Source organism: Hetaerina americana, unplaced genomic scaffold, assembly GCF_022747635.1.
Source record: "Hetaerina americana unplaced genomic scaffold, ioHetAmer1.1.p SCAF_10, whole genome shotgun sequence".
NCBI classification, from domain to species: Eukaryota; Metazoa; Arthropoda; class Insecta; order Odonata; family Calopterygidae; genus Hetaerina; species Hetaerina americana.
The window spans coordinates 76,332,331-76,445,057 of NW_027286070.1; the positions used below are offsets into that span (position 1 = coordinate 76,332,331).

Below are 112,727 nucleotides of genomic sequence, written 5' to 3' on the forward strand. Positions count from 1 at the left end.
GTTACTTATCTGAGGATGCTAAGGACATTTCAGGCCCCGACTCACTATGTTCAGATTACGCAGGTAAAATCAGGGAGTTCGATAGTAGAACGGATAGATTTAAAATGTCGTTTTTTCCTCTAGCAATCGGGCAACAAAATATACACGAGGGCTTGTCAATAAATAACTCACAAAACTGGTTAGAGGCAATAATAATCAAAGTAACTTCCCGAAAATTATGTCACTTTCTCATTCCACTTGTACATTCAGAGACAACCATCCCATCTCTATGGCATCCCGGCAGCAGATATGTCTTTTGTTTGCAGTCGCAGCCAACCCAATATCTAAACGCTCTACGGCCTAAAACGGCATCGTCACTTTCAAAACGTCTTCATATTTTACTCTTTGTATTATATGAGGGCGTTTTTAATTCTTCATCTTTGCGTATATCCGTCCTTTTCTTCTTGGCAGTTTTGAAAGCGAGTACAATGCCCGGTATTATTTGGCTATGGTTAATTCGCGTAATAGCCTATTGATCTCTTAGATGTTTGAGTACCCTGCAAGCTACCCCACCGCTGGGGCGTGTTGGCAGGGGGAGAATGCACACCGGACTAATTTGGACGTGAATATGTATTTTTACCTCTACCGCGGTCGGACCAAGTTATTCCGATCCCCTATCGTTCGTGGATAAAATGACATCCTAAATCTGTCTGTTCCACACTTAATCTACTTTTATTAACATTATCTCTCCTACCGTAGTACGATAGGAGTAATGATAAATTTTCAACATGCTACAACATACCCGAAGGTCCGTTTGCTGGGCGTGGTTCCAGCTCGCCTTTTGCTAAGCTAAATGGATTTCGAAATTCACATAGCAACGGGGAAGGGTGTCAGTTCCTTTCCTCGTTCCGTCTTTGGTTTCTCAAAAAAGAACTGGTATCCAAAAAATAAGACATCTTGGTTAAATATGAACATCTAAAGGCGTACCGGGAAATCAAACCCGTACCGTCCGGTCAGTAGTCCAGCGCTCCATTCACTGGACCACCACGTCCCTTTGCTTCGCGTAATTTGTTGATATTCAAAGACTAATGATGGAAGATACCGACTGGAAGCCATACGCACACGCACGCACATTAGAGAACACTGCCCCTTTGCGTCTTGTGAGTTTGCGAATTTTAATCATTGCGGATTGTTTTTATATTTTTTAACGATGCGAAATGTTATTTTTAATGATTTCAGCTCAAAAAAATACAAACCTGCATTAAAAAATGTGGGTCGCGATAGTCCAGGGGTAGGACGTTGGACTACTCACCGGCGGGTCCGGGTTCGATTCCCGGGCGAGCTTCTCTGGGCACTTGCAGCTCCACCCAAGCCAAGTGATATTTCGGGTACCAGGTGTTCCTGGAAAACCATAATCGGCAAAAAAATTATAATTTTAATTTTTTCTCGGGACATCTGACTGTCACTGATATGACAGTTATTGAAAAACTGCTGGTTAATCCTACGAAGCAAGTTTTTGCGTTCGATAAATTACCAGTAGCTAGAAAACATTGATGCAATGAGGTATTTTGTGCATGGATCCGAAATAGTGAGTAGAATATTTCACTACCGATGAATAATGGTTTAGACTCCATGGAGGAAGCCAAGTGGCTCCATGCCTTATCAAATGTATTGAATGCTCTTTTGACGCCACTGCCAAGAAATCAGCCAAGTGTGCTTTCTCTTATTTCCCAGATTCGTATCCCCTTGTCTATTTCTTTGTTCCATGTAGGTAACAGCAGTAATTTTTATATAAATGAATAACATTTTTACCAGACGGGAGACCGAAAAAGATAACGCACGATAAAGCATGGTTGATGTATTTTACGTAGCCAGGCAATGGAAAAATTGACTCAATACCCCTTTTCTCAATTCAAATGAAATATGGCATTTTTATCAATTATTCCATCAGTGACGATAATGTGGACAAAAATCAGAACCTCTAAAAATGATTTTTCAATTCTGAACTAAACGGAAATTCTCTGAGCGTGGAAGACATGTTTATTTTAGCGATAGCGCCGAGTTTTTGGATTATCTTTGAAAGCATGTCCACGTGATAGAGGGTTTCTTGAAAACCTTTTTGTTCCCACATAGGCACCCATTTCTCAAATCTGTCGCCTACTCATGTTTCAAGTAATTTTTAAACATCTCCAGGCTGTCTCATTATCAAATCGAACCCTTCTTTTAAGTCCATTTATAATAAACGCATGTCACACTCCATTTAAAGTTTCTATAGGAATTCTGATCATAATGTCTTCACAGCAAAAGTTAACGATAACTGAGACTGCAATATTTAGTAGCACTACTTTTCTTCTCCCTTTCCCCCGAAATTCTGGGCTGATAGGACAACCTGCTCAACCTTATTCCTATTAATTATTGTACTGCACTGAGCATTTCCACTTCTTGAGAATATTTTTCGTTTACCCGTTTCCCACTCTGCCTGTAATTCGTTCACAGATAAGTGAAATTCACTATATATATGTGTGTATATATATATATATATATATATATATATATATATATATATATATATATATATATATAAACACAGATGTAGGTTTTTAGAGTATAGAGACTTAAAGAAAGGACACTCACAATATGTTGTTTTGACGTTTCGACGGCTCGGCCGTCGTCTTCAGATTGGCGTTCTCGGGGAAGAGCTGAGAGGACATGTGCGGGGTAGAGGTGGGGGAAGGAGAGGTAAAGGACCAATAGGAAATGAAGAAGGGAATGGGAGGGGATATGTAGGCAGCATTCAGTGGGCTTGGTTCAGCCCGGGCGGTATAAGTGACTGGGCCACCCAAATATGCGCCGTCTCGCGGGTTCTCACCTCTATTATGCTAGCAGATTTGGGAAGGATTTCAATCACCGAAACGGTGAAGCAGTCATCAAAAGATTGATTGTGGGAAGCAGTGTGAGTAGGGATGGGATAATTAAGAAAGGTCGGAGGTTTGTTGGAATATCGGTGTTTATTCATGCGGAGGGAAAGTGCGTTTGCCCACGTAGAAGGCAGGGCAGAGGTTACAGGAGAGGCGATATATAATACTTTTTGAGGTACCGGTGGCGAGCGGTTGGGAGTTGGTACTGAGTGAGGGGGAGGGTCTTAGTAGATGACAACATTTGCAGCGTGGGCGGTTGCATGGTGCGGATAGGAGCGGGGGAGACACGGGGGTGCTCGCAGTTGGTTTTGTTGACTTGAAGATGTCTCGCAAGTTCGACGGGCGTTTAAACCAAACAGAGGGCCAATGTGCGAATAAAAGTGGTGTGGACTGAGTGTTATTGATGTTGAGTGTTGTTGATGAATATTAAAGGAATTAGCTGAAGACATTGCCGCGTTTTTACATATTGTTTTTCTAAAATCGATAGAAGAAGGCTCGGTGCCTCGCGACTGGAAGCTAGCCCATATAACTCCCATCTATAAAGGCGGCGATAGGGATAAACCAACCAATTACCGACCCATTTCCTTAACATCGACCTCTTGTAAAATATTGGAACACATTATTGTCACTAACATCATGAGATTTCTTGATAGTAGGAAAATACTAATCCACAACCAGCACGGATTTAGGAAAAGCAGATCTTGCGAAACACAACTTGGTCTCTTCATTCACGATATTCTTAGATCGGGAGAAAGCAACACACAAGTCGATGCAGTATTCATGGATTTCAAAAAAGTCTTCGACTAAGTCCCGCATGAGAAGTCATACCAACAGACATTTTTTCATGAAGTAATTAAGTAAATCCCCTAAACCATTGCAGTAACCTCACTAAATTGGACAAATCATGCACAGTAATCCCCCATGTAATCACTAAAAATTGTAAGACTGAATTAATCACCTCTCAGCATCAGAATTCATTCTGATGCTGCGAGGAAAATATCTGTTTTAGACAAAGATACTGAAAGAGTCAAAGATAATATTAAACAGTCAAAGAACAAACATCACTGAGCGTGTTATTCGTGGTTTTTCCCTCCACACGAGAGAAGGATGGCGAGCCCGACAAAACCTAGCAGTGCATTTGGGAAATGGCATTGATGACATCTTCCCCTCCGAAACGAATCTCTCGCAACTATATTTTTATAAGTGGAGATAGCCTCTATGATTATCCCGCGATGGCCTGTTTTGCCTCCCTTCCGCGAACTAGTGCTCGCGAGAACAGGTTGATAAGTCTTAATATTGGGTTGAAGTCTGCAAATGTTGATCAGTGGTCTTAAAGATGTGGATATGGCAAAGAATGGAAAACATAAATTAGAATAAAATGTTTATAATGCTGTGGGAAAAGACCCATAGAGCAAACAAAGAACTTGAATCAATTTATTTGGGAATCAAAATGGACGGAAACATAACAGGTTGTTTGTAAACAATCCAACAATGGTCGCATAGAAAGATTAAATTTGATGCAAATCGCACATTCATTTTCATCCGAACGTACGTCTTGTAAATGCACAAAATCATGTAAATGTATAAGATAAGATTGTTAACTCGATGATTTAACAATTCCTTGAAGACGGATTTATGAAGGCGAAATGACACTCGTAAAAGACAATAAATCGCAGGCAGAGTGCTCGGATTGCGAGAAATACGGATCATCCGCAGTGGATACGAACTCTGGGGACCCGATCCTTGTTCCCGACATCCCTCTCCGGAGTTCGAAGTACGACGAATGCCTCAGGAGACTGATGGTGGAGTTAGAGAAGCATAAGGACGTGGCGAACATCGAAGATGAGGAGTACTACGATCCCTTTGAGGAGGAAGTCGAGGCACTCGGGGAGAGGGTGAAAGGTGAGAGGCCTTCAACCGACCTCAAAGTTCCTCCCAGACCTTCAGAAACCCCGAGTGCCGAGTCGGTGATTGAAAAACGTGCCACAGCCAGAAGTAACGTGTCGGATGAACATAATTAAAAGGTGATTCTATGGTAGACGGTAAAACTGTAGTAAAATTGTAGATAAACAGATAATTTATGAATCCGCGGGAATTTTCTATGATGCATATATCGCCGCGGTCATTACCTATTCCTAATACATAGTCCCATGCCTCACTATCATCGCTCCCTTTGCTTACCCTCGCATTCCTGTTCGCCGTCTCTATTACATTTTTCCCTCCGAGTACACCACCAATTGTTTCTGCTAACCGACCGTACACTATGTGGAGTTCTTCCTCCCTGTCACCGTTTCGTATATAGACGTGAGCAATCAACATTTCAGCAAGTTCGGTCGTTCAGTTATAAATTCTACTAATGATATTCAATTTTTCGCCTAATCTATGTTTCCTAAGATTCTGCCTACTTTTTCCTAGATGTAATTGCAACCGCTTGGCTGCACATTACTTTACAATCATCGCTCCGGTAAGCCCCGCTATCGCTCCATCTCAATTCACACAGCCCTTAAATATCTCTATTTCCTCTCTCCATCTCCTGTCATATATTTTATATTTTACTTGCCCTCAACACCATCCTATTAGTCCAAGTCTCCATTTTTACTGGATCGGTCCTCTTCTGCGTCTTCTGTGTCGCTTCTGTCGGCTTGGGTTTTGCAAGGATTTCGTGAGGTGACGACCATGAATAGCTGCATGGGCGTAATTTTGATCACGCGGGTGTCTAATTACCACATGGGATTTTGCTTAATGGACAACTGTCGATTTTATTTTAAAACACGAAATATAACTTATAAACTAATGCACAAATAATAGTTTTCCAGTGTGAGTTGCCAAAAGGTTCGACAACATTTACAAGGAGTTTCACGTTAAAATAATTGTTAAATCAAAAAATAAAAGTCATATTAAAACAGATATTGATTTTATTCATGTTTGAAATTAATCATGATAAGTTTAATGTTTTTCTTGAATCCAAATTTTATGCTTTTAATAATGATAATATTATATTCTTAACAGGTATCAACTTCATTTCATATTTTCAACTAGTTTACTTACAAACGACCAAGAAGCCTATGCAGGCTTCATTCTTTTTTTGTTTTTTGAATTTTATTGAAGGGAAAGAATACCAAAATGGCAAATCCGGCAATAGTACCAACTAGTAAACTCGTAGAATATGGGCATCCGTTCACTAATACGAAAATCATATATAATAATCCGGAAATAAGCAATCCCTGAAAGGGAAAAAAAATACAATCAGATCTCGTGCTAAGTACGTGTAGTGCATGAAGGAAAAATCATTTCATAATTTCAATTTTATATTAACGAGCGTAAAAAGATGTATGTTTATACTATTTATGCATGCACATACATCTACTCGAATATTTTATTTGCGTAGAGCTGCTAAATGCAGCGACATGAATAAAATGAGATCTCATAAGGCACCTAAGATCACTTATGATTATGAGGTATCCAGGACCAATGACAAGAGGGAATATTGGAAACCTTAAGCGAATTCAAGAAGAAAAGATTAACGGAAAATTCGAAAGCGGATCCGAAAGCATATTGGTCATACGTATGAGATGTTGAGGGAAGTAAGCCTAAAATAATTTATTCAAAGCGATAGCTCTTGCGTTTCTTTCGCTGGCGTTTTACTTCACTTATTAGTCCACTTATGGTCGTATTATAGCAATCGCGTAGAAGATAATTAGCACTAGCACAATAATCATTTTGTCGATATCCCGCATATTTTATTATTTAGTAGACCAATATTTCTCTTCCATGATTTGAATAAACGTATTATCCTTAAATATTATTCATGTGAATACCTTATTTCTTCTGATTAACTCTGCCCCAGTGCATGATCAAACAAATATTTGCTTAGAGGTGTCATGAATGGGAATTTGAACACATGGCTCCTGATATCTCCCGCCGATTGCACTTGGGGTCGTCTGTGGGATATGCGTGGACATAGGTTCATAAACGATGATAGCACCTCTCTTCCTCTAATTCTTTGGAAACATAAAATGTTCTACTCTTACCTACACTTCCTTTATTTTTCAATCGATTTCACATTTATCAGGTCAAAGCAGTTCCTTGATGTATGTGAATCTGATTCGTCTTTACAATTCTCCAAAATTATTTCACATTTTTTTATCAAGTAATCTACCGGTTAAGGTAGGTTTTGGATGGACCCAACCACCAAATAAATATTTTGTGACTCCTAACAAAACACAATCCAGCAGCCTAGTCTACATCAGGGCCCTCTTCATCTCTGATTACTTCCCTCCTCCCTTCATCCCGTCCAACATCCCTATCCTTTTCCTGCCCTTTCCTTGTTCGCCTATCATTCTCCCCTCCGTCACAGTCTTCAGCATCCATCCCACAGCCGATCAATATGCCCTTCATCCATTTTTCCTTCCTCCTTAGGATTTCTCCCAACAAACCTCTCTCCTCGTCCACCGTACCCTTCCTCATTTGTTTTCCTTTCCGTCAAATTTCACCTTCTCCATTCTTCTCCACACACTTTTCAAAAGCCTCCAATCTGCATCTAACATCCTGGTCCGTACGTGACTACGCGTAGTTGTAGTATATAGGGGAGACGACCGACAGCTAAGGTTATTTGCGCCATTAGGGATGAACAGGAAAGGAGAGAATCCCGGCGTCGGCATTTGCCTCCTCTTAACAAAAAAACCGCCAAAAAACCGAAGCAGCTTAACGTCCCATCTGACGGACGGCACATAACTACGCTCCATATCAAAGTTTCCCCGAGGCTTTTTTTTACAACTTTACTCAACGTTCCTTTCGCCAACTCCCTCCTTGCCTAACGCAATTCTTCTCCTTACGTCCCTTCTACTTCGACCGTGTTGGTCCAAAACACTTCCGAGACACGTAAAGTGTTCTACCTGCTCTAGTTTAGGCCTTTTTCTTCCTGGAAAATCGCATCCTTTTGTTTTATTAATATTCATCCTCATCCCATATCTATTCCACTGAATTTCCAATTCACTCAGCAATGCTCGCAACCCTTTGCCTGATTGACGAACTTAAGTTTGGTCATCAGCAAACGTCACTGATTTTACGCATTCCCCGCCCAGTTTCATTCCTACCTCCAGTTCTTCCCATGCCTCCTTAATAATTTCCTCTACAATTAGGTTGAACAGCAACGGTGATAATGGGCAACCCTGCCTCACACCTCTTCCTAGCACTGCCCATCCGGACTCCCCGTTCTCCACCAGCACCTGAGAAGTCTGAGACATGTACAGGTTGCGGATTAGCCTCCTTTCCCTCCAATCTATTCCTATTTTCTGCAATATACTCATTAGTTTTTCCCTATTCACTCTATTAGATGCCTTTTTGAAATCCACGAAACAGGCAAATACATCCTGGTTGCATTCTATATTCCTCTCAATTAATAATCTTATTGCTGCAATGGCATCACGCGTACCTCTCCCCTTCCTAAACCAAATTGATCATCCCCTAAGTAAGCATTTGCCTTACTCCCTATCCTTTTGTTGAAAATCCTGAGAAAACCTTAGCTCCGTGGGAATCAAACTCATTGTTCTGTAGTCCTTACATGATATAGCATTTATCTTTTCCGGTATAGGAACAAACAAAGATCCCAAAAAGTCCTCGGCCCAAATTCCTTTCTCATAGGTACTAAGAATCAGTCCGTATAGACTACATTTTCCTTAACCTTTCATTAGTTCCGCAGGAATTCCTTCCACCTCTCTTGGATCCTTTCTGTGTCAACTATTATCTTACTCGACTTATCTCTAACTGTGAACACAGATTTTCCCTTCTTACTTCCCGATAGTGATTTAACCTTGCTGTATAGCGAACCAATTTCACCTTTCCTCTACCAGCTTTCCATAGCCTCGAACTACGTCTTCCATCATGCTTCTTTTTCTATCCGTCTCAATTTATTATTTCACTCTTTTTACTTCCTTTTGGCTAACTCTGCGTCTATATTCTTCCATTTTCTTCCCGCATCTATCTTTGCAATCATCTCATCCGTGATCCGTGGTTTCCATGTCTCTTTCCCATTAACGGTTCCTATAGTTTCTTTTGCGGCTTTAGACAACCCTTTCTTGAAGCTTTCCCATTTTTCTTCAATGGCACACAGCTCATTACTACCCTCCATGATTTTCTCTACTGACTGCTGATACTCCTTCCTTTTCAAACCATTCAATGTTTCTACATTCCATTTTCTAAACCGTCGCCCCTGCCTTATCTTTTTGAAACGAACGCTACATTTCATGACAACTAAATTGTGGTCAGTCTGCATCCGCTCCCGGGAAGCTGTGCGAATTTATCTCACTGTTCCTAGACCCGTGTCTAACCAAGATATAATCTAGCTGATACCTTTCTGAGTAACCTAGCATTTTCCATGCATATCTGCGTCTTTTGTGGCGTCTAAACCAAGTGTTGAGGATGACTAAACCCTGTCCCTTGCAGAAGTCAACTGCTTTCTCCCCGCGGTCCATCCTTGTAACTAAACCGTAGTCTCCCACCTCATCACCATCTCTTCCTTCGCCTACAATGACATTCCAATCCCACATCACTATCAAATGTTTCCCCCGCAGGAACACATACGTCTTCTAAATGATCGTATACCATATCGACTTCTTCCTCCTTATGATTGTTCAATGGAATGTATACTTGAACAATGAACAAGTTCATCAGTTATAATTTTATCTCTACTAATAATATATTATCCTTTGCTGGCTTAATGTTTACCATATTTCTCTATAACCATCACTCCAGTATTCCTCGCTATCCATCAATGAAACTATTCATAAACCTAAAATATCTATATGTCCCCTTCCCACACCTCGCCTTATATTCTCTCATTTTCCTGTCCTCAACAATGTCTTAACTTTCCAGGATCCTATTCTAACTAATTTGGTCTTCTTCTCCTGCGTCTTCTGTCCTGCTGCTGCTGGTTTTCCCTTGCAAGGATTTTGTGGGATGACGACCGCGGAAGCCTTGCCTCCCCCGCTGCCGGGCACGACACACGGCCGATGGGGCCGAGCCCCGTGGTTGCCAGGACTCAAAATCTCTGTATAGTCCATCATGTTAATCTTGGGAATGATAATTGAGGTGGTTTCCCGTTGCCTTCCTCAATAGTGTTTTTAACTTGACACCATCACTTACTGGCCGCCCCACTGGGGTCAGACGCCATTGCAGCCGCCTCACTGAGGAACAGACGCTGCGTGGACTACCTTTCGTCTGGCTCCTAACCTTCGACCTATCTGGCATGGGTGACCCTACCAGGAGCAATAATTATTACTTCCGCCAGCACAGCTCTAGGGGTCTTTGGAACGCACAAGCCCTTCCACCACGTCAAGGTTGTGGTCCATGGGAAGAATTATTTCCCATAGACTTCCACTTATTCTCGACTCCCACTCTCCTTCATCCAACCTCACTCTTTATTATTCACAAGGATTTGAATGGAAAAATGAAGAAGTCAAAGCACGTCTATTTTAAAAAAATGGCACCGTAGTGCTTTGCGTTGAATGGTAACTCATAGTCTAATTATAAATACTGATGCAATATGTCTGGGTATTAGGTATTTTACCTTTATAATTGCCACTTTAAACAATTTTATGATTTTCAATTATTTTCTCCAAGCATGCAAATTGTTCTAAAAAAATTTGCATTTCACTTGTACAATAATCATTTTAGCTAGTGGGTAGGTGAACATGTTAGGATTAAAACATATAGACGACAGTAACAGTTTTGAGACCATTTCAAGTGGTTACATATATCCAATTCATTGCATAATAAAGCTTCAATTATTATATGTTATTTCATTGATGGAAAGTTTAAGTTTTCATTCGGCAGCGTCTCTCATGGACAGTTTGAGAATCGTTCTTTTGGCTTCATTCCAAAAGCGTTTTAAACGAAAATTAAACAGAAAAGACATACCTTTTGCAGTGGTAAAAGAAGTTTCCCCAAAAGAACTCGACTCACGATGGGTACAATGAGGAAGTTAAGGTAGTAGAAATAAATTAACACATGAACGAATGTAATCCAAAAAATAATGAGCATGTTATGGCCTCCTGAAATAAAATATCGATACCGTTAGCGTTATAGACATATGTATATATTAATATAAAAATACCATAAACACAGTAATCAACCCGAAGGTCGGTTTAGTAGGTGATGGTAGAGATCACCCATTCCTAAGCCCTATGCGGCGTGTGAAAATTCACACATTAGGGTAGGGGGGCCAGTTCCTTTCCCTGTGCCGGTTATGGTTTCCCAGGAAGATCTGGTACCCGAAAAATCACTTCAGCTTGGGTGGAGCTGCAGGTGCCAAGAGTGCCTTGCCCGGGAATCGGACCCGGGACCCTCCGGTTGCAGTCCAACGCTCTACCCACTGGACTACCGCGACCCACATATGTTAATATATATATATATATATATATATATATATATATATATATATATATATATATATATATATATATTTAAATATCATAAGACATTATATATACACTCATTCATACATTTATAAGTAATAAACACAGGTCAAGGTGAGACCAAAAATAACTGAACTCATTTTATTCCTCGCACAATGTTTACATCGATTCGTTATGCAGCACCAACATTACGTGTCTTAACCTGTTCGTCGCCGCGTGCAACGGCAGCAATGAAGGAGCTAGAGGAACAGCGTGTTAGTGCGTGAAATTTTGTTTCAAAGTAGACAAAAGTGCTACGGAGTCATTTGGAATTTCTTAAACTTACACGAAGTCGATATCAAATGTCTTCTGAAATGTTATCCTTGTATTTGTTCCATAGGTCACGTGGATTAAATGGGAAACATGTCGGAAGGATGATAGGAAATAATTTCCGTATCTGAATTGGAGATGCAAAATATAGTTGCTTCAGCTATTTTCGTGTCCCAATGATTATCGTTTTCAAGCAAATTGAGCTCTTGCAATGTAACACGAAATGTTAGGTCCACTACACCATTAATAGTTAGTAGTGGTTCGAACGATGTTGTCCCTCTAACATTCACCAGTACAAACCACCGCAAATAGCAGCATTCATCATTTATCATGAACTCTATAAATACGGCCAAGAGCATCAGTAGAACGCACATCCGAGTGACCAGGAACCCCGTTACCTTGCTTTCGACGTTGAAATTTCTTCGATTGAGCGATACGATTCTATCCTTTTACAATATTTTTTTGGTTATTCTGGTATGCGACGAATCCAAAATACCATACTATATATCATTAACATCGGTATAGCCGTTCTTGAGTTATGGTCTAACTTCACCAAGATATAATCTAGCTGATACCTCTCGGAGTCACCTGGCATTTTCCATGTATACCAGCGTCTTTTGTGGTGTGGAAACCAAGTGTTGGTGTGAGTAAACCATGTCTCCTGCAGAACTCAGCTGCTTTCTCCCCGCGGACATTCCTCGTGCCTAAACCGTAGTCTCCCACCTCATCACCATCTCTTCCTTCGCCTACCGTCGCATTCCAATCCCCCATCACTATCAAATGTTTCCCTGCAGGAACACACGCGATTATGTCCTCTAACTAATCGTATTACCTATCGACTTCTTCTTCCTTATGGTTGCTCGGTGGCATGCATACCTGAATAATAACCAAGTTCGTCGGTTCTGCTTTTCTCTCTATTCGTAATACTTTATCCGTTGCTTGATCTGTGTTCACAACACTTCTTCTTACCTGCAATTCAATATTAAGGACCCCCCTCCTTGGCCCTCGACCCCTCCACTGTATATTACTCTATAGCTATTAATCCATTTATCTCGGTTAACCTTTCCTCTGACTAGCCATGCATATTTCATCTTTCTCTCTCGCGCTTTATGTTCTCTAACTTTCCTGTCCTCAAAATTGTTCTAACATTCCCAGTTGCCATTCTAACTAATTTTTTCTGCCCTGCTGATGTCATTTCTGCTTTGGGAAGAAAGAAAGGATGAAATATAAGCACATATATTCATATTAATTAATTTAATATTTATTTTCCATCAACCATCTCCTCTTGACATGCATTGATAAGCACCGTTTGTAATATTGCCTTTCCTCTTTTACATTTCGTTCCTCTCTCTTAGGTGCCTCATTACTGCAATGGCGTGACAATCCCCTTCCTGAAACATAACTGCTCTTCTCCCAAATAATCATTAGTCCTCTACATCCATTTATGAGTGATCCTGAAAGCCACTTTTGCCGCGTACTCAATCAAACTCATTTTTCTATGCTGCTCACCTTTCCTATTTTTGGGATAGAAACTAGCATTGATCAAAAACCTATGGGCCAAATTCCACTGTCATGCACAATGAAATATACTCCATGAAAACACGGACTCTGAATGATCTACAGTGATCGCCATCTTATTCTCAATCGTGGCCTGTGAAATCCAATTGTTCTTTATCAGTACGTACTTACCTGGGTATATTTTCAGCACAAACCATGAGAAAATGATTGCCAAGGAATGATGACACACATGAAAATATATTATTTTTCGTCTTATAATTTTCAGGTGTACCTGGTCAATTAAATAAAATCAATCAAATCAGTGTTCAATTATGCCACTTCTTAGCCGTTTAAAAGTTACGTTGATTAATTCTTACGCTTTAGTGACAAATATATATATATATATATATATATATATATATATATATATATATATATATATATATATATATATATATATACATATATCTAGTTGTGTTTATAGAATAAACACTTCGGTAACTTTTTAACCATTATTTTCAATTATTAAAGGACCCCGATTGCTTATCTATAGAATTTTTGTTTACACACTTACTGTATCTAATATGGCGATAATGTTTGAGAGATGATAAATCCAGCACACCTCGTACATCTGAAAAGGAAATATTCTATCGTTAGAATGTCATCAACTTAATAAACCATGGCCACCAAATTTCCATATTGCCAATTGCACCATTTTTCCTGTTATAGAGCGTACGATTCAAAGTATTATAATAATTCATTTTTTTCAAGGAAAATTTACAATTTGTAGTAATTCTTTATAAATAAATGTAATATAAACATATATTATTTGTTATCAATAGAAAACTTACACGCTTGGGTTCTGGTGACTGCAACACCTCTTCCCTTTTGCATTGAAACAATGACGCGTTAATACATCCATGAATGATTATCTAAAATATTGGAAAAAAAACAATTGTTTCACAGATTTTTACCGAATTTAAACGTAACTCAAACATGAATAGCTAATTCTAATTCATTATTATAATTTCAGGAACCAGTAAAGCAGGCTTTGAAAAACTAGCTTTTCTATGGAATTCAGCAGTGAATCAAAACGGTGGACGTGATGCTCAATTCAAACTTAAAACATAAGACTCTTGCAGTAATTAGTAAGTAATATTCCAAGAAACTGCAGGGGATGCCTCGACAGTAGCTTTTAACGGAGTTATCTGCTTATTACAATGCACCGATTTGAATTTCTTTTGGCAGTGAAAACCTAATCACAGATAGCACTTTAACAGTTTGCAGCTCAAATTTTAACAGTTGGCAGTGAGCAAACCCCAGTCTGCATGCACTATCAGGGCAGGATGCGTGGACTGAGTGTAGGGACGTTTGGACACCAAGATGGTGGATCTAGCTGCCATATCCACCGCCACGCTAGGCCGAAACGTAGGTTATTTAGTTGGACAGGCCTCCTAGTTTAGAAACATAATCGGTGTTGAATATTTTTCAGAGGTATCTCGATCCCTACTTGAGGTGCTTTGTGGAGGGCACTTTGAGTGAGTACGCCGTCCGTCGGATGGGACGTTAAACTGCGGACCCCTTGGCGCCTTTCGTAAAGAGCAGGCTAATGCCGACGCCGGGTTTCTCTCCACCCTTCATCCTTTCCTGTCCATCCCCTATGGCGCAAATGACCTTAGCTGTCGGTCGCCTCCCCTTAAAACTACTACTACTAGAAACATAATAATTCTGTTTTTAATGTTCATTTTTTAATCGTCAGGATGAGCGACCCAAAGATTTCGTTTCAAAGTTAAGCCTTTTCAAGATTGCACGGATACCTAGTACCTCAGTTTAGTTTCCCTATTCAAGGATAAATAACCTTACATCTTGTATATCACTATAGCATACATTGGGGGCAATAAACGATATTCCACGAAGTTTTCCAACAGCACAATATCTTATCACTTCACGCTCCTTCATCTTCGGGCTCCATGGAATCCCCCCCCCACCAGTAATGATATTGAGTTCTTTTTATTGTCATCTGCCGTTAAATTTCGGCTTTGATTGAATGCTAACGTTGCATTTGGAAACCTCGCCTAACAAATGACAACCTGGCACTCTCTAGGACAGATGCATTTCTTCGATTCCGTATGATATTTCTGCTTCCATTCAGTCCACCCAACACGCCTATTCCTAGCCTTCCATTCATCTCGCCCGTCCAATGACATCGAATGCTGATTCCAAGACAGATTCGCACCTTTTTTCCCACAACTCCCGCCATCTTTCTAGAAACATTCTTTGAGCTATTCTAAACAGCATCATGGTCTTCCTTCTTAATATTTCAATACCTCGCATTTAACCACAAAGATGACTCATAAAACATACTTTTGGACAAAATAATGAAGAATTACGCAGGGGTCCCAGAATGCGGCAGCGTTCGTGGTTTTCAAACTAAGGGGAACAGCACGCGAACAATCCACATCACTTAGCATTCCCGCTGATATATATTTTTGCGGAGATGATGGCAAAAAAATGACGCTTGCAATAATGACGGAAGATAAAGGCATTTCGTTAAGATTTACCATAATTATAATTAACCTAGTTTTCGTGGATTAACGCCTCCGATGATTGCACGTATAAAAATTATCCATATCCTTTTGAAAGATGTGCCATGTATTCTCGTATATCTCTCCCCAATAAAACTTAGACATTGTGAAATCAGTCATTTTTCGGTTAACTCCCAGCTTTTTTTAAATCATCTTTATTAATTTATTTCGTGCTAATGACGCCAAGTTACTCATCCTTTTGTAAATAATCCCTAGAACTTAATATGAAATTTGAACTGCCAAAATTAAACTCTGATATCTGCAAAAAAGTAATAGTATACGCTTTCTGAAACCAGCTATTTTAAAATGGTCGTCTAAAATAAACCTAATTACTACAAGAGCATTATATATTTCTCGCTCATGACTTGTCCAGCTTACGTCTTAATTAGTACTTACTTTTTTCACAAAAGACTGTATGCGAGAAACCATATGCAAGGTGTAATCCAAAAAAGACAGGACTGATTTCATTACTTGTTTATTTCGACGGATACGGCTTAATCGAACTTGTCGTCCTCAATGTAATGCCTTGGCTGGCGGCTCACCTCTGCCAAGGATGCTTCCAGTTCTCGAACCCTGCCTGGTAGGCCGCCTTAAGACTACTCTTCAGGCCCGCCGTACAATTAGTTCTCATGATTGCCATATAGTCGAGTCGGCGCCCTTTCAAGGTTGATTTTAGCATTGGAAACAAAAGAAGTCAAAGCCAATAAGCCAAGTTTGAAACAAAATTTCACGCACACACGCTGTTCCTCTAGCTCCTTCATTGCTGCCGTTGCACGCGGCGACGAACAGGTTAAGACACGTACCGCTGCCGCTACGAAACGAATCGACGTAAACAAACGCAACACCCCTCGCTTTAGTTTTAGGATGTGTCGCTAGATGGCGTACTATATGTCGTTTCGATCCGTTGAACGGTTTGCGCGAGGATTAAAATGAGTCCGGTCTTTTTTTAACCACACCTTGTATAATATGCAAACCGTACAAGCCATGTAATATGAAGCCCACACTGTATAAAAGCATCTTAATAGCATACGAATACCGTGCAAACACTAATTTTGAAATTTCTATTACGATACCTCAGTGACCATCCAAATACTGGCGGCAATTTGAGTCAAATTCACTAAGATGAAGAATGCGTTGTAACTCCTTTCTATTTTTTGCTTCAGCTGACTTAGATGATTGAATGCATATTCTGTTATTCTCGGAGATGAAGTAAATGTTATGAAGTACGATGCAACAAATCCAATGATTAGCCAAGTTCCTTCGGGCAGGTGTTTCCAACTATATTCCTCAGGATCTATCCGGGAAGAAAAGGGTAAAGTTTCTTGTATTATTATGCAATATCAATATTTGAAAATATTTAATACGTGTCATGGATTTCTCTGAAGATTACGATTATTATTGGCATTGAAAACCATAAAATAAGTAAAACGAAGATGGGAAAAAATCATCAATCCCCTACCTACGTTCATTTAGTTTAGTTTTTTACTACGAGTTACTGATTTTTCAGAGGCTGTAGCTTCAATACGCTGCTCCTCATTGGTTACTTTTCGTTACGTAGCTTGAAGTAATAATATTCATGTCGTTTTCGTTATGTTTTAAAATGCTTTTCTGGTTATGTTTTTCAGTCCCCGACGGGATTGATATTCTGTTTTATGAGGCGATCTATCGGGGTGGTTGAACTGTTATGGTTGTGTTCTTCAGGGAACTAGTGACGAATGGGGATCTCAGCCATGGACACAGCACAGTGTGACGTCCCAACCGAAAGCAGTCACATCAACTATTTCGGACGCACAAAAGGGAAAAAGAATACAACAGAAATATCCTCCATCGCAACCATTCGATCAAGAGTGGTAATCACTTAGATCCATACTTAAGCACCTAGCTCCGTTTCTTATGCCCTCTTAACTCTTGTGTGAAATGAGCCTTTGTTCCACCATTAATCTCGGTAGTGGCTATGTAAGACACAAAAATCAACGAAACGAAGCAATTACCCTGAAACATCACATCTCATACGCAGTATTAAGAATAAACTGAATAAAATCGCGTCAAATGTATTATATTCTTGATAACTCACCCTTTCCGGGTCCGTAATGCATTTTTGCAAATGGTTCCATGAAGCGAAACGTTATGCGGATAGAATGGGAGTCGGCGAGTATTCCATTGCCGCAACTTCCCCCTATCGGCTACTGAGTGTGCAATCGGAACCGGCTTGGTAATCAGTCGTCCGATTGCATTATAATGGGGGGTTCATTTCGTCAGTTCTTCTGCCGTATCTGTAATGACGTTATTATTCTTATTTTAAATGGGAAAGTTCTATAAACATTGGTTTTTTCAAACTGCCGCATTATCAGTTGATAGAAAGCTGTCTTGGTAAAAAGACATCTGGATATAATATTATTGGGGACCTCATTTCGCTGGATATTTTGTTCAAGTCATTATATATATATATGCGTATATATATATATATATATATATATATATATATATATATATATATATCATTAACCTTCTCATTTCATCATTAACTCTCCCTTCGTTAGTTGCTGTCAGCCTTTAGTTTTGATGGTTTGATTTAGAAGAACTAAATCTCTTGTTGATTAATGGCACTTAGAATACTCATTTCCTAAATCGAATGCATGGGTAACGCTTTTCCAATCATCTGAGTCGGCATGTCACTCATGAAATACAACTTCCTTCGCTCAACTGATTGCCATATCTCATACGTCCTGACAAATCACTCATGTTATGCATGCAAATCCTTTATTTAGTCCATTCGGCGGTTTGGACAGGTTGATATCCGGTACGTGCGAACACTGAAGTCGCCTTTGCCTTTAGTCCATTTTTTTTATTATATATATATATATATATATATATATATATATATATATATATATATATATATATATATATATATATATATATATATTTATGTATAACCACAGCCACGCTACAACAATATATATATATATATATATATATATATATATATATGATATAGATTGTTATAATTCGACGACCAAGATACCAAGTGGTGCAAGAAACCAATCTATTGAAAATTTATTCATCGAAACATTGTCAAACATCCATAACTATACCCACGGTCTTTTTAAGACACTCCCTCCTCCTTATGGAAGCTTCTTCCGAAAGCTAATGGACACTTACGGTGATACTTAGTTTAGTCTAGCTCTCCATGGAACATATTGCTATGACATCCCGATTCGCTAATCGACGGATGAAACCCATTGGCTGACGGACCAACCGCAAACTATAATGATTTCATAGATTCCCCGACTTTCAGCCCCATCTCGGTTCCTGCAATTGTCCCTTCAACCATCTCCTCTTCACATGCATTGATAAGCACCGTTTGTAATATTGCCTTTCCTCTTTTACATTTCGTTCCTCTCTCTTAGGTGCCTCATTACCGCAATGGCGTGACAATCCCCTTCCTGAAACTTAACTGCTCACCTCCCTAATAATCATTAGTCCTCTCCATCCATTTATGAGTGATCCTGAAAACCACTTTTGCCGCGTACTCAATCAAACTCATTTTTCTATGCTGCTCACCTTTCCTATTTTTGGGATAGAAACTAGCATTGATCAAAAACCTATGGGCCAAATTCCACTGTCATGCACAATGAAATATACTCCATGAAAACACGGACTCTGAATGATCTACAGTGATCGCTATCTTATTCTCAATCGTGGCCTGTGAAATCCAATTGTTCTTTATCAGTACGTACTTACCTGGGTACATTTTCAGCACACACCATGAGAAAATTATTCCCAAGGAATGATGACACACTTGATAATATATTACTTTCCGTCTTATAATTTTTAGGTGTACCTGGTCAAATAAATAAAATCAATCAAATCAGTGTTCAATTATGCCACTTCTTAGCCGCATAAAAGTTGCGTTGATTAATTCTTACGCTTGAGTGACAAATATATATATATATATATATATATATATATATATATATATATATATATATATATATATATATATATATATATTCATTTATATATATATATGTATGTGTATATATATATATATATATATATATATATATATATATATATATATATATATATTTATATATATGTATGTATATGTATATATATTTTTTTTTTCATATTACTCTACCGGTTAAGGTAGGTTTTTGGATGGACACCACTACCAAACAAACATTTTGTTACACCTAACAAAACACAAAACCCATCATCCTACTCTATATCAGGTCCGTCTTCACCTCTGAGTACTTTCTTCCTCCCTTCATCCCGTCCACCATCCCTATCCTGTTCCTTCCCTTTCCTTTTTTGCCCAACACTCTCCCCTCTATCACAGTCTTCAACATCCCACTGCCGTTCAACACCCCTTTCATCCACTTTTCCTGCCTCCATAGGATTGCTCCCAACATACCCCTCTCTTCGCCCACCATGCCAAGTACTTCCTCATTTGTTTTCTTCTCTGTCCATTTCACCTTCTTCATTCTTCTCCACACCCACATTTCAAAAGCCTCCAATCTACGTCTATCCTCCTGCTTCAATGACCACGTTTCCGCACCGTACATATCTACGCTCCATATCAAAGTTTTTACGAGTCTTTTCTTAATATCCTTAATCATCGTCACTCTCATCAACTCCCTCCTCCTTGTGAAAGCCTCTTTCCTAGCGCAAGCCTAGCGCTAGCCTAGCGCAATTCTTCTCCTTATACCCCTACTACTTTGACCGTGTTGGTCCAAAACACTACTTTTGATTTTCATCCCATACCTGTCGCACTGAATTTCCAATTCACTCAGCAATGTTTTGCAACTCTTTGGCTGCCTGACAAACTAAAGATTGGTCATCAGCAAACCTAACTGATTTTATGAATTCCCCGCCCACCTTCATTCTTAACTCCAGTTATTCCCATGCCTCTTTAATCATTTCCTCTGCATATAGGTTGAACAGCAACGGTGATAATGGGCAAACCCTGCCTTACACCACTTCCTAACACTGCCCATCCGGACTCCCCGTTTCCCATCCGCACCTGAGCAGTCTGAACATGTACAGATTGCGGATTAGCCTCCTTTCCCAACCCCTCGTTGGCTCTCGTCCCCGCCACTGTATATTATTCTATAATTATCACTCCAGTAATCCCCGCTATCCTTCCATCTCACCTCGCATAGACCTAAAATATCTATTTTTCCCCTTTCCATCTCTCGCTTAACATTCTCCAATTTCCCTGTCCTCATCATTGTCCTAACATTCTACGTTCCTATTATAACTAATTAGGTCTTCTTCTCCTGCGTCTTCTGTCCTGCTGCTGCTGGTTTTCGCCAAGCCTTGCAAGGGTTTTGTGGGATGACGACCGCGGAAGCCTTGCCTCCCCCGCTGCTGGGCACGACACACGGCCGATTGGGCTGAGCCCCGTTGTTGCCAGGACTCAAAATCTCTATATTGTCCATCATTTTTATCTTGGGAATGATAATTGAGGTGGTTTCCCGTTGCCTTCCTCAAAAGTGTTTTTAACGTGACACCATCACTTACTGGCCGCCCCACTGGGGTCAGACGCCATTGCAGCCGCCTCGCTGAAGAACAGACGCTGCGTGGACTACCTTTCGTCTGTCTCCAAACCTTCGACCTATCTGGCATGTGTGACCCTACCAGGAGCAATTATTATTACTCCCGCCAGCACAGCTCTAGGGGTCATCGGAACGCACAAGCCCTTCCACCACGTCATGGTTGTAGTCCGGGGAGGGTGTATACATGTATATATATATATATATATATATATATATATATATATATATATATATACATGTATATATATATATATACATGTATATATATATATATATATATCGTTTTTTTAAAGTAATCTACCGGTTAAGGTAGGTTTTTGGATGGACACAACTACCAAACAAATATTTTATTACTCCTAACAAAACACAAAATCCATCATCCTACTTTATATCAGGTCCCTCTTCATCTCTGAGTACTTTCTTCCTCCCTTCACCCCGTCCAACATCCCTATCCTGTTCCTTCCCTTTCCTCGTTTGCCCAACATTCTCCCCTCTATCACAGTCCTCAACATCCCACTGCCGGTCAACACCCCCTTTATCCACTTTTCCTGCCTCCATAGGATTGCTCTCAACAAAACCCTCTCTTCGCCCACCATACCAAGTACTTCCTCATTTGTTTTCTTCTCTGTCCATTTCACCTTCTCCATTCTTCTCCACACCCACATTTCAAAAGCCTCCAATCTACGTCTATCCTCCTTCTTCAATGACCACGTTTCCGCGCCGTACATAGCTACGTTCCATATTAAAGTTTTTACGAGTCTTTTCTTAATATCCTTACTCAACATCCCTTAAATCAACTCCCTCCTCCTTGTGAAAGCCTCTTTGCCTAGCGCAATTCTTCTCCTTACGTCCCTACCACTTTGACCGTGTTGGTCCAAAACACTACCGAGATACGTAAACTGTTCTACCTGCTCTAGTGTTTGCCCTCCTATTTTAATGTTAACCTTGGCCTTTTTCTTTCTATAAAATCGCATAACCTTTGTTTTATTAATATTGATTTTCATCCCATACCCGTCGCACTGAATTTCCAATTCACTCAGCAATGCTTGCAGCCCTTGGTTGACTGACAAACTAAAGCTTGGTCATCAGCAAACCTAATGATTTTACGAATTCCCTGCCCACTTTCATTCCTACCTCGAGTTCTTCCCATGCCTCCAAAATATCTCTATTGTCCATCATATTTTTCTTGGGAATGATAATTGAGGTGGTTTCCCGTTGCCTTCCCCAATAGTGTTTTTAACGTGACACCATCACTTACTGGCCGCCCCACTGGGGTCAGACGACATTGCAGCCGCCTCACTGAGGAACAGACGCTGCGTGGACTAGCATTCGTCTGGCTCCTAACCTTCGACCTATCTGGCATGGGTGATCCTACCAGGAGCAATTTATATTACTCCCGCCAGCACAGCTCTAGGGGTCATCGGAACGCACAAGCCCTTCCACCACGTCAAGGTTGTATATATATATATATATATATATATATATATATATATATATATATATATATATATATATATATATATATATATTAATATAATGGGATGACACAATATAACACAAATAGAATAAAATAGCAACATTTAAAAGGACACTCACTCGGTAAATGGTTCGAGCTTTCGGCTTATTCTATTCTATCTGTGTTATATTGTGTCAGCCCATTATTGTGCCGCTCCTGTGATTTTTTCCGTACAATCGGTGTATATATATATATATATATATATATATTTTTTTTTTTTTTTGTGTTTATAGAATAAACAAATCGGTAAATTTTCACTTATTATTTTCAGCAATTTAACGACCCCGATTTCGAATGCTTGTTTCTTTAAGGTACCTTGAAATGAGTGGTTAAATTGAAAGTCACACGAGTTGTCAGAATCAAATTATCTCGGTGCAAGTAGTGTTTTATGCATAGGAAATATTATTAATACTCGATTTATTTTTACGCATATTGGCATAATTTATTATTATTTTCAATGAATAATTTACAATTTATGGTGATTCTTTCTATATTAATGTACTAAAAACATGTCATTTATTATCAACCAAAAACTTACACGCTTAGTTACCGGTGACTGCAAGGACATTTCCATTTTGCATTGAGTCAATGACGCTTTAAGAATACCGTTCCTGAATATCTAAAACACGAAAAAATATTTATTTTAACAGGTATTTAATACATTAAAATATCATTCAAAGATTAATTGCTAATTAGGATCCAATTAAGTAATTATTATAATTTGATAAACCAGAAATGAATGCTTAAGTTACGTATATTTGCAAAACTAGTTTTTCTATACAATGCAGCAATAAATCAAAACGGTATTTCGTTCAAACCTTGAGAAATTGCTTCAATTAGTTCAAATGCTAAAAAATCAAATCTGAAGTGCATTGCAATAAATGTACTTCAATTCGGATATAATTGAATGACACATGAAAGGGGTTGTTGCAACTTAATTTAAAGCGCATATTATCCGTTATAACACCTCTCTTGGGCTCTTTTTTCATTTTCAGATTCAAGATATCCTTCCATTTTTCACGTTGTGTCAATATTATGTCCTTCACTACTTCAAATATCATTGTAAATTTCGCAAAAAATAAATACGAATACACTCCAATGGACCGCAATCTGGACGTGGTGGAAGGGCTTGTGTGTTCCGATGACCCATACAGCTGTGCTGGCGGATGCATTAATTGCTCCCAGTAGGGCCACCCAGATATGTAGAGTTAGGAGCCAGACGAAAGGTATTCCACGCAGCGTATGTTCCCCAGTCGGGCGGCTGTTGAGTGATGGTGTTAAGTTAAAAACGCTAATGGGTAAGGCAACGGGAAACCACCTCAATTATCACTCCCAAGATAAAAATGATGGACAGCATAGAGAATATGAGTCCTGGCAAATATGGGGGATCGGCCCGATCGGCCGTGTGTCGTGCCCGGCAGTGGAAGAAGCAAGGCTTCCGCAGCCGTCATCCCACTAAACGCTTGCAAAAGATGAAACCCATCATCAGAAGGGCCGAAGACGCAGAAGAGGAAGACCAAATTAGTTAGAATGGGAATGTTAGGACAATGATGAGGACAGGGAAACTGGAGAATATTAAGCGAGAGATGGAAAGGGGAAATAAAGATATTTTAGGTCTATGCGAGGTGAGATGGAAGGATAGCGGGGATTACTTCAGTGATCAGTGTAGAATAATATACAGCGGCGGGGACGAGAGCCAACGAGGGGTTGCCATAGTATTAACTAAAGAGGTAAGAAGAAGCGGAGTCAACATAGAGTCGGTAACGGATGGATTATTACTAGTCGAGATAAAAGCAGAACCGACGAACTTGGTTATCATTCAGGTATACATGCCACCGAGCAACCATAAGGAAGAAGACGTCAATAGGATATACGATCAGTTAGAGGACATAATTGCTTGTGTTCATGCAGGGAAACATTTGATAGTGATGGGGGATTGGAATGCGACGGTAGGCGAAGGAAGAAATGGTGATGAGGTGGGGGACTACGGTTTAGGCACGAGGAATGACCGCGGGGAGAAAGCAGTTGAGTTTTGCAGGAGACAGGGGTTAGTCATCACCAACACTTGGTTTAGACCCCACAAAAGACGCTGGTATGCATGGAAAATGCCAGGTGACTCAGAGAGGTATCAGCTAGATTATATCCTGTTTAGGTTTAGGAACAGTGTGATCAATTCGCACAGCTTCCCGGGAGCGGAAGAATTTTGGAAAAAAATACAAACGTCGCGATACTTTTTGAACAGACCTGGTATGAATCGCATCTGGTAATCATAATCGCGTGATGCTTCCTGGAAAGAATTGGATGCATAGGACTTGTTTGTCATTTCGCGCCATCGGGGAATGTCTATTTATTATTGAGGTATTAATGCATCTAAGGCAGGCGTGGAGTGATATAAAAAATAAATTGAGAAGTTTCTATCATCCATATAACTTGCTCCATACATCTCTGATTTTGACCGAGTATATTAAGATATGTACAGCAATTGCATTAAACTCGATTAATTTCGATAACACGCTGTTCCTTAATTGATTTGAGAAACTACTTCTGATTCCATGTCGTAGTTATAAATTATTGTTATAGGCCAAGTTCATATAGGATTATGATGCCTTCAGGATTCAACAACCTAGAGGCGAAGGCGACTTTAGTGTTTGCATACACCGGATAGAAACCAGTCCCACCGGCCGAAGAGACCTAAGGTAGGATTTAGAAGTGTACCAATTCTTTGTATATATGACTATCGAAAATCTAACTTTTGTGGCGAAGCTAATGGAAAAAAATCATCAGCCGCGAAGAAAGATATATATATATATATATATATATATATATATATATATATATATATATATATATATATATATATATATATATATATATATATAGATATATAGATATATAGATATATATATATAGATATATATATATATAACATGAGTGATTTGTTAGGTCGTAAAAGACATGACAATCAGTCGAGAGAATGAAGTTGTATTTCAATGGTGACATTAAGAAGAAAGGAAAAGTGATACCCATGCAATCGAATCAGGAAAAGAGTGCTCCACCTGCTATTAATCAACAAGTTTTTGATTTCTTCTACATAATGCCACCGGAACTAAAGGCTGAACGTGGCTACTTCCAATACACTTATCAATGCAATTTACTTAAACAACTGAAGACAACGTTGAGGAAAAGAATATTACACTGAGTCACTGTCTTAGCTTAAAAATATCCACTACGCTGCGGATAATTATCGTAAGTGTTGGCCAAGCGTCATTGTAAGGTTTCCAGATTAAACTAGATTCATGGTTAGGTTTTTTCCTGAAACCGATTCTGCATGTGATTGAATGAAAACCGTTGATACAATAAGAATTCGTTTCAAATTACAGTAGAAAATGTAGGAAGGATCTAAGAAAAGTTTGAATAAAATTTTGACTAAAAATATATATTTTGTTTTCTTTTTGAAAATAGAACTCTCTAGTCTTGGATTAAACGAAAATCAAAAATACCTCATTGCACCAATGTTTTCTGACTTGTACTAATTTATCGAGCGCAATAAACTTGCTTCATAGGTATAACTTGCAATTTTTCAATAACGGTCAGGTCAGTGACATTGAGATGTCCCAAGAAAAAATTAAAAACCTGTTCCTGAGGTGTAATTGGAAAGCTCAAGTATTTTTTAGTTGCTTAAGTTTGAGTTGTATAAATACGAGCTATAAAGGTAGGGTGCATTCTCTGGGGAAAATGCGCATGTTATGGGCGTACTATATGATCGCATATACGTGTATATCGTTGGCTAAAACGTTTTACGGAAATCGTTTGTTATGAATTAGGACAATTTGTCCCTTAAAGGAGGAGTTACTAACCTATCCATCATTCATGTGGGTGACCAGAAAGGGGCATTTGAACTGCAAAATACGTATTCATACGATTGGCTACTGAATTTAAATTAAAGTCGTGGATCCTTTAATTTTGTGAAAAATAAGCGTATTTACTTGAAAAGAATCCTCGTTCAAGAAAGAGAGGCATTAAAATTGTTTGAGAGTTCAATTGTCAGCTTACGACCCCAATTTTAGTTTTACACCTGCGTTATTTTTCATTTCTTAGGTGCTGTTGGATGGGCAAGTGCATTTTAAGAGCATATACCCGCTAACGTCTCTTTTCTTCAGACGAGAAAATTGGCTTGGCAATCAGACGTCTGGTTGCCAAGCCAGCTTTGTACTAACTGATGAGGCAACGGTCTGAAATAAACCAGCGCTTATAGCACCTTCCCGTTTAAAATGAAACCACTATGGTTATTACAGATAGGGCGGAAGAACTGACGAAATGAATCCCCCCATTACAATGCAGTCGGACAACTGACTCCCGATCTGGTTCCGATTGCACACTAAGTAGCCGATAGGGCGAAGTTGCCGTAATGGAATACTCGCCGATTCCCATTCTCGCCGCATAACATTTCGCTGTATGAATGACCATGGAAGGCTTTGAAAAAATTTATTACGGGTCCGAAAAAGGTGAGTTATCAAGAATATTATATATGTGACACGATTTTAGTCAGTTTATTCTTAATATTGCGTATGAGATGTGATGCTTATGGATAATTGCTTCGTTTCGTTACATTTTGTGTCCTACCTACCACCGAGATCTATGGTGGATTAAAGACTCATTTCGTGCAAGAGTTAAGGGGGCCCAAGAAACGGAGCCAAGTGCTAAAGTATGTATCCAAGTGATTGCCAGGGTTGATTAAGTGCACCGTGATCGAATTGTGACGAAGGAGGATAACTTCCGTTGTATTCCTTTTCCCTTTTGTGCTTCCGAAATAGTTGATGTGACTGCTTTCACTTGGGACGTCACACTGTGCTGTGTCCTTGGCTGACCACAGTCCAATGACGAAGATCCCCATTCTCCACTAGTTCCCTGATGACCACAGCCACAACGAAAAGTAACCAATGAGGAGCAGCGCATTGAAGCTACATTCTCTGAAAAATCATTAACTCGTAGTAAATAACTAATCTAAATGAGCGTAGGTGGTGGGTTAATGATTTTTCCCATCTTTGTTTTCCTTATTTTACTCTTTTGAATTCCCATAATAATCGTAATATGCAGGGATATTCATGATATATCTATTACTATTGGGTAATAAACCGGTTAGGATAGGTTTTTCGATGAACACATCTACCAAATAAATATTTTGGGACTCTTAACAAAACACAATCCAGCATCCTACGCTACATTAGGTCCCTCTTCATCTCTGAGCACTTCCTTAATCCCTTCGTCCCGTCGAACATTCCTATCCTGTTCCTGCCCTTTCCTTCTTTGCCTAACTTTCTCCCCTCTATTACAGTCTCCAACAACCCACTGCCGATCACTACCCCCTTCATCCATTTTTCCTGCCTCCATAGGATTTCTCCAACAAGCCCCTCTCTTCGCCCACCATCCCAAGTACTTCCTCATTTGTTTTCTTCTCGGTCCATTTCACCTTCTCCATTCTTCTCCAAACCGTCATTTCAAAATCCTCCAATCTACGTCCATTCACCTGCTTCAGCGACCGCGTTTCCGCGCTGCACGTGACTACGCTGCATATGAAAGTGTTTACGAGTCTTTTCTTAATATCCTTACTCAACGGCCCTGTCATCAACACACTCCTCCTTGTGAAAGCCTCTATGCCAGGAGCAATTCTTCTCTTTACGTTCTACCTTACACCTCTTCCTAACATTGCCCATCCGGACTCCCCGTTCCCCACTCGCACCTGAGCCGTCTGAAACATGTACATGTTGCGGATTAGCCTCCTGTCCCTCCAATCTATTCCTATTTTCTTCAATGCACTCATTATTTTTTCCTAATTTACTCCATCAAACGTCACGAAATCTACGAAACCGACAAATACTTCCTGATTGTATATAAGAACAACTTCAGCTCTGTGGGATATCAAACTTATTGTCCTGTAGTCCTCACATGATGTAGCCTTTACCGTTTTCAGAATAGGAACTAAAACTGATCTCACGAAGTCTTCCGGCCAGATTCCTTCCTCATAGACACTACGAATAAGTCTATAGAGCCTCTTCCTCTCACATTTTCCTCAACCCTTTAACAGTTCCGCAGGAATTTTATCCAGCCCCACGGCCTTATTTGGTTTCATCTCCCTTAATGCCCTCTCTATCTTATCGTTTATCATGCCTGGACCTAAGCTATATTCCTCTATGTCATGCTCCTTTTCTATGTCTAACTTTGTTGGTCTTAGTTCTTAAACATACATTTCTTTTATACATTCCTTTCACCTCTCTTGGATCTTTTCTATTATATCAACTATTAACTTACCCGACTTATCTCTAACTGTGAGCACAGATTTTCCCTTCTTACTTCCCGATAGTTATTTAACCTTCCTGCATTGCGCACCAATTTCACCCTTCCCCTACAAACTTTCCATAACCTCACACTGCGTATTCCACCATGCTTCCTTTGCTTTATTTGCTGCCCGCCTCACTTCATTGTTTCATTCTCTTTACTTTATTTTGCCTAACTCTGTATTTGCATTCTTCCAATTTCTTCTCTCATCCCCCTTTGTAATCATCCCATCCGTGATCCATGGTTCCCCTGTCCTTTTCTCTTCAACGGTTCCTATAGTGTCTTTTGCGGCTTTCGATATCCCCTTCTCGATACATTCCCATTTTTATTCAATAGTACTCAGCTCTTTAACACCCTCCATGTTGTTCTCTACAGCCTGCTCATACTCCTTCCTTGCCAATCCATTTAATGTTTCTATATTCCATTTTCTAACCCGCCGCCCCTGCCTTATCTCTTAGAAACGGACGATGCATACCCTGTGGCAAGAACTAATGATGCATCACGGTCTTGCGATCGAAGAAAACTGTAAGCAAAACTTTCACATTCGACCCAACTTGGCGCGCTTTTTCCGGTCTTGTCTCGTGATGCAGCTTCCATTGGGATGATTAAACTCTAGTTTCCACGTCATAACCATAGGACCATGTTTTGTCACCAACTATGATCCTCTGGAGCAAATATGAGTCGTCGCGGACAGCGTTCACACCTCATTAGCGATGTTAACGAGTTGCCGTTTTTGGTCGAAATTAGGCATTTTTGGTTCGATTTCCGCGGCAATCCGTGGAATTGGTAAAAATGGAATGCCACGAGCCAGTCGGTATGTTTAGGTCCTCAGCAACTCCTCTAACGGTGATTCGACGATTGGCCAATACTATTTTCTTCACTTCATCAATGTTTTCGTCTGTTGCTGACGTGCTCAGGTGTCCGGAAGCTCTTCGTCCTTCACATCTTCTCGGCCCTCTGAGAACATTTTCTACCACCGATAAACGTTGCTTCAGTCCAAAGTAGCTTCTCCATATACCACAGTCAACATTCGGAATGCTTCCGCGCACTTTCTTTCGTTTTTCACAAAACATTTGATACAGATTCTTTGATCCATTTATTGGAGCAGGCAAAACACGACGACAAGCCGAAAAGCGTCCAAGAAAAACAGCTGTCAACAATTAACTGAACATTCAAAATGGCCGAAATTTTCGGTTTATGTGAGAGGCATTAGTACCAACATAACATCAAAAAAATATCGAAAAATCAAATATACATAACTAGCGGAAATTTAAAATTTGCGATGCGTTTTGAACAGGCCTCTTTTGCAATACCGAGATTAGCCACATTTAGAATGTCGGAAAGTATAAGGGAATAGGGGTGGAAGTACAACAGCACACAATTTTAGCAGCTGTCGAATTGATTTTTCTGTAAAACTTCTCCTAATTTCAAATTTAGCACAGGCATGTCTCCAAATTACTTTTGTAGCTTTTGACACGGGGCAATATTTGCCAGGATATGTTGCGATGCGGTTTAAATTGTGATGTTTTGCGCCCCATAAGCCATTTTTTCACTCTAAAAATAATTTATTTTCACGATATATCCTATTTGACGTCAGGCCTTTACAAGTTCCTGGAATATCAATACCAGTCATAATGGCAGCAAGAGTCCGAAAGGACAAAACACATTTCAGGAGTCGTAGTATATACCGCACCAATATAATTGTAGTAGTATTGAGGGGAGGCTACCGACACCTGAGGTCATTTGCGCCATAGGGGATGGACGGGAAAGAATTAAGGGTGGAGAGAAACCCGGCGTCGGCATTAGCCTACTCTTTATGAAAGGCGCCAAGAGGTCCGCAGCTCAACGTCCCATCCGACGGACGGCGTACTCACTCAAAGTGCCCGCCACAAAGCACCTCGAGTAGGGATCGCGATACCTCAGAAAAATATTCAACACCCCCGGGACTTGAACCGTAGCCCTCTGGGTGGGAAGCCAGTCCGGTAGCCACCTCACCATCTGGATCCCCACCAATATAAATGTTTCGGCGATTGAGGTCAGACTGGAACCCATTGTCAAACCAACCAATTATTATTTTGTATAATAATGCCCTAAAGAGGTTACCAAATAACGCTTCCTGTGGAACTACCATCTTTATTTTCAGGGCCAGTCCTGCTTGACACTTGTATGAATCGTGTCTCCAATGAGCAAAAAGAGGATGGAGTATGACCCCACTTCGCCGTTAACTAGTTCATAGACCTTCGAATGCAGCCGTTCTTGAAGGCCACTCGAAGGATCTGGAATATTTCCGTTTTATTCCTTCCAAGCCTCACGAAACACTTGATGGCGTATCGCTGTTAAAGCGAACGCTCCATCGTGCTGTGGCACAAAGTCGAAAATCACACTTCACGCAGAGGCACGTCTTTCCGCTCAAACTTCTCGGAGCAAAATGGCGGATACTGATTTGCACGTTTATTCCGGAATTACATCAATATTATCCCCCTTTTCATTTGCCATTTATAAACACCCTTCCTCTCCCTTATCCCACTTGCTGCCTCCCGCCCCTGCCGAACACCCATTTTGGTGGATCGCGGGGTATTTGTGTAGACGCAGTACTTAATTGTGACCTGAATATGCATATATTTCCCCAAAAGCTGATCATAGCAAACACCCTCTTTATAAATATCCGTGTAACAAAATTGTAGGTTGACAGATAATTTATGAATCCGCGGGAATTATGTATGATGCATATATCTACGTTTATTGTGTAATCTTTTCCAAAACTTCATAATGATTAAAACTTTCGCCCCGCGGTCATTACCTATTCCTAATACATAGTCCCATTCCTCACTATCATCGCTCCCTTTGCTTACCCTCGCATTCCTATTCGCCGTCTCTATTACATTTTTCCCTCCGAGTACACCACCAATTGTTTCTGCTAACCGACCGTACACTATGTGGAGTTCTTCCTCCCTGTCACCGTTTCGTATATAGACGTGAGCAATCAACATTTCAGCAAGTTCGGTCGTTCAGTTATTAATTCTACTAATGATATTCAATTTTTCGCCTACTCTATGTTTCCTAAGATTCTGCCTACTTTTTTCCTAGATGTAATTGCAACCGCTTGGCTGCACATTACTTTACAATCATCGCTCCGGTAAGCCCCGCTATCGCTCCATCTCAATTCACACAGCCCTTAAATATCTCGATTTCCTCTCTCCATCTCCTGTCATATATTTTATAATTTACTTACTTGCCCTCAACACCATCCTATTAGTCCAAGTCTCCATTTTTACTGGATCGGTCCTTTCCTGCATCTCCTGTGCTGCTCCTATCGATTTAGGTTTTGCAAGGATTTCGTTATATGACGACCGTGAAAGGACTTAGCTCTCCCGCTACCGGGTACGACGCTAGGCCGATTGGGCCGAGTCCCGTAAGTGCCATTGCTCTCTGTCATTGAAATTCCCATCATGGCAGGCCAAGGTTTATAATAATTGGGGTGGTTTCCCTTCTGAATTGTGTTCTTAATGTGACACCATCACTAAGGTGTCCACCCCACTGGGGTGAACCACCTTGGCAGCCTCCTCACTGAGAAGCTGACCCGACTTCCCTTCGTCTGGCTGACACCATTTACCCAACTGGCATGGGTGACCCATGCCAGTTGGGTAAATATATCTCTCTGCAGTTGCATTTGGGGCAATATATTTTAACAAGCATTTACAATTTATTTGCCAATTACAATTTATTTACAACATTACCAATTTTCAAGAAAGGGGATAAAACGATAGCCAAGAATCATAGACCGGTAAGTATTACAACAGTTGTCTGCAAATCAATGGTTAAAAGCATCTCTGACTACATTCGGGAATGGTGGACAAGAGATAGATGGTTATTCAAACACCAACATGGGTTTAGAACGGGATACTCTCGTGAAACGCAGTTTTTGGATTAAGCCAATATATCGGTGTCTCAATAGATGAAAAAAAAATATTGATACGGTAATCGTTGATTTTTCGACAGCTTTGGAATTAGTGCCTCAGGACAATAATTTTTAAAGTTGGAGTCGTTAACATTGGATTTGAGAGTAAAGCAACGGATGAAAAATTTTCTTACGGGCAGAATTTAAAAACTGAAAATAGGGGACGCATTTTCAAAACATGCGAACGTTATAGCAGGAGTTCCCCAAGGCAGTGTTCTAGGCCTAATTTACGTAAACGATCTACCGAATCATTTACATTCCCAAGTAAGTCTCTTTGCTGATGATTGCATAATATACAGACGGGTAGAGCATGTCAATGACCGCGTAATACTTCAAAATGGCATCGATCGCCTTGGTTACTGGGTCACAAATAATAATATGGGTATTAATATGAGTAAGAATGAGCATATAAGTTTTTCAAATAAAAAGAATCCACCCAATGATATTTACGCCCTATTTGGAGAAAGAATCCCATGTAGCAGTCATTGCAAATATTTAGGTCTTTACTTAACTAGGGATCTTGGGTGGAGAGTCCAAGTAGATAATGTGACACGGAAGGCATTAAAAGTATTTCATGAGGTAATGATACATTTTAAAGGAAGTAGCGTAGCCACAAAAGTACAAGTATAGGTTGGCCCTATCCTAGAATACTCGTCCATGGTATGGGATTCATATGAGGTGGGACGTATTAAAAAGATAGAAAAAGTTCAAAGAAAGGCAGCAGGATATGTACTCGAAAGGTACAAAGGAGCAGATAGTGTTACGGAAATGTTGGATGGACTGAAATGGGAGAGTGTGAAAAAATGAAGAAAAATGAGTAGGTTAGGCATGATGTAAAAACATTGTTGAAAACGACGAAGCGAGGGAAGATTTATTAAAAGAGATAAAAAACAAACTTCAAGGGAAAAAACGACCACAGTTTTAAAATAAAAATAAAAACACGAAAAACAAATAGGAAAAAACACTATTTTTTAATCAGAATTATTGTTGAATGGAACCGGCTGCCTGGAGTCCTTTCCGTCCAATTTTAGGAGTTTTAAGAATAAGTGTAAAGCAGCCACTGGGTGATAAACTTCATTGATCAGTGATTATTATACTAATGTACTCATTAAAACAATGTTCAGTACGTGCGTGTTCAGTAGTAACTATTGCCAAAAAAATAAAATATAGTAATTGATTGCTCTTAAAATTACAAACAGGATACTGTTATGGAAACAACTGGTATTTTTCATTAGTCCCGAACACATTTTTCGATGGATTTATCACATTATGTGGGAAACATAAACTAAGAATAATGTGATGAGGAAACTCCTCTCCTTGAAAAATTCCTGGGAGCTGAGAGAATGATATAAGTCAGACAGATTTAGAACCAGCGTGATTAACTTGCACAGTTTCGAAGGAGCCAATGCGAATCGAGTTCATAATTTATTACTAATTAATGGTGACGTCTAATTCAAGAGGATAGAACAGGGAAAGCGGTTGAGGAAATCGAATGTGGAAGCATTTTTGGAACAACAAGAAGAGGGAATAAGCGGGCTGCACGTAAAACCATACGTGAGGAAAGGGAACTGGGTACTAAAGACGAGGAATGCGAACTCATAAAAAAGGATATCGAATGTAGAGGAAAACTGAATAGGAACATAGCAAGAAAACCAAGGATTATGGGCGAGATTATTAGAAAGATAGAAGACAGAGTAAAAGGATGGATGGAAACACATAGTTAGGTGGAAGGAAGTATATCATATTTAGTAATAAACTGAGATGGGAAACTAATGGAGCAAAATAAGCGTGGTGGAAGACGCAATGCCGGGATATGGAATATTTACAAAGGAAGGGTGGAATTGGTGCAAAGTGCATGTAGGAAAAAGCACAGCCAAGAAGTAACGAGGGATACATCAAGAACAGGAAAACTATTAATTTAACCAGGGAAGTACTGTACATGCATATAGAGGAACTATATGGCACGGTCATTACGCCAGCAAGCTGAGGCATAGAAAGTATGACGAAGAGATGGATTACTTGTGTCCTAGCATTAGAGGCGCACTTGATGACGAGATAGAAAGGGCATTAATAGGACTGAAACATAATAAGGCTGTGGACGTAAAATACGTCCATTACCGAAAAACTACTCAAGAGTTTAAGAAATCGCAATGAGTAGTATAGATCGTGGTGAAGGAGAGATGGTTGCTGATTTTCAAAGTCGACTGAATTGTAGAATGTGGTCAGGTCCATTTTGGGGAATTAATTTATATTTAATCTTATATCACGATCATAGAAACTTTTTTATACAAAACAATGTTTTTAAATGTTTACATCAGAAGCGATGATAATCGTTCAAATAAAGATAGCATGTGGCATTCAATTTTTTAATGCTTCGTTTTAAGAAATCGTATTGGAGGGTTCAAGGTTGCTTCCATACCAGTATATATGTATATGTATGCATGTATATATACATATACATACATATCCACATATAGAGCAAGTTTGTCTAATGCCAATGAGTGTATAATGCCACAAAAGAAACCAGGATCATGATTCTCCAATGTTTCACAAATGTTTGTTGCACACATTTTGCAAATTTCACATTACTCCCCAGCTGACTTCTTGGATGGCTGTTCAACGGAGGTCGACTCGATGTACTTCCGTTGGTAAAATCTTTCTCCGTAGTTTCTGTGTTAGAAAGTCTTCCGTTAACTAAGCTCTGCCTTGTAGTTTCTGTTTCACAAGAGGCCACTTGATGCTGAACATCAGATATCTCTGCAAAAGCAAATATATTTTATTTAGTGGTTTTATGTCTGATAATTGTGAAACCAATTTGAAGGTAAAAGAAATGCCAAACATGGCAAGGCTAAGTTTCATTTTTCTGTCTTTTTCTTTTGATTTGATATAATAATGTTAAATTTCGTTACCAATCTGTTCATGTTCAGAGAGTCTATGATCGAATTACTTTCCCCATTAAATTCAATTTGAAAACAAGTATTTCCACGGTGTTTGTTCCGTTTTCTTTGCTCGTCAATATGTAAGCTCTTCCTGTTCACTTAAGCTATAGCTTCAAAATGCAGGTTGGCCTTGAAAAACTTGACAAAAACATGAATTAAAATGTTGGCATGGAAAAGGTTCGTAAAAAGAGGAGCGGATGCGCATCGTAGATCTTGAGAATTAATTTTCGATCGGAGTGGAAAATTTGATGGAGGTTGGCGGACTTAAGCAGTGAGCGTTGGGATGGGCGATTCATGTACGGGTCGATAAGTAGTCAAGTAGGGCAGAGTTGCCCATTGTCGCCGGTACTTTTCAACACTACTAGTATATGCTGAGGCAATGCTAAGGAGGGCGTCAGCTGAAAATGAAAGAGTGCGGCGAGGTGACCGAGTCACCAAGGTTTGCAGATGATGAAGCATTTAGGCAGTCAAGGGATTTCAGTTATCATTGAGTACTTAGTCATGGGTTGAAAATATACCGAAATAATGAGATTCTCGAGGTGTAGAAAAGGAAACTGGGGCAAGGAAGCAAGTACGAGGAAATAAATTGGAGCAGGTTGAGGAGTTCACATACGTATATGGGTATTATCAAGAAAATAATTTTAAAAACGAAGCGGTGTACAGAGCGCTCCCCTAATCTGGTGGTCGAGGCAGAGGAATAAGTGTAATATTTAAGATGCGGGTATGAATGGAGAACATACGATGGGCAAAGAGGGATGCAGCCAAGTAAGTTTTCAATATGGTGGAGGAAGAGGGGAAGCTATTGAGAAAATCCATCAAATGTGAGTTCATTATTCTCTTCTTCATAGAATGGAAGTCCGTATTTCTGAAGCTGCCAGATTAAATGAATAGTGGAAACTAGTGGTTCAGGGGTTCACAAATAAAAGATTCCATCGTTCTGTTTTTTTAACCATATAAAGATAAACATTATCGAAAAAGGCATTTCAAAAAATAACGTACACTACTCGTATGAGGGAGAGGGATAGGTGAATGGGGTGGACGAGGGAAGAAAGTGGCATTTCAGACATCGCACGAGTTGAAGTTCAGATTGAAGAGGTGAAGGAACGAACGAATAAATGAAGGAAATAATTATTGGGCGAAGAAAACGACGTTCTCGCGATTCATAAAATTCCTCTAAAACTTGCTTTTATGGAATAAAATACCTTGAATAACATGAATGAATGTCTTGTCTATAATTCTAGCTTGGAATTAGTAAGGCATTTAGTTACAAAAAAGTATCATGTATTTCATCCTCTTCTCGGCATTGTGTATGATTACTATGTTTTACTTAAGAAAGGGAATATTTATGACCTAGAAATGTAAATTGGTTTCTGGCTGACCATTAGCCTACTATTGCTGAGTGATAAATATAAGATTGGGCTCAAAATAAAAAACATAATGGAAAGATGAACGTGTAGGTCCCATGTGAGCCGATATACGATGAAAAGAAGTAAAATTCCAGTAAAAAAACCAAATAATTGTGCTAATCCAGATCAAATACTTATCTTGTTGCAGATCCTTCATAGATTTCCCGCTAGAACCAAACCCTTTGGCCTCTATCTGTTATACAGGGTCGCACCCAAAAGTGATAGGACTGATTTTTTACAAGAATTTTATTGACGATATACTTACATCGACTTAATAATCTTCAAAGTATGCTCCTTAAGCTGCTACACACTTAGTATAACGTTGCTCCCATTCTCCGTACGCCCGCTTGAACGGCCTTTATCGAGTCAAAACGTCGTCCCTCGAGCTGTCTTTTCATGAAGGAAAGAAGAAGAAGTCCGGTGGTGCCAGATCGGGAGAATAGGGCGGGTGCGGTAACGTGGCAACGCCGTATTTGGCCAGGAGCTGTCTGACGACGAGCGTTGCCTGTTGGTCGACACTCAGAATTTTCGGCACCATCTTGGCGCACACCTTGCGCATGGCCAAATTCCGTGAAATAATGCGTTGGACGTTGGATGCAGACAGACCCAAATGGTCTGCAATTTCTTCACTGGTTAAGCGTCGGTCTGTGTTCAGCAGTGTCCTCACTCTGTCCACAGTCGTGTTGGTTCTTGCCGTCGACGGCCGTCCGGAGCGATGGTCGTCTTCAACGAGCTCCCTACCCTCTTTAAACAACTTGTGCCACTCAAATACTGTGGAACGGCTACAGGAAGTGTCCTCATAAGCCTGCTTGATCATATCGAGGGTCTCAGTATCCGTCTTCCCGAGTTTCGCACAAAGCTTCACGGCGTTCAATAGCGTTGCCCTAAATTCAGATTCACCTTGTTTTTCGACGCGGACAAAAAACTTGCTTCACTAAAAACGGTGTCCTCACTCAACGACAGCCCGCAGGCGACTGAGGTTGGTGTCGGTCTGTTGCTAAGAGCCCCCTCCACCGTACCCTGCCATGCAGACCCCCCTCCACCGCTCCGTTCGCGCCAGAGAAAATCAGTCCCACCACTTTTGGGTTCGACCCTATATATATATATATATATATATATATATATATATATATATATATATATATATATATATATATATATATATATTTATATATATTTAATGTAAAACACTTAGCACTAGTGGATACAGACAATAACACACAAAAAAGATTCAAGAAGTTCTCTCGGGTTTCCCACCGGGTCAGGTTGCAGTACACCGACGTTTCGAAGGCTGACTCTGCCATCGTCTTCAGGGTGAAGTGACTCTTCTTCACTTCTTACTTCACTTCACCCTGAAGACGATGGCAGAGTCAGACGGCAGACTCTTCTTCACTTCTTACTTCACTTCACCCTGAAGACGATGGCAGAGTCAGCCTTCGAAACGTCGGTGTACTGCAACCTGACCCGATGGGAAACCCGAGAGAACTTCTTGAATACCATACGCCGGGAAAACCTGAGATCCTTCATTACACAAAAAAGAGACTCACTATTTTTCGAATTTTTGGTGGTCGTAGCCACCTTTATCAAGGAAGAGAGGGATAGAACTGAAGGGAACACGAGGGCTGGAGCGATGGATGGAAAGGGAAGTTGGGGAGAGAATTCGGAAGGGAAGGGTTTCAGAGTACCAACATTTTCTGAGAGATCTATCTCTCAGAAAATGTTGGTACTCTAGTTGGCTGAGGGATCTATCTCTCAGAAAATGTTGGTACCCTGAAAAACTACTGAACAGAAAATCCTCAAACCGTCGACCCAATACACTCCCCTCCCCAAACCAAACCCCCAAAATGCCCTAATCTTATCACCACTTTCATCCCCGGAGCACACAAAATTAAACATCTAATCCGTGACCTCTTCCCAATTATCAATAACACTCAGTCCACACCACTTTTATTCGCACATTGGCCCTCTGTTTGGTTTAAACGCCCGTCGAACTTGCGAGACATCTTCAAGTCAACAAAACCAACTGCGAGCACCCCCGTGTCTCCCCCGCTCCTATCCGCACCATGCAACCGCCCACGCTGCAAATGTTGTCATCTACTAAGACCCTCCCCCTCACTCAGTACCAACTCCCAACCGCTCGCCACCGGTACCTCAAAAAGTATTATATATCGCCTCTCCTGTAACCTCTGCCCTGCCTTCTACGTGGGCAAACGCACTTTCCCTCCGCATGAATAAACACCGATATTCCAACAAACCTCCGACCTTTCTTAATTATCCCATCCCTACTCACACTGCTTCCCACAATCAATCTTTTGATGACTGCTTCACCGTTTCGGTGATTGAAATCCTTCCCAAATCTGCTAGCATAATAGAGGTGAGAACCCGCGAGACGGCGCATATTTGGGTGGCCCAGTCACTTATACCGCCCGGGCTGAACCAAGCCCACTGAATGCTGCCTACATATCCCCTCCCATTCCCTTCTTCATTTCCTATTGGTCCTTTACCTCTCCTTCCCCCACCTCTACCCCGCACATGTCCTCTCAGCTCTTCCCCGAGAACGCCAATCTGAAGACGACGGCCGAGCCGTCGAAACGTCAAAACAACATATTGTGAGTGTCCTTTCTTTAAGTCTCTATACTCTAAAAACCTACATCTGTGTTTATATATATATATATATATATATATATATATATATATATATATATATATATACACACATATATATAGTGAATTTCACTTATCTGTGAACGAATTACAGGCAGAGTGGGAAACGGGTAAACGAAAAATATTCTCAAGAAGTGGAAATGCTCAGTGCAGTACAATAATTAATAGGAATAAGGTTGAGCAGGTTGTCCTATCAGCCCAGAATTTCGGGGGAAAGGGAGAAGAAAAGTAGTGCTACTAAATATTGCAGTCTCAGTTATCGTTAACTTTTGCTGTGAAGACATTATGATCAGAATTCCTATAGAAACTTTAAATGGAGTGTGACATGCGTTTATTATAAATGGACTTAAAAGAAGGGTTCGATTTGATAATGAGACAGCCTGGAGATGTTTAAAAATTACTTGAAACATGAGTAGGCGACAGATTTGAGAAATGGGTGCCTATGTGGGAACAAAAAGGTTTTCAAGAAACCCTCTATCACGTGGACATGCTTTCAAAGATAATCCAAAAACTCGGCGCTATCGCTAAAATAAACATGTCTTCCACGCTCAGAGAATTTCCGTTTAGTTCAGAATTGAAAAATCATTTTTAGAGGTTCTGATTTTTGTCCACATTATCGTCACTGATGGAATAATTGATAAAAATGCCATATTTCATTTGAATTGAGAAAAGGGGTATTGAGTCAATTTTTCCATTGCCTGGCTACGTAAAATACATCAACCATGCTTTATCGTGCGTTATCTTTTTCGGTCTCCCGTCTGGTAAAAATGTTATTCATTTATATAAAAATTACTGCTGTTACCTACATGGAACAAAGAAATAGACAAGGGGATACGAATCTGGGAAATAAGAGAAAGCACACTTGGCTGATTTCTTGGCAGTGGCGTCAAAAGAGCATTCAATACATTTGATAAGGCATGGAGCCACTTGGCTTCCTCCATGGAGTCTAAACCATTATTCATCGGTAGTGAAATATTCTACTCACTATTTCGGATCCATGCACAAAATACCTCATTGCATCAATGTTTTCTAGCTACTGGTAATTTATCGAACGCAAAAACTTGCTTCGTAGGATTAACCAGCAGTTTTTCAATAACTGTCATATCAGTGACAGTCAGATGTCCCGAGAAAAAATTAAAATTATAATTTTTTTGCCGATTATGGTTTTCCAGGAACACCTGGTACCCGAAATATCACTTGGCTTGGGTGGAGCTGCAAGTGCCCAGAGAAGCTCGCCCGGGAATCGAACCCGGACCCGCCGGTGAGTAGTCCAACGTCCTACCCCTGGACTATCGCGACCCACATTTTTTAATGCAGGTTTGTATTTTTTTGAGCTGAAATCATTAAAAATAACATTTCGCATCGTTAAAAAATATAAAAACAATCCGCAATGATTAAAATTCGCAAACTCACAAGACGCAAAGGGGCAGTGTTCTCTAATGTGCGTGCGTGTGCGTATGGCTTCCAGTCGGTATCTTCCATCATTAGTCTTTGAATATCAACAAATTACGCGAAGCAAAGGGACGTGGTGGTCCAGTGAATGGAGCGCTGGACTACTGACCGGACGGTACGGGTTTGATTTCCCGGTACGCCTTTAGATGTTCATATTTAACCAAGATGTCTTATTTTTTGGATACCAGTTCTTTTTTGAGAAACCAAAGACGGAACGAGGAAAGGAACTGACACCCTTCCCCGTTGCTATGTGAATTTCGAAATCCATTTAGCTTAGCAAAAGGCGAGCTGGAACCACGCCCAGCAAACGGACCTTCGGGTATGTTGTAGCATGTTGAAAATTTATCATTACTCCTATCGTACTACGGTAGGAGAGATAATGTTAATAAAAGTAGATTAAGTGTGGAACAGACAGATTTAGGATGTCATTTTATCCACGAACGATAGGGGATCGGAATAACTTGGTCCGACCGCGGTAGAGGTAAAAATACATATTCACGTCCAAATTAGTCCGGTGTGCATTCTCCCCCTGCCAACACGCCCCAGCGGTGGGGTAGCTTGCAGGGTACTCAAACATCTAAGAGATCAATAGGCTATTACGCGAATTAACCATAGCCAAATAATACCGGGCATTGTACTCGCTTTCAAAACTGCCAAGAAGAAAAGGACGGATATACGCAAAGATGAAGAATTAAAAACGCCCTCATATAATACAAAGAGTAAAATATGAAGACGTTTTGAAAGTGACGATGCCGTTTTAGGCCGTAGAGCGTTTAGATATTGGGTTGGCTGCGACTGCAAACAAAAGACATATCTGCTGCCGGGATGCCATAGAGATGGGATGGTTGTCTCTGAATGTACAAGTGGAATGAGAAAGTGACATAATTTTCGGGAAGTTACTTTGATTATTATTGCCTCTAACCAGTTTTGTGAGTTATTTATTGACAAGCCCTCGTGTATATTTTGTTGCCCGATTGCTAGAGGAAAAAACGACATTTTAAATCTATCCGTTCTACTATCGAACTCCCTGATTTTACCTGCGTAATCTGAACATAGTGAGTCGGGGCCTGAAATGTCCTTAGCATCCTCAGATAAGTAACCTGCCTCAAATTTACGCAATATATTTAGCCTGTACTTCAACCTATGGTCAACTAGTGGCTCCCATCCTTATTTTTATAATAGTCCCGTTCTGACCGTTGGAGGGTGTTGGGAAGGATGGGAGAACGAGACAGCTGTCGGTCGCCACCCCTAAATACTACTACCACTATTTATCATCTTAGCGTGACATAGCCTTTGACGACTTAATGCCTTTCTAGCATCCACGTTGTGCCATATAGGTTCCGTGGTATCATTTATAAATTTACTGGGAATGCACTTGTTGAGCGCGGTTTCTCAATGAAGTGATTCCACGTATCCTCAGTATTTCGGTGATTACTATCTTTCTTAAAAATAGCAAATTGATTCTGTAGCACGCCGTTTAGGCTATTGTGGTCCCTTTCTTTAAACAATTAAATGTTCCTTTTTGGCTTCTTATTTTTGACCCCATGAAGCGAAAACTTAGCATTTACTGCCCTGTGGTCACTAATTTCTTTCATATTTTCTATACTTGAGATTTTTTCGGGAAATTTTGTTGCTAAAAAAATCAAGATTATTATCGCCCCTAGTTGGCGAAGTGACGAGTTGATGCAATTAGTTCAACGTAAAATAATTGAATAGCGATTCGCAGATATCTTTGTCTTTACATCCCGTTTTAAAACTACATATGTTCCAGTCAATAGATGGGACATTGGAATCTCCACCGATTATAACGTCGCGATCATTGTGTTAAGATAAAAAAACCTTTGATTTGCTAATCTAATTCTAGTATTGAATTGTTTCTGTCGCCTGGCGTTATGTAAATTGCGCATATGGAAATTATATTGGATTGAGGACTTTTCATTGAGCACCAAACGATTTCCAAACCATTACCCGAAATAACTCAGCCCTGCTGACGCAAGAATGTTTAACCGAGACAAAGACTCGATCCCCAATTCTATTTTTTCTGTCATTTATCTAAAATAGGATATCCCCTGAAAGGAAATTATTTTTGGAATAAAGTAATGGTTTATGAGGCTCAACATTTCACAATTTAAACTACATAGCAATATATCCTGGCAACTGACACTCCGTTTCAAAAGCTACGAAATTAAAATTTTGACATGACATTTTTTCCACGAACGATAGGGAATCATAAAAACATTGTTCGACCGCGGATGAATCATATTCGTGTTAAATTATTCTGGTGTGTATTATCCCCCTACCACACACCCTGGTGGTGGTATACAGGGAATACGCAGAGATGGAGAATTAAAAACGCCCTCATATAATATATTTTCATAGAGTAAAATATGAAGACAATGTGATTTGTATTAAAAGAAATTGTTGAACTGATGAATAAATGAGGTCGAATACTTGTGACCACAGATTGTAAAAGTTGAAAAGCGCCAATTTTTCAAAATTTACTCAAAGATCATTGGAATTTTTTTAATTTAAGTAATATTCAGCCAACTAACAAAATGAAATTGAAACGTGGATCCAAATGGGCCAGCCAATGCCCTTTCGATGCCAATTTCTAAGAATTGCTAAATAGGAAGCGCCCCAGCAAGAGGAAAACAAAATGTTTTCTTTCTTCACGCCGTTTGAGGTAGGATTCTCTTTCATTCATTAATAAATGTAATTGCGCATTTCATGTTTTTGAGGTTCCTAATATCACCGCCGCCGAGAAATAATTACTGGGAAATGACTGGGAAGTCGTAAATCCAGTTCATCGTGTATTCAAAGAATAAATTTTCGTGGAAATGGGGAAGACATTTTCGCCAGAGAATCACCTTTTAATTATGTTCATCCGACACGTTACCTCTGGCTGTGGCACGTTTTTCAATCACCGACTCGGCACTCGGGGTTTCTGAAGGTCTGGGAGGAACTTTGAGGTCGGTTGAAGGCCTCTCACCTTTCACCCTCTCCCCGAGTGCCTCGACTTCCTCCTCAAAGGGATCGTAGTACTCCTCATCTTCGATGTTCGCCACGTCCTTATGCTTCTCTAACTCCACCATCAGTCTCCTGAGGCATTCGTCGTACTTCGAACTCCGGAGAGGGATGTCGGGAACAAGGATCGGGTCCCCAGAGTTCGTATCCACTGCGGATGATCCGTATTTCTCGCAATCCGAGCACTCTGCCTGCGATTTATTGTCTTTTACGAGTGTCATTTCGCCTTCATAAATCCGTCTTCAAGGAATTGTTAAATCATCGAGTTAACAATCTTATCTTATACATTTACATGATTTTGTGCATTTACAAGACGTACGTTCGGATGAAAATGAATGTGCGATTTGCATCAAATTTAATCTTTCTATGCGACCATTGTTGGATTGTTTACAAACAACCTGTTATGTTTCCGTCCATTTTGATTCCCAAATAAATTGATTCAAGTTCTTTGTTTGCTCTATGGGTCTTTTCCCACAGCATTATAAACATTTTATTCTAATTTATGTTTTCCATTCTTTGCCATATCCACATCTTTAAGACCACTGATCAACATTTGCAGACTTCAACCCAATATTAAGACTTATCAACCTGTTCTCGCGAGCACTAGTTCGCGGAAGGGAGGCAAAACAGGCCATCGCGGGATAATCATAGAGGCTATCTCCACTTATAAAAATATAGTTGCGAGAGATTCGTTTCGGAGGGGAAGATGTCATCAATGCCATTTCCCAAATGCACTGCTAGGTTTTGTCGGGCTCGCCATCCTTCTCTCGTGTGGAGGGAAAAACCACGAATAACACGCTCAGTGATGTTTGTTCTTTGACTGTTTAATATTATCTTTGACTCTTTCAGTATCTTTGTCTAAAACAGATATTTTCCTCGCAGCATCAGAATGAATTCTGATGCTGAGAGGTGATTAATTCAGTCTTACAATTTTTAGTGATTACATGGGGGATTACTGTGCATGATTTGTCCAATTTAGTGAGGTTACTGCAATGGTTTAGGGGATTTACTTAATTACTTCATGAAAAAATGTCTGTTGGTATGACTTCTCATGCGGGACTTAGTCGAAGACTTTTTTGAAATCCATGAATACTGCATCGACTTGTGTGTTGCTTTCTCCCGATCTAAGAATATCGTGAATGAAGAGACCAAGTTGTGTTTCGCAAGATCTGCTTTTCCTAAATCCGTGCTGGTTGTGGATTAGTATTTTCCTACTATCAAGAAATCTCATGATGTTAGTGACAATAATGTGTTCCAATATTTTACAAGAGGTCGATGTTAAGGAAATGGGTCGGTAATTGGTTGGTTTATCCCTATCGCCGCCTTTATAGATGGGAGTTATATGGGCTAGCTTCCAGTCGCGAGGCACCGAGCCTTCTTCTATCGATTTTAGAAAAACAATATGTAAAAACGCGGCAATGTCTTCAGCTAATTCCTTTAATATTCTAGCAGGCATTTGTTCCAGACCAGGTGCCTTGTGTGCTTTGATACTACGGAGCAGATGTACCATTCCCTGCTTGGTCAGGGTAAGATCGCTCATGTGTTCCCCGGGTGGGTGTGGAGGATCTTTTTGTGCGTTAAGCACCAGGACCTCCGATTTCAGCAATAATCCCGCGTATGATTTTATTCAAATATTTATGGCAGAAAAGAAGGATGAGGAGAGATGCATCCAATTTTTTGGACTCCCTTTAACAGTTTAGTGTATCTCAACGAAGCAAGTTCGTCTTGTGGCTTCCTTGTCGAAAGAACCCCGACCATATCTCCACCTGGATGCAACGGGATCTTTCGTGAAAAGCCTTCCCGGTTTTCAAAAACGCGTTCTTTATTACAGTATATATATATATATATATATATATATATATATATATATATATATATGTATAGATATATATATATATAGATATAGATATATGTATAGATATATATATATATATATATATATATATATATATATATATAGGAAGATAGAGAAGTAAGTTATTAATTCTCTATCTTCCGATGAAGACGGAGTAGAATTCCGTCGAAATATATATATAGGCAGGAAAATTGGATGAAGGGGGTATTGACCGGCAGTGGGATGTCGAAGACTGTGATAGAGGGGAGAATGTTCGGCAAACGGGAAAGGGAAGGAACAGGATAGAGATGTTGGACGGAATAAAGGGAGGAAGAAGGTACTCAGAGATGGAGGGACCTGATATAGATGTTTTGCTAGGAGTCACAAAATATTTATTTAGGAGCTGTGTCAATCCAAAAACCTACCTTAACCGGTAGATTACCTAATAATTAATATATATATATATATATATATATATATATATATATATATACACAGCTGAACGAGAACAGCTGAACCGATTTTAATTATGTTTGGTTTTCTGGATTCTTCTGGCAGAATAGCAGAATAATCATTACAATATTGGAAAACATTATTTGCTAAAATCCTTTCGACACGCTTCCCAACCAATCCACGTGACCTGTGGAACAAATACAAGGACAACATATCAGAAGACATTTTACATCGAATTCGTATAAGTTTAAGAAATCTCAATATTGAGGTAAATGAAGAGACGCATAACTAGGCTTTGCTGCTGATTGAAGACGTGATACTTCATGTGCGGAAGTTTATTCGTGAAGTTAGGAATACCAGCACCAGATCTTTGAATGAACGACGTGTTGAATCAAGAATTGGAACGCAAACGTGAATATATGAATTAGAGCAACCTGTTCAAATGAATGTACCCCTGCTGATCCCCCAACATAAGGAAGAATATGCTACATTAATGAAGGAAAGTGATGATGGAAATGGTTGCTTAATTTGGCTGGACGTCCGTGGTGGAACTGGGAAGACATTCCTCATATCATTGTTTTTGGCCACTGTTCGCGCGAAATCAGACTTTGCGGTAGATAGATAGAGGTCTTTATTTGGGCGAAATTGAGACCAAATGGTCCCTTCTCCCATTTAACCCATCGTCGTATACATATTATATTAGGCATCAAACTAATAGTTACATTCATATGTACACATAAATACATATAGACAGACATAAATTCATTTAGCACAGATTTGCACATCGAAGAGAAAAAAAGTATGCATATATATATATATATATATATATATATATATATATATATATATATATATATATATATGTGTGTGTGTGTGTATGTATATGCTTTCATAGACGTAACACGGAAGTGCCGAATAGTACAATACACAGTAACACAAGTCTACTATACGACTATTTAATGACACTGTGATATGTTTTAAGAATGACTACTGTTTGTTATATCATGTCATTGCCACCCGGCTTATCGCCTAACAGCAATGTAGCCCAAATAATAATAATAATATAGAAACACAAAAAAAGAGAACACTCACACGTATTTTCTTGATATTTCGACGGAAACAATCCGTCTTCCTCTGAAGATATAGAAGTAATGATTATTTCTATAGTAATCATTACTTCTATATCTTCAGAGGAAGACGGATTGTTTCCGTCGAAATATCAAGAAAATACGTGTGAGTGTTCTCTTTTTTTGTGTTTCTATATTATGTGTTACTGTGTATTGTACTATATATATATATATATATATATATATATATATATATATATATATATATATATATATATATAAATATATACACACACACACACACATACATATATACATACAGTAGGTAGTAGTTGGTTCTTCTGGCATTGTGGCCATGTTGTTGTAAATATACCGTGCGGATCATTTAGCGTTAAAGTTGCCGTTAATCCTACTCAATTCGGAACAAGTGACATGTAACATTTCGAAACAGTCTGCAATGGTCAAAATTTTACTAGCATCTGAAGTCATATGGGACGACTGCACGATGGCGCAAAAACGCGCATTGGAAGCACTTGACCGGACAATGAAAGATCTGCGAAATGACTCGAGATGCTTTGGTGGTACAATGATTTTACTGTCTGGCGATTTCGACCAAACATCGCCATTCATTCCAAGATCGACTGCTGCCGATGAAATAAACGCTTGCCTCAAATCATCAAATCTGTGGCGCTAAAGGAAGAAACTTCAACTGAAAACAAACATGAGAGTTGCATTGCTGAACGATTCATCTGCTGAAGATTTATCCAAGCGATTGTTGACTATCGGTAATGGCCGTGTTCCTGCTGACGAATCGAGCGGATTGATTTCATTTCCTCGGAATGTTTGCAATTTTGTTTCATCGAAAGATGAGCTCATCAACAAAGTGTACCCGAACATCATTGATAACCATAAAATTCACAAATGATGGAGTGAGCGAGCAATTTTGGCGGCTAAGATGAAAGATGTGAATGACTTTGTTTCAGAATCGAATCCTTGGTACAGTCAACTCTCGTTACTATGCCACCTGTACGGACCGAGCAAGAGTGGCATAGTAATGAGGGTTTGTAAAAACGACTTTATTTTCTCAAGTTACCCATCAATATAAAGCTCTTAAGAATCTTCGGCCGGCGGATCTCGTGCATCTCATTGTCTAGCCAATCGCACACTTGCATCACACTGGGCTTCCCGCTTCTCTATTGCATGAACTTCCGGACGGTGCTCCAAGCATGCTGGGCTTCCTCGACATTTATCTCGCCATATTCGCTTTCCACCAGCTCCGCACTGCACAGCATCTCATCCACAATCTCCTCCAGCGTGAAAGATCCGCCAGTCGCGAGGTGCTCGTCGGCTTCGAGAAAGTCAGACAGCTCGACCTACCCGTTCAAGTGTATCTTTTCCTCGGTAGGCAGAGCTTCCCAGATCTCGAGCAGCTCTACATCCTGTGCCTCAGTTTGGATCTCTTCGATGAACTTGGTCTTCGCGAAACATTTCCTGATCATCGACTTGCCGACTTCCTCCCAAGCATGCTGGGTGACTATTAGAGCTTCGAGCAACGTGAATTTGAACTCCTTTCCCTCGTCCATGACCTCAAACCAGCCGAATAGCAGGAGCTTCCTGTAGTGGCAATTTAGGTTCTTTATGATTCATTGATCAATAAGTTACGAATAGGCTGTCGCGTGAGGTGGGAAGAAGACCAGTTGGATGTTGTTCAGCTGGAGCTCGGGAGGGTGGCCAGAGAAGTTACCGAGACAGACCAGCACTCTGCGTCCCTGCTGACCGACTCGCCCGTCCCGAGCACGCAATATCTCCTCAAAAAAGCTCCGCCGTCATCCACGCCTTCAACTTCGCCTCGTCAAGGTTGAAGACGTCGCTGCGGAGACCTGCCTGAGCAAGGGCCGGAGAACCTGTTGTTGCCACTCAAGAAGGGGTTTCGTGACCGCGTCTATCCTGCCTTTATTGCTTAATTTCCGACGGGGCTTGCCCGAGTAACAGTGTCTGCGACAGCGTTCGCCGCTCCCGCAGTCCTCGTCGGACCTTACCTTCGGACGAGGACCCTGCCCGGGTTATGAGTTTCGTGACCGCGTCCATCCTGCCTTTACTCCGTCCCAGCAAATGTTGTCCGTTCTCGCGTTACGTTGCCAAAGGGTCTCGCCATCCATAATACTCAATTGCTAATACTTATGAAAATGGTGTAAAGTGTCTGAGGTTATACGATATACGATGTTTTCGGTAAGACTCGGTGTATATAATGTGACTTTGTGTCTTATCCGAAACGCCCCTTGCGACAAACGTAATAAACCCGAAGGTCGGTTTGGTAGGTGATGGTAAAGTTCACCCAGTACTAAACCCAACGGCGTGTGAAATTCACGCATCGTGTTGGGGGAAGGGGGCAAATGCTTTCCCTGTACCAGCCATGGTTTAATATGAGGACCTATTACCCGAAAAATAACACAGCTCGGGTGAAGCTACGTGTGCCTAGAGAGGCTCGCCCGGGAATCGAACCATTTACCTAATCACAAGAATTGAGCATGTGTTCTCACTTTTTGCACATTTTCATCACACTGTGTTGTTGTTGATGGATGTCTCCAGGGCATTCCTCGTCTTCAACCTCCACTCTACCCTCCCGGGACATCCTGTGCAGAAGCAGAAAACCACCACTTGGGACATTTCTCCATCTCCATAAGCGTCCTTAACCATGGTCATTGTCTCAAAATTCAATTTTTCAAGCTTAATGCACAATTTTATTGCATATCATTGCTCCATGCACCATGAATTCGTGACGTGACCGTCGAACAGGGGTCCGGTCTATCTGCAATCCGCACACTGTAAATACCCGCAGTTAACCGCCATGGTTCGCTATAATTTCCCAAGATCTCCCGTTAACTTTCGCACCACGAATCACCCCACTCCAGCCATATAACAATTGGTGGCAAAAAATCATTCTATTTGTATTTTTGGGACAGACCATGAATACTCACCAGTTTTTAACTAACGCACTCTTCTGATAGTGACAATAACGTGGTGGAGAAATTTAGCAAGTGCCCTCAGCTAATTAATACCAACATTTCGCGAGGGGAATCAGAGTTGGAAAATATCACCTTCACCAGCAACGAATTCACAATTCAAAGATACAGCAACACGACCATGAATTTTTTTATCTCACATGAAGAAAGCTGGTAGTTTAATATGGTGGAGGCACCAATATCTATCAGGAAAAATATTTCTATCCCAACCAAAAAGTCGCCCAACAAAATGCATCGGGCGAAAACAGCCCAGCATAGAGAGTGCTTTTTCAAATGGGCATGAATAACAGCAAAATTAAATTGGGAGACTACTGCCTTGCGCACAATAATTAAAATAAAACATCTTTTTAAAAGAGAATAATTATGGACCATGTACCAACCCATCACACCTATCCCAAACATCTCTTTAAATCATTTACCTGATACTAAGTTCTCTGAGAGGAAGCTGAAAGTCTTCATTTGGATCACTTGATATAATACAGATATTAGAGAATAGAAAATTGACAAAAACAGTTAATTCACTTCAGATGATAAAAAATGAACTATTCTATGCTCTCACAAAAGCTCCAGAGCAATGCAGGAAAATCTTTTGAGGCTTCACAACATAAAAAGAGAAAGGATGGGAATTAGAGGATGAGCGAGAGGGCTGTCCAGATAGTAACTTAAGTTTCGGCCTATCCTGGCGGTGGTTTATAGTGCTGGAGCCACCATCTTGGTGTCGAAACGTCCCAACACTCAGTCCACGCATCCTGCTTCGACAGTGTGAGAAGACTGTGGTCCTGCCATAGAAAATCATGAAAGTTGTGAGTTGCGATCTGTGATTAGGTGTTTACTGCCAAAAATCATAAGCCGTTTAAAATTCATTAGCAACTTTGTGAAGAGTACAGATACGGAATAATCAGTGAATGCAGAGTGAGGCAGCGGTGAATTCAGTTTTAAAATGGCCACAGCACCAAGAGTGATGACGAGGACCGCAGTGGTCGGACTAGCCTTGTGACAGATGATCTAACAGTGAAAATCAACAAAAACATTCCTGAAAATCGCTCATTTAAGATTTTGGGTCTCTCATTAGACGTGGCTTGCAACACACCTGCACTTTGACAATGGCGCAGAATTGCACTGGTGTAAACAAGAGGTTAAAATGTATGGCAGCAGCAGATTTTCTTCAGAGACGGAAATGAAAAGCTTGTGTATCGGGTTGACAAATACCTCATTTGAATAGCAGCTACGTAGAAAAATAGTTTAACAATGTGCCTTTCAAAGTGATAAATAAAACTTTGCCTAGTCGCTAGGCTTATATTTCATTTCAAAACGTAAGTTACTTTATCGACAGCCGTCGCTGACAACTCGTGGGATTGTGTACATATTGCAGTGACATTTTACAGCTCACAGAATGCAGGACCAAAACAGACTTCAGCAGGTAGGGTCAACAGTTCATTTCACCCTCAGAAAAATAAACAACAGGAATAAGTCTCAAAGTATAACACCAGCACAACAATGCATACGGTTCTACTCTCCTTTCATGACTTCTTATACCTTTTTCCCCAATATCCATAGCCACCACTTGCAGCGAATGCCTGGGTATCTCAAGGTCAGCATTACTCATCGGTCAAAGCATGGTTTCTGAAACATTGGCAAAATGGATTATGACTACTCTGGTAGGCACACACATAGCAAGACATTCAGAGGGCAAAATATTTCTTAAAAGTACCCTGAGAAATCTTATGGAATTTTGAGTACGTGATATTCACAGTTCATCTCAAATTCGTGGGAATGCCTCGGGGTACCCTCAGCTTTACTCTAACTGTGTGATTGCACTTAAGCAAATAGCTGGGAATAAATGAAATACAGTTACAGAAGTAGATTATGTAGTCATATTTTTCTCTATCTACTCTTAGTTAATATTTATAGTGATGATTTATAGTTCAGAATTATTAAGACATGAGAAATTGTGAAGCATAATCTATTGAATATTTACCCCTAAAGTGGAAATTAAAGAGATTTATAACTTCCCACAAAAAAAAAATATATATATATATATATATATATATATATATATATATATATATATATATATATATATATATATATATATATATATATATATATATATATATATATGTATGTATATATATTATTATGTGCAGTATATTATATATATATATATATACTGTACATAAATATATATATATTATTATTACTATTAGGTAATCTACCGGTTAAGGTAGGTTTTTGGATGGACGTAATTACCAATTTAATAATTTGTGGCCCCTAGCAAAACACAACATCCTACTCTACATCAGGTCCCTCTTCATCTCTGAGTACTTTCTCCCTCCCTTCATCCCGCCCAACATCCCTATCCTGTTCCTTCCCTTTCCTCATTTGCCCAACATTCTCCCCTCAATTACAGTCTTCAACATCCCGCTGGCGGTCAATAGCCCCTTCAGCCACTTTTCCTGCCTCCATAGGATTGCTCCCAACAAACCCCTCTCTTCGCCCACCATACCAAGTACTTCCTCGTTTGTATTCTTCTCTGTCCATTCCACCTTCTCCATTCTCCTCCACACCCACATTTCAAAAGCCTCCTGTCTAAGTCTATCCTCCTGCTTCAATGACCACATTTCCGCGCCATACATAGCTACGCTCCAAATTAAAGTTTTTACGAGTCTTTTCTTAACATCCTTACTCAACGTCCCCGTCATCAACTCCCTTCTCCTTGTGAAAGCCTCTTTGCCTAGCGCAATTCTTCTCCTTACGTCCCCATTACTTTGACCGTGTTGGTCCAAAACACTACCGAGATACGTAAGCTGTTCTACCTGCTCTAGTTTTTGCCCTCCTAATATATATATATATATATATATATATATATATATATATATATATATATATTAGGAGGGCAATATACATAGGGGTCGCGGTAGTCCAGTGGGTACAGCATTGGACTGCTGATCGGAGGGTTGCGGGTTCGATTCCCGGGCAAGGCACTCTGGGCACCTGCCGCTCCACGCAAGTTTTGTAATTTTTCGGGTACCAGATCTTCCAGGGAAACCATAACCAGCGCAAGGAAAGGAACTGGCCCCCCTACCCTGATGTGTGAATTTTCACATGCCATATAGGTCTTAGTACTGGGTGAACTCTACCATCACCTACCAAACCGACCTTCGGGTTGATTACTGTGTGTGTGTTTATATATATAAACAGGTATATATATATATATATATATATATATATGTATATATATATATATATATATATATATATATATATATATATATATTATTTATACATATATATATAAAATAATATTTTTCATTTCAAATTCTACCATGTGGCCAGGAACAGCGCACATGTTAAACAAAAGGGCAAAGCAATATTTAATTTTAGTTCTCACAATTGATTTTTTTGATTAAATTGGTTGTTTCTCTGTTTAATGCTCTACGATTTAGACTGACAGAAAAAATCTCACTTGAATAAAATTTACTGTAAATGGAAAGTTAATATTTTCAAGCACATTTCCTAAAACAGTGACACAAGCAGAGCAGACAACTTCACATGTCTGATGTTCCTCATGGTTTTATTAATTCTACATCTATGATTTCCTCCAAAATGCTCATAAGGATATCCTACTTTCATGTTTTAAAATTAAGCATCAATTTTACTGGGAAAATTATCCGTCCAATTTCATTGGCATTTCGTTTTCATTCCTCATGCACACCAAACCTTCACACAGAAAGTAAATGATATTTTTGAAGCAATATGCATAGTCATAATTATAAAAATTTCTTTCACTAAAATTTATTACATTATCTTACAGATTTCAGAACCTGAATTAACTTCTCTTCCTTCACTTTTCTGTACAAGGAGATGACTAATCGATCCAGGGAATCCTTTCCCTGCATAAAGTCTTCTAATCCATGCTCAGTGTAGCCTATGCGGTGGTCAGTGATGCGATCCTGTAAAAAATCAAAAAGCAAGAAAGAACTAATTTGGCAATGTCATCCATCAACACTTATAAAGAAAACAAAGCCACAAAAAATGTAGAATGGGATGGATGGATTCAAGCAGCAGGATAACACACAAACAAATAAAACTTCCACAGGTAGATCAGATTAGTTCTGATATATTACATAAAATTCTACAGCACTAATAAAAAACCATATTACATTATCATCTGGATACCCTCATCACATTTCAAGCCAACTTACACACTGATACATCAACAGTTTTAAGTGCTGTCAGAAAGATAATTTTGGGCAAATCTAAACATGCCTATACACCAGCACCAATCACCGTTAAGAATATGTACATAATCAGTAATGCTTCATGTGTTCGTGATAGTGTTTTATTGAATGAGCAATATCCTTGGGTTTGGGAAAGCCTGCTGAGAGAGAAAGTTGAACTCAAAGCTACCAAGAGAGAAATCTATAAGCAAACTATTAATTAGGAATTTTTTTTGTCATGGCACAAATCATTTGAGATGTAAAATCAGCAAAGGAACCCTTGGCAAGAAAACTAGGCACAGGTATTTTGGTAAAATTATCCAGGTAAGGAATCCCAGGCGCCTGTGCAAGTATCATTGGTACCCATGTGGGTTACTTCTAATAGTGCTCACCCCTGCCAATAATAAATTTAATTTCTGAGTAACCTCTTATTATCAAATGTTCATTCCTAAATAAAAATGTCTAACTAGCCATATTGAAACTTTTCCCTGGCTGCAAGACAAACCACCAATCATTACTTGTCACCACTGAAGGTACATTCAAATCTCGGCACTATGCCACTTGTAGGGACTGAGCAAGAGTGGCGAGAGTGGCATAGTAACGAGTGTTTGTAAAAATAGCTTTATTTTCTCAAGTTACCCATCAATATAAAGCTCTTAAGAATCGTCGGCTGCCGTATCTTCTTTCGACGGATCTCTTTGTCTAGCCAATCGCACGCTTGCATCACACTGGGTTTCCCGCTTCTCTGTTGCATGAACTTCCGGACGGTGCTCCAAGCGTAGTGAGGCTTCCTCGACAGTTATCTCGCCATCTTCACTTTCCACCAGCTCCGCACTGCACAGCATCTCCTCCGCAATCTCCTCCAGCGTGTAAGACCCACCAGTTGCGAGGGGCTCGTCAGCTTCGAGAGAGTCAAACAGCTCGATTTACCCGTTCTAGTGCATCTCTTCCTTGGCAGGCAGAGCTTCCCAGATCTCGAGCAGCTCCATATGCTGTGCCCCATTGTGGATCTCCTCTTCGCTGAACTCGGCCTTTGCGAAACAATTCATGATCGTTGTCTTGCCGACCTGCTGCCAAGCACGCGGGGTGACATGTAGAGCGTCGAGCAACGTGAACTTGAACTCCTTTGTCTCGTCCATGGCCTCAAGCCGGTGGCGTAGCAGGAGTTCTTCTTGTGGTAGCAATTGAGGTCCTCTATGATTTATTGATCCATTGTTTGCGAATTGGCTGTCGCGTTGAGTGAGGAGAAGAAGGGGTTGTGAATCCATCGCTCCAGCTTCACCCTGCACTCTCTTAAACGTGATGCCGTGGTGCTTCTTGAAATTGTCCAACCAACCGTGGCTCGCCATCAAGTCCGGGATGAGCATCAGCTCGGCCAGTTTCATCGCCTTCTCATTGATCAGATCGCCATCAACAGGCAGAACAGATTCTGTCCTCTTGCTTGCTTCAGCCACATGAGCACTCCCTCATCAAACTAGCTTCCGGTCGTGGGCCTGCGTCAACTTCATAGTCTTCGATGGAACTCCAGCTTTGATTGCAACCTCGAGAACACCCTTCTTGCTGAGAATGCCCTTCACGGTGGCCCTCTTAACTTCGACACCCCATTTCTTGCTAATCTCCCCACTTGGACCAACTTGGACTGATTCGGCTCCTTCTTTGCGGCATCGATGATCTCCTTCAGCGGGAAGTCGGTTAATTTGCGGTTCTGAGCTGATATAATGGGCTGAATTTATAAAAAAAGATTTCACTGTTGTGCAAGTACGTATCGACTTATGGGTTGCGCAGCTGAACTGTAGTTCGTTGCTTCGCCTTTGGGGCGTGAGTGTAATAATCAAACAATGCGCAGAAATACAGACTTTTTCACGACTCAAGCCTTTTAACCGTCACACAATAGTGGCATAGTAGCGAGAGTAGGGGGTGGCATTTATTTTGTATTGAATTTTGTCGGGACCAAGCAAAAGTGGCACGATAGCAAGATTGGCATAGTAGCAAGGTGACATAGCAACGAGATTTGACTGTATTGCGATGGATAACACCCGTGAATTAGCAAAACCATCAGCTTCTGGTTCTACTGACCTTCTGTGAGATGGTATTAGGGAGGTGTACATAGTGGGGGTGGCGAACCAATGACACATACATTTTCTTACCCTCTGTCACCAATTGTTTCCCAGGAAAATCTGGTATCCAAAAAACGAAACTGCTTGGGAGTAGAAGAACAAGAAGTATTATGTGGAATCGACCTTCGGCCCTTCCCGTCAGTGGCCCAATGCTCAAACCACTGCATAATCATGTCCACCATCCTCGACAGTCAGCTTAATATGAAACAAAGCCTGTTTCGGAGCAAATAGAATGCATTTTATTGAAATGTACCTGATTGAAATTGTAAGTCCTAATCTTTTCCGATCTAGCAGCATCACCGATTTGTTCCTTCCGAGATACAGCTGTGCTTTCATCTCTTTTCTTCTTTTCAGTTTCGTACAACTTTGCTCTCAACCTTTGCATGGCCATTTCCTTGTTGCGGTGCTGGGAACGATCGGTTTGACAGTCTATCGATATGCCTGAAGAAGAAACACTTCAATTACTTTCGAGATGATCAAATATTTTCACATCTTTGAAATTGTACTCTGCAGAGCAACTTGAACCAAATGATGAATGCCTGTCAACCTGACCTCAAAGGTCTGCACAATTATTTTTCATTCATTATTTTTAGCAAATGGAAGGAAATTGGTATTGAAATTGGGAATACCCATGGAACATTCAGAAATATTAAGTGAATAATCACTTTCACTGCAGATGACTGATTCACTTCACCAAGCATGAAATGATGATTCATTTGCCTCAATTTCATTTGCAGCCTTCTTTCTCGGGACTATCCAATAAAATTTAGCACATTAAGTTATTAACTGTATTTTGTTTGAAATAAGCAAGGGCACTTGCATGCATTGGCTACTGTAGACAAAAAGAGACTCCACTATAACCCTATTAGAGTCTCTCCCTGGCTAAGATGGAACTACCAATTGATAGAGAATCCTAGGAAGGTGGTAGACCTTGGCAACTGGAAGCTGGATACAATTATGACTCTACACTTACCTGAAGGAGGAGGCAATGGCTCTTCCTCACATGATCCAAGTTAGAGATCATGAGGATGAGCACATAATACTGACTCAATGACAGCATGAGTTACAGTGACTTTAATTGTCATATGAAAAGCAACTGGAAACTAATATACAAGGTCTGTTCAATAAGTATCGCGACTTTTGTGTTTTTTTCAAAAATTATTCATTTATTCATAAATATCTATTTTGTCCCCTTCAAAGTAATCCCCATTAGATGTTATATACTTGTGCCAACGTTCTTTCCAATCCTCGATGTACTTCAAAAAATCATTTTTCATGATCTGGTTCAGCTCCTCCTTCGATGCAGCCTTTATCTCGTCCATCGTAGCGTAGCGTCGTCCTTTCTGGGGCCTCTTCAGTTTCGGGAACAAGAAAAAGTCACCGGGGAATACGGTGGCTGCGGCATCAGTAGTGCGTTGTTTTTGGCCAAAATTCACGCACAAGCAAAGATGTGTGAGCAGGGGCGTTGTCATGGTGCAGAAGCCATATTGCATTTTTCCACAAATTCGGGTGTTTGTGGTGGATTGCTTTGCGCATAACTTGCAGGTCATATTCCTTATTAACCATTCTACCCTGTGGCAAGAACTCATAATGCACAACGAAGAAAATCCAATCGAAGAAAACCCCAAGCAAAACTTTCACATTAGACCGAACTTGGTGCGCTTTTTTTGGTCTTGGCTCGTGCTGCAGCTTCCATTGGAATGATTGGGAGTTTGGGAGTTTCCACGTCATAAACATAAACCTATGATTCGTCACCAGTTATGACCCTCTGGAGCACAGTTGGGTCATCGCGGAAAGATTAATTAGCAATGTTAATGCGTTGCTGTTTTTGGTCAAAATTGAGCAATTTTGGTACGAATTTCAAGGCAACCCATGTGATTGGTAAAAATCGAATGGCATGAGCCAATCGATATGTTTAGGTCCTCAGCAACTCCTCTAACGGTGATTCGACGATTGGCCAATACTATTTTCTTCACTTCATCAATGTTTTCGTCTGTTGCTAACGTGCTCAGGTGTCCGGCACGCTCTTTGTCCTTCACATCTCCTCGGCCCTCTGAGAACATTTTCTACCACCGATAAACGTTGCTTCGGTCCAAGGTATCTTCTCCATATACCAGAGTCAACATTTGGAATGCGTCCGTGCACTTTCTTTCGTTTTTCACAAAACATTTGATCCACATTCTTTGATTCCTTTTTTGGAACAGGCAAAAATCGAAGGCAAGCCAAAACACGTCCAAGCAAAACAGCCGTCAACAATTAACTGAATATTCAAAATGACAAAACTTTTTGACATAAGTGAGAGACATAAGTACCAACATAACGCCACAAAAAATCAAACTTACATAACCCCCGGAAATTCAAAATTCGCGATAATTTTTAGACAGACCTTGTACTTGCATTTACTATCCTGTCCAATAAATATGCAAACTGAGGCCATAAAAACTTAATTTTGGAAAAGTTAGTTTAAAATGATTTTGTCCCCTTCTTCAAATTACTCTCTCCATTCGTAGGCTATGCCTTCTTATTCCATCTTCTTCTTTTCCACTGTTCATTAAAGCACCCTTGGAAGTCCTCCGCAGTTAGGCTTTTTTATTTTTCTTGTCATTTCTTGCTTTACTCTGTCTTTCACATCTTCCCAGTGATGTCCCCTCAAAGAAGGATTATCAAGGATGATGATTGAATTCTTCGCCAGAAACTGGCGACCAATCAATGCTGAATGTGCAGGTGCATTGTCATGGTGAAGGATCCACCCATCCATCACGTTCGGTTAAACTAGTGTGCACTGTTGATTTTCCTGAATTCAATTCATCAGCTATAAATCGGACAGTGTTTCGACGATCAGTGAGGACCCGCGACCCCACACGATCAATGTTGTGGTCAACACCCGTGGTTGAAGGTCGTACCGGCCTTCATTGGGACAACCTTCAACCTTCATTGAGACATCATCTGCCTTGTCGGCCATTTTTAAAATGCTCAGTCCACTTGGAAACGGACGGTTTCTTCGGAGCATTATTGCCGTACACAGCTGTCAGCATTTCATTAATTTATTGATGACTTTCACCACTGCACTTCACCAAAAAAATTGATGTTGATTCGTTGCTCCGTGATTTCGTCAATTACCATTTTCGACAAACAGTAAAACCAAGGCGGGCAACTAGCACCACTAGTGGGCGGATGGGCTATCAGGCCACCAGATTGCACCAGTTGGCGTATTTTTTGGACAGACCATATATACTTGCCCATATTATTACCCTGAGAATTAGAAGCTCGCCAAGTCTTTGACGAATGAAACAAAATATGAAATGGGACTCATCTACCTAAATATTTTGTACATGAATTAGTCACTCATTTAGAGTTTTGACAAGGACTATCCAACATAGCGAAACAAATCAATTGAATCCACAAAATAACTACCTCTTTTTAATAGTTATGGATGAACATTGACTTTATCAAAGAGTCATATTTCTCAACCCCATGGAAGTGGAAGTCAGTTTTTCAGATTGCTTCAGCCTTGTGTAAGACAGAAAGTGCTGAAAGAGGAAACATGAAAATGGGATGTGATATTTCTGGAATTAAGGAACTGATATATCACAAAGGAGAGTTTTGAGGATGTAGTCAACAGAAGAACAAACTAGATATGTGAACTAAAAGTGTAGAGTCTTGATCCAAAAGGGTCACCCTCAATATTTTAGCGCAATACATCTGATAGAATCAATTTACTTATCTTCCCATCTGTCTTCCTGGATTTCTTCCATACCAATCAATATTCCCAGGACTACAGTTTTGCCAGTGTCGTAGTTGATATCTTTGGCAGTGAACTTCAAACATAAATACGCCAAAAGCAATGCCAACAAAATTGTTATCACAGAAATAATGACATACAAAGAAAAAACCCGAGAAGAAAGGGATCTCCAACGTCATTCTCACCACAAAAGCATACACAAAGAATTACCAATCTTCACTCGGCAACTTGAATGCTTTTTCTGAGTAAATTCAAATCCCTACTGTAAAACAATTCATGCCAGCAGCTCCTGCCCCACCATCACAATTGCACACTGACTCATTGTTAATTACTATAATACTCCAAATCTGTAACTAAGTTCAAGGATGTAATCTCGAAATTCAACGTACACATTGCTTATTCTGACACAACAAGAATTGCACAAAAGACTTAAAGTCTTATTGACTTTGTATTAACAAACATTGATGCACAAAACAGGAAAACTAGAAAGAAATATTAAAAATGATAATACTGAAAAGGTAAAACTGTGATATTTGTAACCATATCAAATAAGAAGGAGGTGTTGGAGGTGTTTTCCCTTCGGTTCTCTGAAGAGGGCCACTTTGTGGCCAAAACACGCGTGTTCGACGCATATCCTCGTTTGCGCTCCATACCTGTGTCCAGATTCTCCCAGAAGTCGGACCCTTTTGAGTGTGTGTGTGTTTCTTGAGTGCTTGTGTGTGTGATTGGTCTGTACCAGTCACAAAGCATGTGCTTGAGAATATCCTGGAATCTTTAACGTGGTCTACTCTACAGCCTCGTGAAGGATTCCATCTCCATCTGAAATTCTTTAACGGGGTCTCACAGCCTCGTGAAGGATTCCAGTCAGGATAGTGTGCGTGTGGCTGTGTGTGGTCCCTGACGCGGATTAATTTCCCGTAAACCACCACAGAGGGTATTCTGGTCGAGAGGTTGTGGTTGGTCCCTGACGTGGTTCCCGTTAAACCAACACAACAATTGGTCAGACGAGAGAGTTGCGACTATTTATTACGGCCATTGGAGTTTTCTTTCCCCATTCTTATTTATCTGAGAGGCCGCAAAGAAATAATATTTCTTGCTGTAACCATGTCCCTTATATTACATCTATTTAGGGTACTCCTCTTAACTAAATCTGCTACAAGCAAATACTCACTAAAAAAAGATACTATGGCTCCAATATCTGCTCCAAACAGGAGACTGCAGCTAATTCCTTATGATACTAAAATCTTCCGGGCTATTTTTTAATAATTTTATGATTATTAGCATCTGCAGTAGCCTACAGGGTTTTGGTATGTCTTTGATGGGGCCAGGCACCACATACGCTCGTATCGTAACTTGCATTACACCAAGCATCCTAAAACCTAATAAATATGATAATAACTCATTATTTTGCTCTGCATAATAGCTACCTTCCTCAATTTCAACCAAAATATATATTATTCACCTCACTCTTCCCGGCTTTCCTTACCATTTATTTCATTTTCTGTTCTTCTCCAAAATCATGCATCAAACCCTTCAATCAATACACTTATTCTCTTGGCTCATTGACTGCAAGTTTCTGCATCATACAAAACTCTATACTCCATATAAAGTTTTCCTCATCTTTTCTTTGCAACTTTACTAAAGGTGCTCACCATCAACTCCCTCCTTTCTTGTGGAAGCTTTTTAGCTCATGTAACTCATCTTTTAATGCCCTAACTACATTTCCCAACACCTTCTTAAATGCTTCATCGATAGGCTGACTGCTCTACCTGCTGCAGTTTATCTCCACCAACTTTGGCATTTAGCTCAACCTTCCTTTTTTCTTGAGAATCTCATTATCTCTATCTTCTCATGATTAATTCTCATCCCATACCTATCACGTTGATTCTGCTACGCTCTGAGTGATGACTGCAACCCCTTGGTGTTCCGGTTAAGTAATGCTAAATCATCATCAAATTTAACTGATTTGATATGTTTCCCATCTTTATACTTTCAATCCTGACTTCAGCCCTTCCCATGTGGAAATGTTTATGATTATTACTATGAGTAATTTACCAGTTAAGGTAGGCTTTTGATGGAGACAAGCTACCAAATGGTAGAGCGACAATTTCCTAGCCTCTACTAACAAAACACAACCCAACATCCAATACTACAATAAGCCTCTCTTCGATTCTGCATACTTCCTTGGTCCTTCATTATACCCAACATCCTATTCTTACCCCTTCCTCGCTCGCTTGCCTAACATCCAACCCTCTATGACAGTCTTCAACACCCCACTGTCAATGAGAATGCTCAGCACCCATCTTCCCCATCCCCGTGGTTTCTCCCAACACTCGCTTCCCTTCCCTCACCATGCCCCACTCCTCTGTTTTCTTGTCTATCCACTTCACCTTCTCCACACCCACATTTCAAAAGCCTTCAATTAATGCCTATCGTTCTGCTTCAGTGACCATGCTTCCGCACTGTAAAAAACTACCCTCTATATCAAAGTTTTGACGAGCCTTTTCTTAACATCCTTACTGGAAGTCCCTGTCATCAACTCCCTCCTCCTTGTGAAAGCTTTTTTGCCCAACACAATTTTCTCCTTTTGTCTCCACTACTTTTGACCATTTTGGTCCAAAACACTTCCAAGATAGGTAAACTGTTCCAACTGTTCTACTTTTCGCTGTCCTATTTTTAATGAACAACTGATCGTAGCACTTTTCCACTTGATAATTTTTTTATTTTACGACCGTTTTTGATGCATTACATCATCATCAGGTAACCAACTCTTACCTGATAATGACGTAATACATCGAAATCCGGTGGTAAAATAAAAAAAACAATGTATCAAGTGGAAAAGTGCTACGATCGGTTATCCATTATGTTCAACTTCCACCAATTAACGCCTGAAGCTACCCAATTTCACCTATTTTTATAATTAACTTTCCCTAGTTGTGTGTTGGTAAAGATTGTCCCCTGTCTCCTGAAGACCTCAATGGCTTTCTCCTTGTGGTCATTCCTCGTACCCAAACCGTAGTCCCCCACCTCATCACCATCTCTTCCTTTGCCTATCATTGCATTCTAAACCCACATAACTATCAAAGGTTTCCCCGAGGCAACACCCACAATTATATCTTCCAACTGATTGCATACCCTATTCACTTCCCCTTCCCTATGAATGCATGATTGCATGTAGACCTGAACAATCACAAAGTTGGTTCCACTTTTACTTCTCCTAATAATATTCTATCAGTCTCTTGCTCTGTTTACTAACTATACTTGTATCTACTTTTTTGTATAGCATTATAAATACCTCTGGCAGACTCTTTCCGCATCTGCTGTATATTACTCTTATATCTATCACCCCAGTTATCCCCATTATCCTACCATCTCACCTCACACAACCCTAAAATATCTAAATTTCCTCTCTCCATCTCTCGTTTTATATTCACCAATTTTCCCACCCTCACCATTGTCCAAACATTCCAAGTTCGGTAACATCCAGATCCTATCAACTAATTTGATCTTTTCCTGCAGCTTTTGTGATGCTACTGTACCTGTCACTTTAAATTTACAAAGAGATGATCTCTCTCAAAAGAGATGATCGCCCCAGCCCAACAAACCACCACCACACTTGGGCGAAACGTACGTTACTTCCTCGACAGCCCTTGTACGTTATATTTAAGTTATTCCTTTCGTAAAATATATTTTTAAATGTCATACATTTATCACTCAACATCAATTAGAAAAATATTATTCAACCATTCAGCAATGTAAAAAGGCGCAAATTATAACACATACCTGAAGGAAGATGAGTAATTCGAACAGCGCTATCAGTTGTATTTACATGTTGTCCCCCTGCACCACTTGCCCTTTTCGTCTCTATTCTCAAATCATCTTTTTTTATACAAATGTCCACCTGGAAGACACAAAATTAATGTTTGCAGTGAAATGATTAATTTGTAGGAGTTAGAAACCTTCAAAACAGCATACTCATATAAATGCAGCATCAACTTAGCTAACCTACATGCCATGCAGGATATTCTCCACAATTAGCATGGCCTTCCATTGCCTTTACTAATGGTGAAAATATGCAATATTCTTACATGAAAATTATAACAGTCAGAACACAAAATAGTACACACACCAACTAGCTGCAAAATTCTCTTAAGACTACATACATGGCAGATACTCCACCTCACATTCAGATGGTAAGAAAAGTCATCGAAAATACTTTAAAGGGAGATAGATTTTGAAATTTTGTACACTCTTCTCTCTTTGTAACATGCCCACATCTCCATCATCATGGAATTATGAAAGAGCAAAAATTGAATCACAAACATTTGTTAGTAAGCTAGAAAACGCTTTGCAAGTATCAGGACTATGGGTTTGAATCTTTTTATATCCATTAAACAAATACACATCTTCAATAAAATATCGCCCTTAGATTAGTGTGGTCCAAATTTTTCAAGAGAGAGCCTGAAATTCTGTGGAATTTCTTCAATCAAATATCAGTTTTTCATCATAGCCATCTTAATTTTAGAGAAACATAAAAGAATTTCATTCAGAAATTGGTAGAAAAATTTAATTCCTTTACAATGATATCAATATGTCACATGAATAGTTCATGAGAAAAATGACGAATAATGTAGATTTCCGCTCTGCCTGATTTTGTCCAGCGCATTTTAATAAATGCATTCAGACTTGCAAATCAATTGAATACATTTAGAAATATGCACAGGTGTTTGCTATCATGCTTTTTCAAAATATAGAAGTAGCATAACCTATTGCTCTAAGATAGCTCAGCACACGGGAATCGTTAGATAATTCCAGGGAATGACAAGGATGAAATAGATACAACAACAGAAAACTCCACATGTATTCATTTGGATTCCAAGGCTAGAGAAAATTCAAGGACTTAAGGAAATGTGGCACGAACAAAACCTGGATTCACAGAAATAACAGGTTTTCATACATTATAAGCAATTGAGCGAGCATTCAAGAAAATAACTTAAGAAAAATGTGATATATCAACAAAGAAATGCATTATAATTATGTGACATCCTAGTGCCCTAGAGGTAGAGGAGTAATTATCAATTAGGAAAGATATGTCTCCTGTCATACCAAACCATTAGAAATTCTAAGGTTTAGAGAGCGGAATAGAAAATAGAAACCATTACAGAGGACACAGAACTGAATGGAAATACCAAGTGAGGAAGATGGTCGATGCATCTTCCTCAAGTGTATATGAACAACAGAATATACTTTTAAGATATTAAAATACTAATTAATGATGACAGTGAATAATGAATGAAGGAGATGAATTAAATCATTTAGAGCTTGATGAATAAATACATGGGAATATGTAAACCTCAGATGAAATGAATTAATCTACAGGTATACTAATCTACCCGTATATCATCCCTAATGAGGACACCTTGAAGGTGATCTATCAATGATTTCAATTAAATTTAGCATTTGGCCCACATATTCCATCAACTTTTATACGAAAAATAACAGCTATTTATATATCCATTTACACAATGTATGAAAATATTTATCTAGAATCATTTTCATAGACAGAGAATTCAAACTGTAAATAAATAGGTAGCTGGCACCTCTGTCGGTTGAGGCAGAACTGCAACCCGAACTGTGCTTGTGTGCATCCTCCCGGATTTCTCCGTAATTGGAATCCTTTGAACACGATGAACTCCGGCTTCATTGCACAGAAGGCCAAACACAGAGCCTTGACCAGAAATAAGTGCACTACTATGTCGCAAACCACCTGGAAAAACATCAACACATTCAAACATTCTACTAATATTTAATAAATGTTTATTATATCTTTCAAATTTAAATAGATTTTTGATTGACAATAAACTTGTAGTGTAAACTGCAACCCGATTTTTATTTCACTTCCTAACAAACAGCACTCAAAAATAACCCTGAATATTTCCCTCATATTTGACAGACAGAGAAGTTGAAGCTTTTATGACAGCTTCCTCTAATGTTTGTTTGAGATTGTAACCAGTTTCATTACCTAACATTGAATACAAATCTGCCACAGAACCAAGACAACCCTTGATTTTTCCCCTCTGGGATAGGTTTCTCTAAAGCTTAATGCCAAATTTTAATGCATATTATTTCCAAAAACCAACACCCAATGAAAACGTGTTATGACCCATTTTTTAAAAATATCTTTATAATTAAGACTTCTTGCATATCGGTGATAGCCAACTTCTGTCCATCAATGGGCAACATTACCAATAGTTTCCTAGTTTGCCAACTGCAAAGGAAATTGTCATAAATATAGAAATTACTCCATGCATTTTCATTATTTTAGACATGTGCAGTCACATAAGGTAAGTCCTGTGGTAGTCCAGGCGTAGCACGTTGGACTACTGACCGAAGGGCCTGGGTTCGACTCCTGTGCAAGCCTCTCTGGGCACCTGCACCTCCACCCAAGCTACGTGATTTTTTGGGCACCAGATCTTCCTGGGAAAATATAACTGGCACAGGGAAAGGAACTGGCCTACCCTGATATGTGAATTTCACATGCCGTACACAGATGGCTTGGTACTGGGTGAACTAACTCTACCATCACCTACCAAACCGACCTTCAGGGGGATCGAGATGGTGCGGGGGCTAACGTACTGGCTTCCCACCCTGAGGGCGCGGGTTCAAATCCCGGCGGTGTTGAATATTTTTCAGAGGTATCTCGATCCCTACTTGAGGTGCTTTGTGGAGGGCACTTTGAGGGAGTACGCCGTCCGTCGGATGGGACGTTAAACTGCGGACCCCTTGGCGCCTTTCGTAAAGAGTAGGCTAATGCCGACGCCGGGTTTCTCTCCACCCTTCATCCTTTCCTGTCCATCCCCTATGGCGCAAATGACCTTAGCTGTCGGTCGCCTCCCCTCAAAACTACTACTACTACCGACCTTCAGGTTGATTAATGTGTTTTTAGCCACATGAAAAACAGCCAACTCAACAAGACAATTAATAAAATCATTGGGAAATATCTAAATTATGACTTGTTATCTCAAGTATCGTTTCCTTCTGCAAAATAATATCAGCGGTTGCATAAAAAGTAGTGCTGGGCCCAATGCAACTCACAATCGGTGCACCACTGCAGCACAGGAACTCAAGAGCCAAACATCTAACATGTCTGCACATGCACCTTTGATATTCACAGGCATTTTTGTTTAAATCAAATGTTTATCATGTTATGGTCACCAGAAGAAAGTGATAGCATTGCTTGTGTAATGATTATCAACCAACAATCGACTGGCATGACTTCAATTTTTAATTAAAAATCAGGTACATATCATCATTAAATTCTGAGGAACACGCAGGTGTGAAAGTTTCTCTGACCTTGTTCAAGTGGGTTAACCACCAAGGGTGAAGGAGCCAAGTACGTCAAAGAGATCAAGTTATGTTATCAATATGATTGGACAAGAAATTTCATTTGGTGAATGAGATAATGTACAAAGTATATCTCATAAGTACTGGAGAACATTCAATGGATCAACCATTATACATGAACCACTGATTTCAATACAATAGTTATAGATTGGGTGCCATCATCCAGCAATTACATATCATAATTGATTTTAAACACCTTCACGTAAGCATGGAAAACTTTCCCTTACCCATTTCATTTACATCCATGAGTGCCAATTCTACATTCCATCCACGGAATGTAGCATAATTGCAATACATATCAAAGAGCTCTCTTGAGAAAAGCATCGCCTCCTTGCCCCCAACTCCAGCTGAAACTTCCAACACGGCTCCACAACTTTCCTGGGGATCACTTGGAACAATATTTTCAATTATCTGTAATTACCAATTATAAAAACAATAGATGAAACTCCATATTCAACCACAGTAGAATATGGTTATCATTGATGAATTTTCATAACTGATTATTGTTTGAACACCAAATATTTTGAGCACATTGCCTAATGGGTAGCATACCAGCCCAGTGAACGGAGCATTAGGTAACTGACCAAAGGGTTCATTAGTTCCAACCCAGGCAATCAATGTCTCTGGACACTCCCAGATTCATTCAAGATTCATAATTTCTTATAACCAGATAATCCTGAAATAAGGAGAGGAACAGACCATCTGCTATATCATATGACTTTCAAATATTACCACACTTATAGTTGGCATGAGGTGAGCTCTACCCTCACCTATTAAAGTAATCTTGAAGATGAATGCTATATTTTATTACCTGAGGGGCAAATTATCAACATCATAAGTGTGATATATTAGGTGAATTTCAATGAGCTAACAAAGAGTGGAATATTATAGTTATAGCTCAAAGGTCTCAGGCATCACTTCGTGGAACTTTCATTTTCAAAACAGAAATATGGTGTCCACTCAAATTTTTTTCATCAACCAACATAGGTTTTGATACTTCATCATTATCAGGGTGAGAAGCCCCGACCCATGTGGATAATAACATCCTCCCCTCCTCTACAGGCGATAGAATACTCTTGAAGTGTGGCAAAAGGTTAGGAAGGAATAACAATGGGGAGGAGAGGAAATGTCTGAAAATGTTGAGAGTAAAATAGGGAGATCAAGACGAGGTATCAGAGGAGACTGGGAAGTAACAACATGATCATTTAAGGGTTTTCCAAGTTGTTTTCATAGCATTTCTTTCCAAAAGCTATTTCTAAATGTACTAATAAGAAGCAGATAGACTAGAATGCAAGTATATTCAAAGGACAATTAAGTCAATCATTAACATACAACAATTTTTGTCACAATAACCCCGGTAATTACAGTGAGACACAGAAATAGCATTTAAAAATAGTATATGAGCAATATTTTTCACAATCATAAGAATTATGCCAATGGCTCCCAAAATTTAGTTTTAATGTTAGTGTGGCAATTGATAACGGCTTCATCTGTGATGAATTTCATTTAGATGAAACCATGCTCAACCGGCCTAAGGAGAATAAAGCAATATATAAATAAATAAATTGGATGCATTCAATGGAGGGATCAAACAAGTGCTGAGAGAGATTTGCTTGTAGCCATAGTTCAGGGGGAGGTTGTAATACACATGTCCAAACTCTTGGAAATGGAATTTAAGGCTTTGTGTATTCAGGGAAAAAGATGAAATTATCCATATCAAGATGATGATGCTAACATTGAAATCATTTCGGCTCTCAATAGTAAGAGGAATATTTTTAAAAAAACCTACGAAGGAGACAGCCATTAAAAAATGTACTATTGAAAATATTTCAGTTGTTGAATATGGAATATAGCTTAAGTTTTGAATTAATTTTCAATTTTAACCCAGCATTTAACATTCTTCGAACTGCAAAGTAAAATTGATGTCATATTTTGAAAGGCTGTTAGTTCATTTTCCTTTTCCATTATTTAGTAAATTTACTTATTTGTCGTGTATCAACTACGATGGACCAAAGGCAGGAGGATGTTAAATGTTAAAATTATGGAAATAACAGTCTATGGTGATTAAGACTATGTTACAACGGGTCACTCAGATGCAATGCTGTCATTATCAGATGTTAGGCAAATATATTAGCTATATTTAAAATATTTGAAAACTAAAATCAAATGTATCACTAAATTCATAGCAGTTACTCACAGTGTAGTTCTTAATACAGTAGAACATAATAAGAACTTTATGTTTGATTATACTTAGGCATTTATACGTCTCATCGAGGGGCATGCTTAACAATATTGGCAAAATTTATAAGGCCCCAACGATTATTTTCATTATTTGCTTGCTTTTGGGTAAAAAAGCCAATAATTGATAGATAAATTATATTACCTTATCCTCGATTTCCTTTATTCTTTTTTGGTATGCTATCATTTCTTCTTTAACCATTCCTTCAAGTTCATCATCACTGCTACCTGTAGGAACAATAAACGGGGGTATAATTTAAAATGTTGGCAATTATAAAGATGAAGAGATTGGTTCCGTTAAGGCATACAGTGCCAAATTAAGGCTCTCAGGTACATAGATGCATATTTTGGCTGGCCATCCAGAATAAATTATATTCGATTAGTACATCAATGCCTCACGGTTTGTTCCAAAATATAGAATGATTTGAGGTTCTGATATACCTCTCACTACATTGGTTTTATCACGATAATTGCAAATGTAATTTAGAAAGTTCTTGACAAATTCAATGGTGTTTCCACAGCTCGAACACCCAGAATACCAAATCGCACCACAGTCCGGTACTGGAGACATGCAGTAATGCGTACCCTCTTTCATTGATTTCAACTCATCCGCATCAGCAACCAAAGCTTTTCTCTCATTGATTAAGGCCACGATATTACTCAATTCGGCAATTCTTTCTTGGGCATCGGAAACATCTGTCCTATCTTCTTTGCTCTGTAATATCTTAAATTCTTCAACCACAGAGCTAATGTAGTTTTGCACGTCTGGATTTTCTAATGTTATCTTACTTTCAGAGGTATAACTACAATTTCGTTTTTGTAGGGAGTTCCACACACTAACTACATAGCATGATTCCTTCCGAAAACAGCTTTGAATTATACAGTTTCCTTTCCGGCCATTACAAAACTGCAAATATAATTTAAAATAGCATGGTAATTTGCGTGATATCCCATTCATTATTTAAGTTTTAGCAGAAGAGGGATTTCATAAAACAAATGTAACATCGCTGCCGTATCATTTCGAAATATATATACGATTACCAATTGTTTTCGACGAAACAGGGACAGAATGCGCGAAATCCAAAAGTACTGACCGCCGGTTGTGCAGGTAATATGTATAATTTATTACTATACTACAACTACAGAACATATTTTCCAAAGCCATTTAAGTTCATATTTCTTATATTGTTCTTTTCTGAGCATTTGTTTCTTTTTCCCTTGTTACTTCCGGTAAAGGGGGAAATATGAAGATAGTACAATCAAGAATTATGAAAAGCCTTTATGAAAAATTGCACGCTAATACACTTATTGCTAATGTTATTATCTTTGAGATAGTAAGTTACAAGAATTACAATCCCACTTTTACATGCATCGATACAGAGCGTTGGTTTTTAGCCAACTAATTTTAAAACATTTTTAGTATTTTTTAGTTTTGTAGTGTTTTTAGCACACTGCAAGCCAGGATATTAATCTAATAGGATGCGTGGAAAGGGTGAATGCAATATTGGGAATGTTTGGATCTACTGGCAATTTCCTAAATAGGACATCTTCTAGGGCGTGTGGCGGCGGGGGAGTGTTAGGTCACCACTCGTAAAAGAGAACCACATGCAAAATCAACACATCCACGCAAACCTAAACCCACCGTGGCGTATATATTCATGCAAAATCCTTTCAATTTACACGCATGCAAATACATATACTATCAATTAACAAAAAATGCCCCTTAAAATGTAGCCAAATTCATTCAATGACCTGAAGGCTAGAATTTGAAATGTAAGAAGGCGAATTTCCACTACCACATGGGTATGCAACATACAATGGTCTCCTTCTCCAAAGACACAGGCAGGGAGTGTTACAAAACGCTCTAGGCAGCAGGAGGGTCGCCCAACAGAGAGCGACGAGGGACGGAAGGGAAAACTTGAAAACAAAAGAAGCATAGTAAGCAAAACGAGTGCTACATTATTTAATGGCAGTCCCATGCGGTCATGCGGGAAGGATTTTGACAACAAAACACACGAGGTTTGTGAAAGTGCATGCAATGGCGTAGAACTTTCAATTATTCCCTGGACATTGAAGGTGACAAGTGGAATTTTTGCTTACTCTAACCCTACTGTTGCTATCCAGCGTTGTCCGTTGGAAGAAGTAGTCCTTGAGTCTGCTAGTTTTGGCATCTATTTTTCGAATTTTATATATATAATCTAAGCGACCAATGTATGTTGGAGTGCGAATAATTTGCGAGACCTCGGCGCTGAAACATGCACATTTGAATGTATTTAGTAATGTAAATCTATCATTGAATCGTCCTACTTCTAATGATTCCCACCCCTACTCCATAAGCATTTCAGTGCCGCTTTTAATTTTACCTGTATCTAAAACAGGTTTTAATGGAACCGGCTGCCCGGCGTTGAACCTTCTCAATTTCCTGAATGAGGCCTTTTCAGTCGGAAACCATACACTAGATGCATACTCTAAAGGAAACCTTACAAGTGCGTAGCAACAAAGTTCCTTACCCTTGGAGTTACATCTGCCAATAATGCGTCTAATAAATCCCAATTTTACATATATAGTATGCTGCCCGTAGAATTTACGTAAGTGGGACCCGCAAGTTAAGTCTTCTGTGAATGTAACACCTAGGTATTTTACCGTATCAACTACTGCCAGGTCCACTCCAGCTAATTTATAAACAAATCCCGTTGATATTTTAAAGAAATTTACCACCGAACATTTATTAATATTTAATGGCAATCCCTATTTTGAACACTATTCAGTAATACAATCTAGATCTTGTGCTAGAAACAAACGATCCTCATCCCCAGATATCTTCCGGTAAATCACCGTGTCATCCGCGGACATCCTAATCTTTTTCACTTCGTGGTTCAATTCATTGACAAAAATCAAGAAAATCCGATTGCACTTTCCTGAGGTACCCCAAAGGTAACTCGTAAGCTGTCGGACCCTCTGTTCCCGCTCTGACAGAGTCTTCAGCCAAATTTATTGCGCCCTTGTTTATACCTGTGAACTTCAATTTATGAATTAGTAAACCATGGGGAGCCCAACCAAATACCTTTTGAATATACAAAAAGATCACATCCATTTGCTACTTCACCCGAGAAAAGTAAGTCATGTTTGAATAATCCTAATTGGGTCTCGCATGAGCGGCTTTTCCTGCACCCGGATTGATTGCTAATTAAAAAGCTAATTTTCCCCAGGTATATCATTATGGAACTGACAATACGAGGGAAATCCCAGAAGTACCCAACCCAACGAAGAAAACACAAATGTTTGGGAAAAAATGTATTTATTTTCAACATAATCTCCTGTCAGCTCTATACACTTTTCCCAGCGATGTTCAATAAGTTCGATACCATTTTTATAATAAGAACTACCTTGCCCCTGAAAAACGCCATTAACTGCCGACATCACTTCTTCACGGTTGGAAAATCTTTGGCAACCGAGCAATTTTTTCAAGTTTGCGAGCAGAACATAATTCGAGGGGGCTAAATCTGGCAAATAGGGTGCATGAGGTAGCAATCCAAACTTTAATTCATGAATTTTGGCCATTGCAATGATGGATTTGTTAGCTGGTGCATTGTCTTGATGAAACAACACTTTGTTCTGAGCCAAATGCGGCCGCTTTTGCTTAATTTCTTCACCAAACGTTGCAATAAGTTCGCATAATACTCGCCGTTGATAGTCTTTCCTTTTTCAAGATTGGCAATGAACATTATCCCACGTGCATCCCAAAAAATCGACGCCATGACCTTGCCTGAAGATGAAACGGTCGTCGCCTTCTTTGGAGCCGGTTCTCATTTTAGAACCGCTTGTTTTTTACTGTTCTTTTGTCTCGGGTGTGAAGTAATGAACCCATGTTTCATCCATGGTTATGAAACGACGCAAAAGTTCCGCTTTGTTGCGTGACATTTTGCTAAACACTCAATTGAAACATCTTCACGACACTGGTTTTGCTCGAGTGTGACCCATCTTGCACACAGCTTTATCATGTCCAAATTTTCAGTTACTATTCGATGTAACGCACTTTTTGAAATGCCTACTATGTCTGCTAGCTCGCGAACTTTCAGTCCACGATCATCCAGTATCACTTAGTGGACGGTGAAAATTCTCTAAAGAAAATATCCGTTTTCAAGTGGATTAAGCGTTTTAAAGATGGCCGGCAAGACGCTACGGATGATGCAAGGCCGGTACGACCTTCATCCACCGGTGTTGACGACAACATTGATCGTGTGGGGTCGCGGGTCCTCACCGATCGTCGAAACACTGTCCGATTTATAGCTGATGAATTGAATTCAGGAAAATCAACAGTGCACACTAGTTTAACCGAATGTGATGGATAATTCATTCATCATGACAATGCATCTGCACATTCAGCATTGATTGGTCGCCAGTTTTGGTCAAAAAATTCAATCATCATCCTTGATCATCCTTCTTTGAGGGGACATCACTGGGAAGATGTGAAAGACACAGTAAAGCAAGAAATGACGAGAAAAATAAAAACGCCTAACTGCGGAGGACTTCTAAGGGTGCTTTAATGAACAGTGGAAAAGAAGATGGAATAAGAAGGCATAGCCTACGAATGGAGAGAGTAATTTGAAGAAGGGGACAAAATCGATGTAGACTAAATTTTGCAAAATAAAGCATTTAAGAACTCGGTTCGCGTAGTTATTGGACATGGTAGTATTGGAGAAGACAATTTAAAAAAGGAATTTAATAAGTTGACCTTTTCGAAACTATTGGTTACTCTTTCGCCTTTATCGTTCTGAGTGAATTAACTGTTGACTTATTTCCCTGAACCTCTCTGGCGTACAACCAAAATGCTTTCGGATTCTTATTAACATTTCTCGCTAACTTTTCTTATTGAATTCGCTTTATGCTTTCCGAAATTCCTTTTTGCCATTGGCCCTTAGATATCTTGTAATCATAAGTGATCTCATTCCTTTTGTCGCTAGAGATCTCATCCCTAATATTTTTCATCTTAAAAAATATTGGATTGGGTTAGATGTACGTGTTGCGCAATATAAATCGAATTGATCTGTACAAATAATTCCGAAGCTCAAAGCTTCTATGACGAGTAACTTTCGTTTTTATTTTCAAATTAATTTTAAAATACCATTTCCTCAGCGAGTGGCCGGCGGCCATGTCAAGTACCAACTGTCTATTGCTAAGTATTGCGTATCCGTTTGCTTGCTGGTTTTCATTTTTGTCAAAGGATTCCAATAATGATTCAAATGTCTTTAGTTTCTCGATTCACCACATGAGCCTCGGGTAATCTTCCGAATGAAAATGCGATTGGTCTCTTTTGAGGACAATTGGAGAATAGTTTCACCGAAGAAATCCAGGATACTTTCCGAGTGAATTACACCTTCATGTAACTGGTAAAAATCTCATAGGATTCAAGTACAGCGTGCGTTACGAAAGCAATACTTTATTTTTTAATTAATTAAATGCAATAATTACTTGAAATTGCAATCGTTAACCAATAAGCACATATTTGTATAAACACTTGAAATTCTTCAAAGTACTGTCTTTCGGCCTCTACTCATTTTTTCCAGCGACTCTGCCATGACCGTTACGCGCCCTGGAAGGCGTCTTCGGGGACCTCTCGCAAGGTCTTCGTTACGGCTGATTGGATCTCTTCTGTGGGCGAAAAACTGCTTCCTTTTAGGGCTGCCTTAATCCGAGGGAACAAAGAGAAGTCTACCAGGGTGACGCCAGGACTATAGAGAGGGGTGGGGCAGCGTTGGTACCTGGTGTTTGGCCAGGAACTCGCGGACTCCTAGCGAATTGTGGCAAGGCGCGTTGTCGTGATGGATTAACCAGGTAGCGGAGATATCTTCTCCCATCCTGATGACCCTTTTTCGAAGTCTTTACCGTACATCCACGCAGTTAACTGTCTGTCCTTGAGGAACAAACTTCTTATGGACCATTCCTTTACTGTGGAAAAAGGCAATGAGTATTGTTTTCACTTTTTATTTGCTCATTCTTGCCTGTTTGAGCTTCTTCGTCGTGAACCCCATCCCGGCGCTCCTCTAACTGCCTCTAAACTTTTGAGTAGGACAGAGCAAAGTCCCCGTAGTGTCGCGAATGATTTTGTTATTCTCGTCAAGAGATTTTTTTTAGTTCAGCACAAAACTTAGTAATAGGGTAACGTTGCTCGATCGTCGATTTCATTTTTTTCGTGGCACGGTCGGCGCGCAGAGGTTTACAATAAGTGACGTTCTACCGCTTTCATAGCTTGGAGAGCACTGATACCGGTTACGCGGCAAAGCATAGCGTCTCCCCCACCTACTTTGTACGGTTAACTCCACTTCAACCAATAAAAGCTGCGCGGTAAATTTAATTTCATTACTTTCGGAACATTCCCCGTACATTCAGATTGCTCTCAGTATATTTGACAGAGGTAGGGAAGAAGCGAAGGAGGGCAAAACATAATGTTTGAGCTTCGTTTCTATTGGTTAAATGACACATGATCCTCAAGTCAAGTCTGCCTCATAAGGGCATCGATAGTGATGTCATTCTCACCGCATAAGTAATTAGTTGATTAAATTTGATAACGAAAAGATTCAGGGAGACCTAGAGGAAGAAGAGCAAGTGTCCCTTATCGTTGTATATCCAAAATGCTAACAGAAGGAGAGCAATCCATGACATTTTCTCATCTCCTCGTTTCTGCCTCGCACATCAGGGAAGAAGGGTTAAATGTCCATTGTGTCATGATTATTTACCGCAGAGTTATATTGATATCAATGTTTAGGGACAATCTTCTTCTCTCATCAATTGAACTCTCGCTGTAAATTATGATAATTCTCACTTATCAACATATTACCAAACATTTTTCACACTAATTATCATTCGTACAATTGGAATATTGTTTCGTTTGTATTTACGCTATTGCTCTTTAAAACAATTCATCAAACGATGCACATACATTCGCGTTTTTTCAATGTGGAGTGTATGCGTTGCGGCAGCAATAGAACGCTTCATCGTGACATACTACCTTGATCAAAAAGTTCCCGGAATAACCACCGTGTGGCGCTCCCATCGTTCCGATTTGAGTTCTGTTTTTTTTTGTTAAATTGGTACATCTGTTGTTGATATTCCCTTTAAATCTTAGTGTCATAACTTGACATTTGCAAAAGTTACGTAGCCAAGAGTACATCTATCTCTGCGTGTGTTGGCGATTTTTTACAATTGCAGAAATGGATTTAAATTTGCAACAACGAACTTGTATTAAATTTTGCGTAAAAAACGGATTTAGTGGCGCACGGACGTTGGAAATGTTGGAAAAGTGTTTCGGCAACGATTCTCTAAAAAAACGGTCGTTTACCAGTGGCACGAGCGGTTCAGAAGTGGTCGTGAGTCAATCAAAGATGATGAACGCAGTGGCAGACCATCGACATCGAAAGTCGGTGAAAAAATTGATAAAGTAAAAGAAATGTTGGTCAATAACCGCAAATTAACCATCAGAGAAATAGCGGAGGACTTGAACATTGCCTATGGATCCGCCCAAGACATTGTAGTTAATGATTTGGGTTTCCGTCGTGTAGCAGCAAAGTTGGTGCCAAAAGACCTCAATTTCATGCAAAAAAGAGACCGTGTTGACGTCGCAAAAGACATGATTTGCGAGGCTGGATCCGATCCCACATTCATCAAAAGGATCATTACTGGAGACGAGACGTGGGTTTATGAGTACGACACGCAATCCAGACATCAGGCAAGTGAATGGCGTTCACCGAATGAGCCGAGACCAAAAAAACCACGTCGTTTTCAGTCAAAAAAGAAGGCAATGCTGACGGTTTTCATGGATTACAACGGTGTAGTGCATCATGAATTTTTGCCAGAAGGCCAGACAGTAAACAAAGAGTATTATTTGGGCGTTATGAGACGTTTGCGTGAAGCAATTCGCCGAAAGAGACCAGAAATGTGGGCAGAAAACTCGTGGATTTTGCACCATGATAACGCACCGTCGCACAGTGCTATCATTATTCGTAATTTTTTGACGAAAAATGCAACAAATACCATCCAACAGCCACCGAATTCACCTGATTTGGCTCCCTGTGACTTCTTTCTGTTCAATCGAGTTAAAAAACCATTACGGGGAACGCGTTTTAGCAGCCGAGAGGAAGTAATGGAAAAATCGCAGGAAGCACTGATGGACATACCGAAAACCGAATATAAAAAATGTTTCGAGGATTGGATCAAGCGCTGGCATAAGTGTGTTGCAGTCGATGGGGATTACTTTGAAGGGGACAATATAGATTTAGATGAATAAACTTGTATTTTTAATTTTCTGAATAAATTCCGGGAAATTTTTGATCAAGGTAGTATATATATATAATTTTTTTAAGGTAATCTACCGGTTAAGGTAGGTTTTTGATGGACACAACTACCAAACAAACATTTTATTACTCCTAACAAAACACAAAGTCCATCATCCTACTCTATATCAGGTCCCTCTTCATCTCTGAGTACTTTCTTCCTTCCTCCCTTCATCCCGTCCAACATCCCTATCCTGTTCCTTCCCTTTCCTCGTTTGCCCAACATTCTCCCCTCTATCACAGTCCTCAACATCCCACTGCCGTTCAACACCCCCTTCATCCACTTTTCCTGCCTCCATAGGATTTCTCCTAACAAACTCCTCTGGCTAGGGAGAGGTGTAAGACATGGGTGCCCATTGTAAACAGTGCTTTTCAATGCTCATGTGGAGTAAATGGTCAAAGATTCATGGGAAGAATTGGAGATGGGGAGGAAAGTTGATGAGCAATTAATAAAATTAACTAGGTTTGCGGATGATCGAATTTGGTTTACCCAGTCTGCCAAAGGGTGGAAATATTGCTCAGCGCAATGGATCAGTCAGTGCGATACGTATGGGATGAAGATCTATGTAAAAAAACAAAGGTTGTTAGGTTTTCGAGGAGGAAAAAAGCCAAATTAAACGTTTAAAAAAGGTCATAACTAGATTAGATGGAGCAGTTTGCCAATTGGAGGCAACGATTGCCATTTTTTTCGGGGAATGAAAAAACCACTTCGCAACAGAACAGGTGATTAAGCGAGCCTAAGTGAACGGAAAGCTTCTTCAGGGAATAGACCGAAATGGTTGTAATGCATGATAAAATTAGTGAAGTCGTAAATCGTTTTACTTTCTATGCTCATTTCTATTTTTCATCACGGAATATATATTTTTCACGACGTCATTTTTCTGCTGTAATTTTTTTCTGCTGCTGAAAGGTAGTATATTAGGGCAAGCGGTCCCTTCGCGTCATGGTAACTGAGAAGAGGAAGGGAAAGCATTTTCACTTAGTTTTTTAAAGAATAATTCAACGATATTACCTCACAGCCTTGTGGAGCTATGAGGGCTCATATAGAAAAAGTTATCGTCACTTTAAAACTTAATCCAGAATGCATTACACATCATTATGTTTGCGTTTGACTATTTCGGGAAAAATCACCCAAATTAGGCAATTCAATGTGTAAGATCACTCGAAAGACTTCTTATTCTTCGAGCACTAAAGTTAATTGAAATGAAATTATTGACTTTGCAGTTCCACAAACTTTATTTAAAAACATAACCTAAATTTCGACCAGGCAGTGATGATGACGTCCAACGTCGAAGCCTGGGTCGTGTTTTTTTTTAAATGAAGTGTGTGGAATTACAAATTCAATAATTTCAGTTCAATATGTTATGCAAATTCCATAAAGTTATGCCGGAGAAAACAAATACTAATAGTAAATTCGTGCCAGTGGTCTACGCTAGTAAAAGTCCAGAATTGGTGCCCCGAAGAAATAAAATGCAAGTTGCCAACAGACCTTTTATAATTACGGCTTTTTGCCAAGTGGTTGAAAAAATGAACGCTTACTGGAAAGAAAACCTGCGGTGTAAAATTTTTGAAGAAAAAATAACCAGCAGCTGCTGCTCATGGTGATAATGTGGTATTATCGCGTGTTTCCCAATGTAATCTACCGGTTATACACCTAATGTCAATAATTTTATAGGCATGACCTCTCCGAATCTAATAGTCGATCATGACAGGGTATCTAAAAGGAGGAGAAAAATGGGGACTTTGGCATGGTTTCAACCCCGTTGTCTATGGGGACTTTGGCACAGTTTCAAGGTCGTTGCCAATGGGGAATCTGGCGCAGTCTGAAGGGCATTTCCAAAACCGCATTCCCAGACGTTTCTAAATCGACGCGTGACCATATTTCGACGCGTGAAATATATCATGGTTTGGGTTGATTAAGAAATAAAACAGACAATTTTCATTCAATTTTTAATAAATTTTTCATCCGGAAAAACAATTTTTCATTGAAATAATTATACTTCAAAATATCCTCCCTACTCAACATAAACATTCGGGGGAGAAACAATTTTCTCTCCCTTTTTCTTCCCCTTGAGTCCCTCGCATTCCCGCTCTCGAGATCGATCTGCAAAGTGACTATTACCGAAGATTATGCAATTCTTGCATCAGCAAGTTATCAAGGCGACGGAAAAGTCCAGACTTGTTTTCACAATATATATTTGTTTTCTCTACATAATCACGTACAGCGTTGGTACACCGCCGAAATCTTCAAATTGGGGTATTTCGTTCGTAAAGTGGATCGGTGCTCTCGTACGTATTTTAGGCCCACTTCCGCGACTACAACACCAAACTATCTCCTCAATTTCCCGATCTATCATGCATGGAATATTTTCCAAAAACTGTGCCACGAAGCTCGTCTTTCCACGCCCCGATGGTCCTGCGTAAATGCAGGTAAAAGGATGGTTTCCACACCAGAGTCATGATTACTGCTAATTAGTTTTGTGATATTATCGAACTATTCATAGAATTGATTCGAAGTGATGGTGTGATGTTTGATTGAGAGTTAATTGTTAGCCTGATTTAAAATATAGTAATTCAACTACTCAAAGTTCTGTCTATAGCTTACCAATATTAACTATTGTGATTTGTTTAGGTAACGTCATCGTTTTCAAAAGCCTCGTCGTGAGTTCTTTTCCGGGGGTTTCTGGAATGACCCCACGCAAGCTCATTCATTCCGTCTTCACAAATCAACGTTTATCATCAAATGCGTATAGTGTATTTTTATTCATTTGCATGGTGCAAAGCTCATGCCTATTACTCCTAATTACATTTATATTTCGAAAATCTATCGAGTTTTCCTGGAGGCAGCGTTCGTAGTCTTCAAGTTTTGGACATTTTTCTATTACCGCTCTCGTTAAACCCTTTGCTTTCTTTTTCTTCTTTTCATCTATTTAATAAAACGAATAGTTTCGTAATCCGACACAATGTGTCATACGTTTCAAATTCGTCTTTGAATTGACGGATTACTTTTTTTTCTTTCGGAGTAACAGGGGTGATTCTTTGGGTAATTTGAAATATCGAACACGTCAAGGTTATCTACCACATCCGCGTATATATCGTTACTTTAAATGCTGTAAATAAGCCTATCGGTGTCCGTATAAGCGAGTGATATTCTTTCCCCGTATTTGGGTAGCATTATTTTATAGTGAAAATCGTACATTAAAGTTTTACTTAGATCGAGGACGCAGAATCCGATATACATATATATATATGTATATATAGGTTTGTTCATCTTGATGGTGTCCTTGAACATGTGAAATGCTACTAAAGACTCGTGAGAAATTGTTCTATCCAAAAATGTTGATTTCTTAATTAGTTTCTGTAGTCTTTCTTCGTTTGTCACTAATTTGCATATTCTTACGTTTTCTCAGATTCTCCAGTCTTACCAAATACTGCGTTATTCATTAATTTATAGCAATCTTTCTCAAAGTCATTAACTGCCATTTCTCTTTTACAGTGTTCAAGTCAATATAGGTCTTTAACAAGGGTGATTGACTAAATTCGATGACTATAAACATTTTGAGTATGATGCCTAAAGTCTGTTTTACATTCATAATGTATCAAGTATTTCGTCTTATTTTAAACGGTTAGCAGTTTTTTGTTTACCGTTGAGGGGTCTTCTTTTCCGGGCAAAGAGGTAGATCTAAATGCGTATCGTGTAGCGTATTTGGGTACTCGAGATCAACTTCGATAATATATCCCACTCCACTTTGATCGAGAATGTTGTTTACATCTAAGTTTTCAATTTCTTCTGGTGATAAGAATTTGAAATTCGAGTGAGGGAGTGGAAGAGACAAGGCCCACCCGTACAGATTTTTCTCGTCCATATACGTTAGGTATGGCGTTGCTGTTTGGGTCGTGAGCCTCCATGGACTTATTATTTGATTCGCAGTATCTTTGGCAGCATTGTGGAATGCCACCGCGGATTCCGTTCTCGTTGTTGAGTATCATATTGTAGTTTGTTAACAGTTCTAATTCAACACTGGTCTGCTTCAGCATTGCGTCGAAAGTCAACCCTGGGGCGGTATAGTACCACGCAGGATCGAGTTTGTTCGGCTGTAGCATACGTCGCGAAAATTTTCAAACACGTCAGCCCAGAGCGTTACGTCACCTTTTAAATAAACGTCACTGTAGTCACCCAATGTGTTACAATTTAATGTCTCCCATACCGTACTCGCATGTTTGTTATCATCCTCGGCAATTTCATTGTCTGTCAGACGATTGTAAAACATTTCCTTTGCTGGTAGTTCGCGCTCATTAAGTCGATCTATTGAATCGGTTTAACGGTACGGATAGACCCCCTTACGGGTCACTAAAGGAGTTCGCTCTCCCAATGTATTTTTCGTGTATTTAAAGTTGCTTAAATTTGCGACTAGTGATGCCAGCGACGCTAACGTGAAACGACATGTATCGATGAATCTAATGCTAAATTTATCCTTGATAGATTTCGGGAAATAAATGCACTTTTCCTCCGTGTTTGCGATTACGATAATGTTTCTGTCATCGTAGTCAAGTTCGCGAACTAGAAATTGACCATCATATGAGGAGAGGTTGTGAATGAATACAGGTAGGAAATGAGGCGTTTGTACTGTAGGTCACAGAAAGAGTGCGCGGGGCCCCTATACTTCCCTGACAGGTGATTGTGATCTCTAACTATCTACACCTACATTTTTCTTGAATATGTAAAAATCAGTAGCATTTTGAAAACTCCACTCTTCATCCTGAGTCAAGATCATTGGGATTGTAGTATTATAAAGTTTTAACACTTTCTCGGCCTCAATTTCTTACGCTGAATAAAAACACGCGCCGGGTCTGGACCTCGATAAAGATGGGCTCTTCGCAGCCGTTCAGTGTAACTAAAACAACAAAGCTGAATGGCTCCTGTTTTTGCATCGTCTGTGTATATGATGTGCTAGAAGAAGGATCGCATGCGCTAATATTCTGAAGAAGACATTCAAAATCGGCATAGATTACATTGGGTACCTGGAAAAATTATTAACGTTTATGAATTTTAAAGTATTACTTTCATCGTCCGGTAGAACGATTTTACTCGGCTCGCCTGTACCTTTTCATTGCTACTGATGTTCTTCCAGCCTACGCTCATTCTGGTAATGTGTGACAAAATGCTAAAACCAACTCGGGGAATGTCTATATTGATACGGTGTAAGTGCATGCACTTTTAAGCATCCTATATATTTTAACAGGGAGAATTTTTTCATAATGAATTAAAATCTTATCAGCTTCGAAACAGTGTCTCTTATTAACAAAAATCAAGACATGTTTATTAAAAATTGTGACCTTCATAGTCATGATACGAGAAGCCAAAATGCATTCCATGTAAGTCAGCACAGAGTAAATAAAACCATTAAAGGGATAGATCATCAGGGAATACTTATGTACAATAAATTGCCTGCTTATATTAAAAATATCAAGAGTTCCTTTAAATTCAAGTGTGCCGTGAAAAAACTACTTTCATGTAAATTATTCTATAGTGTAGATGATTTTCTAATGCATACCATTTTAAATGTATAATTGGAATGTGTTAATCCCAAGAAAATTGTAAATTGTATGTATTTGTATTGTTCATATTGTTTTGTGTTCATATTGTTTTGTGTTTGCATTTGTGTTTTGTGTTCATATTGTTTTGTTCATATTGTTATGAAGTGTAAAACATGTATTGACAAAGCCATGCATAATTCTATGCCTATGGTGAAGAAATAAATTGAATTGAATCTCCTCGTTATGTATAACCGCGCACGGATTTTTCGAGATTCATGGGATAAAGGTAGTGTCCTTATTTCTATGTTGAGCAGTCCTAAGCATGATTTTTGAAATTTGCTTGAATGCAAAACAAAACAATGAATCTATGTTTATCCTACTTGCCAAGTTATTAAGGTAGTGTAAGTAATAGTTGTCAAGTTAATAAGGTAGTGTAAGGTAATTATTTTAAGTACAGTGTATGAAATATTGTACTACATGTGTTGTTTGTTTTTTCAGATTAATAACAAGTTATGCGAAGGTAAATTACCTTTTTTGGCTGAAACAGAATATAAAAAATACAAAATATAATTATGAATTTTCATGCTCAACAGAATAACGTCTCTTTCTGTTTATAATCATATCTTTAACGTTCATAGGCTTTCTTCTATGCAGAACTCTAATATTGAACGGAACATTGCGAGATGCATGACAACGATCAGTTATAGTAAAAAAAGGTTTTTTGTCACATTTCGCATAATTATTTTTAACCTTATTTATACACCTTTTTAGCCAAGTATTTGCTATTAGGTATTAGTACTATGAGCTAAGCTAGGTTTATAAAAAGTCTTTAGTGCTTTTAATGCTAAAGATTTCATGGCGGATACTTGATACGTGTTTAAAAATGGAGTTGGTACTTACCAAAGATCTGGAAATAGGTTGTCCGTCGCTCCTGCTGAGAATTGTTGCTCCTGAGGTAAATGGTGAGATTGCAATGAATGTTTATCCCCGTCTTCCAGCATTTATAGAGAAAAATTCAGTCAATCCTTGGGGGGTTGAGCTTTGGCTTCTTAAAAAAATTTGAGTTCGTTGACTCGGGTAAAACTCGCTGTGACGTTGGGCAGTGGCTTCTTAAAAAATTTGAGTTCGTTGGAGAAAACTCGCTGGAGCGCCGCGCGTCGTTCACCTGGATAAAACTGATTGATACTAACGGACCGAGGAGTGGAGACCGATCGAGAAGAAGATAATGTAAGATTTGCTTCATGTTATCAGTTGGACGCCAAATTGGTATAAATACCTGTTTGCTGGGTATATCAAGCTTCGTTATTTGATCGTCAGGGACACGTTTCGAGTTTGCTTCGAGTATTTGAGTATTCGAGTTTCGAGAAAGTTTAAGGATGAATCCAGCCGCCTCTTCCACCACCAATATCGCCGCTACCGATGCCACCGCCTCAATGGGGTAAATAGTCTTATATGTAGTAATACCATGCATATTATGTAAGATTATTTTAATCAAAAATCCATTTCTTTTCTATCCATAATCTAGAATATCTGTCACTATCATGAAATTACATCCGCTAGCCAACGCTTATCATGCCTCTTACTCAGGTCCTGCTGGGTACGGTTTAACCGCTATCCAGGAGGATATTATTTCAAAGAGAGGACGAATTATTAAGACTGGACTCTGTTAAGATTCCAAAAGGTCTATATGGACGCCTAGCACCTCGTTCTGGTTTGGCTCTAAAGTTTGGGGTCGATGTTGGGACTGGTGTAATTGATAGTGATTTTAGAGGAGAAATTAAAGTTCTTCTCTTCAATCATGGTGACATAGATTTCTCCGATTCTCCGGGTGATCGGATATGCCAAATAATATTTGAAAAGATCGCCACAGATATTACTTTTTCTGTGGTTGATGAGGCTCTGTCCGAGACCACCCGAGGTAATGGAGGATTTGGTAGTTCCGGATTAAATATATAGGTAGTGACTTATTTTTAAGGTGAACACCTCGGACTAAAAAGTTTAGTATTTTATTTTTTTTTCTTTCCGATTAGACAAGTGACTGCAGTCATCTCTGCCTCTTCTCCTTCCTTTTCCTCCTCCTTCTCGTTGGTAAGTTTTTCTGTGTCAATTTCTTTATAAATGCTGTTTTAAAATGCCTTGCATTATTACCTCTCTTTTTATTTTGACAGACCAACATCAGGGAACATTTGCTGCAAATGCAGGATGAGACCCAATTTTTAAAGGAGGACTTGTAGGAGGGGTGAAGTATCGTATTGAGCGGAGGGTGTCAAGTGGTACAAAATTTGGACCGGCCTTGTTGGCGGTTATTATGGGGGACGGAGAGAAAATTGTTCCTCCCCCAAATGTTAATATTGAGTAGGAAGGATATCCTAGAGTATAATTATTTCACTGAAAAATTGTTGCTATTTCGGATGAAAAATTTCTTAAAAATTGAATGAAATTTTTTTCTGTTTTATGTATTTAATCAACCCAATCCATGAAATATTTCACGCGTCGAAATATGGTCACGCGTCGACCTCGAAACGTCTGGGAAAGCGGTCTTGGAAACGCCCTCGAGACCGCGCCAGTCCCCATAGACAACGGCCTTGAAACTGTGCCAAAGTCCCCATTTTTCTCCTACTTCTACAGAGTTATAGTAACATTGGCATTCCAGAGCGGTTTTTTATTTTTTTTATTAATTTTTTAAGTTTTGTTTATTGTGAGGTTGATTATTCATCACAAATTTATTAATGAATTATCTGCAATTTTTATTCTCCGTCTCTTTTCCATAATATTTCCATTTTCCTAATACTCCATATATATTCCAATACCTAATACTTGGTTGCTTTATTTGAGCCAATCATGTTTTAAAATTTCAAAAATTCATCGGCGCAAGGCAATCGTGTACTCACACAGATATTCAATTATTTTTAGAAAATGTATTTTTTGCAAATCCAAATGTTTTCCGTCTGTGCAGCTGGCAGTCGAAAGCAGCGAGGCTTCGCTCAGCTAGTGGATGACACCGAAGAATGTCCATTTCTCCATGATTTAAGGAGATGAAAGCCCTAAGAAAGGCATGCATATGATAAAAACCTGTGTGGAATCGTTTGTAAAAGGCACATTCATGCATTGTGCATCATGTCGCAGTCTCAAGGAGGCTTTGGTTTCTTCCGCGTGGAGTGAATCTGTGCGTTTTAAAGTGAATTATCGCGCATTGCTTCAGATCCAGGAATGCGTGTTCACTTGAAGGCACAGAAAAGACATAGCCAAACAGTAGCTCATCTCTTTTCAAATAAACATAGAAATTGCACGAGAAATTAAGCTATGCAGAATATTTTGAATTTTCAATTGGGGTAAATTCAAAATGATGACGACGTATTATCCATGTATATGGTGATCTCCTGCTCCATAAAGGCCGACTTTAATTTGGTTTAAACGCCCTGTTGATTTCAATTGAATGAAAGTATTGGATATATTTCCTCCATACTATCTCATTCGAAGAAAAGTGACGCCTCTTCCCAGCCTCCCTTGGGAGACCCAAACTGATCGCTGCTCCGTGGACGCTAGATTTACGATGAAGGCATCCACATATCGGTGGTCAATTGAAGCCGAGATGACCACATTCCGTTGGTAAGGATTGTTTAGGAGAACATTTTGCTTCGGAGGGGAGAGTCATGGAAAGGTAGGTTTAATGGAATATAAATACATTCGTGAGTACAATTGATTTGATTCCTTATATACGCTCGAAATTAGCTACAATACAGAGATTTTGAGTCCTGGCAACCACGGGGCACGGCCCAATCGGCCGTATGTCGTGCCCGGCAGCGGGGGAGGCAAGGATTCCGCGGTCGTCATCCCACGAAACACTTGCAAGGGAAAACCAGCAGCAGCAGGACAGAAGACGCCGGAGAAGAAAATGGATGATTTGTCTGCGTCATCCCGCTTCCATTCCCTGTGTGCGATGCCAGGTCGTTCATGCAGGAAGTTCAACTGCTTGGTCCCTTGACTATGTATGTGACGCGGTCACTTCACTAAGAGCAGATTTGCGTGTTTTTACGTGTTTTGAGCTAATGTGTTAAGAGCAGATTTGCGTGTTTATTACGTGTTTTTTAACGCATAAATATTCGTGTCGGAAATAGTATCTATCACCATGGCACCCTGCCATCGACGGGTAGTAACCTCGGGGGTGGTTACACAGCAAGCATGGAACACCCGCCAATTGTAAAAGTAGCACGAGAAAGCCCGGAGATGGGAGTGAAATTCTGTGCGGAATAAGTTAAAACAGTAAAGTTTTCGGATGATCAAGCTTAGTTATGCATTCAGCCAAAGGGTTACAGTCATTGCTGAGTGTATTAGGAAATCAGTGTAATAAGTGTGGGATCAGAATCAGCGTAAACAAAACAAAGGTTATGAGATTTTAGGAAAAGAGGAAGGCTAAGTGAAACTTTTAAATCCGTAAGCAAAACCTAGAATGCATGAAAGTCTGCCTATCTTGGCTGCGTTTTGGACAAAGGTGGTCAGTGTAGAAATGACGTAAGAATTGCTTTACGCAAAGAGGCTTTCACAAGGAGGGGATATTGATAACGGGGACGTTCAGTGAGGATGTTAACAAAAGAATAGTGAAAACTTTGGTGTGAAGCATTGTTTTGCGTGGTTCGGAAACTTGCACAGGTTAGCACAGGCGCTGGCATAATATTTGGAACAGTAAGCAGGTTATCCACTGATATCGCCGACAGTTAAATTGTCCCAATCTCATTTTCTATTTACAGAAGTAGTAGTTATTAGGTGAGTCGACCGAAATCAGATACCATTTGCGCCAGAAGGGATGGATTGGTAATTGGGTAGGGGAAGGGAATGGAGGAAGGGTGGGAAGAAACCTGGCGGCGTTAGCCTGGTCATAACGAAAGGCGCCAAGGGGTCCGCCGCAGCTTAGAATCCCATACGACGGACGGCGCACTCACTCAAGAAGTGCTCTCCACAAAGCAACTCAAGTAGGGTACCCCAGAAAATTTCAGCCACCAACGGGATACGAGCGCTGGTCCTCAAGGTGTGAAGGCAATACATTGGCCACCGCACCATCATGATCCCCGAGTAAATAGAATCGGGAGCGATGTAATTAATGCAGTTAATAACTCTTGTGTTATCACGGATGAGGTAGTTCCAGATAACGGCTTGGAAAATATTTGGAAACATAAATTAATTTCCCGTAAATGTCAGCACAGCGTATAAACGAAAACCAGTTCCCAAGCATATCAGCTCAGTTCACTTTCGTTTATTCTGGTTGACATAAATCTTACCGTAAATAATAATCTTATTTCAATTTCCTTGATCGCAATCAAAAAATTACTCGTTTACGATATGCTTGATCCCAAGGCTCTTCATTTTGACTGACAGGCACCTTTCTAATGGAGTTCCAAGCCGAATACATCATCACCCGCGATCCTGAGTGAGATGCATGGCAAATTTATGAAGAGTGTATGATTTCATCCAAACAGCAAAGTCACGCAAAGGACCCAGATGTCGAACTTCCCTTCGCAAACTGTCAGATATCTAGCACCAATGTGTTTTTAAGAAAAAAATGAAGGCGAGGGATGCGCGAAGTTAAAACACAAGGCCCACTCTCGTCTGGAGGTGCGCCCACCGCATTCAATCCCGCTGATGCCACCGATCTCTCGACGCGGAAAGATAAATAACATCTATTTAGGAATACAATCACATTTAAAATTGCTCTTCACGCTAAGGAGCTTAAATCCTCAATCTTGCCTATGAACGCAGTCGCCGTACGTGGACGAGGAAAGGGACGCAAATGGACCCGGCTGTCCCCGCACCCCACATCATCTTCATCACGAACCTCCTCGCATAAAAAACTTCAAAGCGGGTATTTTTCTTATTAATGCAGCCTCCACTCAACGAACACATCTCGCCTTTATTAACGCACAGATACGCGTGGACCCAACGGTGCTCGCGTCTGCAATAGACGAAGCTATCGGTAAGGATAAACAAACCCGGGGAGAAGCTCGGACGGGATCGCCCGGACGGAAAAAAATAAGAACGCTGGGCTCGGTGGAGAAATGTAATGGGTGCCCTCCGAAGTGTCCACGTAGGACCACACATCCGACAGAAAGAGGGCGGCCATCGTTCGGGACTTCCGTCGGAGGAAAGACTAGGAGATGCAAGGGATTGGGAAATAAATATACATCATCGATGCTTTTACATTATTTCCAATATTATAAATTGATATACTGATCCAATAATAAATATGGATGCGAAATAAGCAGAATTCTCATCTGAACCTTCCTTTGAATTCATATTTGCCAAGAAAAATATATTTTTACAACAATGGCAATGCGTACACATAACTCAAGTGAACATCTAAGAACAATCAGTCTTACGATCTATGCAACGAAGATTCTGGCAAGAATGACATATCGAAGATTGAAGAAGAAATCGAAAAGTATTTAGGTCATTGTGTTTAGACTAAGTTGGAAGAAAAGGGGAGATATTCTCGTTCTCAAGCTCATGCAGATAATACAGAAAGTTCAACCCACCGAATTATCATTCCTTGATCTAGAGAAACCCTCGATCCGGCAATTATTAAAGTATTTCAATAAGGATATTGAGAAAGCAGGTAACGAGATCAAGGAAAAGACACGTACAGACAGAGAAGAAAGAAAAACTTACAGGCATCCATGCCAATACGGAGAAGAGAATCAAAAAGCACCACAGCCTCAAGAGAAACAACATTGTAGCTAAGATATTGTTAGCAGTCGACCAAGGGAAGAATATCGTCATGTAAAAATAGGGAAAGTAACACCGAAACACGTGGAAAAGTTTTGCTATTTGGACAGCAGGGTGACTGGTGATCATAGAATCAAGGAGGAAATGGTGAGGAGAGCGGGAATGGAGAAGAAGATTTTTCATCAGATGAAACAACGGCAAATACTACTGGCATAGGCATAAGGGATTCGAGTCATTAAACTTATAAATGGAGTCTCCTTTTCTATATTTTTGAGACGTGAACGGTAGGTACTGCAAAGAAAGAAAATAAGATCCGACGGAATGGAAATGATGAAAAGAATGATGAAAATGAAATGAATAGACAAGATAACAAATGATGTACTTCGAAGAACGGTTGAGGAGAGAAGCATTCACGGGAAAGAGTGACAATTGACAGACTTTATCCTAGGGCACGATGGCTTACTAAATACAATTAAGGAAACAAAGAGGGTAAGAATTGAGGAAGGAGGGGTTCAAAGGTCAAATATGAGAAGCAAGTAATGGAAAATGGTGCGATGAGCTATGAAGAGAATGAAAAGAAGCTGGACAGTTTGGAGAATTGCCACAAACAATCTTCGGATCGATGGCCCGTATTCATGATTACACATTACTCATATTGGATAGTAAAAGCATAACCACATTTCATTATTCGAGAATATTACCTGCATTTCACTTCACACCAGCCCTTCTCCCTTCCCAATCCGTGAAAGAGTCCAGATGTCACCTCATGGAGTGAGTGAAGCTTCACCGAACTCTCCGGGTCCGATGGCCCTCCATCCCTGAGAGCATTTCTCCCCTTCTCCCCCTCCTTTAACAAGCATTTAGGCTCCAACGTAAATATTTCGTCTCCTTTTATTTCATATCCCCCACGCAAATTAAAGTCTAATCGGTACAGGTTGTTACTTGACAAGGGTATCAAACCGCACCGGTCCGCTACACAAGGGTATGTATCTAAATTTGCAAAATTTTAAAGAATTGCGTTTCAAACCAAATATCGAAACTTTCCGATAATCGGGAAAAGTTCGAAAAATAACTATCAACTTTTTATCGGCCGCAAATCATAGATAAGGACTAATATCAATAAATATCGACAATTTGAAGTGGAGGAATTGGTGGATGGATAATAACCTCCGCTCTTGCCATTTCTAGCTGTCGCATGATCGCTTCCCTCTTCCCCTCCTCCCCTGCCAAATTATCCCTCATTCATTTGCATCAACACTCAAGTGGACGCCTAAATTCTTCTATATTTACTCCCCCCCATAACAGTTTTCATCAGCTGCCATCATGTCTTTTTTTCTCCGTGCAGTTTCCCTTTTCTTTCATTATTTCCTCGTTTTCACCAGCCACTGTCCGTGCGGGAAAATACGCATCAGATTGGCCTAGTAAGGCACATACGTAATATAGCCAGTGAGACCATAAAATCGTGCATTTGTTTCAGCCTATTTAAGGACCATTGTTAATTTAATCGAGAGAAGAAAATGACGTCATCATCCTCCCCCCCCCCAACCTCCTTAACTCTTCCTACCCCATCGAGAGATGCGCGTGCGTGTTCGCATAACTGCCCCTAACTGCGGGGGGTCGGGGCCTTCGGGTGCCTTTGCAGGTGGTCTTCGTCCGCATCCTTGACTGAAGAAACAGGAAGGGGCTTGGTGAACTGATAAAGCAAACATGCGCCGATTGTCTGAAGTGCTTTCAAGGGATGTGGAGACCTCACGGCGGAGAATAAACCTTGCACAGGGTGCGAAGTCATTTATTTTTATCTTATCGGAGGGTATTGCGAGTGAGAGTTCTCTTGTCCTCTCGCCCACATTCCGCCGACCGCCTGCCTGGACTCGCTGGCGTCGATCTCTCCCGCGCCTCCTCCTGTGCATTCGCTCCTCCCCCACCCCCTCTCCATCCCTTCCCGCCGGTCGCCTGGAAACGAAGGTCGAACGACGGGCCGATGCGGGGCAGGAAAGAAAGGGGGGCGGTGCGACGCCAAAAAGGAAATAAACCTTCACGCGGCCCGTGACTTCCCGTCGTGGGGAGAAGACGATGCGTCTGTGAGTGGGCGTGAAATGGTGGGCATTTGTTTTGGCGCCCTTGCTCCGATGAGAGTTGGACGGGAGAGGTCGTTAGTCGGTCCCCCTCAAATCTAGAGCACTCGAACACAATCCTCTCGATCATGTCGCTCGGCTAATCTCCCGGATGAACGTTCGTCCATCATCCGACACCGTTTCTTCCTCCTCCATTATTATCGGAGAGGCTCCTAAAATCTCCGTTATACATTTTTATCGGCCATGCCGATAAACATTTTATATCACTGACGCCACATTCATAACCACAAAGAAAATCACGACGACTCATTCGCGAAAGTGACTGAACTGGTCAGGAAATTCTACGAAACAATACCGATAATGCATAAATGCAAGGCACAGGATATTCATGTATCATAGTCGTAAATTAACGCGTCAACGTTTTGAAATATGCACCGCGCAATATAAGAATCGCCATGATGGACCGTGGATATTTTAGGAATGCAACTTATTAGATATTTAGATGGATATTTTAGTACCCTGCAAGCTACTCCATCGCTAGGGTGTGTGACAGGGGGTGAACACGCAACAGACTAATTTGGACCCGAAAATGAACCTACCGCGGTCGGACAACGATATTATGATCCCTTATCGTTCGTGGAAAAATGGCATTAAATCTCTCCGTTCTACCCTTAATCTCTCTAATTTTACGGGTAAATCTCGTATTGGCATGATTGCTCCTACCGTAATACGATGGGGTTAATCATATATTTTCGACCTCGCCGCTAAAGAGACATCCTTCCAATTAATGCAAGAGATTAAATCTGAAATTTAACCTTCGCTCCGTCATTTAATCCCAGGCTAGCCGATCTAGGTTACATTTTCCTTAATTCGTGATGCTCAAATTCTTGAAATGGACTGGTGTGCCCTATGGATGTGAGACCTGGTCTTTGAGGCATGAGGATGAGCATAGATGGGAGACCTTTGAGTCATGTGTGTGTCGCAAAATGGAAAAAATAATGAGGATAGCGAGAAAGACAAGCGCTGACGTTTTAAATGGGGAGGACCAAGAGAGGAAATTACTGAGGAAAATCTGAAAGGAGCAGAGAGAGTGAGTGGAGACGATACTGAAAGGTACGGGGGTGCTAAAGGCCGTGATAGAAGGGATAACGTTGGGTAAATAGGACAGAGGAAGGAAAAGAGTGGACTTTTTGGAAAGGGTGAAGGCAGGTAGGAAATACGAATAAATAAGGAAAGAAATATGAGGAATATGAATTTCCCATGACATTTTCAAATGAATATTCATTGGAGACCAGCACAACCCTGCCATAAAAAATATTATATATATATATATATACATATGTATACCGCGACCCATATATATAAATGGGTCGCGGTAGTCCAGTGGGTAGAGCGTTGGACTGCTGACCGGAGGGTCCCGGGTTCGATTCCCGGGCAAGGCATACTGCACCTGCAACACCACCCAAGCTAAAGTGATTTTACGGGTACCAGGTCTTCCTGGGAAACCATAACCGTCACAAGGAAAGGAACTGGCCCCCCTACCCTGCTAATGTGTGAATTTCCACACGCCGTATAGGGCTTAGTACTGGGTGATCTCTACCATCACCTACTAAATCGACCTTCGGGTTGATTACTGTGTTATATATATATATATATATATATATTTACATATACATATTTTATATTTATATATACCTATTTTTTATGCTTTTGACAGGTCGACTATTATAGCATCCACTTCTATTCCCGCATCCATAGAGTCGAACATTGAAATGAGGAAGTACTTGGTATGGTGGGCGAAGAGAGGGGTTTGTTGGTAAAAATCTTATGGAGGCAGGAAAAGTGGATGAAGGGGGCATTGACCGGCAGTGGGATGTTGAAGACTGTGATAGAGGGGAGAATGTTAGGTAAACGAGGAATGGGAAGGAACAGGATAGGGATGTTGGACAGGATGAAGGGAGGAAGAAAGTAATCAGAGCTGAAGAGGGACCTGATGTAGAGTAGGATGGTGGATTTTGTGTTTTGCTTGGAGTCACAAAATATTTATTTAGTAGCTGTTTCCATCCTAAAACCTACCTTAACCGGTAGATAACCTAATAGTATATATACTACCTTGATCAAAAAGTTCCCGGAATAACCACCGTGTGGCGCTCCCATCGTTCCGATTTGAGTTCTGTTTTTTTTGTTAAATTGGTACATCTGTTGTTGATATTCCCTTTAAATCTTAGTGTCATAACTTGACATTTGCAAAAGTTACGTAGCCAAGAGTACATCTATCTCTGTGTGTGTTGGCGATTTTTTACAATTGCAGAAATGGATTTAAATTTGCAACAACGAACTTGTATTAAATTTTGCGTAAAAAACGGATTTAGTGGCGCACGGACGTTGGAAATGTTGGAAAAGTGTTTCGGCAACGATTCTCTAAAAAAAACGGTCGTTTACCAGTGGCACGAGCGGTTCAGAAGTGGTCGTGAGTCAATCGAAGATGATGAACGCAGTGGCAGACCATCGACATCGAAAGTCGGTGAAAAAATTGATAAAGTAAAAGAAATGTTGGTCAATAACCGCAAATTAACCATCAGAGAAATAGCGGAGGACTTGAACATTGCCTATGGATCCGCCCAAGACATTGTGGTTAATGATTTGGGTTTCCGTCGTGTAGCAGCAAAAGACCTCAATTTCATGCAAAAAAGAGACCGTGTTGACGTCGCAAAAGACATGATTTGCGAGGCTGAATCCGATCCCACATTCATCAAAAGGATCATTACTGGAGACGAGACGTGGGTTTATGAGTACGACACGCAATCCAGACATCAGGCAAGTGAATGGCGTTCACCAAATGAGCCGAGACCAAAAAAACCACGTCGTTTTCAGTCAAAAAAGAAGGCAATGCTGACGGTTTTCATGGATTACAACGGTGTAGTGCATCATGAATTTTTGCCAGAAGGCCAGACAGTAAACAAAGAGTATTATTTGGGCGTTATGAGACGTTTGCGTGAAGCAATTCGCCGAAAGAGACCAGAAATGTGGGCAGAAAACTCGTGGATTTTGCACCATGATAACGCACCGTCGCACAGTGCTATCATTATTCGTAATTTTTTGACGAAAAATGCAACAAATACCATCCAACAGCCACCGAATTCACCTGATTTGGCTCCCTGTGACTTCTTTCTGTTCAATCGAGTTAAAAAACCATTACGGGGAACGCGTTTTAGCAGCCGAGAGGAAGTAATGGAAAAATCGCAGGAAGCACTGATGGACATACCGAAAACCGAATATAAAAAATGTTTCGAGGATTGGATCAAGCGCTGGCATAAGTGTGTTGCAGTCGATGGGGATTACTTTGAAGGGGACAATATAGATTTAGATGAATAAACTTGTATTTTTAATTTTCTGAATAAATTCCGGGAAATTTTTGATCAAGGTAGTATATATATATAATTTTTTTAAGGTAATCTACCGGTTAAGGTAGGTTTTTGATGGACACAACTACCAAACAAACATTTTATTACTCCTAACAAAACACAAAGTCCATCATCCTACTCTATATCAGGTCCCTCTTCATCTCTGAGTACTTTCTTCCTTCCTCCCTTCATCCCGTCCAACATCCCTATCCTGTTCCTTCCCTTTCCTCGTTTGCCCAACATTCTCCCCTCTATCACAGTCCTCAACATCCCACTGCCGTTCAACACCCCCTTCATCCACTTTTCCTGCCTCCATAGGATTTCTCCTAACAAACTCCTCTGGCTAGGGAGAGGTGTAAGACATGGGTGCCCATTGTAAACAGTGCTTTTCAATGCTCATGTGGAGTAAATGGTCAAAGATTCATGGGAAGAATTGGAGATGGGGAGGAAAGTTGATGAGCAATTAATAAAATTAACTAGGTTTGCGGATGATCGAATTTGGTTTACCCAGTCTGCCAAAGGGTGGAAATATTGCTCAGCGCAATGGATCAGTCAGTGCGATACGTATGGGATGAAGATCTATGTAAAAAAACAAAGGTTGTTAGGTTTTCGAGGAGGAAAAAAGCCAAATTAAACGTTTAAAAAAGGTCATAACTAGATTAGATGGAGCAGTTTGCCAATTGGAGGCAACGATTGCCATTTTTTTCGGGGAATGAAAAAACCACTTCGCAACAGAACAGGTGATTAAGCGAGCCTAAGTGAACGGAAAGCTTCTTCAGGGAATAGACCGAAATGGTTGTAATGCATGATAAAATTAGTGAAGTCGTAAATCGTTTTACTTTCTATGCTCATTTCTATTTGTCATCACGGAATATATATTTTTCACGACGTCATTTTTCTGCTGTAATTTTTTCTAAAATTGATTTGTTGGCCGAAATATATTAGATATTATAGTAAATAATAATATTAAGAGCTGTGGATATTATTAGGTCTATTGAAAGATGTTTTCAATATGAAAATAAATTAAAATTACAATTTACTCCGGCGTTCCCAAAGTTAGTTTTTTGTTAATCATGCTGAACATTTCATTTCAATGAGTACTCTCTACATCTGTTGCCATGCTTCAGTTTGTCCATGGCTTATTTCATTATAAGTAGATCATTTTTAATGGCTGAAAGTTTTAAATAAGCCATCAAAGCCGTATATTTTTTATCTAAAACTGCGTTCTCAATTCGAGTAAAGTCACGCGCGAGTACGCAACTCAGAGAAGTTAATGTATGTTACCCTTACGTATCTGATAAATGCATAACAAATCCGCTGGTCGGTGGAGTCTTAAAAGCTGTTTGTCATTTTTCTCCCCGAGGACAATGGAATATTTGTCTTGATAATGCGTCAACACGCCAGAAGATTAGGTAAAATACCCGAAGTGAGCGTTCAATGGTTCTCGCCCGGTATGAATACAAGTTTCCTTATCTAGAGTAGAGGGAAAAAGGCTTGGAGAATACCCTAGGAAAGCAATCGTCACATCGACTAGGAATTTTAAATGTATGTATGAGACTGAGGAATGCAGCGAAGGAAATGACTAATACGCAGAACAAGCAGTATTTCTAGTTCATTACGCAGAGGGTTTGGAGGTTACATACGTCCCTTAATGAATCAAAGGTAACTCTTATGAATCCCGAAGAAAGTGGGGATACTCTCTTGAAATTCTGTCACAGGTCACAAAAATCTCTCATCACATTGACATGCATGCGACAAAGACGCTGACGTGAACGCCGAAGAAAATTTTCTCTCACTCACATTTCACACTCTCAAAAGGTAACCCCAAATCCAAGTGGTTTTCCACTCAGACGCGATCTTTGCACTGGAATATTATTCGCCGAACGAGACACACCAAATTCATATTTCTCAGTCGTCTTTATGAATCCTCATAAACCTTTCCGTCACTAGACCGACGTGACATCTTCCCGCCATGAAGTTTTCTCCTCACCCCACGATCCACGGAAAGTATAACTCATGTGCAAAAAAGGAGTTTAGCGACCGGGAACGGAGATCCAAACAGCGCTCCCATCGAGCGTCTAGACGCATTACTCGCCAACGGTCTTATTCTTGTTCATAGAGTGTCAGTTTAGGAGCCATATTTATATCGAAGCGCCCTTATTAATCCGACAATATTCTTTAATATAATACATTTGTAATACTGACGTTCATTTGCGTTCTCGGTTCATAAAATTCGATATATCTTATGAGAGCTTGCTGAAGACAGCAAGGGTTCACGTATTGTAGTGATATCTTAGAGTTTTCGTTTAAACATTTTATTTGACAAACCAAATGAAATAAAGCTTCAATAGCATGGCGAAGAAGTGGAAATAATAACTTAATAATGACGCATCGGAATGTGGGTCCAAATAATGAAACGAGTATTCATATTGGCCGGAGCGATACCGGCGGAATCACATCGAGTGATCTCATTGGCTGGGGAGTAGAAGAGAGCTGGCCGAGACCGGGGTCGCGGTTCATTCTCGCTCGAAGAATCGCGAGGGAAGGAGGGTTTGTGCAGCCGATCGACTTCGCTCTAACTCTCAAACGGTAAGCCCCTTGAGTCCACTTAGCCTAAAATTAGGAGTTCATGATATTTTTGCAGCAATCTATTCTTGCGCATGAAAATCCTGTTCAATTTCTCTATTATTTAATTTCTTGCGCAATGCTAGAGATTATAGATCATACTAAACGAGCAGTTTGTAACTGAATTGAATTTGAAATAATTTTGTTTTCACATTACCTACCTGAATAATGAAGTTTAAATAAACTTCCGCAACCGTTTTATTGGTGCGTATTGTTTCATTTGCGGTAATTTCTTACGATTTATTTGGGTTAACACGATTCTGCCTTTTGCAGGAGCGGAGAGGATTTAGCTGAGAAGAAATTTCAGAACACATCGCAATCCAACATTGGCATCCAACAATGAAATCTGGTAAGTTACTTGGCGCTTCATTTTCCATTGTTTTAATCGAAATTCCAAGAATCTTTGAACTTAGAAATATTACGAGTAATTTATATTTTATTGTTTATCACTGAATTTTCAATGAGTTTTGAAAAAATCCACCAAATATCTTTTTCTCGTTTCTCTCATCATCGAAAATTTTGATTTCATTGTTGATTTGAGTTTAAGATCAAACTTCTGGTTAAAATTCAGTGTAATAAAATTTCAACATTAGACGTAAGTATGGATCAAAATATAACTGCATCATAAAAAAAATTTGTTCTGACTCTGAATTTTTTATTTTAAACAATTTTGGTTTCTTGTTTTAGAAAAGTTTGCTAAGTGTTCGGCCAGCACCAGCTGAACAGGCGTAATCTGCGAGGCAGTGCTGGATCCATTTCGACGCACGGTAGACGACGATCAAAGCTGGGGAATGGAAACTGAGCATCAGATCATCGCCAATGAAACACCGAATCGTGAGTGGAGTTCACTTACTTTTGATTTCTGCCCACCCTGCGACGTGGATTCGACATCATGTTCATGGTATGTCATCAGATTCCAATGACGTATAAAATTCAGTGGGAAGACGGTTTATAGCAAGTTTCAATTTTGAATGCAATAAATGAATTAGATTTGAATATGATCGTATGATCAGACAAATACGAGTATATACTGTTGAGAGAGAATGCAATTTAGTTCCTGAAATATTATCTTGTGCTCTTTTAAAATAATTTTAATCCAATCTTTAGTGCTCTTACTTGTCAAAACGTCAAACTGAAAATACGTGATATTTAATAGTGTATGGCTTAAGTCATATAGTCTGTCACTACTGGGAGAAAAGCTGGAAAGATTTCTGTTAGAATGAACATACAATATGCAATCCACCATGCAGTTTGGGTTCCATGCAGGCATGTTATTTCAGGGATAAGGGAAATTATTTGTCACCATTGACGCATGAGAGAAGATTGGAAAATGAGTTTTCTTCCTTCAATTGAGGAAGGTGGTTGTGCCACCAAAGTATTCAAAAACCAAAACTGTGAGAGTCCCTTTATTTTGTGCATATAAGTTTTATATCCTATCGCCAAACTTGTGACTGACCTTATGAAAATGTTTCATGTGGCTTGCTTGTCCTCGGTGACATTATTTAGAATGATAGTTTTACCATTGTCCCTTGATTCCTCCAGACTTGGTCCACTTATTCAAATGTTAGAAAATTTTAAGGAACCAGCAGAATTAATAAAATGAACATCTATGCTCAATTTAGGGAGGGAAAACATCCTTTGAAATATATATATATTTTCTTTCTTTGCTTTGTTTTTAAAGAGGTAAAAGGAACTTGAATTTGTATCTGATGCCAATGGAATCATTTTCATTCCTCTCTAATATTACCATTAATGATAGTCCACTGGTTAAGGTACAATTTTGATAGAATCAGAGACTATTCACCGCTACACTTTAACATCGTATTCATATTAAAATCTAATTTTCTCTTTCATGAAAATTAGATTTCATTTTTCTGTCATTGTTGGCATGTCTCCCGCATGCCTTGGGCAAATTCATTGGCTGAATCTAAAAGGCTAACATTTCCAGAGGGGAGATGTCCAAAGGGGGTGTGAGATTGGAGGGGTGAGAAATGCCACAGTTGATGGAACCATTTTCCACGTAGACATTTGCTGAATATTTATTCCTTAAAATGCCATGCTGCAGTAAAATATCAAAATAATTTCTATCAGATCTGCATAGAAACTTAGCGTTAGGAAATTATTAGCTCTAGAACAAATATTTTTGTTGATTTATGATCTGATAAAATATTGCACTTTCCCCTACTAGTTTATTACATGTTAAATGTTAGTTTAATTGTCACAAGAACTGGGCATCTCACGAAGACAAAAACCCAGTTATTTACACCCTGGTAAAGTCCAAAAGTATCACTTCTTGGCAGCAAAATTTTTTGATGTTGTTCATGATATTTTACACACTGTATTTTCAGTGCTATAAACCTTACATAATTAAGAGAAATATCCTCCTGTACCAAAGAAATGCAAAAATCCTTTTTCTTGATTTTACACACTTCCTGCCGCCCTCTGTGGCATCCAACATGCCTATTCGTTCTCTTCCCCAACCTTCCCTGCCTAATATTCTCAGCTCCTCCACAGGATTCGACATTCCATTTTCCTTGGGTACAATTCCATTCCCAACCCCAATGCCATGACAAATCAAAGAACCCTAAATCCACTTTTCTGGTCTACTTCGAATTTCTCTCCACAACCACTCCTCCACCAACATGTCTAGAACTTCTTTGTTTGTTCTCCTTTCCATCAATTTCACTTTCCTCATCTCAAAAGCCTCCTAAGCTCTTCTAATAGTCTATGCTTATCATCTTGCCTCAATTACTAAGATTTTAAACCATATAAAACTACAACAATATCAAAGTTTCATAGTCACTTATCTATTCTTCCATTGTTATAATCCATACCTATTGTTTCTAGCTATTTGAAAATCTTGTTCAACTTTAAATTGTCACAGATTTCTCCAAGTCCATAAATGCCGTATTAATTGGCCTCAGACTGGAATTGCATCAACAGAATGGAAATGAATGATTTTGTAAATAATTAATAATTTTAATAATTCATTAACTTCTCAAATGTATTGGCCTTTTATTTTCCATTTATCTGGTATGGCTCCTCTTGGAAATAATTGAATTATTTCTCACAAAATGAGTTCCCACTTTCCATTTCTAATGATAATACGAGTTTGCTTTCAAAATGGATGGCTGGCACTTCTGGGTGGTAGGCACCAAAATCCTGCTAGCTATATACGTAGCATACTGTTTTAAATATAGTGTGAATAAATATACAACTAGAACCTCCCACGTGCTGTTTATAATACTTTCCCAATTGCTGCCTAGATTGTTTTGCTATCCTTTTTCAAACCCATTGCTCACATCATGCAATTCATTGATATACACTTATCTAATTTCACTCATTAAATCATAACAACAGATTTTATTCCCAAGTTTTAATTATTCTTCTTTTATACCTTTAGAAACATGGTCATCAGTTTCATTTTCTTCATAAATACCTTTTTTCTCTGAAAATATTTTTCCAGTTTTTCATACTGTTCCCAATTTTAGCCTGAGCTAAATCTCATCCTTTGGGAAAATTGCAGTGTACCCAAATCCAACAGCATGGTGATATGAACATACTGATGGTTCATACTCACTGGGCTCTCTGTAAATTGGTCTGGTAGTAAAAACTGTGATGGAGTGGACACATGCTTTGAGTTTTGACAGCTTATTACATCAATTGCATGTAATTCTGTCCTCCCGCCCAGGTAATTCTTATCCTTGATGATCCCATTGAGTGAGTCTCTTTGTTATACCTACTTATAAACATGATTAAAAATTGTATACATTATTCAATCTGAGGAAACATTTGAGGACATTGAAAGCTCTCTGCACGTGCAGCAGCAAGACATGAAGAACTGCAACGGATCAAGAAGGTAGTCGATGAAGACAACTGCTAAAGAGGGCACTGTGGGAAGGGGGAAGGAGTAGGGTGAGGATTATATCAAACTCCTCACCCTCTCACTCCCTCTGCCTAAATTACTCTCTCTCTCTCTTTCAAGTGAAAATATTCGCCATTAGACTATAAAAATGTAGAATATTTGCAAACATTCAAAATATGTACAAAACCTGAAGCAGTTGTGTTGCCAGTCCATATTCAGATCATAAATCAGGTTGGAAGCATAGTGAAAAGTGCTAGTGCTATAGGTGAAGAAGAACTATCTATTGAGTAGAGAAGGGCAGGTGATAGGGTGAGTGTATGTGAATTTTTTACACTGATTCCTGTTCCCAAAAATCATCATTAAATATGCCTACCTTTGCAGCCTTTCAATGCCATAAGAAAAGTTCCTTTGACATACCTTAAAATGTCTACTACAAGTCATTTAAATGTTCATCTGCTGACTCCTGAGCATTGGTTGTCACTTATACTTGTCAAATTTTCAATCAAGCCGGCATGCCATCAATGAATGCAAGCACAAGGTAATTTATTTGGTGCACCCTGCATATTCCTGCCCATGGTAATAATATACAAAGATTTAAAATTTCTTACTGTCACCAAAGAAAATTACATGAATTTCTATATTCCCCTCCATTTATTTGAAGGTATGAATTGCAAGACTTCATTCAATCAATAATTCCATTAATAATTTCTGCCCACACATCTCAGAATATTTCCAGATTGAAACCACAAATTGAAAGCGTTGGTAGGGAGTAGGTGAGGTAAGGGAATGTTTCTGTGTATGCGAAAAAGCAACGTACAATCAATTTCATTTAAAAGATGAATATGAAAGAGGCCGAGAGCCTGATTGATATGAAAGTTTTTTCTCTTAAATGGGACAATTAATCCCATTGCTTCATGCACAGCAAGTATTTGAAAAGTGGGTAATTATTTTGGAGGACATAATAACCCAGTGGGTAGAGCATTGGGAATCTATTGATTTAAGGGCGCAAGTTCAATCCCAGGTGACACATCTGGGCGTATTCAGCTACATCTAAGTAGTGTGATTTTTTAGTTTACAAAACTTCCTGAGAAACCATAGGTAGCACAAGGAAAAAAACTGGCACCCTAACCTGATGTGTGAATTTCACACACTATTGTACTTAGTACTGAGTGAAATCTAACCCATCAAGCCAACCTTTAGATTCTTAACTGTTATGATGATAAGTATATGTATGTATGTATATATATATATATATATATATATATATATATATATATATATATATATATATATATATATATATATATATATTTATTTATTTATCTTTACAATTAATCCTAAAAGGCCTCTACCCTATCCTCAAAAATCAATGCATAACTTTACAACTACTAAATACATAACTAATCAACATAATTTTCACTGAGATCAGTGGGTCTTACATGTCACCAAGTGCCCTGATTCTTTGGCCAAGAGATGGCATCAGGGGGCTGTTTCACCCACCAAAGGAGAAATAGACAACACCCAAGAGAAAAGGACAGTGGATTGGCAATCAATATAGATACAAGTGCTAGTAATACTTGTACATATATTTTTTCTTCACTCAAACCAAATTAATTTGGCTCAAAAATTGTTTTTATTGAATGGTAATCTTTTCTGAGTATTTGGAATGGCTCATAGTGAAATTGGTATCATACATATCACACAAGTATCACAGCAACCTCATAGTACTATTAAGAGTCAATAAAGTTAAACAATATTTTTTCACAAGCATCATGATTCTGTTAACGTTTTCAAATTGTCCTTTTAATTTTCATCTCTTTTTGTGCCCCAGCAGTATCGGATACCTTGGTTGTAGAACTTATTACTATTCTAATTCCGAGCATTCCAATGAGGTCAATTACTGAACAGTAAGACCAGGTTGAATTCTTGGTAGCCCTGAGCATCCTCAATTTCACCCATGTTTTGTGATTTCTCAGGAAGCTGATCTTTTCAGAAAAATAGAACTTACGATAGGGGAGAATAAGACTCCCTATTCTGATGTGACTTTCCCACAACTTATAGGACTTGAACTCTATTCATACATATCAAACAAACCTTTAGGTTGATAACTTTGTTGGTAGCAAAAATCATTCCAAATCAAGTCCTTCTACTCTAGATCCCAAATCCCAATCTCATATCCAAGGCCTCGCCAGGGTGAAAGACGTCCTCTCATCAACTTTCTCATTTGAATTTTTCTCTGTTACTCATTCGTTGAACCCATTTTTCTTAAATTCTGTTCTGCAGTTGTTCATAACATAACTTTCTCCATGCTAGGTCCAATGAGAGTGGCTCTCAATCATTTTACTTGGCCCACTGTTTGTCGTCTAACACTGCAAGTATTAAGTGTAAAAATTTCTTTTCCTAGACATGCATTACTGTTCTATTTCTTAGTTTTGATAGGAGATTCCACTCCTAAAACTGGAAATTAATATTGTTTAGTTCCTTATAGAGAGGCTTAAGAGTTTTCCTTATTACAGATATCTCAGCAGTAAAATGTAACATTAGCAAATAACCTGACATGGGTTACTTTACAGTCTATTTATATAGTGCATGGGAGAGGGAGTTGGTGAGGGGAATATTGGGTAAGGACGTTGAGGAAAACCTTGCCAAAACTTTGATATGGAGTGTGTTTTTGCAGCACAGATACATGGTCATTGAAGCAAGATGGCAAACAAAGATTGAAGTCTTTTGAAATGCAGGCGTGGAGAAGGATGGAAAAGGTGAAATGGGCAGAAAATAAAATATAAGAGGATGTTCTGGGCATGGCAAAGGAGGAGAGGGAATGGTTAGGAGAATTTCAAAGCAGGCAGGAAAGGATTGATGGTTTTGATTGGCGATTTGATGTTGAAGTCTGTGATGAAACATTAGGGAAACAAGAGAGGGTCAGGTAGAAGGGTAGTCCTGCTCGGTGCAATGAGGGGAGGAAGGAAGTTTGCAGAATTAAAGAAGGGCTTAGATGTCAAGTTGTGTTTTGTGGCAGACAGAAGGGAATTATTGCTGTCCTTTTGTGAAGTCTGAATCCATGAAAACCCTGCCTAAAACATTCGACTACCAATAATAATAATAATGTCATGTCAAGAGATGGAGAGTATGCATAAAGCACTTCTGATACATGGTGGATCAAAATAAGTAGATCATGAAAATATGTGAATCATCTCAAGGAAAAGTGCTTGTGTAATTATTTTAGTTTTGAGCTGAGCTAGCTGCATTTTTGCAGAAGATGGTTTTCCCTTGGATTAACAACTGACAGACAATTTGGTTATCTAGACCTGAATACTTAGCGGACAATTTCTAGGAAACGGACAGTATGAGCACTTGAAGTAAATTCTTGATCATATTTTGTAAGTCAACAATATAATTTGACCATTCAAACAAAACTTATAATTTTGGATAATTTCCACTTCCTGACATTGACTCGCTGGCTACCCAATCCTTGAAAATCATTCTGATGAGATCATTGGTGTTATTGAAAAATGCAGTATGTCCAAAGAAATCAGTCACTATGTTGAATATATTTTTCACTTGGTATATTAATATTTTCCAGATGACTACTAAATATATAATGTGCTATTTAATGTAATACAAGTATAATATAACATTTATTCTTACCCTAATTCACAGATGGGTACCTATAAGTAAATATGATCTCAAAAAGGCCTAAGCATCTCTATTTAATTTACATGTAACATAGAAAAAACTAATTTTATTCCCTCAATGGCAAATTTTCTATATTTTCTCATATGATCATACTTCCCTTGGTGAATACAACGTGTTACAAGAAAAGCAACTGACAAAGACAACTAAGAAGAATGGTTTAATTGCATATAGTGGTGGCTGGACCAGGTTTAGGAAGATTTCAAATGTAATGTCTTCCTCCACCCGGTCCACCTGCTTCTTTCGCAACAAATACATACCAGAGGCTGAATCAAATCCTCTAAGGCAGAGACCATAGAAATGGGCCACCCAATTTCATAATTATTTATTATTCTTGAAGGTAGGTGTTGCTGGTGATAGCCTTCATGTTTTTAAGTAGAGGTAAGTATGATTAACAGCATTATATCATGCAAAGTTATGCTTGTGTTTCAAAATGTCTAAATAGGTTGTTTATTTTATCACTTCGTGGAAAAACTGTTGAAATTTAAACAACAAATTGGGACTTTTGAATTTGCCATTTAAATGCCTCTTTATTATACTGATAAAACACTTGGATGTTACTGTAGAAAAACTAGTGAATTTACCATGAAATATTAATAACTTTGTGGGTCGCAGTAGTCCAGGGGGTAAAGCATTGGACTACTGACTGGAGGGTCCCGGGTTTGATTCCCAGGCAAGTCTCTGGGCACCTGCAGCTCCACTCAAGCTATGTGATTTTTTGGGTACCAGATATTCTTGGGAAACCATAACACAGAGCACAGAGAAAGGAACTGGCCCCCCTACCCTGCTAATGTGTGAATTTCACACGCTGTCGGGCTTAATACTGTGTGAACTCTACCATCACCTACCAAACCGACCTTTGGGTTGATTACTGTGTTAATGGCTTTTTTTATTAATAACTTTACCATCAAAACTAACGAATAAATTATGAAAATTCAACAGTAAACTGCTCACTTTCAACATACCACTCCTGAGTTTCAAATATAACCTGTTGAAATTCAACAGTTATTCTAGAGTTAATCTTCAATAGTTACCATAAAATTTCAACAGTTTACTTAAACTTTTACAGCTGAAATCCAGCAAATTTCACCGAGATCATACTCATATTCATAATCGCACACTCCAGACCAATCATCTTATCATACTCCTTCCCAATTGATTCCCAATGTCACCAATTATTACTTTTATCTTTTTCCTAAATGGTTTCTTAGCCATTTCTATTTTTCAGTTTCGTTAATGGTCTTTTTTCACCTTCATACTTGCACCTTACCGCTCGCTATAGTGACAAAGTATCCACGAATTAATGAAAACATCCAGCAACTAATCCATCACATAAATCTCTCGTATACGCATACCTTTTGTCTTAGAATTATTTCCAGGAATTATGTTTCCAACAATATCCAGTTTTCCAAGTAGTGGAGTGATACAGGGTGCGGCAACATAACTTCCTTGTTTGAAAGCGTCTGGCGTTTGAAAAAAGGATGCTATGTTGCCGCACTCTGTCTAATGAAACAAAAAAAATATGGTCATATCCTTGAGAGTCATGCAACCACCCACAACTAATCTGAACCAAACAATTGCATAAACTAACAGGATACTAGATTTTATTTAATACGCTAATTTTATTACTAATTAATGAGTTATTTTCGAATGAATCTCATGTTTTTGCACCAGAAATAGGAAATATGAAACCAGCACCTATTAAAATCTCAATGAAATAACTCATTAGGAACATGAAACACATGGTTCCCTTGAACTTATCAAACTTCTAATCAACATGACCCTCCTAGGTCAACATCCATGTCCTTAATTCCATAGACCTTGTGACATGCTACTTTAACTGAAGCAATTATTCTTCTTACGTCCCAACTACTTTGACCCGAACACTTCAGAGATATGTAAACTGTTCCACCTGTTCAAGTTTATAAACTCCTATTTTAATAATTAACTAAGCTTTCCTCTTTCTTGAAAACTGCAATACTGCAGCTAAAACATGAGCAGGTGGCAGTTCCCTCCAAATTACTCTTATTTCCTGCAACATATTCATTGATTCTGCCCCACATACTCAATCAAATGGATTCTCCGAATTTATGAATAAACAAATACACCCTAATTGCACTGCAAGTATGTTCCTCTATATTAGTGACCTCATCATTACTAAGGTACTATGCATACCTCTCCCCTTCCTAAACCACAACTTACCATTCACTAAGTTATCATTTGCCCTATCTTCCTTCCTCTTATTGATGACCCTTAGTACCACCATAAGTGCATGTGAAATGGAACATTGCTGTATAGTCTGCTCCTAACATTCCCTTTTTTGGGATGGGAACTAACAATGAACATTTCTACATTTTGCTAAACACATGAGTAGATTCACGGGAAGTTATCTATCCCCTGCCACATTTCATTCCACTTTCTTTGATGGCTCTTGTATCTTGTGATCAAATATACATGGAGCTAAGCTCTCCAAATTTTAACAACATTGTCTTTCTATGTATAAACTTACTGACCATATGAATCTTTCCGGGTAAATCAATGATTTTCCTCCTTACTTCCCGAGAGTTCTTTCTTTTTACGGAACAGTGCTCCCATTTCACCTTTCCTCCATATACCCTCCATATCTTTGGACTGCAGCTTCCACCACACTTCAGATTATTATTCACCTCTTTGCACTTTCACCTACCTAATTCTGTACTTACAATTTTCCATTTCCTTCTCTCATCTGTCTTCCTAATCATCTTTCGCCATTAATCTGTGGTTTTCTAGTCCAATTTATTATCCCTTTAGTTTCGTTTGTGATTTTCAATATCCTTTTTTTTTATTTTCCTGTTTTTCTTCTTATTTACCTGTCTTCCTCTCCTTCATAAATTGTTCCACTCCCTCTGGATACTCCGTTTTTTTCATATTGGTCAATGCTTCTACTTGTACATTCCATTTCCGTATCTGTCATCACTGCTTTATCATCTTCAATCTGACATTACACTTCCTTAGTAGTAAATTCCTCTATCTAAATCTTTGCTTGAACATAATATTCTATCTCAGATCCTTCAGAACCACAGAGTATTTTCCATGAGTGCTTTTGTTGCTTTTTCCATTGTCATTCCTTGTTCCTAATCCCTAGTATGCTACCTCACTCCCATCTCTCCCTCTGCCCACCAACACATTCCAATCACTATCAAATTTTTCCTACCATGGACACCCATAATTGTTTCCTCTAATTGATACTATACCTATATGTATATTTCTTCCTCCCTGTGATTTACTGTTGGCATGTAGACCTGAATAATGGCTAGGTTTGTCAGTTCACCTTTTACTTCTATCACTCCCCTGCTCATCCTACAGATGACCACAATTGGGAGTAAATCTCCAATTGATCATTTGCCCAGATAACTTCATCCATCCTACTGTCACAAGTAGGCATATAGACCTAAACAATGACCAAGTTTGTTGGTTAAGCTTTTACTTCTAATAATTATACTTTATTACTTAACTGCTCTCTTTGTTACTACACTTCTTTTTACCTTCTTGAACAATATTATTTCCACCCCTCGCTGGCCCTCGCCCCCTGCACTCTTATAGCTATCACTCCAGTAAGCCCCACTATCCTTCAATCTCGCCCCGGACAATATCTCTCTCCATCTCATGCTTCACATTTTCAAATTACCCTGTACTCAACATCATCGTAATATTCCAAGACCCCATTCAAACTGGTTCAGTCCTCTTCTGTGCTGCCGTTTTCACTTTTGCTTAGTAACAATCTCATGAGATGGCAACAGTGGAAGCCCCATTCCTCCAATTGCCAAACATGAGGGCAACTACATAACTTGGTCCATTAGGCCAAGTTATGTAGTTGCCAGGACTCATTCCTACCATGGTAGGAATGAGTCCTGGCAACAGCAAAAGGAACAGTAATGGTGACCATCATTATTTTGTGGGATAAATAATTTTCATGGCCTCCCATTTATTTTCTCAACAGTGTTTCTAAGTGATACCAACACTGAAAAAGTCTCCAAACTGGGATCAAATACTTTTGTAGCTGCCAAACTGAGGAACTGTATGGATTAACTTTCATCCGGCTTCTAGCCTTCAACAAACCAAGTATGGGTGGCCTAACCAGGGGCAATTATAATTGCTAACGGCCATCAGAACTAGCCCTTCCACATAAAGGCTGTTGTTCATGGGGTTCCTATATTAAAGTTATAGAATGTCATTTTCTAAGTTGATGAAAAGAAAGAATAATGCTTGCCTGATTTAATCTCAAACTACTTCATCATTATACCCATGTCAATGTGATTAGGCAGACCAATTTTCATTCCTGTTGGATGAATCAGCTTGGGTAGAGCACTCATTGGCCAATTTAAGGTTGAAGCAACTTTGTCTAGGGATATCAGGAAGATGTCAAAGTTTTTGAATTCTGCATTATTTGTGATTATTGTGTCACACTGCATTTGGGAAGGCCTATAAATTAAACAGCATATTTAGATTAATGGAAATGTGCATGTATTGATGGCAATCCCATTCTTTTGATATCTCATTTCGTTGGATTCAAAAGTATGTATTCTATCTGCACCACAAGATTTGACTTCACTGGATAAAAGCAACATAGCCAACTAAAAGTTTTTTGGCCTTTCATTCCATAAATTCCCATGTAGCTCTAGACCAACCTTAACTTGTTTTTACCCAATTCTTAGAGAGAAAATAAGCCAAACCAACTTCAATGCAATAATATTGTATGGAAGAAGTTTGCTGGATGGCATCAAAATGAGAATATGGAAAACTTCAAATAAAAGGAAACATAATTCAGCATAACAAGAAGCGTTGATTCCAAGCACACATTTATTCCAACTTATAAATAGAAAATAAAAGGAACTCATTGAATATTTGACAATGAAAGCATTTGATTGCATCAATCACAGGCAAGGGGAAACTGGGGCACAGTGAATTGGGGAAAAGTTAATTTGTATGCATTTCACACTGTCAAGAAAGTAAATATTTATATAAATAAAGAGCTATACCAGTCACAATCCATAAAAAATATCATGATTGTGGATTTTTTTCCTACATTTTTCATGTGTATTTTAGTAAATTTTCAGGATAAATAACTTTATTTTTTTAGAAATATTATGATTATGTCATAAAAAGTATGTTTTATGCTCAAATTTTTGATTGGTTTTAGCCAGAAATTTATCATTCATGATTAATATTTATTTTTCATTACTATTATTTTCCAAGTTTGTATATAATTTGTGAAAAAGGTAAAGGCTACATCATGTGAGGACTAAAAAACAGTAAGTTTGATTTCACACTAGGCCAAAGTTGTTCTCAGGATCACCAACAAAAGTATAGAGAGAAGGGAAAATGATTCCTTAGAGGATGATAGGAAGGGGAGAGGTACACGTGATGCCATTGCAGTAATGAGACCACTAATCGAGAGGAATATAGGACACAACCAGGAGGTATTTGCCTGTTTCGTAGATTTCGAAAAAGCTTTTGATAGAGTGAATTGGGAAAAACTAATGAGTATTCTGCAGAAAATAGGAATAGATTGGAGGGAAAGGAGGCTAATCCGCAACCTGTACATGTCTCAGACTGCTCAGGTGCGAGTGGGGAACGGGGAGTCAGGATGGGCTGTGTTAGGAAGGGGTGTAAGGCAGGGTTGCCCATTATCACCGTTGCTGTTCAACCTGTATGCAGAGGAAATGATCAAAGAGGCATTAGAGGAACTGGAGGTAGGAATGAAAGTGGGTGGGGAATTCGTAAAATCAGTTAGGTTTGCTGATGACCAAGCTTTAGTTTGCCAGTCAGACAAGGGGTTGTA

At 39.4% G+C, this 112,727-nt stretch overlaps 1 protein-coding gene across 3 annotated transcripts; it reads right to left on the bottom strand.

Moving 5' to 3' along the window:
• Nucleotides 1–10,882: 10,882 nt before the first annotated feature.
• Nucleotides 10,883–71,670, bottom strand: mRF1 (mitochondrial translation release factor 1). Of its 3 annotated transcripts, none has more exons than XM_071598183.1 (8): nt 71,245–71,670; nt 70,805–70,887; nt 68,649–68,832; nt 66,618–66,784; nt 64,801–64,918; nt 57,529–57,716; nt 54,763–54,891; nt 10,883–10,948 (listed from the first exon to the last, which is right to left on the bottom strand). In XM_071598183.1, exons 1-8 carry the CDS (start codon nt 71,615–71,617, stop codon nt 10,898–10,900), a joined length of 1,293 nt encoding a protein of 430 aa, XP_071454284.1. In that variant the 5' UTR covers nt 71,618–71,670; the 3' UTR covers nt 10,883–10,897. The 3 variants fall into 3 exon arrangements, with proteins under 3 accessions (XP_071454284.1, XP_071454283.1, XP_071454282.1); XM_071598182.1 differs by lacking the exon at nt 10,883–10,948 and adding an exon at nt 35,672–35,833; XM_071598181.1 differs by lacking the exon at nt 10,883–10,948 and adding an exon at nt 35,672–35,833 and having other exon boundaries at nt 54,751–54,891.
• Between the last annotated feature and the right edge of the window lie 41,057 nt (nt 71,671–112,727).

Coding starts and splice junctions, on each gene's coding strand:
- mRF1 (XM_071598181.1), bottom strand. CDS start 71,617: ATGAATGGGATATCACGCAAATTACCATGCTATTTTAAATTATATTTG. Junction 70,888..71,244: donor GTTGAAATCAATGAAAGAGG/GTACGCATTACT, acceptor TTGTTCCTACAG/GTAGCAGTGATGATGAACTT. Junction 54,892..57,528: donor GGACTTACAATTTCAATCAG/GTACATTTCAAT, acceptor GATTTTTTACAG/GATCGCATCACTGACCACCG.